At 38.6% G+C, this 144179-nt stretch overlaps 2 protein-coding genes across 2 annotated transcripts; both read left to right on the forward strand.

Annotated features, from left to right (window-relative positions):
- The first annotated feature begins 12508 nt into the window (after positions 1 to 12508).
- Positions 12509 to 19445, forward strand: NDUFA5 (NADH:ubiquinone oxidoreductase subunit A5). Its single transcript, XM_056118180.1, has 5 exons — positions 12509 to 12627; positions 12932 to 12976; positions 16434 to 16550; positions 17741 to 17806; positions 19278 to 19445. Exons 1-5 carry the CDS (start codon positions 12607 to 12609, stop codon positions 19377 to 19379), a joined length of 351 nt encoding a protein of 116 aa, XP_055974155.1. The 5' UTR covers positions 12509 to 12606; the 3' UTR covers positions 19380 to 19445.
- A 6479-nt stretch (positions 19446 to 25924) lies between these two features.
- IQUB (IQ motif and ubiquitin domain containing) lies at positions 25925 to 92631 on the forward strand. The gene is made up of 12 exons (XM_056118494.1): positions 25925 to 26516; positions 31562 to 31696; positions 46772 to 46933; positions 48824 to 48996; positions 49176 to 49331; positions 55488 to 55698; positions 61643 to 61818; positions 66379 to 66549; positions 78149 to 78325; positions 82394 to 82642; positions 87962 to 88147; positions 92270 to 92631. Exons 1-12 carry the CDS (start codon positions 25925 to 25927, stop codon positions 92453 to 92455), a joined length of 2574 nt encoding a protein of 857 aa, XP_055974469.1. The 3' UTR covers positions 92456 to 92631.
- The last annotated feature ends 51548 nt before the right edge of the window (positions 92632 to 144179 follow it).

The raw sequence follows: 144179 nt of genomic DNA on the forward strand, positions 1-144179 counted from the left end.
CTGGTTCTTCGAGAAAATAAACAAGGTAGATAAACCACTAGCAACACTCACAAAGAAACAGAGAAATAAACAAATAAACAAATAAATAAATGAATAAACCGAATCAGAAATGAGAAGGGGGATATCACAACAGGAACCAAAGAAATCCAAAAGATCATCAGAGACTACTTTGAAAGGCTGTATGCCACGAAACAAGAGAACCTAGAAGAAATGGACAAATTCCTGGACTCCTATAATCTCCCAAAGTTGGATCAAGAAGATCTGGAGTTTCTGAATAGAGCTATTAACATCAAGGCAATCAAAACTGTAATCAAAAGTCTTCACAAAAACAAAAGCCCAGGTCCAAATGGATTCACTAGTGAATTTTTCCAAACATTTAAAGAGGACCTACTGCCAGTCCTTCTCAAGCTTTTCCAGGAAATTGAAAAAATGGAAACTCTCCGAAACAGTTTCTATGAAGCCCACATCTCTAATACTAAAAGGAAACAAAGACACCTCGAGAAAAGAAAACTACAGGCCGATATCCCTGACAAACACGGATGTGAAGCTTCTCAACAAAATACTGGCAAATAGAATTCAACTACTCATCAAAAAGATTGTACACCATGACCAAGTAGGATTCATCCCGGGGATGCAAGGCTGGTTTAACACTCGGAAGTCAATCAACATAATCCACCATATCAACAGAAGAAAAGATAAAAATCATATGATCATATCAATAGATGCAAAGAAAGCATTTGACAAGATCCAGCACCCATTTATGATGAAAACACTAGCCAAAATAGGGATAGAGGGGACTTTACTCAATATAGTTAAAGCCATCTACCACAAGCCTACAGCAAGCATCATCCTCAATGGGGAAAAACTGAGCACCTTCCCTCTAAGATAAGGTACGAGACAAGGATGTCCACTCTCTCCACTGCTGTTCAATATTAGTACTGGAAGTACTTGCAATAGCGATTAGGAAAGAAAAAGATATTAGGAGATCCAGGTAGGAAAGGAAGAAATCAAGCTCTCACTATTCGCAGATGATATGATACTATACTTAGAGAACCCTAAAACCTCTACCAAGAAACTTCTAGAAACAATAGGCTTGTATAGTAAAATTGCAGGCTATAAAATCAATACCCCAAAGTCCATGGCTTTCCTATATGTAAATAGTGAAAGGGAAGAAAGTGACATGAAGAAAACAATCCTGTTTACAATAGTGTCCCAGAAAATCAAGTACCTAGGAATCACCTTAACTGAGGAAGTAAAGGACCTGTACAAAGAAAACTACAAAACGCTACTTCATGAAATAAAAGAGGATACGAGGAAATGGAAAAATATCCCCTGTTCATGAATTAACATTGTCAAAATGGCAATACTTCCCAAAGCGATTCCTATCAGGATACCCATGATATTCTTCAAAGAAATGGAGCAAACAATCCTGAAATTTATATGGAACAATAAGCCCCCACGAATAGCTAAAGCAATTCTTGGGAAAAAGAAAATGGGAGGAATCAGTCTCCCTAACTTCAAACTCTACTACAAAGCAGTAATAATTAAAACAGCATGGTACTGGAACAAAGGCAGAGATGTAGAACAATGGAACAGGGTTGAATATACTGACATCTCCCTCCAAGCATACGAGCATCTAATCTTCGATAAGGGGGCAAGAAAAGTGAAGTGGAGCAGGGAAAGCCTCTTTAACAGGCTTTACTTTTAAAGTTTCAGAGTTTGCTAAAATATTTGTTTTCAATATTCTTATTTCTTCTCCTACTATCTGAATAATTTTTTTAAAATAGAGGCCAATAGAGTAAAATATATATATGTATATATATACATATATGTGTATATGTTTTTGTGTGCATGTTTGTGTATGGTGGTCACAACCTGCAATACTCAGGGGCTATGCCAGCTCTATGTTCTGGATTTGATCCTAGCAGTGCTTGGGCAACCATGTAGTTTCAGGAATCAAACCTGGGTTCCTGGATGGAAACATGTATTCCAACTCATGGAGCTATTTCTCAGCCCCAATTTTAAAAAATAATTTATTTTCATAAAGTCATTCACAATAATGGATTACATTCAATATTTCGATACCAGTCCCACCACCACTATTTGAATTTTTCTGCAACCACTCAAATCTACCAAAAAGGCAGATGCTAGATAATTTATTTTGTATTCCTTGTTATATAAAGCAAAAGATATCGTGCAGCTGCTGTTGTGGTCGCATGCTTCTGGAATTCTATAATTTTAGATAGTTAGGGTCTAGAGAAATCTCTGTAGCAAGCTGCTTGGTTCTGAGATTCTTCTGTTTGTCTTTAGATCATGGCTATTAAGGAACTTAAATAGTAGTCAGAGGCAGTTAGTGTCAGCCCCAATTTTTAATACAAAATTTATACCAGCAATAAGTATAAAAGTAAAAATGAACAAATGAAATCACATCAAATTAAAAAACTTCTTCACTGCAAAAGAAACTATAACAAAACAAAAAAGGCTTACTAAATAGTAAAAGATATAACCAAAAAAAAAGCAGTCAAAAAACTCAACAACCAAATATAAATAACCCATCCCAAAATGATGAGAGCTAAATATGGCAAATAAGACATACAAATGGCCAACAAATGGTATATAAAAAAAAGCTTACCATTATGTATAATCAGTGAAAAACAAATCATAATGACAATGATATACTGCCCCATAACAATGAGAATAATCTGGGTAAAAACAAAACAAAACAAAAATAAAATAAAATGTAGGGATGAGGAGCAAAAAAAGAACCCTCATTCACTGTTGGTGAAAATGTAAACTTGTTCAGCCTCTATGGAAAATAGCATAGAGATTTATTCTTTTGAAAAATGAAAAATGTGAACCAGAGAGATAGTAAAGCAGATAGGGCACTTTTCTTGCAGGCACTCAACTCAGGTTGTACCTCCATCCCCTGAACCCCTCCAGGAGTGATCCCTGAGAACAGAGCCAGGAGTAAGGCTTGATTATAGCCAGATGTCCCCTGCAAAAACAAAACATAAAAATACATCTACCATAATCCAGCAAATTTACTGCTATCTATAGATTCAAAGAATATACAAATTAATCTGAATTCATTCAATTTTAATTAATTTAAACCAATTAATTCAATTAATTTGAGATATTGGTATCCTTATATTCATTACACTGTTATTTATAATAACCAATATCTGGAAACAATACACCTGCCCAACAACAAATGGGTGATCAAGAAATTCTGGTATATACACAAATACTAGTTGACTATAGAGAAGATACATCTTGACTTTGGTGCAATTTGGAAGGTATCATGTTAGATAAAACTATGTCAAAGACAGAAAGGCAAATGCCAGATGATCTCAGTCATACGTAGTATATAAAACAAGGCCAGGACAGGGACAGTCTAACAAAAACAACTCCCTGAATGCTGATTAGCATGAGATTACCAAACAGAGGGGGATGGGTTAGGGTGGAATGGGCTAGACTAGTAGGGATTTTGCTGCAGGGTTTGAGGAGTTCTGGCATTTCAGTGGTTGGTGAAGTGGCACCAAATTTGTCTGCTAAAGCAATAAACCTTAACTTTACTGTAAACACGACTATAAAAATTTCTTGAAGCTGTGTTTAAATACATTGTACGGCACTCAATGCTTTGGGAGAAAAATTGACGTGAGCTGAAGGATTACTGTGGGAGACAGGCCCATCACAGAGGTCGGTGAGGACAAACAGGCAGTTTCTACAGGTCAGTTCCAGGGAAACGGATAAACTGCAGCTTCCTGAAACACAGCACCATCTAGTGGGAGGAAACCCGCATTGGCATGGACAGCCTTTGGTTTGCTTTCCAATGCGAAACTTTTAGTTTTATTTTATTTTATGGGGTCTTGTACCACACCCAGCTATGCTCAGGGCTTAGGCCAGGTTCTGTGCTCGGGGAATATTCCTGGAAGTGCCTGGAGTCCTATATTAGGTGCAGGATTGGCCACATGCATGCAGCTTAATATTACTCAGTACTCTCTCTTTGGCAACAATTTGTATCTTAAACTCTTTTCTAAAACCTAAGAGGGCATTGAAAAATTTCATACCTATAAACTTTATTTATTGTAAATTTTCATTCCTGTAAACTGTAACACTATTTTGGCCTGGATTTGTTTAATGTTTACAACAATGAGTAATAGCTATTGAATTCATGTTATAATTTTGTTATGTCCTTTTCTTGAGTTTTCTGAGAACAGCTGTGTAGTGTTTCCTGTACAAGGACTTTGGGTAAGGAGTTGTTGGGAATAACATCCTTCATTACCTTGACCTCCTGGTATGTGTGCCTTGGTGAAGGGCTTTGCCATGTAAATTGAACAAAAGAGCTGTATAAGGCAATCCAGGGCTGTATATGTACTAACTCACACTTAATGCTTACAACAACCCTGCATAGTGAATGTCATATTTACTATGCAAATAGGAAGGAACGTTTAGGGTAAGTCATGTGAATTCCCAGCTAATAAGATGTAGCAAGAGATGTTCTAAAGTATCTCCTACTATGGAATACTTTTCCATCAAGTGGCTCAAAACAGGCAAGCACAGAGCTGCCCCTCTGCCTGTCAAGTGTGATTGTGATGGCTATTCAGCATAATGACTTAAGCAATTCAACAATCAGCCAAACCCAAGACTTAGCAAGGCCGCAATTGAGAACCAGGGGTTGCTATGCACTTCAAGACATTTTGTGCTACCTTAGTTTATTTGTTCTCTGAACAGCTATGAACATTCTTCCCTCTGTTACTCTGTTTACTCAGTCACCACTGAAATGACTCCCCTGGCGCTCCTCATTTCTGTAAAAGTCATTCTATTTTTTTTGTATTTATTTATTTGGGCTGGAGCAAATAGCATAGCGAATAGGCGTTTGCCTTGCATGTGGCCGACCTAGGTTTGATTGCTCCGTCCTCTTGGAGAGCCCAGCAAGCTACTGAGAGTATCCCTCCTGCACAGCAGAGCCTGGCAAGCTCCCCATAGCGTATTTGATATGCCAAAAACAGTAACAAGAAGTCTCACAATGGAGATGTTACTGGTGACCGCTCCAGCAAATCGATGAACAACAAGAGAACAGTGCTACAGTGCTACTATATTAAATTGAATCACTGTGAGACGCAGTTTCCACTTCTTTAAAAACCAGCTTAAACCATTTTTTTCTACAATTCTATGAAGTTTTCTCAATTGCCATAGAACCCATTTCTATGGGGATTTTCCCTTTATTTTCCTATTATACAGTTTTGTTTCTCTTGCATTATAACTATTGTTACCTTGGTAACATCAGATTTTATATGTATAACTCTAGAGACATGAGGCTTTCATAATGAAGGTATTCAATAAGTGAGAACTGAATTGAAGGTCTGGGAACTTCAACTAGAGCAAGAGAAATCTGTAACTTCACCATATGTTTAGTGTTCTCTCTTAAGTGAAATAAATAGGAATTTGATAATACAATATAAGACAAATGGAGAATTCTAAGGAATACAAATAAATCCACAGTGCATTCTTGAACACAGGAGATTGTTTATAATAAAGACCCAGTGAATAATTTAATTAGTGTGATTCATCACAATGAACTCACCAGAAGAGTTGTTGATTTAAAAATTTTACAACTAGCCAAGAAAGAGGGAGGTGTCACAAACTTATTTTGTGTAATTTTAACTTTTATTTTGGCTATAATTATTTTATAGTCCCTCAGGATAAGGTCAGTGAGAGCTAAGTAGAAGGAAAAAAAATAGAAATAATGTTCATTCAAAATATTTTTGAGAATTTTCAGAGAATTTATTTTTCACAGAAGCAAACTGATATGGTAAAGTTAAAATAATACCAATATGTTGGTAAAATGGGGAAAATTCAACAATGGGATTTATGATGGTTATATTATTAAAGCCTTACATTTAACTTCAAAACACCTGTCACATAGAATATAAAAGTAAAGTTTACTTACTTAATAGTAAATTATATGAAAATTAAGTAATTGAATTAAATATCAATTAATGATGTTATAACTCTTTTTAAAACATTCGCTAAGGTACAAATAAAATAAGTTTTCATGTCAATGTATAAAATTAGAAAATAGATTAACTATTTCTTTTTGGTCTGAGGCTACATCAATAGGAGCTCAGAGCTAACTTCTAGCTCTGTGCATAGGGATCACACCTGGAAGTGCCCTCCTGACCAGATGTGGTATCCGGGATCAAACCCAGGTTAGCCACATGCAAGTCAAGCATTTTACCTGCTGCACTCTCTCTCCAGCCCAAAATAGATCATCAATGTACATGTTGAATATAGCTTTATAATTTTATATTTTTCTTTTTCTTGTTGGGAAATTAAGTAAAAGCAAGAAGCATAAACATACACACACACACACATGCACCATGTCAACAATGTTTTCAGCAAAACTAGACTAGTAAATTCTGTAGGCTCCAGACAAAAAATGTAAAGATAACTAAAATCTTCAGGTCTTAAAAATGTCAACCAATAATATTTTTTATAAAGAGAGAGAGAGAGAGAGAGAGAGGAGTTTTATGCAAAACACTATTTCCTTTGATTGTGAAAATCTATAGCACTGTCTATAGCACTATCCTCCCTTTGTTCATTGATTTGCTCGAGCGGGCCCAGTAGCATCTCCATTATGAGACTTGTTACTGTTTTTGGCATATCTAATACGTCACGGGTAGCTTGCCAGGCTTTGCCATGTGGGCAAGATACTCTCGGTAGCTTGCCGGGCTCTCCGAGAGTGGTGGAGGAATCAAACTCAGGTCGGCCATGTTGGCTGCTTGCAAGGCAAACACCCTGTGACAACCTGTATAGGAACTAAAGCAAGCAAGGTAGTGAGACCCACAAAGTCCCTTGACTGGTTTGCCTAAAAGAAACAGAGAAGTAAAATCAAAATAATATAGATGATTTGTAGTTGCTGAAGCAATGTATTCATTATCTTTTATACATCAATTATTCATGAAAAAAGTCTAACACATTTCCAAATAACTAATAACTATAAGATAGATATTAAAATTACAATTAGATATATAGCAAAAGTGTTCAACACATAAATTACACTCATCTGGAAAATGCTGCCATTGAACGAATAAAAACTGTGGTCATATTTCATTATTATTTATAACAAAGAAACAGCTTCATTTATAAAGGAAGACAATGTAGAATTGCAAGAACTCAGTGAAGAGATGAAAATGGAGTTAGAGAAGATGAACTGAAAGTTGGAAGAATTCAGAAAAGATGTCAGAGAGAAGTAAAATCAGAGAAATAAATACTAAATTTAAAGGGTTTATCAAGAAAAAATAGGCCCTTAAAGAGTATACAATAAGAAATATAATGCATAATAATGAGAAGAGCAAATCAAGATGAATGCAAATTTAAAAATCATAACATAATAGAGCACATAACTAGAGTATTTTATTTAAAAAACAGTGAAATGTTTTAACACAGGCATAGTTGGAGAAAAAAGTTAAAATTAACACAAGCAAAAAAAATTGCTTATTCTTTAAAATACACCAAAAAATTTCCTGAAATGAAAGTTCTATATTCTATGAAAAAAAAAACAATGAACTAAAAAGTCAACACAGAGATATCATCTAGTAAATGTCACTGGATTTTACTGTTTATTTATTTATTATTTATTTATTTTGACCTAGGGGCAACACCCAGATGTGAGACCTGACAATGTGCTGGGACCACATGTAGTGCTGGAGATTTGGACTGGGGTCTACTGCATGAAAGGCAAGAGGCAAACTCCAGGTATCATCTCTCCGGTCCATGAACTTTAAAGCCAAAAGAAACGTTGTATTACCAGGATAAATCAAATACAAAGATTTATAATGGAAAAAACAATATGACATGTTTTTTCTCCAAAGAAATAACTACAAAACACTCAAGGAAGAAGCGATAAGCCAGTCATTTTACGGTCAATCTGTCCCTCAGGAATAAATTTGCAAGACTGAAGATATATTGTTTACATGAGACTTATCTAAAAAACCTTCTAGAAGGTTAACTTAGAAGAATTATATATGACTTGAGTGACAAAAACAAGTATCAGGGAATGCTGAAAAAATTTTACCGTGGAGCTATTTTTTAATTTTATTTAAAGTTATTTAATTAAAGTTATTTAATTAAAGTTATTTAATTTTAAAAATTATTTAATTAAAGTTATCTTTTTTAAGATACTTAGGAGTTAGGATTAAAGACTTTATATTACATGCTTAGATAACATAAAAATGATAGCACTGTAGCACTGTCCTCTCGTTGTTCATTGATTTGCTTGAGCAAGCACCAGTAATGTCTCATTGTGAGACTTGTTGTTACTGTGTTTGGCACATCAATATGTCACGGGTAGCTTGCCAGGTGTTGCCGTGCTGGTGAGATACTCTCGGTAGCTTGCTGGGCTCTCCGAGAGGGGCAGAGGAATCGAACCCGGGTCAGCTGTGTGTAAGGCAAATGCCCTACCCGCTGTGCTATCGCTCCAGCATATAACTAACAAATTTGAGGAAGAAAAGGGAAAAAAGATCAGTCTTGCTAATAACTTCATGGATGTAGGTGAGAATAAAATAACAAAAGTAAATAGCATTAAATTTAAAAAAAGCATGGAAATATTTAATATACAAAGGTATATTAAAGTTAAATATAATATAAGGTTAACATATAAGGTATGTCACTGTTAACATTTCAATATTTTTTAAACTAAAATTAGATGGAAAAGGAAATGAAGAGGAGAGGATAAAGAAAGAATATAACAGTTAACACTTTTTAATTTTTCTCTACTTAGAAACTAATGATACCATAATGAATGCTATAATTACTATTCTCTACTAGAGGACTAATATCACCATAATGTTACATAAACCCCCTTGGCAGAAACTCTTAATTTTTAGTATTATGTAATGCCTTTGTTTGGAGTTATGTAATACCCAAACTTTAGGAGTTAATCACCAATAAATAAAATTAAAGCCATCCTAAAAATGTGAAGAACAGCATATAAATAAATATTGTTAAAAACCATAACTGGAGTAAGTACATGTTATATCACTGAATATAAACAAGCCTAATTCATTAAGGAAAAGGATCAACCACACATATTTACAGTAGATTTTTTACCTTTCTCTTCCTGACATGTCCTAAATGGACAAGATGATGTAAATTAACAGAGTAGTAGAATGTAGATCCAAAGAAATCTTCAATTTAAAGGAGAAAACTAAAAATAAAACTAGGAATTAGGACGAAAAAGAACATTGTGGAGAAAAAAAGACTGCAAGAACCTAAACATGCTACAAACTGCCTATTACCTGGGAAAGAAATTGAATATCTTCAAGAAAAAAACGTGATCATATACAAGAGTTTTTGAAAAAAAATTACAGTAGTTTAAGGAATTACCCTCCTAACTGGAAGAACAGATTTCTTGGGTAACTAGCTATTTTTTTTTAAGAGTGGGGTCTTTAACTAAAACAAAATTCTGAATATTAAGAAGTACAGCCTCAGGTCACCGGGCCTTAAAGACAAAAATAGGCATATGAAGAATTGACAACAGCTTCCTCAAAATTCAAATTTGTAATCTGTAAATCAGAAATGCTGGAGGGAAAAAAACAATAAAAGAAAGAAAGAGAAGACATTTTATTTCTAAAACCAAACTTCTGTCATCACTTTTCTTTATAATTGTCTCAATGAATTCACAATCTGTCAGCTGATTTAGGTGTATCTGATAGGTACCCCGCTTTATCATTTAACTGCACAGACGGCTATGTAAAATCATGTTTTTCTGCTCCCTCAAAATTTTAGAAAAGAGGAAGCAAAAACTAAACTAATTTGTCTGGTTCTAACTTGAAATCAGAGAAATGAGAAATGGGTGAGCTAGGGTGGGTTAGGATTGGTAAAGGATAGAGCCCGGGATCTCATCAGACCTACTAAGAGTCTGACATCTACTTGTTCTGCACTGTATGGGAATGGGTCCCCAATACCCAAGATCTTGAGGGATCTGTGGACTCAAGTTGGAGTGAGGAATTGCTCTTTGCAGGAAAAGGGAAGTCAAATCCTGTTTCCTGATTTATAATTACAAATCATTTAAATTCTGGGAACCAGAAATTATGATGAAAGTTGTGGTTAAACATAGCACTTAGGTGATCTAAACTAAAATGATTTTATTTCATGCCACTTGTTCCTAAGCAACTACTCTAAGGGGAGAGAAGAGAATGTAATTTTTAAAAATCTACTATACAGTGTTAGTTCCTAGGGTTACTATAATAAAAATGCTGCCAACTGAGTGACTTTAGTAGCATCGAAAAATTATATATATATATATATATATATATATCACATAGGCTGATATTCTTCAAAGTTGTGTACAAAAACAATTTGACATTGTATATTAGACAGTGATAAGCAAAAAAAGAGGGTAAGGAGTATATTCATGATGATTCACAATTTTTAAAAATTTTTCCTTTTTGGGTCACACCCGGCAATGCACAGGGGTTACTCCTGGCCCTTCACTCAGGAATTACTCCTGGCAGTGCTCAGGGGACCATATGGGATGCTGGGAATCGAACCCAGGTTGGCCACGTGCAAGGCAAACGCCCTACCCGCTGTGCTATTGCTCCAGCCCCAATGATTCACAATTTTAAATTATGTGTTCATGGAAAGGCACACACAAAAAAGATAATATTTATCCAAATACCTGGAAAAAATTGAGAAAGGAATTAATGAACCATCTGTGGAAGCAGCTACACGTACAGTGGGAGGGATACAGTAAGGTAGGATTCAGAGATGAGGAGCAAAAAAAATAGAACAGCCTTGATCAGGACCTGATGAAGCAAGTGTAAGGGTTTGTTTTAACCCCTAAATGAGAAATCACATATGTGTGGTGCTGTGTTTCCTGCACTGAGCTCACGATCACAATCGTGATGATCCCTGTTGTTCGTTGATTGCCTCCAGCAGGCACCAGTAATGTCTCCTTCTTCCTAGCCCTGAGATTTTAAAAGAACCATATTTATTGCTCTTTCTGGGCTAGGAGAATGAGACCTATCATTGTCACTAGTATTTGGCATATTGAGTACAACACGGAAAGTTTGCCAGACTCTGAAGTGCTGGCAGGATACTTTCGGTAGCCTGCCGGGTTCTCCAAAGTAAAAACAAGATAATAAGATGTTGTGCGGCCGCAAATGCGGCCACGTGCTTCCAGGAGCTAAGTTTTACAGTCTCTGGGTCTTGGCCATTGATGGGACCACCTGGCATCAGCAGCAGCTGGTGGGTGTAATGCCTACCAACTGGAAGATGGGGGGTCTGGGTGGAGAAGGCCCAATCCTGATGGAAGCAGACTTGGAGATCTCAGTCCCGGGACCTGCATGCCTGGGTTCCTCTGCTGGTTCCTTCATGCATGAGGCTTATCTGGACGTGTGAAGAGTGGTCTCAGCATGGCTGTGGCTGGTTCTGGAGGTCTTCGGCAGTCAGCGCTCTGCTCGGGCCGCGAGGGAAACTCAACCCCCCTCCCTCCAAGGGGCCCCGGTGAGGACAGCCAGGCGAGGCAGGAGACTCTGCACTGAGCTCAGCACTTTATATATGTTAATTCATTTACTATATTTCAGAATGGAAGCAAGGAGACCTGTTCTGGCCATTACTTTTTTTTTCCTTCTTATTTATAGATGTTTCTTACACATTCTAGTGATCACTTATCTCTTAGTGATTATGTGCTTACAAATACCCATTTATTCTGTGGTTGTGATGCCATTTAAGCTATGCCTTTTGTGTAAAAGTATGTGTTTTATATAGTAAGCTATTTATAGAAAGCATAAAAGGAAAATGTTGTGTATGCATACACACATATATTAGCAATACCTTCTAAAACTCCTTCCATTTGGGGCTAGTTCTTCATTATATTGCACTTAGCACTTGTCACAAACCAAATAGCTTATTAAGAATGCATGGGTCCATGACTGTTCCTCAATCTCTAAGATGTAAGATCTGCTTTATATCCCAGTAATGAAAACTAAGAGAGCCTCATACGGACTGGTACCGATTAAGTGGGGCAAAGTGGTGTGGTATCACCTGGGAAAAAAGAGAAAATGGATCATGTACTTCAGGGTAAAGAATAGAAAGGAAACAGCCTCGCTGTATATTGTTTTAGTTTAAGGGAGGAAAATACACATATCCTAGTGCTACGAGTTAATCTTTGTAGCGAGAGATCACTTGTCAGTTTCAGGACACCCTGTTTTACTAGAACAGGGAGGAATCGAGAAATTAAAAGTTAATCAGAGCGCAGGTTCCTAAAATGTTAATGTCGGAATGTTCTGTAGATTGGCGCAAAGACCTTCGATCTTTGCACCAACTGTCAGCACGTTAACCTCAATCCCGACTAAAGACAACTCACTCTTTGCCTTTCCCAGGGGCCGGGTTTAAGAGGCTCGCGGAGTCAGTGCGCGTGCGTCATCGCCGGTCCTTTTAGGCAGGGGAAGGACACGCCCTCGGAGGGGGTGGAGCTCCAGAGGGGGCGGGGCCACGGCGTTTCCTAGGCGACGGACCGGCGGTGTCGGCGGTGGATTGAGCGGGTCTGAGCGGGGCTGCTCCCAGAGGGCCCCGCGACGGCGGCTCGCAGGCGCTGTCATGGCGGGGTTGCTGAAGAAGGTGAGGCGATTGGAGGTCATAGTTGCAATTTAGAACCTGGGTAGAGGCCGCCCAGCAGACCCTCAGTATGCTCGGGTGGGTGGCTCGGAAGTAACGTTGTTTGGGGCCGGGGTGGGGGGAGGGGGCGCCGGTCTTGTGCCCACGGGGTGATCCTTGAAGCCCCCTCCGCCCGGACTTGCAGAAACTGCGAACCAGCCACCCTGCAGGGAACCGGGCAGCGGCTTTTCCTGGGGGGTGTTGCACGCGCGGCACAGGAGTCCCGGGTCGGTGTGGCTGATCAGGTGCTTTTGTGTTTTATAAACAGACGACTGGTCTGGTGGGCTTGGCGGTCTGCGAGAGTCCGCACGAGGTGGGTATCCGCTCTTCTCTCCCACCGGCGTTCGCGAGGAAGACCACCTGGTGGGGCGAGGCGGTCGCGGGAAGCAGGGAACCGAAGACCAGCGTGTCCGCTCCGTGTGCCACCGTGTGCACGCGAGCGGTCTCTGCTTGTTTGGTGGCTGCCCGCCCCCCCTCCACCCCCCCCCCCCCGGCCCCGCACACCCCCACGAATCGACCGGGACCGCCCCTTTTAGGTCCAAGGTCGCTGCGATCCGTGACTGCTGCAGACCAATCCGATGCTCCAGTTTATAGCGACTCGGCTCCGTGGACCCAGTTGCAGCATTTGACACAGACGCCGTCAAGCAGCCACTGCCCTGCAGAGTGCCTTCAGCTCCCAGAACGTGTTCCCTTGCTCTTGACTTATTTTTTAACTAAGGAGAAAAGGTTCCATGCCAGGTAGCCGTAGGAGCTGGTTTGTGCTGCCCTTTCTGCAGGTGGACGCATGGGATATATGCCTCGCGCCCAGGCATCACCCTCCAGGCTTGGTGTCTGCCTCATCGGCTGTTTTAGGATAGGATCTAGGTAGAGAACTAGGTCAGAGAACACAGCCCTCGTCTTTCTCTAGCAGATGTTCAGCCAGCCCTGATGTCTCTTACTTTTTGACTTTGAATTCTTCCGTTACCCCTCCTCTCCTATAGCTACTACATCTTGGCCTCTTAAGACCTAGTTCCGAAAGTTTCTCATCCCTCCACCCTTCCCTTCCCCCTTATTTCTTTCCTTTGACCTTTTCTCTTCTGGTTGACTCTGAGTCTGGATGTCCTCCTCCAACACCCCATTGAAATATCCTGGGGCCCCTTAGGGGTCGAAGCCTGCCCACGATCACATTGATAGTATCCTACAGAATCCTACAGGTTTATCTTGTCATCTCAACTAGATTGTAGATTTCATTGAGGCGGGATTTTGAATTCCTTTGTTCACTGTCATGTTCTGCGTGTCTGTAAGTGCTCAGTGAATGTTTGTTGGAAGGCTGCCTAATACTCCTTATGAGTTCTTTATGACTTTGTGTCGGTTATTGTCCAAAAATAGAATTCAGATTTTCTCCTCTCTGAATCTGTTTCTTCCACTGTTGAAGCTATTTTTCTTGATGTAATCAGACTCTACTCCCTAGACTGGATATTTGGACTTTAACAGTCAATACTTCTCTTAATCTTTCTCTATCATAATAGTTTTCTATAATAGCTCTTCAATCTGACTTCATTTTTTTTTTGGAGGAGTCATATTCAGGGTGCTCAGGGGCTGCTCCAGATTCAAGGGGACCAGGTGGTGCTAGAGAGCAGCCCAGGATTCTTGCATGCGAAGTATGCACTCTGGCCCTTTAAGCTTTCTCTTATCTCTCCAGCCCCCTGCCCTCCAGAGTAATTCTTGAGTGCACTGCCAGGAGTAACCCCTGGGCATAGTCCACATGGCTCAAAAAACAAATATCAGTCTCACTTTCCCCCAACTGTATTTCCTGTCTTCCTATATTCCAACCATGTGCTTTCCAATAAAAACATAGTGCAGGGTTGCAGAGATAGATAGAACTGGGATTAAGGTGCATGCTTTGCATGTGCCCAATTTCTCAGCAGCCTATGTGGTCCTCCATTCCCTACCAGGAATGAACCCTAAGCCCTGAGCTTAGAATGAGTAATCCCTGATACCACCACATGTGATCGTCAAAACAAAAAACAGTTCGAGACACATTTGTAGGCCCTGTTTGTAATTTAATTTTTTCTTTGTGGTCACCTTTTTAACCAAAAGGCAAACTTTATTTTATCTAACCTTCATAGTATAATTTCAGCATATTAATATCTTAGCATTTAATTTTAGAATTCAAATTTATTACTGCATTTTATTTTAGAGTTTAAATTAATTACTGCAAATTAATTAATTACTTCACTGTTCAGATTATTCCCCTTTGTGGGTGGAGAGATAGAATAGCTGGTAGGGTGCTTGCCTTGCACACAGCTGACTAGATTCAATCCCCTGCATTTCATCGTCTACACAGCTCATATGGTCCCATATGGTCCTCCATTCCCCACCAGGAGTGATCCTTGAGTGCAGAGCCAGAAGTAAGCCCTTGAGCACCATTAGGTGTGGCTTAAAAGCCTGGAGGTGAGAACTGTTCACTTTTCAAGTGCTTAATACAGTGTTTGCCAAGTGGATCTTTTTTTAAAACATAGTTCAAGGAAAATAGAACTACATACTTTTCTGTTTGCTTTATTTTCTGCTATTCAGTTCAGTGTATGTGCAATTGAAAATTTTCCTTTACGTGTCCAGGCCTTCCCATGCCCATATTTCAGATGTCTTTTCTGTGAGATATTTTTTCATAACTGCTCAAGTGACTACTCTTTCCTTAGTAGAATGATAATGCTAACAATTATTGAATGTTACTGTGTGTCTGGTACCATACAACCCTTTGAAGCAGTTATTTCAACATTCCTTTTTCTGAGAGGAATGAGGCATAGAAAGAAGGAACTTATTTAGTGCAGCTAAACCCAGCAGTCAGATTCTAATTACCACGCTCAACTGTTGCTAAGTACTTTCTCCCCTCTGCAAAGCATGCATACTTATTTTCTATTTTACTCTGTTTAAAATTTTCTGCCATTGAAAGGAATAAATGATTAGATTCCATGTTACTGGGCCAGGGTTCTCTATTGTCTGTTGTCTTACTCTTTATTAAAATTCAGAAGAAATAAAGCTGAGCCCCACCCCACCCCTCTATTCAAAGTGTATCTTCTTTGACAATGTTTAAAATAATATAATAAAAAAGACTAAATTATGGAACATTATATTCAGATGAAGTCTAAATATACATACCGTTGATAAGAAAAATATCTAGAAGATCTCAGGTCTTGTTTACTTTTTTATATGCAAGGTCTGCAGTTGGTTCCTTGAGCCATATCCTCATCCCTATATTTTAAGTTTCATCTGCTTCCATATATGTTGTGTGGCAACTCAGGTTTTCTTGTTACTGAGTTTTTCGTGAAACTTCCTTGTATATAGTATAAACTGATTATAGTTACAAGCATAAGTACTGAAGTATTAGAGCTGCATTGTTAAATTTGATCATACTTATATTTACATCTGTGAATATATTTTTACAAAAATTCAAATAGAGGAAATGTAAAAATTGTAATTTTTAGTGCCTAAGGCCTCAAGTTGATAATAACATAGAAACTGATTGCCAAAAAGATCATTAACATTAAGTTAGAACATAGTTTATTTCTACTGGTTATCATTCCTGTGATTTATGTTCAGTTTTTGCTATGTATATAACATGAAGAGTTTAATTATGCTCACATTTTATCTAAATTCTAAAGGGGTAGGTAGAGCACAGGTCTGAAGGAACTGCAACAAGGAAGGGTTAAAAACTTTTTATAAGATGCCTTTTAAAAAAATCTGTGGTACTTTTAAAAGTGCTTTATTAATTTGTATGTTTTTTTTTCCAGAGACTAAGAATTCTATACACAAAGATTATTGATGTTCTTGAGCAAATGCCTACAAATGCAGCCTATAGGAAGTATACCGAACAGATAACAAATGAGAAGCTGGGTATGGTTAAAGCAGTAAGTGACTGAATTGTTTTCCTTGTTTTAAATTTATGGTTTCCAATGCAACTTTTAACAAAAAACAATCCAGTTGGTTATTTTTTACACATTTAATGCACATTCTGCTCACTTTTTTTTTTTTTCCTTTTATTTTGCTAGTGCTCTCTATATGTTAGGCACTATTAAATATTACTGAAGGGTCAGATATGAAGATACTCCATACTATTAAATACTATTAAGTATTACGGATGGAGCGATAGCACAGCGGGTAGGGCATTTGCCTTGTACATGGCCGAACCAGGTGGGATTCCTCTGTCCCTCTCGGAGAGCCAGGCAAGCTACTGAGAGTATCTCACCCACACGGCAGAGCCTGGCAAGCTCCCCATGGGGTATTCGATATGCCAGAAACAGTAACAAGTCTCACAATGGAGACATTACTGGTGCCCCCTTGAGCAAATCAATGAACAACGGGAGGACAGTGCTGTAGTGCTATTAAGTATTACATACTATTAAATACTCCACACTGTTAGGAACTACTGGAGCATCAGGTATGGAGACGCCCAGTAGGCTAGAGCTCAGGGTTTGCATGTTGGAGGTCCAGGTTTAGTCTGAGGCACCACACAGTATCCTTCATACCATGGGGAGCATTCTGTGAGCACAGAGCTGGGAGTAGCCCCCAAATTGAAATCAATGCTAGAATGAAAGCATGAGATCCCTTCCCTTTCCTAAGTTAATATTGTACTTAATAAACTCTGAGAAAAACGTTTTCTGTTGTTTAAGCCAGATTGAGTATGGAGCCAGAAGTAAGCCCTGAGACAGCCAGCTATGTCCTAAGAACCAAAAAGAAAAAAGAAAAATATTCAAGTATTTTCAAATCAGTATATAGTTACACTGAATTAGTCATTTTAATCCTTATTAATCAAATCAGTGAATATTTAATGTATTAAAATATTAAGAAACAAAAGCAATACAAAATAGTAGGTTAATGAAATGGGTTCCCCCCAAAATTTGGGGGGGGAAGTAAGAAGTATAATGAAAAGTTACAGGAAGTCTTTATATATATATGTGTATATATATATATATACATTATATGTATAAGTAAATATACATATCCTATATATATATATATCAGTTCTTTAAATATAAGGTATTGGAACATTGTGCCCTTTATTTAAATTTACTTCTTCTCTCCCCCCCTTAACTTATAGGAACCAGATGTTAAAAAATTAGAAGAAAAGCTTCAAGGTGGCCAAATAGAAGAAGTGATTCTGCAGGTAAAGAAAAAGTTGAAATTTAGATACTTGTCTTTACATGTTTGAGGCAGAATGTGTAATGAAATAAAACTGATTGTACAGGAAGAAAATAATTATATCAACTTTTAATAATAATAACATTTAGAAAATACTTTTAAATAGTAAAGTATCAGTTTGAATATTAATTATTGATTATACTTTTAATTTTTTGGCCTTCTGTTGGAAGTTTGGAGTTTTATACTCTGAATTTAATTAGCATGTTTGTTTGCCTTTAGTTTAAATTGCTAACATAGCATTACTACTGTTATTTTAATGTAGTTACATGTTTAGATCTAAATACTTAAACTTTATTTACTGTTACTAGTATTTGGCATATTGGGTACGCCACAGGGAGTTTGCCAGACTCTGCCGTGTGGGCAGGTTACATTCAGTAGCCTGCCAGTTTGTCCAAAGTAAGAATGAGATAATAAGATGTCGCGCAGCCGATAGGTCTCAGTCTCGTAACTCTGAAAGAGCCTTGAATATGGCACTTTTTAAAAAAATCTCAGGGCTAGGACAAAGGAGATGTTACTGGGGCCTGCTTGAGGTAATCGACGAACAACAGGCCGGTCGTGATCGTGACTTAAAATTTATAGAGTATGTTTTAAGAGAAATGTGTTTTAAGTCATAAAATAAAAATTTAATTTTTGAATATTGGAACTTTTCACCAAGTGAATGCTTATTGAAGTAAGAAATAATTTTCAGGGGCTGAAGCGATACCATAGCGGGTAGGGTGTTTGCCTTGCATGCTACCAACTCGGATTCGATTGCCAGCATCCCGTATGATCCCCTGAGCACCGCCAGGAGTAATTCCTGAATGCAGAGCCAGGAGTAATCTCTGGGCATCGCTAGGTGTGACCCAAAAAAGAGAAAAAAAAAAAAAAACTTTCAGTTTCATAGTATATTTAGAGTTTGGATTTTACATCACTGTCACTGTCACTGTCCTCCCGTTGTTCATTGATTTGCTCGAGCGGGCCCAGTAACGTCTCCATTGGAGACTTTGTTGTTACTGTGTCTAGCATATCGAATTCGTCACGGGGAGCTTGCCAGGCTCTGCCGTGCGGGCGAGATACTCTCGGTAGCTTGCCGGGCTCTCCGAGAGGGGCGGAGGAATTGAACCCGGGTCGGCCATGTTGGCCGCTTGTAAGGCAAACGCCCTACCGCTGTGCTATCGCTCCAGCCCTTGGATTTTACATACTAGATATTAAATGGTAAATTGCAATTATATTTATGAATAGATATTAAAATTGAGAAAATCACCAGTTTGAAATGTTGACTGTTAAATAGAATTGACTTTTTTACACTATTGACATAGATACTATAGAATCTAATATTCAACTTTTGATGGTGAAACCAATTATTAATGTAAAATTAGTTCTAATAGTTAATTTTTAATTATGATCACAACTATTAAATAGTATGTTCAAAGGGTATTAATTTTTTTTACTAACAGGCTGAAAACGAACTAAGTCTGGCAAGAAAAATGATGCAGTGGAAGCCGTGGGAGCCTTTAGTCGAAGAACCTCCTGCCAACCAATGGAAATGGCCAATATAATCATCATTAAATGTTTTGTGTATTGATGGGAAACTTGTGTAATTAAATGCTCTGTTATAATTTAAATGTTTCGCATTATTGATGTTTTATATCAGAAAACTAATACAGAAGTAATTTAGGAAATTTGTTAAAATTGGATCTTAGGAAATAAGGAATACCAGTCAATCTTCAAACTGTCAGGGCTAATTTAGTTTGCAGGTGATATTTCTTTTAACAGAAAGGTTATAGGAATACCAGAAATTTAATTGGACAAATTCCTATAGATTTTTCTATGCTGAAGCCATTTTTAAAAGGTGTATCTAACATCATTTAAAAGTTCTGAGTAAAACAAAGTAAGTAAAGTAAAGTAAAGGCCCTCCCGTTGATCGTCGATTTGCTCGAGCGGGCCCAGTAACATCTCCATTGGAGACTTTGTTGTTACTGTGTCTGGCATATCGAATACTCTCGGTAGCTTGCCGGGCTCTCCGAGAGGGGCGGAGGAATCGAACTCGGGTCGGCCATGTTGGCCGCTTGTAAGGCGAACGCCCTACCCGCTGAGTAAAACAAAAAAATTTGATTATTATTTAAATACATTTTATTGGTCATAGAAGTAAGGTTCAAAGAACCATCAAGGTAGAATTCATTATACATTTAAGAAATTGATTTAGTGTTTGAAATAAGGGTTTCTTATTTTTAGTAAGTAATTAGAAAAACTTCCTTTTGTCTCATTTAAGTTTGCTTTGTTAACCTTTAGCTTTTAATCTTTACCAACGAAATTACATCAAGATAGAGGTAGAATTTCTATAAGAGATATTAAGAGTTCCTAAAGTTTGAGGTCTGAGAGATAGTAAGGACATAAGATGCTTGCCCTTCATGCAACTGGCCCTGAATCAGTCACCCTTACTGTTTGTGGTTCCCTGAGCACTGTCAGGAATGATTTGGGAGTCAGAAGTAAGCCCTCAGCATAGCTGGGTGTGGCCAAAAAAAAAAAAGAAGAAAAGTCTGACATATACATCTTAGTTTTATGATTACAATATCAAAATGAGCTCACTAGATGTCACTAAATTTCCAACTTGAGTACAGCTGAATATCAAAAGAAAAATGGTATTCAAAGAAACAAGGTAAAAAATAAATCATATTTCATGTGTCTTCACCTTTTCTTCTTAGCATGCTATCATTTCTAATTACTAAGTTAAATTTATTTGGATGTTTGTTGCCTTAAAAGATAGTATGTGTGTATGTGTATGTGTTTTCAGTTTTGCTATTGCTAGAGCATTGCTAGATCAGAATGTCCAAAATAGACTTTTCCTCAGTGTTTTATTGTGAGCTATATATTAAATATTAAATAGTGAGTAAACTGTATTGAGTTGCTTTTTAGCAGTCTGCAAGAAACGAGACTCCAGAATCATATTTCAGTATTTGGCACCATCTGAACTCAGTAATTTGAGGAAAGTTGCCAACCTTTCAGAATTGCCTGTTTCCTTCTTTTAAAGTAGAATTTATTAATAACTTCTTTATAATTTTAAAGTTTGCTTTAATATATTGAGTTCAAAGTATATGACTAAAAGCTTGTCTGCATAGATACTTTGAGATAATTTTCTAATCATTTTTTCAGGCCCTTTGGGCATATAAAAAAATGTGACTTTATGTATTTTTGTCATATTTGAATCCTATAATTTTTTTTAACATCTTGGATACTTAAATTGAAATCCTATGGTCATTAATAAACAGTGACCTTACAGATACTTGCAATGGAATTACTAATTGAAATAATCAGAAATAATCATGACTAAAGTTTATTAACGTTTCCTAGGCACTGATCTAAGTTCTTCCAAAGAGAGAGTTCCTGTAAATCATATCTATTTTCTAGATAAACTAAGAATAGTTTTTCCCTGCAATTGTACTATATGAGGTCCCTGGAGAAGCAGTGATGAGATAGGATAGTAAGAACCCCCCAAGGTGACAGCTGTGGAAACAAATTTGGGGCCTTGACAAGTCTTACTCCAAGAACTCTTGGGGCTGGAGCAATGGCACAGTGGGTAGAGCGTTTGCCTTGCACGTGGCCGACCCAGATTTGATTCCCAGCATCCCATATGGTACCCTGAGCACAGCCAGAGGCACTTCCTGAGTGCAGAACCAGGAGTAACCCCTGTGCATCGCCGGGTGTGATCCAAAAAGAAAAAAACTCAACATAGTGTTTCTTGTGAACACATGCCTATTTTGTGTGAGCTGCACAGAAGAACCTATATCCTGCTTTGATTTTCTGTCAATGTACCTATGGAGAATAAGTATGAGTAAAAATAGTAAACTAGATTTCAAAACCATCTGTGTTTTAAAATTTTCCAGTCCTAATATTCTAAATTATTCTAGTGCTTTCCCCCCTAATTCCTTTATATCAAAATGCATGTTAGCCTAAAGTAACATGGAAATATTCTGAGATGCATGATTTCATAAAGTCACTAGGTGGCGTTATTGTAAAAAGAAAGACATTAAAATTGGTAAATGCTGAAATGAGATTTTTAGTTTTGGTGGAGCTCTTTTTGTTAGTGTTCGGGCCATACATGGAAGTGCTATTCCGGGCTCTGTGGTGTCTCTGAAGTTGGTTCTCCCTCATGCTTTGTATGCATTCAGTCAAGTAAACTCTCTGAATCCAAGTAGATGTTTTATGAGAATTATAGTCAATTTAGGAAATAAATGTAAAATGCACACATTTATTGTGAGAAGTAAAATGGGAAATACTACCAAGTGTTCTTTCAGGGTTGTTTTCAGCTTGTAGTTAGAAAATCTTCCTTTTTTCTAAATTGGTTTACTGTACAAGGTAATTTCCAAGATAGTCTAAAAGTAAAATAAGTTCATATAATTGCTTCCACGGCAGAGCCTGGCAAGCTCCCCGTGGCATATTCAATATGCCAAAAACAGTATCTATAACAGGTTTCATTTTCCCGACCCTGAAAGAGTCTCCAGTATGGCAGCATTGGGAAGGAAGAATAAGGAGAGGCTGCTAAAATCTCAGGACCTGGATGAATGGAGATGTTATTGGCTCCTGCTCGAGCAAATACATGAACGATGGGTCGACAGTGATATAGTGATAATTGCTTCCATGTCATATTAAAAACAACCTGTTTTTAATTTCAAGTTCTTGATCACCAGAGTATTTTTGTTGTTTCTACTGTCTCAAATGGGAGGAACATAGAGGTGACATTGTAGAGATGGGACCCAGAAAGGAGAGTGTTTAAAACCAATAGAATTCTCATCAGTAAAATTTTAAGATGCATTAAGATTTGGAAATGGGAGTGGTGGGGGTATTTGAAGGTTCCTGCATACGTCCAATTACACCTGGTTTACCTATGAAAGATCTGCTCTAGTGCTTCTATACTTTCCCTGATCTTCATGAAGATGTGGAGTTACGTAGCCATTTATGTGCATTTGCTTTCGCTTAAAATCCTTATTAAAGTCAGTTTTATTTGATAATATAAAATTTCATGTTCTAGTAAGAAGTTTATTTTAAATTGGTGTGGAGATTGGAAAAGTGACATTAATCTCAGTAATTTTCTGGGAAGATGCCAATGTAATTTCATCACAAAGGAATAAAGATATTGAACATTATGAAAGAAAGTGCTATATAACAGATTAATTTTAAAATGGTTAATTTTAAGTTTTAATTCTTTCAAAATGCCAGGGTGCTAAACATGGCAGCATCGTAAAATGATTGAAAATTGAGACTGGATTTTAATCCCCAGCCTTCACTACCGCCAATTTTCTGAGCTTCAGTTTCCACCTCAATAAAACGGGACTGATAGTTTCCTTCTTGATAAAATCATAAAGATGAAATTAGAAATATCTCTAAAATGCTTAGTAATGATGTTGTTTATAACAATATGATGGTCGGTGGAAATCATCTATGAACAAATGCTTTCTGGCTTGAAAAGGTAATGATTTAACAGTGCCAATTTCGCTTTCATGTTAACAACCAAGTTATAAATGTAATGAAAGTGTGCGGGGACCTAATGTCTGTACAGCTGTTCTCTCAAGATTTTCATTCTCCATACTGATTCTAGTTCTGATATTTTATATTTGTGTAATGTAATTTACACAGCAGAGTCTGGCAAACTCCCTGTGTCCTATTCAATGTGCCAAAAACCAGTAACAACTATGGGTCTCATTCTCCTGACCCTGAAAGAGTCTCGAATGTGACACTTTTTAAAATCTCAGGGCTAGGACAAAGGGGATGTTACTGGGGCCTGCTAGGGGCAATCCATGAACAACAGTTTGACAGTGATACAGTAATTCATATAAATGTAACAAACATATTAAGTATAGGATATTTAAAGTCTAGAAGGTATAAAGTGTCCATGTGTAGTGGGACAACTCTACACTTTCAGAGGTGCCAAAGACCTGAGAACTGAGTGGTCACCTTTCAACTCAGGGTGACCCCGGCCAGGGATTGGGCGTCCCACCCCTTAGCCACGCCCCTCGGCTAGTGACTCCGCCCATCCCCTCTGTTCTCCCGGAAACTGGTGGCTTCTGCTTCGTTGCTAGGATACGGCGACCAAAGAATCCGACACAGACCTACTCCTCTTCCTGAGAAACCGCTTCACTCCCAGTCGCCGCGTTTCTTCTTCCTTAGGTAGGAGGATCTGTGCGCCCTCCCCGTCGAACCTGGACCACCAAAGCAGCCAGGAACTGGGGTCTCTATTGCCCGCCCCAGATTCCGAGCCCGTGTGTGTGTGTGTGTGTGTGTGTGTGTGTGTGTGTGTGTGTGGTGCTTATCCTGTCTTCTTTGGCTCCTTTTCTGGCTTCCCAGCGCTGATTTGAAATTCCCAAGGAGGTGCACCCCGTCTTCCCACCCAAAGACCTCAAAACGGGGAAAGAAGGTATTAGAAGCAAGACTGACACCGAGGTGCCTCTAGGAAACGTGGGGCCAGCCGCCCTCGGTGACTGTTTTCAGTCTTGAGCTTAGAGGGCACCGAGACTTGACTTCACCGTATTTGACAGTCTCTCTCCAGGGTCTTGAAGGTTCTGCTTATAAAACCTTCAAAAGTTCAAGTCTGCTTTCTGAAAGGCATAACTGGATCTCGACCCTGCTATAAACACTAACATTCTTGATACAGCAATGACGTCAGGCACTGTGGGTGAACGGGGGCTCATTTTTGAGTTCAATCACAACATTGCTTTCTTTTCAAACGATTTTTAAAGATGAAAACATTAACGATTGGATGAAACTACATAAAAGTGATTTAGAAGTTAAGACATTAAAAAGATGACTGAAAATCTGCCTTCTAAACCCTGCCCTACTACCCGCCAAAACCCTGCCCTCCAGTGAAATCCTTCAGAGTTTGCAAATTATACTACTGCTCTGTGCTTTTGCTTCAAGGTCTCCTAGGAGTACGCAGCATTGGTTACTGGTGCCTCCTAACCCTTGAACCTTGTCTTTAGGGCAGATGTTTCCCCCATCCCTCTTCATATTCATCTTTTAATAGGCGAGTGTTTTTAAACACTCACAGAAAGCACAAAATTTTTAGATCTAGGGTTTTTTTTTTAAATATACTCTGGATCCTATTATGTTGTTTTTAGACATTTAATTTTACTTCCTTATTGTAGCTAGTCTATGGAAATAAGTTTGTATGTTGTATACTGAACTTAGATGCAGCTACTCAACTCAATCTTTTCAAAAGTGGGTTATAACCAGAGGCACCACTGAAATAATCCAGGGTGCAACGGGAGTTGTTTTCTACTTGTTCCTAAAAGAAGATTGATTTCCAAGGGATATTGAATGATAGTTTTTCTGGAAATGGGTGGCAGACCAGGTTTAAAAAACCTAACATTTATAGCACAGCGGGTAAGGCGTCTGCCTTGCACGCAGCCAACATGGCCGACCTGAGTTCGATTCCTCTGGCCCTCTCAGAGAGCCCGGCAAGCTACCGAGAGTATTTGATATGCCAGACACAGTAACAACAAAGTCTCCAATGGAGACATTACTGGGCCCGCTAGAGCAAATCGATGATCAACGGGAGGGCCTTTACTTTACTTTTTTACTTTTAATACTGTATCTAAGATGTTTTTTAAAACAGACATTATAAATTGTGGCAATTCTATTTCTTCCTTCCAGTTTTAATTTTTTCCCTCCTTGTAAAACTGTTGATGCATTTAAATGGTAACAGTTGTACTGTTATGCACAAGTTCCTCTTAACAGATACAAAAGGGGGGTGTAGGACAGAAGTTTGCATGTGATGGACCCAGAGATCAGAATAGGTCATGGGATTCTAATCCATTAAACAAATGATTCGAAGGCAGGCCATAATCTATAACTAATCCCTTATTCCCAAACTAGTTGTCAATATATTCTCTACAGAAAAGCTCAAATGTATTGTTTTGAGGTTCTCTTTTTTTGATATACTGTTATGGGTACTGTAGTGTTTTTATTTTTTAAAAAATCAGAAATAATTATGCTATATATTTTACAAAGGTAATCAACATACTCATTATTTTGTATGTAATGAACTTTTAAAGTATTGCAGCTTTTATGTCTATAGTAAATATGTGTATTTTTTTCTCAATTTAGAAAAATGTCTGATGAGAATGACAAGGTGTCTAAGGCAAAGGATTTTATGCCTGCAGAGTCTGAGGCTGGGCAGCCTGAGGCTGAGGAATCTGACTCTGGGGAATCCGAGGTCTGGCAGTCTGAGGCTGGGTCATTTGACACAGAGTCCTCTTCCACTGGGGAGTCGGAGGCTAGCGAATCTGAGGCTGGCGAATCTGAGGCTGGCGAATCTGAGGCCGGGGAGCCCGAGTCTGCGAGGTTCGAGGCTGAGGAAAAAGTTCCTGCAGCAGAAGACCATGATGATGTCCGAATTCCAGTCTCCCTCGCAGTGTTTCCGGAGACTCCTCAGGCCGAAGGCAACGCATCTAAACCACCACCACCATCCCCCCAGGACCAGGAGGTGGAGAATGTTAAAACCTCCCCAAGCTCAAAGGAATCAAGCAATGGAAAACTGTCGTCAGATGAGTCCAAATCATCTACCGAATCATCTACCCAAGACTCTGATTCCCTGTACCCAAGAGAATCTGATACCTCAGTACTGTCCCTTATGTTTTTGGAGAAAATACAGGCTACAAAGGAATCTTTGCAAGCATCACTGGAAAATGCGCTAGCAACAGGTATTGTCTGGAAAAGAAAGGATATTTCTTTTCTGCATTTGATGATGTGTTGCTTTTTTTCTCCTTATAAACTTTTGTTTCATTTTTGATATTACATTACATTTCTCTTCTGTACCACACTTCTATGACTCTGTCACTTGAGTCTCTTTAACTCTGTGTGTGGCTTCACTTCTACAGTATCTGTTCTCTCAAAATCAGTGAGTATTATTAAATTTAAGTTGATATTTGTTTTTGCAAATAAAGTAAGTCTTAATTAGGGACCTTAGAAAATAGTAGAAAGGTAGAAAATATAGGTGAATATGACTTTTTAAAAAATATAAAGTGGTAGATAAATATAGTTGAATGTGATTCTTTTGATGTCGGTTTGGGATTAGTTGTACACAGCTAGCAAGAGGTGGGATGGAAACTGACAATTTATTTCCTAGTTTCACTTTCAGTTCTCATTCCATGTTTCATGTATATTTGACGTATTTCCAAATATGTTCATATTGTTAGTCATATTAAACTTAAGAGAAATCATTTTTTGTCTTTAGATTAAACCCATTTTAATGACATAAAGGTGATGGCATGTAGGAATTATCACAACAATGATGGCAATAATTTAGATGTTAACCACAGAGAACCATTCTACTTTTCTGGCTAATTGCTTCTTCTGCTTTTTATCAAAAGTTTTGAGAGTTTCTAGCAGCTTAATTTTCTCTGCAACAGTTTAGGTAAAATGTAGTTTTGAATTTAGTGTAAGTGGTTAGTCCTTGTGTGGTATGTCCATGTAAATAGGATGTAGAAGAGAAAATCCCAATTGTCCTCAGCTGAAGTTGGCATCCCTTAATTACTTTATTCATTGTAAATTTGGACTCTCTTTTTTTAAATCTTATCAGACATTTTATATAACATAATAAACTCATAATGATTTTTTAAAAATTGTGTTGGTTCTGCATTTCAGAAATTTCTTAACACACTTCTTTTACCTAAAGCTAGGGAGTCACTGTTAAGAAAATTTTAAATATATTATCAAAACTATAAAAACAAATTATTAACCTCAACAATACGTAGCTAACTACATCACTAATCATCAGAGAGATGCAGATCAAAACAACAATGAGATATCATTTCACACCACAGAGACTGGCCCACATCCACAAGAACAAAAGCAACAGGTGCTGGCGCGGATGTGGTGAGAAAGGGACCCTCCTTCACTGCTGGTGGGAATGCAGGCTGGTCCAACCCTTTTGGAAAACAGTATGGACGATTCTCAAAAAATTAGAATTCGATCTCCCATTTGACCCAGCTATAGCACTCCTGGGAATATATCCCAGAGAGGCAAAAATGTATAGTCGAAGTGACATCTGCAATTGTTTGTTCATTGCAGCACTCTTTACAATAGCCAAAATCTGGAAAAAACCTGAGTGCCCGAGAACAGATGACTGGTTAAAGAAGCTTTGGTACATTTACACAATGGAGTACTATGTAGCTGTTAGAAAAGATGAAGTTATGAAATTTACATACAAGTGGTACTACATGGAAAGTATCATGTTAAGCGAAATGAGTCAGAAAGAGCGGGATAGACACAGAAAGATTGCATTCATCTGGGGAACATAAAGCAACAAAACGGGAGACTAACACCCAGGAAGGGCTCAGATTAGTACCAGGAATTTTGCTCCATGACTTGAAGGCCAGCCACATGTGCTAGGTGAGAAGGAAGCTCAGATAGAGAAGAGAGCACCAAATAAAGGGTGTTGTGAAGACCCTCCCAGGGTGGGAGAGACATGCTAAAAGTGGTCTATAGACCAAACATGACTGCCACTCAATGCCTCTCTGGCAAAACACAGTACCCAAAAGAAGAGAGAGAGAACAGGGAGGAATGCCCTGCCACAGCGGCAGGGTGGGACGGGGGGGGGGGGGGGGGAGGAAGGGGGGTCGGAGGGATGATAGGACCCGTGGTGGGGGAGGATGGGCACTGGTGGAGGGATGGGTACTTGATCATTGTATAACTGAAACCCAAGCACAAAAATTTGTGAGTCTATAAGTATACTTCATGGTGTTTCACTAATAAAAAAATGATAAATAAAAAAAAATAAAATAACATCAAAAAAAAAACAAATAAAAAAAAATTTACTCGTGTATTTGGTAAGCATCGATGTTCCTCCTTGAATTATATGTCATTTCTCATTTTTTCCTTCATTTTCACATCTTTTCAGTATGTACTTTACTTCTAAAAAACTTACTTTTGTTGATAATGTGAAATCATTGTTTTGATTAGTACAATTCTAAGCAGTAGACAATTTTAGCAATAATAATAAGCATTCACCAAAGCTATTTTGGTATCGCTGCATATTATGCTGTTAAATTAACATGCTTTGCATACTGATATATTCCTTATAACTATATTAAAATGTATCTACACACATAAGTTGTGTATATGTTTCTGTGTGCTCATCTAATTTCACAATAAAAATTAACAATTTAACAAAAAAAAAACCAATACGTAGCTAAGTTCCATTTTTAAATGCCTAAATTTTATTATGATATTTTTGATAAATATCGCATTTACTTTATGACTGGGCTAGAGCGATAGCACAGCGGGTAGGGTATTTGCCTTGCACGCGGCCAACCAAGGTTCGATTCCTCCGCCCTTCTTGGAGAGTCCGGCAAGCTGCCAAGAGTATCTAGCCTGCAAGGCAAAGCCTGGCAAGCTACCCATGATGTATTCGATATGCCAAACACAGTAACAAGTGTCACAATGGAGATGTTACTGGGCTTGCTCGAGCAAATCGATGAACAACAGGAGGACAGTGACAGTGACAGTGACTTTATGACTACTGCCATGTCAGATAGCTATAAATATCAAAATATTTTAACTTATGGTATATATCTATATGCCATCTTATTATATCTTCTGCATTAAGATGTGAATGTAACACTCAGGAAAAAAAGAAAGGGAAGCACAAAAGATTTATAGATATATTAAAAAAAAGAGCTTGTCCTATGCCAATTTTATTTATTTTTCGCAAGGGTGCTTCCAGTCATGCTCAAGGGGCAGTGCTAGCAACCACCAGTGTCATACCTGGCTGTGTTGAAGTGGAAAGACATTTGGTGGTAAGGTTTAAACTCAAGTCCTTGCATGTGCAAGGCATGTATTCCTGACCCCTGAGCTATTTTCTAGTCCCTAATTTTAATTACTTTTTTTTTTCTTTTTGGGTCACACCTGGCGATGCACAGGGTTACTCCTGGCTCATGCACTCAGTAATTACTCCTGGCGGTGCTCGGGGGACTATATGGGATGCGGGGAATAGAACCCAGTGTTGGCTGTGTGCAAGGCAAGCATCCTACCCGCTGTGCTATCACTCCAGCCCCTTAAATACTTTTATTCCTATAATTCATGAACAAATATAACTTCAAAGCAAGTTCATATTTTTAACATGCAAACTTCTAGGTTTTCCAATTTATAGAAGAGAAAGTCAAATAATGTCATTTTTGGTGAAAATTAGTTCTGTGCATACTTATTTTTTTGTATTTTTTTAAATTTTTTTATTAGTGAAACACCATGAGGTACAGTTATATACTTATTTTTATATACATGTAATAACCAATGATTTTTCTGCCTTTGATTTTGGCAGTTATTTATTTAAATCAGTTACGAAAAGAAGACCACATTTAGTATTATTTGACTGGAAGGTCAAAAAAAAATCCTTGGAAACTTATCGTGTGTGTGTGTGTGTGTGTGTGTGTGTGTGTGTGTGTGTGTGTGCGTGTGGTGCGGGAGTGGCCCACACTTAGAAATGCTCAGGGTTTACTCCTGACTGCACTCAGGAATCACTCCTACCTCTTCTATGGGGACCATTTGGGATGCCCAGGATTGAACACAGGTTGTTGGCATCTAAGGCAAGAGCCTTACCCGTTGCACTCTCTCCAGACCCTGTTTTTTATTTTCTTACTTTTAATGGAGCGAGAGACCAAAGCAATAGCACAGCGGGTAGGGCGTTTGCCTTGCACGCAGCCAACATGGCCAACCCGAGTTCAATTCCTCCGCCCCTCTCGGAGAGCCCGGCAAGCTACCGAGAGTATTCGATATGCCAGACACAGTAACAACAAAGTCTCCAATGGAGACGTTACTGGGCCCACTCGAGCAAATCGACGATCAACGGGAGGGCCTTTACCTTTTACCTTACCTTTACTTTTAATGAATATGTGCTGATTTACCTATACATAACGGCAGCATGTAACCAAAGTAGGCACACATCTAAGACACAGGGACACATCTGTTAAGTCTCAGAGTAGATACCAGTAGATATAGGTCCTCCCGTTGTTCATTGATTTGCTCAACGGGGCCCAGTAACGTCTCCATCATGAGACTTGTTGTTACTGTGTTTGGCATATCGAGTACATCATGGGTAGCTTGCCAGGCTCTGCTGTGCGGGCGAGGCACTCTCGGTAGCTTGCCGGGCTCTCCAAGAGGGGCAGAGGAATTGAACTCGAGTCAGTCATGATGGCTGCGTGCAAGGCAAACACCCTACCGCTATGCTATCGCTCCAGCCCAAGTCTCAGAGTATATCTTTCTAATAGAGCAAACAATTTTTTGATTTTTCTGAAATGTTTCTTATGCTTGTATCGGAGTAACATTGACTAGACATTGGATGTTGTTTAATTTTATTTCCTTTAAAGACAGTTTGATGTTATTAAAATTTAATTTTAATTTTATTTCTTTCTTGTGGCAGTCTGATTAAGGAGGTAACGCTCAGTGCATAATGCTCTTCATAGAAGGGAACAGAAGAGAAACCTAAACATTGAGCTAGATTTGGGGTAGTAGGTATTGATTGTTGATGCTAATTCTTGAGATTTTGATTTTTAAAGCAAACGTTTATAGCAGAATGTTGGACACTTGTCGTAGAAAATTTTAAGTAACTCAGAATGAGATTTTGATAAGGGTATGTAACAGATGATTTCTGTTCCATGTAATGAAAAAATTGCCCAGAATTCTGTTTCTGCTCTGGACTGTAATTTGTTGACTTTTGCTCTATGATTCTTTTTCTTTTTATTATTTACAGTAAAAGCTGTACTTATTCCCAGTGGTCAAGAAATTATAAGGCCTTTTAGAGTGGATTCCAATTTATCAGGCCTGAAGAATTATTTTTCAAAACTATTAAATATTCCACCAGAGGTACTACAGATGAGATATGCTGGTAAGCTTACTTTCTAATTAGTTTTAAAATGTAAACACTTAAAGCTTTGATTTATAAGACCAAATACCTTGATATTTACTATTTGAGCATAGTTCTGATTTTATATTCAATGATTTAATATATGCCTGTCTTATTATTTTTTTCTGACTACTAAGAAAGTGCATACAATATTTGCCATATAATTTAGGACCAGAATGATAATACAGCAGGTCAGGTGTTTTTCTTGCACACAGCTGACCCATGTTCAATCCCTGTCACCACATATTCTGCCACCCGCTCAATACCAGCTGTTCAGAAGTGAACCCTGAGTGTGAAGCCAGGAGTAAGCCCTGAGCACAGCCAGATGTGGCCCAAAAACCAAAAAGAAAATTTTTTTGTTGATATATTATGTTTAGTGCTTTAATAAAGACAAAAAAGCCATGAGAATAGGGAGAAAGGTACTAGAAAACTTCACTTAATAAAAGTGATAGTACATGTACTAATCCCTGAGAGGTGAGAAATGTGGAAATTTGGGGAACTGGAAAGAATTTTAAAGTAAACTAGTTTTATATGGGGAGGGAACCAAATAAAAATACAGATGATTACTGAGAATATATAGAATTAGAAGAACACTGAAAATTTTATAGACATCTATACATTAAAGTCAACTTACATTCCCATGATGTCTAGTTGTATTTTTTAGTCAATCTTTGAATTGACTTTATATTAACCTTGTGTCATGAGAGAACATAGTTTTTGAAACTGAGATATAATTAGCAAAATTAACATGGTTCAACACATGTTTCTATTGAATATATAAACATGGGCTGGAGTGATAGTGCAGTGGGTAGAGTGCTTGCCTTGCAAGCGGCCAACATGGCCGACTCGAGTTTGATTCCTGCGCCCCTCTCAGAGAGCTACCGAGAGTATCTCGCCCGCACGGCAAAGCCTGGCAAGCTACCTGTGACATATATTCGATATGCCAAACATAGTAACAATTGTCACAATGGAGACGTTACTGGGCCCACTCGAGCAAATTGATGAACAACGGGAAGACAGTGAGAGTGATATAAACATATCCTAATGCTTTGTTATTAAGTTAAGCACACATCCTTATGCTTTGGTTTTAAGTCAAAAAGACATCACGAGAGTTTCCAGGAAAATAAAAACATTTTTGTGGGAAAATGTGAAGCTAAGAAAAAAAATTAAAACATACCCATCTAGTGCCCTTTCCCTTTATAATTCAAAGAAAATCAATTATCCCAGCTTTAAAATTATTTTTTAGAAAACTATTATAATGAATGTCCTTTAGTGGTAATATGTTTTTGTATTCAGACAACTAATTATTGCATCTTAGTTGAGGAAACAAAAATAAATTGCAAATAAGTTTTAGAAATAATATAATGTTGGGATCGGGAGTTCCCTGGCCCTGGGAGGCGCGGAGAGACCAGATAGACACAATTCCTGCAGGAGTAAAAACGGGGTTTATTCAGACCAGCATGCTGGGGCTCCGCAGCATACCCCAAAAACGGTCAGTGGCTGAGAGCCCCGAACTTCTTCAAAGGGGATCTTATATAGGCCTTCACTGGCCGTTACAGCAAAGCCCGCGCATTTCATAGCCAATAGATTTGTAACAACATATACTTTCTTAACCAATCCATTTAAAAGTACCTCACTCCTTAGCCTATAGATTCAAAGATCAGCATTTACGTACATCGACTGTCAGCACAAGCAAGGTTATAGCTGGAATCATTAAGCCTTAGGTAATCTCCCTTGACCATCCTCATTTTGAGTTACCCAAGTCTGCAGGGTGCTTTAGTGAGACAATACATTCCAGGAAAGGGCAATTTCCCCCAACCACCCGCATCCTGAGTTATCCTTTACCCAAATCTGCAGGGTGCTTTACTGAGACAATACATTTCAGGGACAGTAAATCACTTTCCAAGTCCCCTCTCCCCCAGGTGCAAAGCAGCCAAGCAGTTTTACAGAAAGCAATGTTGCAAGTTAGCTAAAGTACACAAAAATTTGATGCCCTAATATGGATTCTTTCATTCCCCACTTCTTTTCATGAGCATCTCTAATCCTAGAGATCATGGCGGGGTCGGGGCCTAATTCGAGGACCCGTGGTTAAGAGTAGCTTTCCTCAGTGGGTAGAGTCCGGTATTGTTGCCCAGAATTAGGAGGACCTTCAAGACTCAAACCAATTCTCCCAGGCTTCTCCGACATCGTTCAAGGCCTTCCCGTAGCTTGGCTATAGAGTCTCTGACAACCTCAGTGTGGTCTGCGTAGAAACAGCATCCCTCCACCAGATCAGAGCAAAGCCCTCTGTTCTTGAGGAACAACAGGTCGAAGGTCGAGTCCTCTCAGGTTTTGGGAGATTATCTCGAACAGGGATGTGAGAGATTTCTCCATGAGGTCTTAAAAAGAGTTAAAGCAACAGAAACCAAAGCAACATAATGCCATACCCATCTCTATCATTAAAACAATGAAAAGGATTAACTCTACAAACAGGTTTGGTTGATAATATAACTTCCTGTGTTCAGATTTTTCTAATGGTCACAGAAACACCAAGCCATTCTCTGGCTTTCTCAGTACAGACTGGAAAAGCTTCTGCCCATATACTGAAGCTATCAATGAGAACCAACATATATTTATACCTTGAACATATGAACATTTGATCATTTGTATAAGGTCAAGCTGCCGATTCACCTCTAAGTTCCTTGATGCTGAACAGGTGTTAGGAGAGGAGGCTCAGGATTTCCACTAGGTTCATTAATGGCACAGAAAGCACAGTTCTGAATTACTTCTATCTTACTTGCTGTTCAGTTCCTCCCCATGGAAGATGGTTCTCACTAGTGTTAAAACATAACCCTTTAATAATATTCCATTGCATTGGTTCAGGAGTTGTTAATCCCATGATGCAACAGAAATTAAGAGCTGATAATATTCTTGTTCTCTCCAAATGACTGTTCACAGAAAATGAGATGCAATAAAGTATAGAAAGAAAATTCACAGTATTTTAGAACTAGATATTAATCTACTCTAATTTAACCAGTTTAGATGCCTTTCTCGACACTTTGGCCAATTCAGACCGGGGGGAAGCAATTCTGCATTTTGAGATGAGCTTCACCCTAGTAAAGCTCTGGCTTTCAATGCTCGTATCAGACTAGTGACAACATGTATAATATTGAGTTCCCTTTACAGATTAGGCTGTTTTACCTACAGACAGTAAACTAAGTTTTATCTAAATTTCCCCAAAGGGGGTACCTTTTAGATCAAGATTAGAATACATTTATTCAATTACCTCTGTCGAATTAGAATCTGATTCTTACAAAAAGCTACTTACAGAAACATGGTTTTCTCTCCACCTTCATTTTAAAACGTTGCAAGATAGTTTAACAAACCTGGCTTGTTCTTTTGCATAAACACAGTAAGATTAGAGAACTCTCCATTTGGGATACCCAATTATTTACTGAGAAGTCCTGGGGATCAGCTAAAGACAGGAGACACAACAATAGTGGCATTAATCTTCATTAATCTTATCTGGCACGTCAGAGCTACTCAGGCCTGGCCAGAAGATGTCCCGCGATGTCTCGAGCCCTTGGGTTGTGGCTTTGGTCCTCGTTTTCCACAGAGATGTCCTGGCAGAAAGGAATCCATCCCATCCCTTCTTCAGGGCTGGGAGAAATCCTGGTTTCCAGGTTTTTCCTTGACGCTGAGAGTAGGCCCAGACTGAGTTAGTCATTGCAGAGTCCTAGATTCCTCATTCTCCATAGCAGTGATGGTTTCCAGTCTTTTCTCGAGCCAGCCTGCCTCTAGGGTCGCTCTGAGGTTTGTAGGGTTCTTGAAACAGTACCTGTTAAATCCCTGCTCCTGTCATTTAGACAGATCCCCTGACTGTTTCCCTGGAAGAGGGCTTTGGGGTCCCATGGCTGGTTTTTCCTGTCTGCATGAGGGGTAGACCCTATTACAGAGAGGAAAGACTTATCTGGATTTATGCAAACCAACATAGTGCCATGAAACATCAAAAAACATACTGAAGGTACAAAAGAAGAGAAAAGCAAGTATTTCACTTTACTCACAGAGATGTAATACACCTGTTTGCTGTGGGTCCTAGTCAGAGAAGCTAAAATCTGTAGAGATAAAGCATACCGTTTAACATGTTTTTAATCCCATGTCAAAACCCTTGATTTCTGCAACTTTTGAAAAATTCAATGATCTTAAGAGCACTGTAACAGGAGTCCAGATAATCCATCAATCATCTTTACCATAGATCTTACCACAAAGGTGCTAGAAGAATTCTGCATGTGATTTAAAGCGTTTCTTATAACAGTTTGACCAGTTCCTTTTCTTTAGAACAACCTCAAATCTTCTACACATTCCTTTACATACATTCTGTAACTTTCATTCATTTAAAAATCAATTTCACTTTAACAGAATTCCTTTCCTTTCTTCCCACTGACCATATCTCCATCCATTATCTTTCTGACTTATGGCATACATCTATAGTAGTACAATGTACGATGTGATCTCCCAAATTTAGACACAAGTTACCAACCATCTCACTTAACATGACAAAACTGTACTCTGCAGTACTATTTCAAAAGCATTAGATCAGTTCCATAGATATTCAAAATGCCTTAAAAATGCTCACAATTAAAGCTCTTACAAGGTATATCCACTGGGCAAAAGATCACTTTACATTAGAAATTAACCAGGAGACATCTTAAAATTCTGATTTACAGGAAAACACAAAATACAAAAAGATTAAAACACTCATGTATTACCATGAAACAGAAAGCATCTCAGGTCAGGGCTAGGTTGATACCTGGAGACAAAGCTTGGCATAAAATAAAATTATCAAAATAATAGCATGCACTTTCAAGCACTAGACAAGCAATGCTATGGCTTCAAATTATCAGGCTGACATCTGAGACTAATTCAATACAACTTATTACTAAGTAGCCCTAGAAATTTTAGTTACCAAGAGTCTCAGAGATCAGATAGAGCACTGGTAGGACAAACTTTGTAACCAATTTTATAACTCTAGAAACTCATGATTAAACTAAACCATTACTTTTAAACCAGTTTTAATGTGTCATAGTTATTTTAACTCTTTCTAGGTCAAATATTCTAATCCAATGCAGATACAAATATGTACATTAACATAACAGCATAAGACCTATAAACAATCAATTTTTATAAAACATGATAAAACCTTCTTTGGCTTAATTTCAATAATTCTTGTACCTTAATTATTTAAAATCATGAGCTTTCTACACCAGATACTTTTTAACAATTCCACAAAAATACAAACATGCTTTCAGACACAGAAAAAGCCCTTTGGATTTTTTTTAACCAAACTTTGATATCAGCATAAGAAAATATTTGAATTGTTGTGTGAGCACAAAAAGGATGGCAACAATCTATCTTTCCCACCGCCAGCATTCTGTAGTTTCCCCCACTCCAGGGAGGTAAATGGAGATGGGCAGGAAAAGGAAGGAAACCTTATGGCCAGGCTGCTTGATCTTAGTTGCAGTTTATTCCAATCCTCTCTCCACTCTCGTACCAAAGACTAGCCTGCCTAGAGCTGGGAATCTGCAACCCAAAGATCAGGCCTGGCTAGCACCTGAGATCTCCGTATCTAAGACCTGCTAGGTTCTGTGAGAAAAGGGAAACTGCCTCTTACAAATTTTTCATAAAAGTTAGCTGAGGCTTGTAAGACAAGTTCTTGCTTTCTCTGAACTCTTATTTCACTTTAGTTTCAGGCTCTAGTTCCATAGCTCTTCTAGATAGTACAAGATTCTTAAGTTCAAAAAGGATTTCAACTGTTAATAATATAATCATCAATGTTCTTCTAACAAGAAATTTAGATTGAGAATTCTGCTTTCTCTGTAGGCTCAACCTTCTGATAAGGATTAACCCTTGTCTAACAGGTTCCTAAAACAACCGCATTTCTTAAATCACTGGGTTGCATGTCACTATCTTCTCTAAAATTTCTACTTCTGATTTCAGCCTGGTTCCAACACTCGAGTGTTCCACACAGACACACAGACAGACAGACAGTCAGACACAGACAGACGGACACAGACAGACAGACAGTGAACTGACGAAAACACCACACGTACATGTGCACATATCTGTAGTTGATCGATCAATCTGACCCTTCAAAAAATGGCAGGGAGAAACTGATGGACTGAGAAAGGAAGGGACAGTTCCCAGGGCAGCTGATTGGGAACTCTGCTCCTCATTTCCCAGCCTAACTAGTCAGTCTCCCACTTGTTAAAAATGGGTCAAGAAAGCGCTTTTGTTGATATAAGCCGGCAAAATAAACTATGACAAAGATGTTACCATATTTTCGCCAAGGCTAATTCTGAGGCAGGGAACTAGTACCTTCCTATCAGACATGGGGATAGGCTTCTTTGTTTCTGATGTCAAACAGTTAATCATAAGATCTCGCATTTTCCTGCCTCCTCTGCTTTGATACTCTCCTATTTCTTTTGTTACCTGCAAAGATCTGACTGCAAAATGATCTGGTAATGCAAACTGCCATTCACTGGCTATCTTTCCCCAATATACTCAGGCCACATGGTGTTACAGAGGTCAATAAGATCTCCTTATCTAAAACTACCTAGTTGGAAGCTCCTCAGATGATTTCCTAATTGCAAGCAACAATCTATGAAAAGGGATGGTTCCTTGGCAAAACTTTTCTCCAGGTCTATCACTTTCGCCTCTCCTAAGGGGACTCTAACCTCCCTTAAATTGGCCTTTATTCAGAGGCTCATCTCCACCTGGGTGGGCCTGGCTTTGGGCAGACCCACAGCTGTGTGCCTGAGCCGAACTTAGTGCTGTGGTCTTAAAAACTCTGCTCCTTAAAAAAAAACAGTTCTGCCTTCTCTCAGCTTGCTACATCTTCCCTGCTTTTGCTGGCTTGCTGCTTTTCTTAGGCTTCTTACCTGCCTTTTACCCCTTTTTTTTTTCTTTCTGCCTTACATCTGGACTGCCTTCATTAGCATTTGAATTGACCTCTAGCTGAGACTGGGTGGGGAAAAGGATTTTCTGCCTGTAAATTGATCTGCCTTAGTTTCCCAGAATCTTCTCACTAGTGGGCTTTCCTCCCATCCCCCCCATAGTGGATGGTGATGCAAGACAGACAAAGGAGGGGTGCCTCTTTGCAGAGACTATTCAGATGCTTGCCTGGTGGAGAACTTCACAGCAGATCTTCCACAGATTACCTCCTTTATCTGAGCCACAAGGTTTGGAGAGAAGGAACCTCGTGGGGGCCAATCCACACCGAAGGAAGGTCATTCTGATGAACAATCACTTAATCACTTAATCACTTAACTTCCCGTTAGTCGTCGATTTGCTCGAGCGGGCGCCAGTAACGTCTCCATTTGTCCCTGTCGCGTGCTAGTGTAGCCCAATGGCATCTCTTCGCTCCGGGACATGGAGGGCCTCAAACCGATCGTTCATGACCTTGACAAAGAAGTCTGACCATCTGGTAGGTGGGCGGCCACGCGGTCTCTTGACATCCCGTGGAATCCAATCAGTAACAGTTCTAGTCCAACGGTCGTCTTTAAATCTCATTACGTGACCAGCCCATCTGATTTTCGACACCTTGGCAAATGAGACAGCGTCCCTGATCCTTGATCGTCGACGGATGTCAGAACTCCGGATTCGTTCTCTCATTTGAGTGAAACGTGATATTCCAAGCATAGCTCTTTCTATTCTTCTTTGGGAGACCTGAATGGCGTTCTCATCTTGTTTGTGTAGGGCCCAGGTCTCTGAGGCATATGTTAATGCAGGAAGAACAGTGGAATCAAAGAGATGTGCCCGGAGCCGGAGGTTCTTCGTCCTCTTAGCTATTTCTTCGACGTTCTTGAAGGCGTTCCAAGCCGCTCTCTTCCTCCTGTGCAGCTCGGGTGCCAGGTCATTTGTCATGTTGACCTCTCGACCTAGGTACACATAGCTGTTGCATTCGGAGATGGTCGTTCCATTGAGAGCGAATGGGGCGTCAGGAACAAGGCTGTTTCTCATAAACATTGTCTTCGTAAGATTCAGCTGTAGTCCTACCTTTCCACACTCACGGTCAAAGTCGGCCAGCATTTGTGCCGCTTGGCTGATGTTTGGTGTTATTAAAACAATGTCATCAGCAAAGCGGAGGTGGTGTAGTTGCCGACCATCTATCTTCACTCCCATTCCTTCCCATTCCAGTCGTCGCATGATGTTCTCGAGGGTGGCACTGAAGAGTTTTGGTGAAATGGTATCACCCTGCCGCACCCCTCTCTTGACATCAACGATCACTTCTTTGTAGAATGGTGAGATCCTGGTAGTGAATCCGCAATACAGCTCACGGAGGATCCTGATGTATTGGGCTTGAATGCCCTGATTGGCTAGGGCTGCAATGACCGCTTCCGTCTCAACAGAATCAAAGGCCTTCTTTAAATCAACGAACGTTAAGCAGAGCGGCATCTTGAACTCCCGAGAAACCTCAATGAGTTTGGTTATCGTGTGGATATGGTCGATGGTGCTGAATCCTTTGCGGAACCCGGCTTGCTCGCATGGTTGTCCTTCATCTAGTGTTCTGCCAATCCTATTCAGGATGACTCGAGTGAACAACTTGTAGATGACAGACAATAGGCAGATCGGGCGATAGTTGCCAATGTCATGGATGTCTCCCTTCTTGAACAGTAGTACGGTCCTGCTGGTTTTCCATTGAGATGGAACCTTGCATTCAGACAGGTAGCGAGTGAAGAGCCGAGCCAGTGTATTGATGAGTACTGACTGCAGGTTCTTCAGGTGTTCAGGTCTGACCTTGTCTGGGCCGGGTGCTGTTTGCTTCTTTACTGACGAAATGGCGTGTCTGATTTCGGAAGGGAGAACGTTGGGAACGACATACCCATCCTGTGGAATTTGGTATGTCGGCAAGTGGACATGGCTATCGAAGAGATTTGAGTAGAAGTCATGGATAATCTTCTCCATTGCCGTTCTGGAGGATGTGATGGATCCATCAGGACGTCGGAGGGCAGTCATCTTGGTCTTATAGTTGGCGAAGGACAGGCGGGCGTTACGAATACTTTTCCCGGCTTCTGCCGCATCTACCAGTACTTCTGCTCTTCTCTCTTTGAGGTCTTCCTTGATCGCATCTCTGCACTGCTTTGCAAGCTCGGACGTTAGCTTGCGGTTGCCTGAGGCATGCGCCAAACCACGCTGGCGAATTAGCTCAAGAGTTTTCGAAGATAGGCAACTTTTTGTGGCTATCTCTCTCTTGGCGTTCCTCGCACATTCATGGAGGTGCTGAACCAGTCGATCGTATTCCTCGTCAATGTTGTCAACAATGGCATCTTCCCATGTTGCCGCAATAGTACCAAAGAGTTCCCAGTTGGTGGTCGTTCTGGGAGTTCTCTTTTTGAACTTTGCAGCCCTTTCTCCCCGCTCTGTGAAGTAGAATTTTGCACGAAGGAGACGGTGGTCCGATCCCGTTCGAAATTTTGGGACAACAGCGACATCAGTCAGGCAAAACCGTCGATTGAATATGATGTGGTCTATTTCGTTGTGGAATCGTCCACCGGGAGACTCCCATGTCCATCGTTTAGATTCTGCCTTCTGGAACTGTGAGTTACCATGAATGGTCTTGGTCGACATGATGAACTCAGACAGTCTCTCACCCTGTTCGTTCCATTCTAGGCCATGGGTCCCGATGTGAAGTTCTTCAGCTGATCTTCTCGGTCCTATCTTGGCATTAAAATCACCCACAATGATCTTGTAGAAGGTGTGGTCTTCTTTATAGAACTTCTCTAGCTCCATGTCGTACCATATTTGATAGGGTTCAAATATGGTAACACCTACAAGGGTGATTAGAGGTCACCCCAAAAGCCTCTATACCTCTCGGAAAGACTGGCAAGCTACCGAGAGTATTCCGCCCGCACGGAAGAGCCTGGCAAGCTATCCGCTGTGTATTCGATATGCCAAAACCAGTAACTACAACTGGTCTCATTCACCTGACCCTGAAGGCTTCACCGACATGGCAGCACTGAGAAGGATGAGAAAGGAGAGGCCGACAAAATCTCAAGGCCGACCTAGGCTGCCACAACGAAGGAAGACAAAAATGATCGTCTGTACTTTCAATCCACGTACGCTAGCATCAGATGCATCCATCGAGGACCTGATGGTACAAGCGCGAATGATCAAGTACGACATCATTGGTCTGACCGAGACAAGAAGACACGAATCTCACCATGCCGTTTTCGACACTGGAGAAGAATTGTTCCTCGGAACATGCGATAAAAGAGGTGTTGGAGGAGTCGGTGTCCTTGTCAACACAAACTTGGCCAAGAGCATTGATTCATTCGAATGCCTAACAACCCGAATCGGACGTTTACATTTGAATAGATGTGGCTCACTGCCTGCAGTTTCTATCTTCGTTGTCTACGCACCAACATCTCATTATGATGAAAGAGAAATCGAGAAGTTCTACATGGAGCTAGAGAAGTTCTGATGAACAATAAGTGTCAAATTTACCTTTCTTGATCATCAAGCCCAGATCCTGAGCTTTCCTGTGGATCTTAGAGAAGTGATCAATTCTGACCCGTATTAAACAATCTTAATGATCAATTCTGACCCGTATTAAACAATCTTAATAAACAGAATTAGGAGAAAGATAATAAATACACACACTATGGATACACGCACAGATCACACTTAGGCACTTGCTCGGACCGGTCCACTCTTTCACACGGGTTTGCACCACACTCACCAGTCACCCTGGGACTCCCAAATATGCCCAAAGGACATGCACATGATTTTTCACCTCCAGAGGGTTTAGTTCTTCCAAGTGAAGAGATCGGAAGTAGGGAAAGGCCAGTGCTGGCCCGGGAGTGGCAATAGAGAGTTCGGGGTTCAGGGGCAGAGGAGGAGCAGAGTAAGTGGGGGCCCCTTCTCCCCCCGGCCTGGCACTCCTGCCTAAGGCTCCTGGTCCGGGTACCCCCGGGGAGCAGGCTGGTAGATGACTCCCTTGACCTGGAAGATGAGCGGCGAGTGGAACGATCCCTCGGGGGATGGGGGGGGGGCAACCAATCTGGAACATCGGCCATCCTGCAGAGCAAAAGGTCTGCCATTTAGGCTTTTTAACAATCAGAAAAAGATTCTGAGCACGAGAGCAGACCTCTGACCAGTGGGAGAGAGTGAGTGAGAGGAGTGGACGGAGATTGTCCCATGGTTCCAAAGACGGTGTCTCGGTAGAGAAAAAGGACGAGCGTGATCCAACCTACAAAAAAGAATGACGCAAGCGCAAGGCCTTTTGGAGAGGAAAGAAGAATAGAGAAGTAATAGAGCGGCCGATGATTCCTGACACACCAGATGTAGCCTCTCCGAGGCTACCACAAAAGAGGCCTCCAGGCGTCCCTGGCCCTCATCCACCTCCGGGGCGTCCCCCAGGGCTGCGGCCCGTGTCTATTCCCGACACGTCTGTCAGACACAAGGCTCGCACACACAACAGTGTGCTGCACACCACTGTCACTGTGCTGCACACCACTGTGCTTGTGTCACCGATCGGTAACTACAGTAAAACGGTACCGGAGAAACAAAGAGACAGAAAGAGGCGCCTTAACTTACCCCGTGGCTCAATCCTGCGTCCCTGGGGCAGGGTCCTCGGTGATCTCGGTGGAACCTCCAAATGTTGGGATCGGGAGTTCCCTGGCCCTGGGAGGCGCGGAGAGACCAGATAGACACAATTCCTGCAGGAGTAAAAACGGGGTTTATTTAGACCAGCATGCTGGGGCTCCGCAGCATACCCCAAAAACGGGCAGTGGCTGAGAGCCCCGAACTTCTTCAAAGGGGATCTTATATAGGCCTTCACTGGCCGTTACAGCAAAGCCCGCGCATTTCATAGCCAATAGATTTGTAACAACATATACTTTCTTAACCAATCCATTTAAAAGTACCTCACTCCTTAGCCTATAGATTCAAAGATCAGCATTTACGTACATCGATTGTCAGCACAAGCAAGGTTATGGCTGGAATCATTAAGCCTTAGGAAATCTCCCTTGACCATCCTCGTTTTGAGTTACCCAAGTCTGCAGGGTGCTTTAGTGAGACAATACATTCCAGGAAAGGACAATTTCCCCCAACCACCTGCATCCTGAGTTATCCTTTACTCAAATCTGCAGGGTGCTTTACTGAGACAATACATTTCAGGGACAGTAAATCACTTTCCAAGTCCCCTCTCCCCCAGGTGCGAAGCAGCCAAGCAGTTTTACAGAAAGCAATGTTGCAAGTTAGCTAAAGTACACAAAAATTTGATGCCCTAATATGGATTCTTTCATAGTAGTTGTGATGACATATTGACAATGGGTAATTTACTTATTATGTGCTTGTACTATAAAATAATATGCCTGTATTATCATAGTCATACAAAACACTCAACAACCCTTGCAGGTAACTATTATGATTAAATTTGAGGGGAGCAGGGAGAGGGAAACTAAATCTCAAGGAACTTGGACAATTTATATAACATGGGTACTTAACTATAGACATGAATTCAAGAAGTTACAAAACTGCTTCACACTGGGGCCAGAGCAATAGGGCAGCAAGGTAGGGTGTTTGCCTTATATGAAGCCTATCTGGGTTTGATTCTTGGCATCCCATGTAATCTCTGGAGCACCACCAGGAGTAATTCCCAGTTTCAGATCGAGGAGTTAAGCCCTGAGCATCGCCTCATGTGAACCCCCCAAAACAAAACAAACCAAACAAAACCTGCTTGACATTAACTGTAAAGTACATTTCAAAATTGAAGATCTCTTTGAAATTTGACACTGGCACCAAGAGAATCTCTTGTTTTTTTTCACTAATGTTTCTTCTTTATATGTGTTTATTAGGCAATAGAATTTGACTCACCAGCAGTGATAGAAGAGTATGGTTTCATTTGTCCACCCTCTAAGATACTTGCTTTTGTCTAGTATTAGAACTGAAGTTCACATTTGGTGGTGTTAAGCCTACTCTAGAAACAGGTAGAAGAAGGGAACGGCTCTGGGAACCTATGTTAGTTTCCAGTGACTGTTGAAAAAATAGCTACAGACTTAATAGGATAAAACAACATACTGGAGCCAGAGTGATTACAGCAGTTCCAAGTGGTTAGGTGTACAGCGATTAGGGCACTTGACATATAAGGCTGACCTGGGTTTGATTCTCGGCACTCTATGTGGTCCCTCAAGCTACCTGGAGCATGCCTGTGCACAGAGCTAGGAGTAAGCCCCAGGCACTGCTGTGTGTGCACCCCCCCCCCCAAACAAAACAAAACAAACAAAAATACTTCAATATATTATTTCTCTTCCAGTTCTGGAGGATAGGAATATAAAATCAGTTTTGCTCGGGTAAAGTTATAGGCCATTAAGGAGGGCCATTCTTCTTCTGAGGTTCTAGGAAGAATCTATTCATTTTTCCTCTTCTAAAACTGCATTTCTTGCTTTCATGGGCTCTTGGAACCCTTGCTTCATTCTCACTGCTTCTGTCATATCATTTCCTCTGTAGTCAAATATTATTCTTTCTCCAGGTGGACTCCTAAATGTGCTCTTGTGATTACATTTAGGATATAGTTAGATAATTCAGAATACTCTTTCCATCTTAAAAATATCCATCATAAAATCTGTGATCACTTTTGTCGTATAAGGTAATTCACCATATGTTTAAAGACCATCATTCAACCTGTCACAAAACCTTCCTAGTGTTCATGTTGGTTTTAGCTGGGATCTTATAATCGGACCCCAATATGCTGGGTCTGGTGGTGCCAACCTGACTATTTGTTCTCAGATCTGAGTATGCCTCAGGTCTGGTGGTGCTTTGGGGAGGGAGGATTCCATGTCAGCAATCATACTTGGGGTTCTGTGCATTCCATGCAGGTATTCCTGTCCTTTGAACTATCTCTCTTATTCCCATTTATGTTAACTTGAAAATTATAAAATTAAGATGTGGTATTGAAATCCAAAGTTCTTGGAATGTGCTTTTATTGAACTTAGTTAGACTAGAAGTATCATCTTTCTACAAATGAGTAAAACTTTTGTAGAACCTTTATTACATTTAAATTACTAGTTCTAATTTAGGTAAAGAATATATTAGAAAACACTGAAATTTTTTAATGACACAAAGCAGCAGCCTGTAACATTATACAGTTTTCTTGTATATCTTAAAATAGTGAAATATAATTAGAGGTATAATAGTACAGAACAATGGTGGTAGGAGAGTAGGTAGAAGTTAAAGCAATACAACATAAAAACCTGACATACAGGGACAGAAGCTATAGTGGGTAGGTTGTTTGCTTTGCATGAGGCCAAATTAGAATACCTGGCAACCCATATGGTTGCCAGGTAATCCATTTGGTTCCCTGAGCACTACCAGGAGTTACTCATGTGTGCAGAGCCAGGAAAACTTATGAGCATTCAAAAATAAAAAATGAAGCAATGTACTTGACATATACCTTTCCACACAAACTTAAATTTTAGTTTACCTTGGCATAACCTAATTTATGAGTTCCTGATAATGAATACAGATAAGGGAGACATCCTGTATAATTCTGATTACTTAGTTTTCTGCATTGGAGTGGGGCGTAAAATTATCAGGCATCCTCTTGTGTGAATATATCCTGTGGTTACATAAAATACTTCCTCATTTATAATGAACTTAATGCTTTGATATGATTTTACTCATTTATAAAATTTATCTTTTAATTGTTTCAAGAGTCATATTGTTATTACATACTTTATTTGATGATTTGAGGGTTATGGATTATTTAGTAGTATCACCTTAACTGTATCACTTAGTAATTTTTATGCTTACATTCTAGCAAGATATGGACATCTTTAATATTCTTATTTGATAATTGAATGGTATGTGGTTATGTTTTTATATAGGCATATTTGATATTTTCTGTTCCTTTAGAAGGGACATAATTTTTCTTTTACTTTTCCCTCTTTTTAAGAAACAAAATTTTATTAAAAAGTAGAAGAAAAGGATACACCCTTGCTGGAGAGGAACATAATATAGGACTTAAGTTTGGCACTTATTTTTCTTCTAACACTCCCTACAATTTTATCTCAATTTTAGGAAAGATTCTTAGAAGTGATGAAACTTTACTACAACATGGAGTTAAGCCACAGGATGTTATTCACCTGGAAATATTTTCTGCTCGACCAAATATGTTTCCAGTCAGAACAATATATGGATTAGATCAAATTTCTAAATTTATAACGGTCAGAATACAAACTGGTTAGTTGTTTGATGAATTTTGTTTTTAATTTTTAAAAATTTCCTTAATTTAATTTTTAATTGAATCACTATGAGATATAGTTACAAAGTTGTTCCTGATTGGTTTTGAGCCATGCAGTGTTCCAACACCTATCCCTTCACCAAAGTACATTTCCCATCACCAATGTCCTCACTTTTCCTCACCTCCACCTCTAGCAGGCACTTTTTTCTCTCTGTCTCTCTGTCTCTGTCTCTGTCTCTGTCTGTCTCTCTCGCTCTCTCGCTCTCTCTCTCTCTCTCTCTCTCTCTCTCTCTCTCTCTTTCTCTCTCTCTCTGTGTTTGATTGTCTGTGTCTCCTTTTGGGCATCATGGTTTGTAGTACAGATACTGAAAGGTTATCATATTTATCTCTTTACATACTGTCAACATTCAGTTTTTGTCAAGAGTGACCATTTCCAACGATTAGTGTCATGTTGGTCCCTTCTCTATCCTAACTGCCCTCAGCCTCCTATACACTTGTGGCAAGCTTCCAACCTGGCCCCTGTTTTTGATGTCCTTGAATATTAATCTCATGTTTTTTTTGTATTCCACAAATGAGTACAGTCATTCTATATTTGTTGTCTCCATCCTTCTGACACATTTCACTCAGCATGATACTCTCCATGTTCATCCGTTTATAAGTAAATTTCATGGCTTCATTTTTCCTAACACCTGGGTAGTATTCCATTATGTAGATGTACCATTGTTTCTTTATCCAGTCATTTATTCTCGGGATGTATTTGTAGTTTGGTTATGTTTCTTTTGAGGTGCAGAAACTTAGTTTAATGTAGTCCCATTTGTTAATCTTTGTCTTGACATGTTTGGTCAGTGGTATTTCATCTTTGAAGATACCGTTAGCTTCAATGTCATAGAGGGTTCTGCCTACATTTTCCTCTATGTACCTTTTGGGTTCATATCTGATGCTGATCTTTAATCCATTTTCACCTGACTTTTGTGCACCTTTTAGATAGACGTCTTAGTTCAATTTTCTACATGTAGCTATCCAGTTTTCCTAGCTCCACTTGTGGAAGATGCTTTTTTTGCTCCACTTCATATTTCTTGCGCCTTTATCAAAGATTAAATAATCATATATTTGAGGGTCTGTGTTAGGATACCACCTCTGTTCCATTGATCTGCCAGTCTGTCTTTATTCCAATACCATGGTGCCCACTCTCTCCTATTCAGGTTGATACTGAAAGTACTTGCTATAACAGTTAGGCAAGAAAAAGATATCAAGGATATCTGTATAGGAAAGGAAGAAGTCAAGTTATCACTGTTTGCAAATGACACGATACAATTCTTAGAAATTCCTCAAGACTCTACAAAAAAAAGCTCCTAGAAACAATAGATTTGTATAGTCAAGTGGCAGGTTAAAAAATCAGTACCCAAAAGTCCATGGCTTTTATATATACAAATAATTAAAGAGAAGTGATAACAAAATAACAATCCTGTTCAGTTATTGTGTCTTGGAAAATTACATACCTTGGAATAAGCTTAACTAAAGAGGTTAAGGGTCCATACACAGAAAACTACAAAATAGTACTTCAAGAAATAAAAGAGGATATGAGGAAATGGTTTTGGAGTATTAACATTGTAAAAATGTCAATATTTCCCAAAGTTATACAGATTCAATGCAGACCCTAATAGATACCCATGACGTTTTTCAAAGAAATAGATCAACCACTTCTGAAATTCATATGGAACAATAAAAAACCATGAATAGCTAAAGCAATCCTTGGGGAAAAGAATATGGGAGGCATAACCTTCTCCAACTTCAAATTGCACTACAAAGTGGTAGTATTTGATGTCTTTTAGGTAAGTATTTTAGAGATCCTTTGCAGGTGAATTAAGTATTGGTCTTCTCTCTTCAAGGTGTTTTTGAATACCAGGATGTAGCTGTTGAAATAAAAAAATCTAATTTTCACAAACCATTTCTTGGTGGATTCAGACATAAGTTAACAGGCCAAGAATATCATAATGCTGGAACACAAACTGTACCTAAAAAGATTCCTGAAAAACCCAACATATTTTCTAGAGATACCCAGGTAATTGTTTTTCTATATAAAGTTTTAAGATTGAAGAATTAGCAAATGATGTACATATCCTCACTAAAATTTTCTACCAAATTATATATCAATTAAACGAATACATCTAATTTTCATATGTAGGAAAATGTTCATTACTCATATTTTCATAATGTAGACAATTTTCCTCTTTCTTTTAGACAGTTAAACAGAAAAAAAAGCTCATACAAACTACCTGTTCAGCATCTACACAGATGACTAAAATTGGTGTGTATGTATCAAATATGAGTGATAAACTAATAACACCAGGAAAATATTTTTCAGCAGAAGAATATCATGCTAGAAGATTAAATGCGGTAGGATTACCTTTTAAATTTTATTTAACTTTCTTTACTATCATATTAATACATTAATATGATAGTATTAATAAATAGTATTTTAATACTATTATAGATAGATAGTATTAATAAAATTTTTATTATAGTATAGTAATTAACAAAGTTATTCATAATTCAGCTTTATATACAGTGTTCCAACACTAAACCAACCACCAATGTCAGCTTCCCTCTACAAATGTTCCCAGTTTCCCCACTATACCCCCCATCCTGTATCTTAGGCTTTCGGTGTTGTTGGCACTGTGGTTTAAATATATAGATAATATCACACCTCTATACCATGGATGTATCCAACACCCCTGTCCCTACCTTTGTTACTTTCCATCTTCCTCTTATTACTTTCTACCTTAATTTATTTCCTTCCTTGGTCTTCTCTTTCCTATACTCTGGGGTCAAGGGTGATTTGGGCATCTTCCCTTTAATATCTTGCATTTCTTTGTCCTGTTTTTTAAAATATATACCATAGAGAAGTGAGATCATTCTGTTTGTTGTTCTTCTGACTTACTTCACTTAATGTAATATCCTTCAGTTTCATGCAAGTTTCAGCAAATTGTATTATTTCACCCTTCTATGCAGCTGCATACTATTCCAATGTCTATATATACCAACCCTTCATTATCCACTTATCTAAAATGTTAATTCCATGTTAGCAAGTGTGCTAAGCATAGCAGGTAGGGTGTTTGCCTTGCATGCAGCTGACCTGGGTTCGATTCCTCCGCCCCTCTCAGAGAGCCCAGCAGGCTACCAAGAGTATTCCACCCACACAGCAAAGCCTGGCAAACTCCCTGTGGCGTATTCGATATGCCAAAAACTGTAACAAGTTTCACAATGGAGACTTTACTGGTGTCTGCTCGAGCAAATTGATGAACAATGGGAGGACAGTGCTACAATGCTATATTCTTTGGATAGATACCAAGAAGTGGAATTACCAGGTTATATAGCAACTCAATTCTTATGTTTTTGAGAAATCTCCATACTGGGTTCCACAGGGGTTGAACCAGACAACATTCTCACTAGCAATGGGTGAGAGTTCCTTTTTCACCACATACCTGTCAACACCATATTTTTCTCATTGTTTTTCTTTTTTTTTTTTTTGGATATGTGCCATTGTTGTTTTGATTTGGACTTACTAAAAAATAAATGGTGATGAGCTTTTTGTAATTTTTTATTTTATTTTTATAAAGTTTTTCACAATAATTAGTACATTCAACATTCCAACACCAGTCCCACCACCATTACACCTTCCCACTATCATTATTTTGAATTTTCTCAACAACCACCCAAGCCTTCCCCAATAGCAAGCCATAGATAATTTATTTTGTATTGCTTGTTGTGAATAATCTGCTAAAGATTATCAAAAAAAGTTTCCTAAGAAGAAAATGTGTGAAGTTTGTTTCATCATACCCTGGAGCCATTGAGCTTGCTAATAAGAGTTTGCTAACATGTTGTTGCAGGTTGAAGCTTGTTGCTTTTTTTTTTTTTTGATGTTGATTGGTAGCCTTCCACTTTACACCCCATCCAATGTGGTGTGCTACTCCCTGTACATCAGTAGTGTAGAGTATGAGATGTCACTCCAGGAATACTAAAATTTTAAATAGGGTGATAGATAGAGCTGAAGTTAAATTTATAACTGGATGATGATTTTGGGGTCCAGCTTGTTGATATCTTCTGAGATTTATTTGTGAATCTTTGGATCATGGCTATTAATGAACTTATATGGCAACAGAGGCAGTTCATGGGTGTGACTGCCAGGCACCCAGAAGAACAGGGAGATGTTGGGAGGTCACCCATTCCCAACTCAGTGAGACTCTGGAGATTTCGGTCACAAAAACCCATATATTTGAGTTTCTCAACAAATTCACTCATAGATGAGGCTTGTCCCAACCCTGTGGAGATTGGCAGTGGGCATGGTGGCGATTGGGTTCTTGCAAGTCTCCTGATTACTTTCAGCACACCTAATTGGTAGTCTTTTTTACTTCCTTCCATTTTTGGGCAACACATGGTGGTGCTCAGTACTTACTCCTGGTTCTGTGCTCAGAGATCACTCCTGGCAGGTTTCAGAAAGAATCTATAAGAATATTGTTAAAGAAAAAGATACTCAGAACACTTGTTAAATGTGGTAGGGTATACTTGATTCAAAGGGGTTGCTATACTGGAGTTTTGCTGTAGGGAATAGAGATGGGACTCAACTCTGAATACAAGAGAAAGTAAGCATTTATAGACAAGGAGAAGGGTAGGGATAAGGGATAGAAAATTACTGAGAAAATATCAAAGTAAGAAGGAATTCTGGCCAAACCTATACATTTGTATATAATTTTAGATAGGTTTTTGGGCCTTACTATGATTCTTGGGCTTACTCCCTGGTTCTTCACTCAGGGATCACTCGTGGTAGTGCTTGGGGGGCCATATGGGGTGCCAGTGATTGAACCTGGGTTTGCTGCATGCAAAGTAAACACCTTCTCTGCTGTACTCTCTCAGCAGCCCTTGGCAAAACCAATAACAGGATTTTTTCTGGCAGATAAGTGTAAGTAAGCATCATTTGGGAGATGGTAGAAGAGAAGGAACCTGATCGAAGTAGAATGTGATTCTGGTTAAACTAAATTAGCACATTATTTGTTAACACTGACAGTGTCAAGGTAAACATAATTCAAAATATAAGGCTTGCATGGCAAAAGAGATTAGAGAAGCCCATTTAGAATTTGATCAAGGAGAAAATTTTGTGGATGTAGTATTTTGCTGATAGTAAAACCAGTCTTGTTTTCAGTCTCAGATCACCCTCACCCCACTTGCCATCTTCATTAAAGGAAACATAAATCTATATGTTTCAAATCCTTCTCCTCTCCTTAAAAAATCCTAGGAATTTTGAGTATTACCTTTGATTATTGGGCTGGAGCGATAGCACAGCGGGTAGGGTGTTTGCCTTGCATGCAGCTGACCCGGGTTCGATTTCTGCCGCCCGGCAAGCCACCGAGAGTATCCTGCCCGCACGGCAGAGCTTGGCAAGCTCCCTGTGGCATTTTCAATATGCCAAAAACAGTAACAAGTCTCACAATGGAGATGTTACTGGTGCCCGCTTGAGCAAATCGATAAACAATGGGAGGGTAGTGCTACAGTGCTATCTTTGATTATTATTAGTTTTGTCCCTTTTGTTCCTTGCCCTTATCTAGGATCTTTCAGACTAATTGATAGTATATTAAATTCTATTTTTTTCTGTATTATTACAAGTCTTACATTTTTGTTTGAATTCAGTTATTATTTTTCATTTTTTATTTTTTTATTTTATTTTATTTTTTTTTGCTTTTTGGGTCACACCTGGCGATGCACAGGGGTTCCTCCTGGCTCATGCACTCAGGAATCACTCCTGGCGGTGCTCAGGGGACCATATGGGATTCTGGGAATCGAACTTGGGTTGGCCACGTGCAAGGCAAATGCCCTACCTGCTGTGCTATGGCTCCAGCCCCTCCAGTTATTTTTAATCTAATGGAATTGCTTTTTCTACTTCTCTTTCATTTGTTGCGGTTGTGATAACAAGGGGTCACACACTGGGTCCTGGTCCTTACTGGGGATTACACACTTCAGCTGTGGGTTTCTCAGACTTGGTTACAATGTAACAGAGTTTGCCACATTGCATAACTTCTCACCCAGGGATTATAAATTCATTGCCACTGGGATCACATCTAAGTGGCAGTGCCGGAGATCAAACAAAGTCTCAGCCACAGGCCTACAGAGCAGACCCTCTACCATTGAGGTGAATTCTGGGACCCAAATGGAGTCTTTAAATCAAGAAACTGTTTTATTTGGGCAGCGTGCAAGGCAAATGGCCCACCCACTGACCTATCACTCTGGCCTTTTGTTACTGTATTTTAAGTACCAAATTTCCATTGGTTAACTTTTTATTCTCTATTGGCAAATTGTTGCCTTATTTCTTTAACACTTAAGCATTGTTACCTATGGTTCTTTGCCTATGTTTGTAATAGGTGTTTTGAAATGTTTAATAAGTTCAACATTTGGACAACTCATACGTACTTTCTATCTATTGACTTTTTTTCTGTTCTAGATGGTTAACATTATATATGTCACATATTTTTGTTATTGCTGTGTTGAGGACTGGGCATTTTATTGTAGCATATCCTTATGCTGGATCTATTCACTTCAGCGTGGTGTTTAATGAGTTTTATGTTTATTTGTTTAGTGACTAGCCTAAAATAATTAGATCTCTATAGTTCTTACTTGGAAGTGATTTTGATCACTTGATGGTGACCAGAAATCAAGTCTTTTGAGAAGTGCAGCTCAGGCACATGTACTTGAAAAAATAAAGAAACTGTGATAACACATATCAGTGTAGGTCTTTCATTGAAGATGTCTTCCTACAAGAAGAAAGTCAGTTAAAGTAAACAGAGTTTGATTCAGATTCTGGAGCAGGGTTTTGAGGACATTTATAATTGTGGTTAATGAGGTAAGGAAGAGAGTGTAATTTAGTTGACAATCTGTATATCACATTTTGAGTATCACTCTTAAGACTGAAACAACCAAGGCCCCTCCAAGAGAAGGGTGGACCCCCTCAGAAAAGGAGAAGCTACAGGAGACTTTATTTTTTTATTTTTTATTTTTTAAAATTTTATTGATTCACCGTGAGATATAGTTACAATCTTTCATGTCTGAGTTACAGTCACACAATGATCAAACACCCATCCCTCCACCAGTGCACATTCCCCTCGACCAGTATACCCCCACCTTTCCCAGACTCCCACTGCCTTCATGGCAGACAGTAGTCACCATACTCTCTCACATTTGGGCATTAAGGTTTGCAGTGTAGATACTGAGAGGTTATCATGTTTAGTCCTTTTATCTACTTTCGGCACACATCTCCCATCCTGACCTATTCCTCCAACCATCATTTTCTTAGTGATCCCTTCTTTATTCCAACTGTCCTCTCCCTGCCCGCTCGTGAGGCAGGCTTCCAACTATGAAGCAATTTTCCTGACCCTTCTATCTACTGTCCTTGGGTATGGGTCTTGTGTTATGTTATTTCATACTCCACAAATGAGTGCAGTCCTTCTATATCTGTCCCTCTCTTTCTGGCTCATTTCACATAGCATGATACTTTCCATGTCTATTCACTTATAAGCAAATTTCATGACTTCATCTTTCCTAACAGCTGTGTAGTATTCCATTGTGTAGATGTACCAAAGTTTCTTTAACCATTTGTCTGTTCTCGGGCACTTGGGTTGTTTTCAGATTCTGGCTATTATAAACAGTGCTGCAGTGAACATATAGGTACAGATGTCATTTCTACTGTGCTTTTTGCAGCCTTGGGAAATATTCCCAGAAGTGGTATTATGGGGTCATTGAAGCTCAATTTCTGTCCATATTGTTTTCCAAAAGGGCTGGAGCAGTCAGCATTCCCACCAGCAGTCAAAAAGCGTCCCTGTTCCCCCACATCCACTCCAGCACTGGTTGCTTTTGTTCTTCTGAATGTGTGCCAGTCTCTGTGATGTGAGATATCTCATTGTTGTTTTGATTTGCATCTCCCTGATGATTAGGAATGTTGAACATTTTTTTTTAAATGTGCCTTTTGGCCATTTGTATTTCTTTTTTGAGGAAGCTTCTGTTCATTTTTTTCTCCCCATTTTTTTGATGGGGTTGGAGGTTTTTTTCTTATGCAAGTCTACTAGTGTCTTGTATATCCTGGATATTAATCCCTTACGAGATCAGTATTGGGTAAATATTCTTTCCCATTTTGTGGGCTCTCTCTGTATTTTGGTCACTATTTCTTTTGAAGTACAGAAGCTTCTTAGTTTGATGTACTCCCATTTGTTTACGTTTGTTTCCACTTGCTTGGTCAGTGATGTTTCAATGCTTAAAGATGCTTTTGGCTTTAATATCATGGAGAGTTCTGCCTACATTTTCCTCTATGTACCTTATGGATTCATGTCTGATATTGAGGTCTTTAGTCCACTTTGATCTGACTTTGCCACAGGAGACTTTAAAGCTCACATGAGTATATCAAAGGGCCGTTGACAGTGCAAGGTTTTCCCTGTGACAGCACCTACATTAACTTTTATGTAGGTGCATTTTGATGAATGTGATACTATATTTCTTTCTAACTAATTTTAGGTAATAGTAATACAAACTAACTACAGACGATGGCATGCAAAAAGAGTGGTAGAGGAATTAAAAAGACAAAAACGGATAAGACTGGAATGGGAAGCTAAGCAAAAACAAGCCAAGAAAAGAGAAAAAGAAAAAGCGATTAAACTGGACTATGACCGGCGACATAATCCCCAAACAAAGGAGGATTTTGAGCTTCTTTATAATGCACTAGAATGTAAGTTTGAAAGAGACTTTGCACTAAATGACAATTTAAAGATAATTAGCAGGGAAAACAAGTTTACTAAAAATTAAAATAAGACTTATTTTAGGAAGATATCTTGTGAATCTGATATACCGTTGTTTTTTTGAACTTCCTCTTTTTTGAAAAATGTAACAAAGTAGTCAAAGTATTTAATAATTTCTGTTACAGTTACTTCAGAAGAAAAAAATAAAACGTATTTATGAAAATCATAATTGCAAAGACATATATATGAATATATGTTACTGTTCTATAGAAAATTTTTATGCAGATGTTCAGTATTAAAGTAGGATAATATATTTTGCGTTTCTATACATGATTTAGTATGAAAGAAAAAGAATTTTAGAGACATCTGTTTTATTCTTATCTGAAAATTATAAATAAGACACTAATAATAATTTTTTAAGTTTTTTAGGTTATAGTTAAATTTCTGGTTCACAAATTTTAATAATTTATATTGCTCTTGGATTTGATAAAATTTTATTCCTTATTAACTCCAATCTTTGAAACCGCTGCCCTCTTGTGGATAATAATGGTAATTGCACAAGCAACATGAACTTCCTTCAGACAACCAGTCCCTTAGTAATAAAAGCGAAATATCAGTTGGAGGCCAGGGCAATAGTACAGTGGGTAGGCACTTGCTTTGCACACGGCTTACCTGAGTTTGATCCTAGCCTCCCCATGTGTTCCCTTGAGTCAACCAGGAGTGATCTCTACATGCAGAGTCTGGAGTGAGTCCAGAGCATCTCTGAGGTTGTCCCCAAACAAAAAGTAGAATATCAATGTAAGAAAATTTAGCTATCCCAGGTCAGAACCTCTGTGACACCCATCTGTCACCTGGCTTGGTGCCATCTCTCCCGTGGTCTCTGGGACTCAAAATGTAGCTAGGAAACCATACTGGCCATTTTGTTCTCAGGTCAGGACCCCTATGAAGCACGCAGCCACTAATATGCCACTCAATAGTTCACTTTTTGTTTTGTTTTGTTTTTTTGTGCCGCACTCGGCCATGCTTAGGAGTTATTCCTGTTTCTTCACACTCAGGAATTACTCCTGCCAGTGCTCAGGTGAACCACATGGAATGCTGGGGATCAAACCAGAGTTGACAATGTGCAAGGCAAACACCCTATATGCTATGCCATCATTTTCATCCCCAATATTTCACTTCTTCGTATCTCACAGAGACTATACATAGACATCTTGACTCTAGTCACCTATACACAAAACAACACACAAAAAACACCCCCAGACTGCATAAATCACGGTGGGAAAGTAATGCAGAAACCCACCAGAGAAGAGAGAGAGAGTAGTAGGCCAGAAGACACAACCAGTAGTAAGCAGTTCTGTAACTTCTTTGATTAGGACTTTAGAGAGGGAAGTTGAGGATGTTTAACAAACTCAAAGAAGCAATGAAACTGATAGCCAAGAAGACACAGGAGGACATGAAAGCAGAGAAACTTTGAGAAAACATTGAGAAAACTACACTCAGAAATGACAGAGCTAAAGAATTTGGTATTTGAAATGAAAATTTCCTTGGAAGGCTTCAGCAGCAGAACAGCTGAGGACAAAAATCAGTGAACTCCAAGATGAGATGCAGAAAACCTCCAGCAGAAGATGTGGAAAACAGCCTCAAAATAAATGTACATCATATAAGAGAACTCTGGGATGAATTCAAGACAAACAACAAGTAAGAATCATTGGGTTACCAGAAGCCCAGGAAGGCGAATCTGAAGAATTTGTCAAAAAAGTCATCACTGAGACGTTTCTGAGGTTGAAGAATGAATGCACCCAGATTTAAGAGGCCCAAAAGGTACCAACTAAAAGAAATTCAAATATAAATACTTTAAGACAGTCCTAATCAGAATGATGAAAGCCAGTGGCAGAGATAGAATACTGAAAACAGCAAGATCAATGAAGGAAATTATGTTTAAAGGAGCATCCTTAAGTTTTGCAGCAGTATTATCAAATGACACCCTGCAGGCCTGAAGACAATGGTGGCATATACTTGAAAAAAGAAAAATACTGACAACAATGAAATGAACATCTCACCAAGAATACTTACCCAGACAGATTTTCATTCATTCAGACTTGAAGGAATGATTTGGAACTTTACAGTTAAACAGCAGCCTCATAGATTCAAAACCAACTTATCATAAGAACTGAAGGGGCTATTTTAAGACAAGACAAATCTCACAAATATGCCAAACTTCCGCAGAAAAATGGCACAGAACAACTGCTAATAGATTTGAAGGAAGATATTGATACCAATACAATAATCATTGGAAACTTCAACAGTACTATAATCACTTCTTGATAGATCAACTAAACTAAAACTCAGCAAGGAAATACTGGTTTTGAAGAAAGAAATGGAATAGAGGGTGTAAAATCTGTATCTACTTTTATACTCACACATACATATATGCATACATGTGTATGCATATACATATATGTATGCATATATGTGTGCGTTTGTATAAATGTGGACACCTAAAAACTGAATTCACATTCTCTTCCAAAACACATGGGATATTTTACAAGGTAGACCACATGCTGGTCTCAAAACATATATTTTTAAAATCAAGAAGCTATGTAATAAATATATTTAAGAGAAAACTTGTATTAAAAATAATACTTTGTTTTGTATCATTTTTTGCCTGGTTCGATTCCTCCGTCCCTCTCGGAGAGCCCGGCAAGCTACCGAGAATAGCTTTCCTGCATGGCAAAGCCTGGTAAGGTACCCATGACGTATTCAATATGCCAAACACAGTAACAACAAGTCTCAAAATGGAGACGTTACTGGGCCCACTCACGCAAATTGATGAACAACGGGAGAACAGTGTTTGTTTATTTGTTTGTTTTTGCTTGTATCAAGATAGCCAGGGTGATATCTTTTCTTAATCTGTATTGTTACTGTTAGATTTAGGATAGGAGTGATCATATTTAGAATAGGAGTAATCATCTTTAGGAAACATCTTGACTACAGGTATGTGTCTTAGAACATCCTTTCTTCACACCTGATTCTCTGTACAACCTCTTCCTTGATTATTTACTTTTGTATTCATGACACTTGTTAGGACTTTACTCATGTCTAGTAAGCATTGTTGAATTGGATTGTCTAGCTTTCATGTTGATCTTGTGTTGGCTGTGTTAATAATTAGCTTATCTCTAATTAGTACTTACTCATCAGTTGGGAGTATTATTTTTAGCTTGTAGAGATTCTGGATAGAATCTGTTGCACATACCTGGCCTTCTGCTTTCAGTCCGACGTTTACTTTATTCTCTCCATTCAGGCTTCCAGTCCTTGGTGAGAAAGCAGGCTGTGAAAATTAGGTGATTTGTCTAAGAATATAAGATAGATAAATGAATGCTTTAAGTCAAATCAATTCCTTTAAGATAATTTTCTTTTAACATATTACTGGGTTTTGACACCTGTTAGGAGATGAATTGTAGTTATTTCAGATTTACATGTTGAAGTCCTAATACCTCAGAATATGAATGTATGTGGAGAGAGGGTAACTAAGAAAAAGTGAAGTTGTATGGAAGAGAGAGGCTTTCAGAATTTTGTTGCATTCTCGATCTGGAACTTGTGTCTTCCAGAATTCTAAGAAAATAATTTTCTATTGTTTAAGCCTCTCAGTATGTGGTACTTTGTTATCATAGCACTAGCAGTTGTGTCCAACTATTTCTGATTCCTGCGTTTTTCTATTCTTTATTTGTAGTTGTTTTCTGATATTGTGATCTTTATGTCAATCTATATTTCTAACTAAAATTCATCATCCAATGGGGAATTTTATTGGTATTAAGATCCAATATCTTCATCTCTAATAATTTTTATTAGGTTTGTTCCTTTTAATTAATTTTTGGTTTTGGAGTCGTGCCCGGCTGTATTCGGGGCTTACTCCTGCCTCTATTCAGAATCATTCCTGGCAGGACTCACTGGGAGTAAATACCAAGTCTCCTGACCACGATTTAGGTCCCCTCACTCACAAGATCTTAAATTAAATATCATGAAGTGTTAGAATAGAATGGGACCAGAATCACCAATAGGATTTAGATATTTAATACTCAATGGAGAGATTAGTGTTAAAGTAAAATTGAAATGTTTAATAGAAGGGTAAGCTGAACCCTTTCCCAATTTGAAGAGATTCATGCACCAATTCAAGAAACCCAAATAGTGCGGAAGCAAAACCAACCAAACCCCCAAGCTCTGCCACACAGGTGACATACATTATATATGTAGAATATTATGAAATATATCCGCAATATGATGAGAAAATAATTTTGTCTGAAATAGAACAACGGGAGTGTACATTTAACTTGATTGACTCCTATCTAGTTGAAGGGTTAGTAATCTTATGCCAAGATAAGATCTCCCTAATGGAAGTCACAAAACTGAGTGTTATAAAATGTTAGATTTTTGTCCTATCCATGCAATGTAACTTGACTGCTGCTGCTACAGGTACCCCCAAGTCTAGCCCCATGGAATGGCAGGAGTGCTGGTTGAACCCGCCTCACACTGCTGCCACTGCAGGGAACCCAGAAGTGACCCTTTGGGCTACTACACCACTAGCCAGGAACAACGATAAAGCCCACATCCTCTTTGTCCCTGCCCTTTCAGTTTTTCTGGAACCATGTTGGAATATAAAGGAAGATCAGTTGTAGGAAGGGCATGCCTCTGGAGAAACAAGTACTGGATCTACACCCTGACCCTGGTGCAGATATACTGCATGGGTAGCCACCCTTCTCCTGACCTTGGTAGGAAACTAAACTCCTTGGACTTGGAGAAAAATGGTCCTGAAGAAAGACAGCCCCAGATTCTGGAGCAGTGAGTTGCTGGAGCTCTGCCACACAGATGACATAGCATCAGGAACAAAAGAAAATAGAAGGAATTCATCAACAGATGGTGACAAAATCTCAGAAAAATCATCAACCACATCAGATCTCTTTTAACTGACTGAAGAATTTAGAATAATAATCCTCTGGATATTTAATTATCTTAAAAACAGTTGAACAGAAAATCAATAAACTTGAAAAGTCTCATGTAATAAAATGAAATAATTCATTCAAGTTGAAGGAATTAACGAATCCAAGTGAAATGTAGCAAGTAAAGCTGAATCAGTGACTTTTAAGACATAGTACAAAAAGCCATTAATGAAGAAGAGGTAGAAGAAATTTGATTGAGACAAAATAAGAATTTAAGAGATGTAGTTGACAAAACAGGAGAAAAACCTCAGAATAGTAGAAATTGAAGAAGGAGGGTAAAGAGGTAAAGGAGAAGAATGGCTTTGGAGCAACAGCTGAACCCTTTCCCAATTTGAAGAGGTTCATGCACCAATTCAAGAGACCCAAATAGTGCTGAAGCAAAACCAACCAAACCCCCAAGATATATTGTAATCAAAATGGCAAGAGCCAAAGCAGAGACAGATTCCTTAAAGTGATCCCGAAGCATCACGGCATTGGATGTTTGGGGCCATACCTGGCAGTGCTCAGAGCTTACTCTTAGATTTGCACTGTTGGTGGTGCTCAGGGTGCTGATGGTGCTCCCAGATGGGGTGCTGGGTATAAAATCTAGGTTAGCTGTATGCAAGACAAGTGCCTTACCTGCTGTAATATATCTTCAGCATCCAAGTAATTATGTTTTAATATGGGCAGTATTAAATATACCACCTACTTGGAGGTATAATTTGACAGTTTCTGTACTTATTTCTTTTGAGTTGTATTTGACTCTTTAATTACTTCCATTATCTCTCAACTTCCATTTTTTTCTGTATTTTAATATGCTGTTTATGATATGAATGATTTTATTTATGGTAATTTTATTTAAATTGACACACAAGTAAAATACTACTTTTCAGGATGCGATGGTAAAAAATGCTCTGTAAAGATGTGGAATTTTAAAAACTCAGTAATCTCATTTCTTCAGCCTGGCGGGAAGAAGAAATTTCATGCATTAACCAATCTTTAACTGGAGCTGAAAGAAAAACTGCTTTGTGTGAACTTCTGGAAAAAGAGACCCAGATAATTGCTTCCATTGAAAGGCATAGACGCATTGCTGTGATGAAGAGAGAGGAAATAGCACTACAAGATTTTCTAAATAAGGTTAGTAAAGTAAAAATTATTTAAGTACATTGAATTTTTAAAATTTTTATTAAATCACTGTAAGATACAGTTACAGAGCTTTTTTGTTTGAGTTTCAGTGATACAATGATCGAACTTCCATCCCTCCACCAGTGTACATCTTCCACCACCAATGCCCCCAGTGTTCCCCCTTCCCACCCCTCCCACTGCTTCTATGGCAGACAATCTCCCCCATACTCTCTTTTGTATTGCTTGTTATGAATAGCATAAGATGTCGCTCCTGTAATTCTAAAATCTCTGTAGTGAGCTGCTGGGCTCGAAGATTCTTTTGTGTGTCTCTAAATCATGGATGTTAAGAAGCTGAAATAACAGTCTGAGGCAGTTTGTGGGTGTGATATCTAGGGTCCTTTGGGGATGGGGGATGAGAAGGACTGGCCCATCCCCTATCCCTGTCACTGAAATCGCGTACCTGCACTTCTCTCTAGGTTCTGGAAGTTGGCAGCCACCAGGATGTTTAGGGGGCAGATGGAGGGACGACATTTTGAGACTTGTTGTTACTGTGTTTGGCATATCGAATACGTCATGGGTAGCTTGCCAGGCTTTGCTGTGCAGGCGAGATACTCTCGATAGCTTGCCTAGCTTGCCAGGCTCTCTGAGAGGGGTGAAGGAATCGAACCTGGCTCGGGCGGGCTGGCTGCGCACAAGGCAAACGCCCTACCGCTGTGCTATCGCTCCAGTCCCTGCTGTATTACAGTCCTTGGAAAAAAGTCAGGGAAAAGTCAAAAAGTCAAAGTCTCTGACTTTGTAGCTTATCTCTTTATTTTTATTGGTCTCTAGATAATTTCTTATTTCACTTTTGATTTCATCATTCACCTCAAAATTTTAAAAAGCATTTTGTTAATATCCAGATTAATTCACTGTAGTGTTGATAGATGTGCAAAACCAGAAAATTTATAGAATAGGAAAGTTAGCTTCTCTGAAACTTTGTAGAAGTCAAGGGAAAAACTTTTTGTGGGTGATGTATGCTATATAATTGGTGTTCTTAAACCCATGCTGCTAAGTCAGTTAGTCTAATAAAACCCTAGATTAAGATTCAGAGGAAGTAGAGATTTTAACTGATAGGAGTGTGCTTTATCTCAATTTTGAGGGAAGTGTTGGCTGTGTAAGAAGAACACAGTCACAAAGCAGAACTACACTTGAGACCAGTTTAATAAAAACCTAATTAACCTGGTCTTTCAAAATACTGACTAGTAAAAACTTTAAACTTCTTTTGATACAGTATGGTATTAGAGTTATTTAGTTATGGTTAGAAAACAAAATTATTTAATCACTTTTTTGTTTTTAAAGTGAGACTAAATTTCAGAATACAATTTGATAGCTTTCTTTGTGTGGTTTTGTGTGTGTGTGTGTGTGTGTGTGTGTGTGTGTGTGTGTGTGCGTGGCTATACTTAAAGATGCTTCAGAGCTACCTCTGGCAGGTGTTGCTCTCAAAGGTCCTTGATATCATGCAATGCCAGGATCAAACTTGGCCTCCTACCTGCATAGCATATCTTCATCCCATTCTGGCTCAGAACTGATAGTCTTTTTAAAATTACATGTATTGAGCATGGATATTGTATTTCACTATGAAATTGTAATCACCATGGCATAATTTGAAAAAAAATCATTTATGTAATGGTTGAAACCCACTTTCTAAAATCCGGAAATTCCACAAAATTGTTTTGATTTGCATTTCCCTGCTGATAAGTGATCAAGTGATTTGCATTTCCCTGATGATAAGTGATCAAGAAAATATTTTTCAGATACTTATTGGCCATCTATATTATTTTCTAAGAAGTTTTTTTTTTTAGCTTAAGTGTTATGATTTACAATACTGTGAATGTCAGAGTTTCATGCATAAAACGTCCAAGCATCACACCTCCATCAGAGTGTCTGCGTCCTCCACCCTTGTCCTAGTATTCCCCTCCATCCTTTTCCTCATTCATACCCCTCCCCTAATCCCATGGTAAGATTCCCACTCAAAATAAGTTCTCAATTTATGTTGCCTTTGAGCATTTGTTATTCCCAGATGTGAGAGGGATTATTCTATTTATGTCTCTTTTCTTCTGACTAACTTCACTCAGCATGATACTCTCTAGATCCATCCCCAAGGCATCCAATTACATTATTCCATATTTTATTGAAGCTGAATAGTATTCCAATGCATATATATGCCATAGTTTTATTATCCAGTCATGTATTCTTTAACAGTTGTATTGTGTCCAGATTTTGGCTAATGTGTGTGAGAAGTGTTGCAAAGAATAGGAGTGCAAATGACTTTTATGAAGAATTTTTAAAAACTTTTTATGTAGGAATACTGCTATTTATTCAGCCACTAGCTAATTGAATTGAGCATGAACTCCACCTTACTTTTTTTCATTTTTTATAATTTTATTTATTGAATCACTGTGAGAGCAGTTACAAAGCTTTCAGGTTTAAGTCTCGGTCATACAAAGAAACACCCGTACCTTCACCAGTGCCCATTCTCCACCACCCAAAACTCCAGTATACCCCCATCCCACACCCTCCCCCTACCTGCGGGGCAGATGATTTCCACATTACTCTCTCTCTACTTTGATTACATTCAATATTTTGACACCAGACCCACCATTATTATTTGGGATTTTACCCCAACACTCAGATCTGCTGAAAAGGCAACATTAGATAATTTGTTTTCTATTGCTGGTTATGAATAACATATGATGTCGCATGGCTGCAGTAGTGGCTGCGCAATTTTGAAATTCAGAAATTTTAACAATTAAATCTGGAGGGATTTCTGCCAAAACCTGCTGGGTTCCGATATTTGTTCCTGAGTCTCTTGGATCATGGGCGTTAAGCAGCTTGATCAGGAGCCAGAGAGGTTGTTCATGGGTGGCAACTCGGGGTCTCGTTGAGGTGGGAAGAAAAGGGCCGTCTCCACCCCCATCCTCTGAGGCCCCTCGTGTCTTGTCACTGCGGGCCCAAACCTGACTGTCCAGTGGCCTCTGGCGGATGGGGGCCACCGAGCCACCAAGGGGAAGCAGGCGGAGGGACAGAGGGACAGCACCCTTTTCCCCCTGGGGTGGCCCAGTGACAGTAACGTACTGCAGGGTCTGGATGCGTTTCTGCCAAAAGCCGCTGGGTTTCAAGATTTGTTTCTGAGTCTCTGGGATCATGGCCGTTAAGCAGCTTGATCAGGAGTCAGAGAGGCTGTTCATGGGCGGCAACTCGGGGTCTTGTTGGGACAAGGAGGAAAGGGCCGACTCCATCCCCATCCTGTGAGGCCCCACATGTCTCGTCACTGTGGACCCAAACCTGACTGTCCAGTGGCCTCTGGAGGATGGCAGCCACCAGGCCGCCAGGAGGAATAGGTCAGAGCACAAAACCTATTCCCACTTGGGGTGGCCCAGCACCTGTAACTTACTGCAGGGACTGGATGTATTTCTGCCTAAAGTTGTTGGGTTTCAAGATTTGTTTCTGAGTCTCTGGGATCATGGCTGTTAAGCAGTTTAATCAGGAACCAGAGAGGCCATGCCTCCAGTTATATAGCTGGGCAGGAGGTGGTTTGTGGGTGTGTCTCCCACATACCTAACTTTTGGCCGTTTATTTTCTTGGCTAACTTTGCCCCAAGTTTTTGGGGTCTGGCCAAAGGCACAGCAGCAATTTGTGTATCTGGAAGTCTGAAGGCACCATCAGGCTGTTGATGCACTCACCACACAGGTACAGATTGACCTACTGGCGGCACCATACCCCCTGAATTTTTTTTTCTTTTTCAATTTAAATTTTATTTTTTTAAAAGCTATTCACAATCATTTATTACATTCACTATTTCAACACCAATCCCACCAGTACACCTTCCCACCACTAATATTTTGAATTTTCCTCACCATCACCTAAAAAGCCTACCCAATAGCAGACCCTGAATAATTTATTTTGTATTATTTATTATGAATAATCTGCTAAAAATGATCAAAGTTTCCTTAGAAGAAAGTGTGTTAAGATTGTTATATCTCAGCCTAAAGCCATTAAGCCTTTGTGTAAGAGATTAACTAATATGCTGTTACAGGTTGAACCTTGTGTGCTATATATATGTGTGTGTGTGTGTGTGTGTGTGTGTGTGTGTGTGTGTGTGTGTAGGCTGCTGGGAACTAACTAGAAGGAAGGGGATCTACTTCTCAATCTGGATTGGTCCCAGTGATGTCACTTGTCAGTTGGAGGTAGGCTCACCTGGAATGGAGGAGCATCAGCTGGAAAGTCTGAAGCAGATTTTTAAAAATCTAAATAACACGTGTATTTTTTTTCACTAGAGAAAAGAGTTATTCCACATATTCATCATGCCATTTAGTATACTAGTTAGCATAAATCAATAGCGAATCCTGTTGGCACTTTGTACAGAATAAACAACTTTCATTTTTTCCTAATATGTTCTATTTCCTCACATTCCAAAGATAATTCAATATTTTCTCAAGTTTTATTGATAGTTTTATTTTAGAGCATGATTTTAAAGTTAAGTTTTAGTACAAAATTATTTTAGCTGATATTTATAAAATTACTATTTTTAAGTGTGAAGCTCCAAAGACACAAAGAGCAGCTGATGGAAAAATAGTTGAGATAGATACACAATTCACCATCAGAACCAAAGAGCTGCACAGCATCTATAATTCCATTATACTGAAAAATTTGTCTCAAGATGAGAGGCTGGATGTTCTCTTAACACTTAAGCATACTGTGAAGGTACGTCAACATTTTTTTCAGCTTGGAGATATCATTATCAATGACAAGAACTAAATAAATAATATGTTCAATATTTATAAGCTATAGCATAATTTAATTTTATATACATGTAAATTTTATTTAATCAATAAATGGTTTGAGTATAACTGTGAAAGGATATAGTTTATTCATTAACATTCACTTAAAAGTTTCTAGTCTGTATATCATGATATGTGATAAATGTAGCACAATGAATATTCAGTTTGTAAATATATCCATCTCTATATAATGACTACAATATGGGATTAGTATGGGATTAATACTCAGTTCAGTTTAAGACTACAGTCATTGCTAGTATATTTTGAAAATTTTCAACGAAAATTTTATTTTCAACAGATTTACATCAGTATGAATATATTATAATAATATTTTATCCTGTCCTCCCGTTGTTCATCGATTTTGCTCGAGCAGGCCCAGTAACGTCTCCATTTTGAGACTTGTTACTGTGTTTGGCATATCGAATGCATCACGGGTAGCTTGCCAGGCTTTGCCGTGCGGGCGAGATACTCTCGGTAGTTTGCCGGGCTCTCCGAGAGGGGCAGAGGAATCGAACCCAGCTCGACCAGGCTGGCTGTGCTGAAGGCAAATGCCCTACCACTGTGCTATTGCTCCAGTCCAATATTTTATCAATTATTGAATTTATTTTAATTTTTTTAATGAGAATGAGGTGGTGTCTCAGGTCAAATTCCCAGAAACAGACTCTGAGTGGGATTTGCATGTGGGAAATTAATTGGAGAGTGCTGGTGGAGTACTTCCTGTGAGAGAACAGAAAAGCAAGATAGTGGACTCATGAAGGAAATAAGTTTTGGTGGTGTCTTACCAATAATTTCCACTAATATCTCAGAAAAGTAAGACTAGGAGGTTCTTTCTGGGTTTTCCTGAATTGAGGCAAGGGGAAGAGTGATTTGGGTTGAAGCATCCACCTTCACCAATTCTTGGGCATTTTCAGTTGAGAGTGTTAGTCAGCAATCACACGAAAGAGAAGAGTATGTCAGATCTAGATGCAGTGTTTTACTCGGCATGTACCTACTGGCACCATGTTATAAATGTGGGGAACAGTTCTACTGAATTTGTATTGCCATGTTTTTTCCTGGGGAAATTTAAAATGGCAAGATTGAAGAGATAACGACAGCCCTTGACTTTAAGGCCACAGCAGATACTTATTTCCTTTTTTGAGGGATGGCCCATATTTTGAGAGGTCTGAACCATTGATTTTCAATCTTTTTATTTGTATAAAACTGCAAAAAATAGAATAAATAGGGGCTGAAGGGATAGTATGGCAGGTAGAGTACTTGTCTTGCATGCAGTTTACCCTAACATCTCATCATCTCCTGATCTCTGGCAGGAGTGATCCATGAGTTCAGAGTCCAGAGAACTAAGTCCTGAGCCCAGATAGGTGTCGCCCCAAAACCGAACAAAAGTACCCAAATAGGAAAGTTTGAAGACCACTAAGGAAGAAATTAAAAAACATTCCTCCACTTAAAATTTGGCAAGACTATATCAAAGAAATTCCCATTACCCGGTTGCCAGATTTATTCTTCCTATTTCCATTGGATAAGAACAGTACTGCTGCCTTTCAAAGACCAAGGCTACTCACCTAGTTTTATAAACAAGTGATATTTCCCTTGGTCTATTTACCCTCAGGATCCCAGGGATTATACATAGCTTAAAGTTTAATAGGACTCTCAGTATTTCCTCTACTGTATGCATTTTCTTTCAAAGTATTAGGACCTCTAAACTTGAAGAGTCTAGAGTTGTAGGATCAAAAGTTAAATTTCCTCCAACAGTGAGCCTTTCAACACTTTGGTTCCTTAAAATAGGACAGTTTTAGGAACTTCCACTTAATCCTTCAGTATCATATTTTCTCTCATCCCACAACTCAAGAAATGAAGGGTAGAAGGCCTGTCCCAATTTTCAAGTACTCTACCCCAATAATATATGTATTCAAAGTCTAAGAAATTAATGCAGGGTGGTGTGTGAACCCATGAAACAATTGTGAATTGGATGTGGGCAAGGATTCCATTTACTTTTTGTGACCAGTACTCTTACTCCTAGGGGTCGTCTGAATATTTTAATCCAAAAATTGATTAGTCAGATGTTCCAGGGAAGAGGGCATGTATGTGGATGAAGGAAATGACCGCTACTTTTAGCAAAGATGGTTTCATCTAAGTATAATTAAGAGAAAAGCTCTGCTAAGTGTTGCCTGCTGCCAATCCTATCAACATCTTGGAGACTGAATGTTTAGTTTTGAGCTGCAATTAGTATGCATAACATATGACAGCTACCTCCACTACCTCCACTACCCAGCCTCTGCCACGCTCAATGCCACTTTCCTGACATCATAAGACACTTAATATCCATCTTCCAAGATTACCGCACCATATTTGATGGGGTTCAAATGTGGTTTGAACCATGGGAGCACATGCAGGGGCAATTAGGAGCTGCCCTAAAAGCCTCTATCCCTCTCGAAGCCTGGCAAGCTACCAAGAGTATCCCGCTCACAAGGCAGAGCCTGGCAAGCTATCTGTGGCATATTCGATATGCCAAAACCAGTAAATACAATGAATCTCATTTCGCTGACCCTGAAAGAGCCACCAACACGGAATCGTTAAGAAGGGTGAGGAAGGAGAGGCTGATAAAATCTCAAGGCTGAACTAGGCTGCCAAAACAAAGAAGGACAAAAATGACTATTTGTACTTTCAACGCATATATGCTGGCATAGGATGCATCCATCGAGGACCTGATGGTGCAAGCGCAAAAGGTCAACATCATTGGTTTGACAGAGATGAGAAGGCATCAATAACATCATGCCGTTTTCGACACTGGAGCACTGTTCCTCGGAACATGCGACCAAAGAGGTGTCCGTGGTGTCGGTGTCCTTGTCAACATGAATTTGGCCATGAGCATTGATTCATTCGAATGCCTAACAACCCGAATAGGATGATTATGCTTGAATAGATGTGGCTCACTGCCGGCAGTTTCTATCTTTGTTGTCTACAAACCAAAATCCAATTATTATGAAGAAGAAATTGAGAAGTTCTACATGGAGCTGGAGAAGTTCTATAAAGAAGACCACACCTTCTACAAGATCATTGTCAGTGATTTTAATGCCAAGATAGGACCGAGAAGATAAGCCAAAGAACTCCACATTGGGACCCATGGTCTATAATGGAACAAACAGGGTGAGAGACTATCTGAGTTCATCATTGCCCTTCTGGAAGATGTGATAGATCCATTAGGACGTCGGAGGGCAGTCAAGACCAAGACCATCCATGGTAACTCACAGTTCCAGAAGGCCGAATCTAAACATTGGACATGGGAATCTCCGGGTGGACGGTTCCACAACAAAATTGACCACATCATATTCAATCAATAGTTTTGCCTGACTGATGTCACTGTTGTCCCAAAATTCCAAACGGGATCAGACCACTGACTCCTTCCTGCAAAATTCTACTTCACAAAGAAGGGAGAAAGGGCTGCAAAGCTTAAGAAGAGAACTCCCAGAACGACCACCAACTGGGAGCTCTTTGGCACTATTGTGGCAACATGGGAAGATGCTGCCATTGACGACATCAACGAAGAATACAATCAACTGGTTCAGCACCTCCATGATTGTGCGAGGAACACCAAGAGAGAGAGAGCCATAAAAAGACTCCTGTCTTTGAAAACTCTCGAGCTCATTTGCCAATGTGACTTGGCACAAGCCTCAGGCAACCACAAGTGAACATTGGAGCTCACAAAGCAGTGCAGAGATGTGATCAAGGAAGACCTCAAAGAGTGAAGAGCAGCAGTGCTGGCAGATGCGACAGAAACTGGGAAAAGCATTCGCAATGCCCGCCTGTCCTTCGCCAATTACAAGACCAAGATGACTGCCCTCCGACGTCCTAATGGATCTATCACATCTTCCAGAAGGGCAATGGAGAGGATTATCCATGACTTCTACTCAGATCTCTTTGATAGCCATGTCCACCTGCCCACATACCAAAATCCACAGGATGGATATGTTGTTCCCAACATTCTTTCTTCCAAAATCCAACATGCCATTTTATTGGTAATGAAGCGAATAGCACCCTGCCCAGACAAGGTCAGACCTGAACACCTGAAGAACCTGCCATCAGTACTCATCAATACACTGGCTCGGCTCTTCTCACACTACCTGTCTAAATGCAAGGTTCCATCCCAGTGGAAAACCAGCAGGACTGTACTACTCTACAGTTCAGTGCCACCCTCGAGAACATCATGCGGTGACTAGAATGGGAAGGAATGGGAGTGAAGATAGACAGTCGGCTTAGCTGATGACATCATTCTAATAACATCAAACATTATCCAAGCAGCACAAATGCTGGCTGACTTCAACCGTGAGTGTGGAAAAGTCGGACTACAGCTGAATCTCATAAAGACAGTGTTTATGAGAAATAGTCTCATTCCTGATGTTCCATTCGCTCTTAATGGAACGAACATCTGTGAATGCAGTAGTTGTGTGTACCTAGGTCAAGAAGTCAATATGACGAATGACCTGGTATCTGAGTTGTACAGGAGGAAGAGAGTGGCTAGGAATGCCTTTGCTTGGAATGGCTTGTAGCGTTGAAGAAATAGCTATGAGGACGAAGAACCAAGGCTCTGGGCACATCTACAAGATGGTCAGATTTCTTTGTCAAGACCCTGAATGAGCAGTTTGAGGCTTTTCGTGTTTCTGGAGCAAGCAGATGCCATTGGGCGACACTTGTACGAGACAGGGACAAATGGAGACATTACTAGTGCCCGCTCGAGCAAGTCAGTGAGTAATGGGATGTCAAGTGATCAACTGATCAAGCATATGACAGCATTCATTACAATGGATATTGTTTTTAATTTCTAATGATTTAGAAAATCCAAGTATCAAGAGGATCATTGGGATAGTTTTTGTGTTTTACAGCTCAAATTGAAATACATATTGTCACTGCCAAATAAGCTGGCAATTCAATTAGAAATATTTGACTTTTTATATTTATTTACTTTATTTTTTTGCCTTTTGGGTCACACCCGGCAATGTACCAGGGGTTCCTCCTGGCTCTGCGCTCAGAAATTACCCCTGGCGGTGCTCAGGGGACCATATGGGACGCTGGGAATCGAACCCGGGTTGGTTGCATGCAAGGCACCCTACCTGCTGTGCTATTGTCCAGCCACAATATTTGACTTTTTTTTCCTTTATTTTATTTTATTTAATATTTGACTTTTAAAAATGATGTTGAGTACTCATAAGTTTAAAAAGACAGATAATATCTTAATTTTATGGCATAATGATACATTGTTTATGAATTTTCTGCATTAACTTTTAAAATAAGTAATTTTTTACTTATTTTAAAATGTAAAATAACAACAACGTGTAACCCCAACAACGACCAGGATCCAGAGATTATCACACCAAGCTCCCAGGAGAGAACAAGGCAGAGTCTCCTACCCTGTGCCTGTCTTCACCAGGGCCCAACAGCTGAAGACCTCCAGGCCTCAGCCAAGGTCATGCTGGGACCACTCTCCACACACTTGGATGAGCCTCGTGCATAAAAGAACTGACAGAGGAACCCAGGTGTGTGGGACCCGGGGCTGAAATCTCCAAGCCTGCACGGTTTGGGACTGGACTTGCCAGTAGCTAGACAGTTACACCCACCAACTACTGTGTAACCCCAACAATGGCCAGGATCCAGAGATTATCACACCAAGATCCTGGGAGTGTGTGGCTGCAAATGCGGCTGCATGACTTTTTATTTACATTTTTTAAATTTTTCAGGGCACCTTAAATATCCCACCCACACAGCAGAGCCTGGTCTATTCGATATGCCAAATCCAGTAAAAAAAAAATGGATCTCATTCCCCTGACCCTGAATATGGCAGAGTCGAGAAGGATGTGGAAGGAGAGGCTGATAAAATCCCAAGGCAGAAATAAGCTGCCAAAACTAAGAAAAACAAAAATGATTGTCTGTACTTTCAATGCACATATGCTGGCATCTGATGCATCCATCGAGGACCTAATGGTACAAGCGAGAAAGATCAGGTACGACATCATTGGTCTGATTGAAATGAGAAGACATCAATCACATCATGCCGTTTTCGACACTGGAGAAGAACTGTTCTTGGGAACACGTGACAAAAGAGGCGTCGGTGGTGTTGGTATCCTTGTCAACATGAACTTAGCCATGAGCATTAATTCATTCGAATGCCTAACAACCCGAATAGGATGATTACACTTGAATAGATGTGACTCACTGCCGGCAGTTTCTATCTTTGTTGTCTATGCATCAACATCCAATTATGGTGAAAGAGAAATTGAGAAGTTCTACATGGAGCTGGAGAAGTTCTATAAAGAAGATCACACCTTCTACAAGATCATTGTCGGTGATTTTAATGCCAAGATAGGACCAAGAAGATCAGCCGATGAACTCCACATCGGGACCGATGGCCTAGAATGGAAAGAACAGGGTGAAAGACTGTCTGAGTTCATCATGTCAACCAAGACCTTCTATGGTAACTCACAGTTCCAAAAGGCTGAATCTAAACGTTGGACATGGGAGTCTCCCGGAGGATGGTTCCACAATCAAATAGACCACATCATATTCAATCGGTGGTTTTGCCTAACCGATGTTGCTGTTGTCCCAAAATTCCAAGCAGGATCAGACCACCATCTCCTTCATGCAAAATTCTACCTCACAGAACGCGGAGAAAAGAATGCAAAGTTTAAGATGAGAACTCCCAGAATGACCACCAACTGGGAGCTCTTTGACTCTGTTGTGGCAACATGGGAAGATGCTGTCATTGACAACATTGATGAGGAATACGATCGAATGATTCAGCACCTCCATGATTGTGCGAGGAATGCCAAGAGAGAGAGATAACCACAAAATACCACCTTTCTTCGAACACTCTTGAACTTATTTGCAAATGTGGCTTGGCACATACCTCAGGCAACCACAAGTGAACGTCTGAGCTGGCAAAACAATGCAGAGAAGCCATCAAGGATGACCTCAAAGACAGGAGAACAGCGGTGCTGGTAGATGCGGCAGCAGCTAGGAAAAGCATTCGTAATGCCCGCCTGTCCTTCACCAACTACAAGATCAAGATGACTGCCCTCCGACACCCTGATGGATCTATCACATCTTCCAGAAGGGCAATGGAGAGAATTATTCATGACTTCTACTCAGATCTCTTTAATAGTCACATCCACTTGCCCACATACCACATTCTGCATGATGGATATATCATTCCCAATGTTTTCCCTTCCGAAATCCAACACACCATCTCGTCGGTAAAGAATCAAAGAGCACCTGGCCCAGACAAGATCAGACCTGAACACCTGAAGAACTTACCATCAGTACTCATCAATACACTGGCTCGGCTCTTCACATGCTACCTGTCTGAATGCAAGGTTCCATCCCAATTGAAAACCAGCAAGACTGTATCACTATACTACTATACAAGAAGAGAGACATCCACAACATTGTCAACTATCGCCCAATCTGCCTATTGTCTGTCATCTACAAACTGTTCACTCGAGTCATCCTGAATAGGATTAGCAGAACACTAGATGAAGGACAACCATGTGAACAAGCCGGGTTCTGAAAAGGATTCAGTACCATCGACCATATCCACATGATTACTAAGCTCATTGAGGTTTCTCGGGAGTTCAAGATGCCTCTCTGTCTAACGTTCATTGATTTAAAGAAGGCCTTTGATTCTGTTGAGATGGAAGTGGTCACAGAAGCCCTAGCCAATCAGGGTGTACAAACTCAATACATCAGGATCCTCTGTGAGCTCTATTACGGATTCACTACCAGGATCTCACCATTCTACAAAGAAGTAATCATCCATGTCAAGAGAGGGGTTCGGCAGGGTGATACCATTTCACCAAAACTCTTCAGTGCCACCCTCGAGAACATCATGCGACGACTGGGATGGGAAGAAATGGGAGTGAAGATAGATGGTCAGCAACTATACCACCTCCGCTTTGCTGATGACATCGTTCTAATAACACCAAACATCAGCCAAGCGGCACAAATGCTGACTGATTACGACCGTGAGTATGGAAAGGTCGGACTACAGCTGAATCTTAAGAAGACAATGTTTATGAGAAACAGCCTCGTTCCTGATGCTCCATTCGCTCTCAAAGAAACCACCATCTCCGAATGCAACAGTTATATATACCTAGGCGGAGAAATCAACATTATGAATGACCTGGCACCTGAGTTATGCAGGAGGAAGAGAGCGGCTTGGAATGCCTTCAAGAGCATTGGACATTGGACTAAAGCATTGGACTAAAAGGACAAAGAACCTCCAGCTACAAACACATCTCTTCAATTCCAATGTTCTTCCTGAATTAAGATATGCCTCAGAGAAAACAGGACCCTACGAAAACTGGGCCATACGAAAACAGGATGAGAACACTATTCGGGTCTCTCAAAGAGGAATCGAAAGAGCTATGCTTGGAATATCACGCTTGACTCAAATGAGAGATAGAATCCGGAGTTCTGATCTCCGTCAACGCTCAAGAATCAGGGACGCTGTCTCATTTGCCAAGGCATCAAATATCAGATGGGCTGGACATGTAATGAGGTTTACAGACAACTGCTGGACTAGAGCCATTACTGACTGGATTCCACAGGATATCAAAAGATCGCGTGGACGCCCACCTACAAGATGGTCAGACTTCTTTGTCAAGACCCTGAATGATCGGTTTGAGGCTCTGCATGTTCCTAGAATGAACAGATGTATTGGGCTAAGCTAACACGCAACAGGGATGAATGGAGACGTTACTGGCACCCGCTCGAGTAAATCGATGAATAACGGGGGATCAAGTGGTCAAGTGATCAAGTGCACTTTTAAAATTTGCACAAAAATAAAAGATAGAATAACTATATATCGTAAATCTTGGTCATCAATTGACCCAAATAGCCAGATTATAGGTATATATATATATATATTCAAATAAAAATGACCTATTTACTATAAATAACAACGGAAAAAAGTCAGCTACATAGAAATAGATTATTAGTGAGACATATGATCCCCCCGAAGGCTTACACAAGTTTCACTCTTACATATCTCATGTAGGTTCTTCACTTATTAACTGCAGAGAGCTCTGTGGAAGATAAACAAGACCACACATAAAGTTCTTAAGATACAATGAATAGTTTAGTAAGTGGCTTTTGCTGAGAGACCTTTCATGGATGCCTCCGATTTCTGCCTATTTTGAGAGCAGAAGCATTTCTTGATTTTTTTTCTAAAGTATATTTTCAAAGATAATTATGAAGTAACTAGTCTTTGAAGGTAGAAATAGGCACTGGGAAAGAATTATGTCTAGAGGTAGAAAATAGTCTTGGCATCTCTAGAGGGCAGTAAAAGGACAAGGTTGTAGGAAAAATGAGCACAGCTAGAGAACAGTGAAGAGATTTTCTTACCTGACATAATTATGACCATTAGCTGGTTAAGTAAAAGCCAAGGAATCAACTTATAAAAATAAATATGCATATCTTTGATAATACGTTTAATCTAAGTGTACATACATTATAAGGAAGATTAAAGCCTGTAAGTGTGATTCAAATTCTGACAATATACATTTATAATTAGGCAAACTAAGAAAAGTTGTTTAAATTTTGTGAAGTCAATTTTGTCATTTTTAAAATTAGTTGCTTTTAGGACATAAATATATGTGCTTATGTGTTCACGTGTTTGTAAGTACATATATGTAAATACAAAATATCAGTAAAATACCGGTATGTCTCAGTGCTTACAAATAGGGAAACCTCAATAAATAATAGGTATTACTTTATTTTTATAATTATGATATAGATCAATGAGTCTTTGGTCTGAATGTATATTAGAATATTTTGAAAAAATTAAAAAAAACTGACAGACAGAAATATATGAGAGAACATGATTTAAAATAAGAATGGTTAAAAAAAATGAGTAAGAATATTACCTAAGTCCTATCTCAGAATAGTTAAATTATACTTTTCTTGGTGAGAGCACTGTAAAAATAATTTTATATTTTCCCCCATAACTTTCTAATATATTTCTAGGGTTAGAAACCACTGGCATAGAGTCATGTATTAGCCAAAAAAAAGAGTATTCCTTAAAAATATAGAAACATTTTATTTTGCAGATTTTGCTTCTGACTTCATTCAAAAGTTTTTTTCCTGGGTGGTTTTGGGTCACACCCAGTGATATTCAGGGGTTACTCCTGGCTCTGCACTCAGGAATTACTCCTAGCAGTGCTTGAGGAACCATATGGGATGCCAGGGATCAATCAGATTGGCCATATGCAAGGAAAGTGCCCTACCCATTGTACTATTGTTTCATCAATAAGATAATTTTTCTTTTTCTTTTTTTTAAATTTTTTGCTTTTTGGGTCACACCCGGCGATGCACCGGGGTTACTCCTGGCTCATGCGCTCAAGTGGTGCTCAGGGGACCATATGGGATGCTGGGAATCGAACCCGGGTCAGCTGCGTGCAAGGCAGACACCCTACCCACTGTGCTATATCTCCAGCCCCAAGATAATTTCAGTATTACCAGTATGCCTTTTTTCTGTTTGTGATTGCAGTTTATCCCCTGTAAGTAATTGCTGTACTGAATGTCCTGATAGTAACTTAACTTTTCTTCTAGATTTAGAGCTTCTATATACATACTTGAATAATGTTTAATGTTGCTTATATTTTGGATCCATTTAAATGGAATGATGCTATGTATATTATCTTGTGTCTTACTCTCTTTGCTTATCATTAATTTATAATATTTAATCTTTTTATTATATAAAGCTCTATTTCATTCATTTTCATATTCTAAATGTTTTTGTTGTATGAATGCCATCGCTTATTTATGTAAATTACTCATGTTTTGAGAATTTTGTTTTGTTTTAAGGTCACACACAGCAGGGCTTAGGGCTTAGGACTTATTCCTGACTCTGTGCTCAGAAATTACTCCTGGTGGAGTTAGGTGGATCATATGTGGTGTGTGGGATCAAACCTGGGTTTGCTCTATGCAAGTATTTTTTCTGCTGTACTTCTGCTGAGGCTGGAGTGATAACACAGCAGGGAGGGTATTTGCCTTGCATGCGGCTGACCCTGGTTTGATTCCTCCACCCCTCTTGGAGAGCCCAGCAAACTACCTAGAGTATCCCGCCTGCATGGCAGAGCCTGGCAAGCTCCCCGTGGCATATTCGATACGCCAAAAACAGTAACAACAAGTCTCACAACGGAGATGTTACTGGTGCCCACATGAGCAAATCGATGAACAATGGGAGGACAGTGCTACAGTGCTTCAGCTCTTGAGAATATTTTAAATTTGAAGCTCTTGTGAACTATGACTTATACATATTCCTGTAAGGTACTTAAAAGTAGAATTACTGTCTTATATGTTTTGACACTAGGTGTTGTCAAAATTTTTTCCAAATTAGTTGTATCCATTTGTATGTTTTTCAGTGTTTTAAAACTTATTTTGGAATCTAGATTTCAGTGTAGGTGATAATTTTAAAAAATGAACTTTAAACAGTGAGTTTTAAAATTATGTGCCAAATATTTTGTGTTTTACAGGAACACGAATGTAAACTGACTCGAGAAATCTTAGAATTGATTGACAGAGAGGTTGACCTTATGATGCGAGGAGTCAAACACTGTAACCTTGAAGGACTCAGAAAAAGAATTGCAACACTCTTTATTCAATACATTAAAACACCCTTGTTTAATCCTGAAGTTGCAAGACACCTTAAGGTACTCTGCTTTTCTCCATGTTTTCTCAAATCGTCTCAACTCTTAAATTTCTCAATTTAAATGTTAAATATTTAAAATAATTTAATTTCAAATTTAAATATAAAATGTTAAATAGTCTCAAAATTTCTCAAATACTTTTACTTTCTCAAATTTTACAAGTGTAGTTAATTTTTTTTTTTTTTTTTTTTTGCTTTTTGGGTCACACCCTGCGAAACACAGGGGTTACTCCTAGCTCTGCACACAGGAATTACTCCTGGTGGTGCTCGGGGGACCAAATAGGATGCTGGGAATCAAACCCAGGTTGGTCGCGTGCAAGACAAATGTCCTACTCACTGTGTTATCGCTCCAGCCCCATTAATTTTGTTTTAGAATTTTACTTGGGCTCCATGTGGAAGATTGTATTTTTTGGTAAGATCTTTTTTGAATTGCTATTTTTATGTCATTGAATTAATTTGCTTATTTTCTGTGCATGCATATCCTGTTTTGAATTCTTTCCTAATCTCTGAACCAAACTACATTGAATATTTTGCTCTGTTGAATGCTTCATGGTCTCTATCTTCATGCTTTTGCATGTGTAGTTGCTTTCACTGTTCATGAACTACTGTTTACTGTTTCATCTAGACAATTCCTCCTCATTTTCTAAAATTCAGTTTTCATACCCTCTTCTTCCTAAGACTTCAGAGAAAGTTAAACTCTTCATATCTTTGATTCTTCATATACCTGGTTATGTTTCTTTATTATAATAAAAGTAAAGTAAAGGCCCTCCCGTTGTTCGTCGATTTGCTCGAGTGGGTCCAGTAACGTCTCCATTGGAGACTTTGTTGTTACTGTGTTTGGCATATCGAATACGTCACGGGGAGCTTGCCATTTATTATAATACTTATCACAAAGTTATAATGGTTAATGAACAGATTTCTGTAGATAACCTGATGGAATTTAAAATGTAATATGTGTTTGAGCCAAACTACCTCTTTTAAACCTAGCATGTTCTGGGTGAAGGGATCAAAATTTATTTATTTTCATTTAAAAATGTCATGAAAAGAAATTAAGCTGGCTTCTCCAGCTCCAGGATGTCTAGGCCTCTGTGGGAATTTTGTTCCATAAAGCTAGGGTCATGATGACTCAATGACTTCTAACTGTGAAAAACTTTTGAAAATGCTTTCAGAAAAGTTTGAGGTGGTAATTAATGACTTACAGTGTTCAAATGATTACTTTTAGACTTATAGTTTATTTAAGAATCTGATTAAATATCTAGATTAAAATACCACACAGATTGACATACTAAGTATTTTTTATTTGCATATTCCTTTGAATGAAATTTAGGAGCTTGATTATATTACAGAAGAGTAAATATGTTTTCTTACATATCCCTCTTTTGGGGTTGGTTTATCTTTTTCATTATTACTGAATTTTGAGAATTTTTTAAAAAATAAGTTCTAAGATGTATGATTTGTGGACATTTTCTTGTCTTTTCATTCTTTCAGCAGTATTTTTTTAACAGAGGAGACTTATTAATTTTTGTGAAATTGAATGTATTCATTTAGTAACAATCATTCTTTCGATGTTTGGTTTACATTAATTTTTGCAGGTGACATAGGGACAATGGTGGAGGATTGTAGGCATTTTGGTAATGGTGGAGTACAATAGCTTTGTAAATAAATTCCATAAACTTCAACACAAGGGGAGGTCTTTAAACCACGAACAAACAATTCCTTCTTGCTTAGTTCAGAGATACAGATACACATGGTAAGGTAAGGTAAAGGTAAAGGCCCTCCCGTTGATCATCGATTTGCTCGAGTGGGCCCAGTAACGTCTCCATTGGAGACTTTGTTGTTACTGTGTTTGGCATATCGAATACGTCACGGGGAGCTTGCCAGGCTCTGCTGGGCGGGCGAGATACTCTCGGTAGCTTGCCGGGCTCTCCGAGAGGGGCGGAGGAATCGAATTCGGGTCGGCCATGTTGGCTGCGTGCAAGGCTGGAGCGATAGCACAGCGGTAGGGCGTTTGCCTTGCACGCAGCCAACATGGCTGACGCGAGTTCGATTCCTCCGCCCCTCTCGGAGAGCCCGGCAAGCTACCTAGAGTATCTCACCAGCACGGCAGAGCCTGGCAAGCTCCCTGTGAAGTATTCGATATGCCAAACACAGTAACAACAAAATCTCCAATGGAGACGTGGTTACTGGGCCCGCTCGAGCAAATCGATGAACAACGGGAGGGCCTTTCCTTTCCTTTCCTTACAAACTTCAACACAATTATAACCATGTTGTCTAAACAATAATTAAAATTTTAAATGAAAATATTAAAATAAAAAATTTATAAATGTTTTCGGAGTAATTGAAGTTAAAATGTCCATATTACCAAAAGTGATCTACAGCTTCAATAAAATACTTGTCAAAATTCTAATTGTACTTTTAATATAAATTTGAAAATTATCAAAATTTTCTTGACACATCACTGACAAAATAAACCACATAAAAATGTTTAAAAACAAGTAGTCAAGGCAATTTCAAGAAAGAATAAAGTCTGAGGCATCACACTTTCCAATTTCAAACAATTTTATAAAACTATAGTAGTAAAAACAGAGTGGCATTGGTAGAAAAACAGACACATAGGTCAATAACGCAGAATAGACCCATCAGAAATAACCCCATATAACTCTAGTCAACTAATATTTGACAGAGGTACCAAGAACACCCAGTGGGAGGAAAATAGTCTCCTTAATAAGCAACACTGGGAAAACTGGTTTAATAGATTAAAAAAAAAGTGAAATAGACCCTTATCTCACACAACATACAAAATTCAACCCAAAATGGATTAAAATCTTAAGTGTAAGACTGCTGAATTATAAAAAGACTAGAAATTTGAAACACCATCTTTAAATTTTTTCTTAATGATATAATATTGGCTTATAATATTATGTAAATTTTAAGTATATTTGTCAATATATGTGTATACAATATTAAGATTATTACTGACCATTGATTTTTCTGAAACTGAATTTATTCATTTAGTAACATATCACTTCACAAATGCACAATTAACACTTCACAAATGCACAATTAATCCTGTTTACTAATTTTACCTTCCCCACCACCTTCCTTTTTGGTAATATAACCTTAATTTTGTTCTCAGAATCTAAAAGTTTGTTCTAATTTTATTCTATAGTTCACATTTGACTATAATCATGCTGTATTTTGCTTAATTTTGTATAACTTATTTACATAACACAGTCCTTTCATGATTTATTCATGTTGCTGCAAATGGCAACTTTTTATCCTTTTTTATAACTTAGTAGTATTCCATTGCATATATAAGCACCATGTCTTTATTTACAACTCTGTTTATGGGCATTTAGTGTTTCTACAATTTAGTTGCTATAAATAATGCTGCAGTGAACTTAAGTGGTAAATACATAGGTTCAAAGTAGTTTCTCATATTCTTCAGCGAAATTTCCGTATCTGGAATAAATTATTATTAGTTTTTCCATTTCAATTTTGAGAAACTTTTATACTGTTTTCATGGCTAATGCCATGAAAATACAAATTTGTATTTCTTCCAGCAGTATCTGAGTGTTACCTTTCTCCACATTTTTGCTTGTATTCACAGCAGATCACTATTTTGAATGTGTAGTTAAGAACCTCCCATAGCATGGGCCACCCCCTCTGGCATGGAGGGATTTTATTTATATTAGAAACTGGCTGTTGCATATTTTAAAGAGTAGCTAATGTGGCATAGTATCAGGCACTTAAATTCTTAAAAATAATTACCAGAATACTCAGAGGGCCTTTTACAACCTAGTTGCTACCTGCTAATTTTTTCTAGTTGATTTTTCCACATATATCTGAAGGTTGAGGAATATCATTTTTATTTTCTCACAGGGTAATAAATATTCCCTGAAACTTAAATTTTATACAGAGTAGGTTCTAAAGGGGAAAATATATCTTTGAAAGTTAGCCCACTTGTTTTCTTGTTTTCTTATTCTTAAATGTTGATCTTTAGTTGTTGGTTAGTATTTTGATAGGTTTTATATCTTTCTGTTTTTCTTCCTCCTCCTACATCAATACTTAGGTCCCACAGGATCCACTGGACTTTTATAAGAAGATTTATTTTTGCTACAGTTGTCACCTCTATTTGCCTTCCACAGACTTTTATATATCTTCCACCTCACGTCACATAAATCGGTGTCGTAAATGCATTAACCTTGAAAATGAGAGTCTACAACGAGAATCATTTTTAAAGTACAAATGTTTACTTAAACGGCTCTTCTATTCAGAAGTCAGTTATGATGATGATTCTAAAATTGCTTTTCTGATGGAGGTATGATCTGTAAAACTTGTCAGTCATGGAATAAAATTTGTCTCTGTCAAGAGGATGTCTTCATAGGAACTGGACTGATAGAATGAAATGAAGTGCACTTGAAATGCATAGTTTTTTTTGCTTTGGCATGGGAAACGGTGCTCTTGAATTATATATGGAGATATGGTCTTAATATTTATAATAAGCTATAGTAATAATAAGTTTGAGGATGTACTGGTGAATAAAAACCTCATAAGGGGAAAGAACACAATAATTAAGGTTCTTGCAATGGCAAAATAAAGTACAAAAAGAATTGTAATTAAAAATAGCATATGCATTCAGCATATACATAAGGGGAAGAATTGTTGAACACTATTAAGTACTAAACAAATTTCTTACTGCAATCTGAGGGCCAGAACAAAATTCCCAGATGAAGTGACTTAATGTAGAGTGTGGTCAAGACATGAAGTCTGAATGTGGGCAGCTGTTACGTGGTGAACCTTCCATTCATGTCAAAGCTGAAGGTTGTGCCTCTTACATTCTTTAACAGAAAATAAAGATAACAGTGACAAAAAATCACACATATATTACTTATAGAAACTTCACAGTGTACTCTCGTGCCACTGCATTTATTATAATTTGCAATGAATATTTATTATATCTTGGTTTTACTTACTTTATTTTTCTCACAAAGGAAGGAAAAAATGACCATATATCCCATATTTAGAAGATCCTGATTAGCACAATTACTTGAGAATTATTCAGAAGAGTGGACTGCATTACTTCTTTTCAAACATTGCTAGAAATGGGGTAGAATTGAAAGGCCACACATTCTAGTAGCAAGACTCAGGGCTTCTCAGAGCCGAGCAGCTGTTAGAGTATGTAAGTGCAAGCAGGTAACATATCACAGCCGTGATACTGGATTTGGCACATTTTGCAAGGTGTGGACATTATGTTTATCAGTCAAGAAGAGAACATTGTTAATGGAAGAAATATATAAAAGCAAGGTATTTCTGAAATCAAAGATATTTAGTTTTTTTTTTAGCTAGCATGGTTCACAGTATTGATAATGATCAGGATTCATGCATAAAACATTTCAGGACAACACTCTCCATCAGTGTCCACTTCCCTCTGCCATTGTCTCAGTGTTCCTCCCCTCACCTCCTGTACCCTACAGTGATACGCTTCCTAGAAAATACCAGTTCTCAGTTGCCTTCAGATATTTATTTCTTCCTTACTAGGTGACACCAAAGAACTTGAATTTTTCATAAGAATTATCAGTTTTGGGTTTTTTTTTTTTTTTGCTTTTTGGGTCACACCAGGCGATGCACAGGGGTTCCTCCTGGCTCTGCACTCAGAAATTACTCCTGGCTGTGCTCAGGGGACCATATGGGATGCTAGGAATCGAACCTGGGCCGGCTGCGTGCAAGGCAAATCCCCTACCTACTATACTATCACTCCAGCCCCAAGAATTATCAGTTTTAAAAGTGCCGGAGATATAGTATAGTGGATAAGGCACTTGCCTTGCAGATCCCCAGTCCCCCAAGCCCAGCCAGATGTGATACCTGAATGTAGAGCCAAGAGTAAGCGAGTGTTCCCCACCCAACAAACACAGGATTTAAACCAAATTTTTAAAAATCTAAGAAAAAATATAAATCATATGTAGCACTGTAGTTCTGTCCTCCTGTTGATCATCGATTTGCTTGTGCACCAGTAATGTCTCACAATAAATTGTGGGACTTGTTATTCTTTTTGGCATATTGAATACATCACGGGTAGCTTGCCAGTCTTTGGCATGTGGGCGAGCGAGATACTCTCAGTAGCTTGCTGGGCTCTCTGAAAGGGGCAGAGGAATTGAACCCAGGTCAGCCACGCGCAAGGCAAACGCCCTACCCGCTGTGCTATCACTCCAGCCCTCTAAATCATATGTTTATTTTTTCTATTTCTGTTAAAATAGCAAAATAGTTTTTAGTCAACACAGTTTTCTTAAAAAGACTTGAGGGGCAAGAAAGAGAAGAATATGAAGAGAGAACACAGGCTTTCTTTATTCCTGATGAATGTTTGCAGAGCTATAAACTTTTCTCTTAACAACTGCGTTTGCCGTGTCCCACAAGTTCTGGTAGCTTGTGTCTTTATTCTCATTTATTTCAAAAATCTCTTGATTTTCTCTCTAAGCCACTGGTTGTTCAGTAGTGAGTTGTTTAATTTCCAGGTGTTTGATTTGATTCTCCTTTTCTGGGTCTGATTCACTTCTATTTTCAGTGCCTCATAGTTGATACAGTTTCTGCTCTCTTAATTTTATGGAGGTATGTTTTGTGGCCCAATATGTGGCCTATCTTGGAGAATGTCCTGTGTGCACTGGAGAAGAATGTTTATTCAGCTTTTAGGGGGTGAAAAGTTCTATATATATATATATCTATTAACCCCCGTCTTCCATTTCTTCCCTTAAATAAAGTATTTTATTGCTGAGCTTTTTGTCTGGTGATCTATGGAGAGGTGACAAAGCAGGCTTGAAATCTCCAACTATTATTGTGTTGCTATCAATATCCTTCTTCAAGTCTATTAGCAGTTGTTTTAAGTATTTTGCTGGTCCCTCATTAGGTACATATACATTTAGAAGTGTGAGTTCTTCCTGATGTGCTTATCCATTGATCATTAAGAAATGACCTTCAGTGTCTCATAGCCTTCTTCAATCTGAAATCTATGTCATCTGATACTAGTATGGCTACTCCAGCTTTTTTGAAGGGATTGTTTGCTTAGAATTGTTTTCTATTCTTTGACTTTGAGTCTGTTTTTGTTCTACTATTCAGATGTGTTTATTGAAGGCAGTAGTGTTTTGACTTCGTTTTTCTGATACATCCTGCTATTCTGTGTTTCTTAATTGGTGTATTTAGCCCACTGACATTCAGAGAGATTATTGTTATGGGGTTTTGTCCTGTCTTTCTGCAAAAGTTTCATGTATTTGAGGGTCTTTTAAGGCTATTTTGCCTTAAAATAGCCTTTTAGTTTTTCTTATAACCATGGTTTTGAGTCCATGAAACTCCTGCATTGTTGTTTGTCTGTGAAGTTGTGTGTTGTTCCTTCAGATCTGAATGAGAATCCATCTGGGTAAAATGTTCTTGGTGAGGCATTTATTTCATTGAGTTTTTTAAATTTATTTATTGAATCACTGTGGGAAAAGTTACAAACCTTTCAGGATTAAGTTTCGGTCATACAAATATCAAACATATTTCCCTTTACCAATACCACTTTTCACTACGAAGAACCCCAATTACACCCCCCCCCCAACACTTCCAATGCCAGTGAGGCAGATGAATTCTAGTTAACACTCTATCTACTTTGATTAGATTCATTGTTTCAACAAAAGGTGCACCATTATTTTTAGAGTTTACACCCCCAAATCAGACATGCTGAAAAGGCATTGTGAAATAATTTGTTTTCTACATCTGGTCACAAGAATCGAATGATGTTGCGTGGCCACAATAGTGGCCGCGCGATTTTGGATTTCTGGTATTTTACTTATTAAGCCTGCAAGTATTTCTGCTGAGAGTCAGATAATTAAGAGATTGGTTTCTGTGCTCTGGAGCCATGGCCGTGCCAGAGAGCTGCTCGTGGGGGGCAACTCATGACCTTGGTAGGGCGTGAAGGATGAGCCGGGAACACCCCCCTTCCCATGAGGTTTCAGTTGCCCCATCACAACTGGCTCATACCTGGCTTTCCATAAAGCTCCGAAGTGGCTGCCATCTTTCTTTCCAGAGGGAAAAAGGTGGAAGGGAGCAACATCCTTTCCCCTCTGGACAGGCATGGTGGCATGGATTAACGCATAGTCCATTCACTTTTCTGCTGCAAGCTGCCGGGCTCTGCATTAAATCCCTGTGCTTCTGGAGCCATGGCTGTGCCGGAGAGCCGCTCGTGGGGGGCAACTCGTGACCTCGGTAGGGTGTGAAGGACGAGACGGGAACGCCCCACCTTCCCATGAAGTTTCAGTCACCCCATCACGACTGGCTCATACCTTACTTTCCATAAAGCTCTGAAGTGGCTGCCATCTTTCTTTCCAGAGGGAAAAAGGCCTATTTCATTGAGATTTTTCACTGTATGCCAGCTGATCATTTTTCTTATCTGCCCTTCATAAAGATACTTGTAACCTAGTGCTAGACATAATTTTATTATTATAATGCAATAATTTCAAGTATAATTTCAAGTATAATTTGAAACGTGGGAAACTCCACCCTTATATATTGATAATGTTTATTGTATATATTCACATGCATGAAGTTACAATATAACTTCATTATATTTAATACAACTCTGAAATTATTCATATAATTGATGCAACTAAATTAAAAATTTGTTATTCAGGTACATATTCAGAATGTTAGTAAAAATTCTAAACATTACATTTTTTAATTCTATTTATTGATTTTCCAGAGCAACTGTTGTAGCATTGTCTATATTTTTTCAGTACTCAGTGAGAACTTGATAATATCAGTTGAAGTTAATATGCCTAATTGTTCATTTATGGAACACTGAAACAGCTTATTGAGATAAGTTTTTTTGTTTTGTTTTGTTTGATTTTTGGGCCACAACCTGTAGTGCTCAGGACTTACTCCTGGTGGGGCTCTGGAACCATAGAGTGTTACACACAAGGGAAGAGCCCTAACTGCTGTACCATCACTCTGTTCCTTTATTTCATTGTTTAAAGCTTTGGTAAATAGTGTAAGTTTATTTTTTTTTACAAAAATAATTCTTAGTTTACTCCCCAAGTTTTTAAAATAATGATTTACTTCCCTTTACTTAACCTCTGTAAGTATTCCTCCTTGGCAATTCTTAAGTTTATATATGCAGACCTTATGATGAAAAAAATCATTTGAAGTGTTTCAGCTAATATGATTTAAATTTTTAAAAGTTCTTAAGTAGCTCATTTCCACTTATTCCTTCTTTTCTGATTGAAACAACAGCCTTTAAAATAACACTCAATGAACTGCTAAGTATTAAATCTCAATTTCCTCCTTTGTAAAGGGGGAATTTATTCTGAGCTAAGATAATAGTAAACATTTGAATGTACCCAATAGCATTAAATATAAACTGGAAAAGAGAGAATATCTAAAGAAAAATATACAGTGAGGAGGCATTTAGGATTCAGGCTAATGAAATATTTTGGGCAGAAAGAATAGTTTTCTTAACAACAACAACAAAGTACCAGCCACTATAATTGTGAATAATATTTCTCTTTCAAAAAGATACTCAATATAATTTGACTATTTACTCAATAGTGTAATGATAATAGAGATATTGAATACATTGTTTTGTTTTGTTTTTTAATTTTGTTTTGCCATAAAGCTACAGGATATTCAGTACCTGATTGAGAACATCTGGTCATCACAGTCAATTCTCAGTTCCTGTACTGATCTCAATAAGCTAGTCATGGTCAGATGGGACAAGTCCGTAGAGTGGTCTCCCTGGAATTGCATTCTTCTCACCAAAGATGAAAGCATTGCTCATCTCAAGCTAAAAAGTATCGAAGAGGTAAGACTTAAGTTCAGCTGTATTTAGGAAATTAATTTCTTCTTTGGCATTGTTAGAAATAACTTCACTGCCTTTTATTATAGTCGATGCATAATCTAAATACTTCCATTGTGTTAAGAAAGATAATTAACAAAATATGCATATAGTTGACAGGGCAGAGGTTAAAATGAAAAGGAGGCTAAAGCACATGATAAGATGTATGATCTGAACATCTCATAGGTACCTAAACATGATGCTACTAGGTGCCTAAACATAGGTACCTAAACATTCCTGATAATAGCCCTTCAGTTCTATGGTAATTTCCATGAATGTAGGAATTTTGTTTAGTTTAATCATGCCTGTGTCTCTAATACCTACAACAGCACCTATAACAAACCAGAGTTTTAAAATTATTTGCTGGAGACCTTGCATGCAATTAACTGGGATTGTATCTCTGCCACACAAACCCTGACAGGAATGATCATGGAGCACAGAGCCAGAAGTAATTCTTGAACACCACTTGCTGTGGCCACAAAATCAAAATAATAATAATTACTTGTTGAATACATTTATACTACTATCTGAAAAGTATTTTAGAAACTAGAATCTGTTCATCAATAGCTTGTTACCAAAAGGTGTAAAAGACATTAATTTCCAAATGAAGTTTGTAATTAAATGTATGCTCATCATTCACATTGATGGGATATATATATATAGCTTGGAGACTCCATTTCCATCTGCTTCCAACTAGCTAAGGGTGAGAAAGCACCACAAAAACCGAATGCCTGTTAGTTTTAGTTATTTTAATGACACAATCCATAAAACATTTTGATGAGAGGCAGGAAGGAGTCCCTGAAAAGTTCCTAATGATTTATATTGACATTACACAGGCCTAACTTCCCAACAATGGAAACCAATTCTCTGCTTTTCATTGATTCAATTGCTGTGATATTAGATAAAAGAAAAAAAATAAATTACTGCAAATACACTAGTCATTTTGATCAATACTATTCCTTGTCTGGTTTTTTTTTGCTGGTTAAGGGAGAAATGAAGCTAGTTAAGTTTTTTGGCTTTTTTTTCAATAATTTTCCAGAAGAATAAAGCTAAGAAAAACTTCATTCTAGAACTTGAAATAAAGGGCAGCAAGAAATTTAAATTGTATTAAGTATTATATTTAGCAAACTAAGCTGCCTCATAAATATTTGATCACTGGGAGCATATCCAACACTAACATTTTGTTTAGGACTCATTGTGGAATGGAAGTTCATTTCTACAAAGCCGATATTTTGCTCCTTCTTCAATTAATCCATACAACTAACTCCCTTTGTGTATTTAATCAAATTATTTCAGTATCAAATTAAATTTTCCAATCTCAAGATCACTGATCTTTTTGAATCTTTGTAAACAGAGCTATGTTCTCAACAGATAAACAAAGAAAAATTCCTTTAAATGATTTGGACTGGTGCAATCCATTTCTTTTTTCTTTTTTGGTCACACCCAGTGATGTACAGGAGTTACTCCTGGCTTTGCACTCAGGAATTACTCCTGGCGGTGCTTGGGGGACCATATGGGATGCTGGGAATTGAACCCGGGTTGGCTGCATCTAAGGCAAATGCCCTACCCGCTGTGCTATTGCTCCAGGCCCTGGTGCAATCCTGTAGGTATTAGAATTCAACATTCTAGTTAACAAATGGGCTGGAGCGATAGATAGCACAGCGGGTAGGGCGTTTGCCTTGCATGCAGCCAACATGGCCAACCTGAGTTTGATTCCCCCGCCCCTCTCGAGAGCCTGGCAAGCTACCGAGAGTATCTCGTGCCCTCATGGTAGCCTGGCAAGCTACCCGTGGCGTATTCGATATGCCAAACACAGTAACAAATCTCACAATGTTACTGGGCCCGCTGGAGCAAATCGATGAACAACATCAATTAAATTGCAACAGGAGAACAGTGACAGTTAACAAAGTTGTGTTTTTCTGTAAACTGAAGTATATTCAGAATTTTCTTAAGGTACACAGAGTTTTCTTTCCTAGTAAGTGATGAAAATTAGGTTTAAAAGTTCAAATAATTTTGAATCACTACATTTATGACGTGGTATCGGAGACCGAACATGGGAACAGCCACTTGCAAGGCAAGCGCCTACCCACCATTCTATCACTCCGGGGCTGGAGCGATAGCACAGTGGTAGGGTGTTTACCTTGCATGCAGCCAACATGGCCGACCTGAGTTCGATTCCTTCGCCCCTCTCAGAGAGCCCGGCAAGCTACCGAGAGTATCTCGCTTGCACGGCAGAGCCTGGCAAGCTACCCATGATGTATTCGATATGCCAAATACATTAACAACAAAGTTTCCAATGGAGACATTACTGGGCCCGCTCGAGCAAATCGATGAACAATGGGAGGACAGTGACAGTGACAGTGACATTCATGACACCAATTATAGGGAAAACATGGTAAAAGCTTTGAACTTAAATGAGGCATGTCACTTTTTCATAGTGTGCAGACTGGTCAAAGTAGGAACAATAGGGAATTTGAATTATGAACTGACCAGTATTCCCATTTTTCTATCACTTACAATCCGCGACATTAAGACATGTCTTCTTTACTTTTTTAAATTTGATAAAAGTTAGCTAAAATGGGGAATCTGTATAAAGCATCAGAGTAGACTTGACTTTGAACACTTAGGTGCTGGGAGAAGTTAGCCAAGTTTGTTAATATCTCAGTGCCTGTTTTTGTCATCTACAAAAAGAAGATAATTTGAGAAGTGGACAGTATGTATTGGATGTCATTATTATATACTAAGAATATGCTTATGTCATATTTAATAATTACTTTTTTGGCACCATGAAAATCTATATATTTATAAGTATACACTGTATTTATAATATTAAATTATAGGTATATAATAAGGAGATATGTAATATATCATGTATATAATATACATATCATGTGCACATACTTATTACTTGTAATAAAATATGTAATATAACTATTATTCCCTACAACTGATGGATAGGAGAAAAGCTAAATATATAAAAAATAAAAAATCAGACGTCAAAATACAAATGGAAGGGAGAAATGTGAATTTGGAAATTAGTAATATTCCACTCTTATTAGAAAATAGTTTGTCATATAATATGGCAATTCACATGATGAGTCCAAAATAATGTTGTAGCTGTGGAGACACGAAAAGTCTAAAAATTAGTTAAGGAGAAAGAGAGGAAGGAAGGAAGGAGGGAAGGGAGGGAGGGAGGGGGCAAGGAAGGAAGGAAGGAAGGAAGGAAGGAAGGAAGGAAGGAAGGAAGGAAGGAAGGAGAAAGAAAGGAAAAGGAGGGACAAGAGGGGAGGAGAGGGGAAGGGAAGGAGGGGTAGAGGGGGGAGGGGAGGGAAGGGAGGGAGGAGAGAGGTGAGGGAGGAAGGAAAGGAGGGAGGGAGGAGGAAGGAAAGGAGAAGGAAGGAAGGGAGGGAGGGAGGAAGGAAATAAAGACGAAAAGAAAAAAGGAAGGAGAGGCTTTATTAAGGAAGGAAGTTTATATTCTGTTTGCCCCAGGCTAGAAATAGTTCAGGTACTCTTCCCAAAACCTAAGGTAGTCAAATGATGAACAAAAAGAAATTACCTCATCACATCACAATGTGATCTTTACTTCTACTTCAGGAAAGATGAAGGGAAATGCCAGTTATAGAGAAAACCGATTGAAACTGGTAATTGTACCCAGTGCTGAAATAGATTTTAAAGAGAGAACTAAGGTGACGAGAACATTTATTCAAAAATGTCAATTGACATGTAACTTGTGGTGTGAAGACATATAAATGAAAAAGACTCAGTTTAAGCCTTCAAGAAGTTTTCCTTACAATCAAACTCTAAATAAATAGTGAAATCAAAGACAGAATAAACTAAATATTGTGATTAGTATACACAGAGTGCTTAGCAGTATTGAAGAAAGGGGTTAGTTTAGACTCAGAGAGATCACGGGGAGAATTAGGTTAAACAGCCTTGTTAAAAAAAATTGAAGAGCCCTGAAAAATGAAAAACAAAGTGTGAAAAAAATTATTTCTGGGAAGAACAGACAAATGAAGCAGGAAAGTGCTTCTATTGAGCAAAAATATTGCTGCCATCTAATAGCACTTAATTTTCTTTTCTTCTCAGGGATATAAACCTTTGTTTATTCACAAGATCAAACACAAACATATCCTGGCTATAAACTATTTTTCTCAAGTTCCAGCCCTGGCTTCATTTATACTTAAGGATGAAGAAGTAAAAGATATTAGAAAAAAATACAAGAACGATTCAAAACCTACTATTTTAAAAGCCAGAAAACATACTCGTACTTAGACGATCTGCAAGTATTTGCTTCAAGATCACCATTTTTGTCACCACCAGTACAGTAGTCATACCGTGGTCATATACAGTGGAATTAGAATGTTATCTTTTTCTGATTGGTTTTTGTTTTTCACTGTATTATAATACATGAAGAGAGAACATCTGTGTATAAATATTTTATTGTTAAAATAAGCATTTTATTGAAATATAACTTTGATATTTAAATTAACATTTTAAAGAGAGCATTTTATTGTCTATTATTCTTAGAGTAAAAGATTTGGGGAGGGGGTCTCTCAGAGAGTGCATAGGTCCAGGCTTCCATGGGTTTTTGTCCAGTTTCTGAATGTCTTTCAGGGTGAGACACCTGCTCTTTTCTTATTCAGTTTGTTTTAAACAACATTTTATATAGCAAATAGTCATGGAAGCTATTGTAGTTATTGTTCACTATCAAAGATTCAGAGTCTCTAAGCCTAGTATTCCTGTCCCTGTGATGTAATTCACTTTAAGTGTGCCTGGGTCATGTTCAGGGAATTGGGTAAAATATTGATATTCTGGCTGCTGCTCCTTCTATGAAACAGCAAATTATACTCCATTTATGACTTGGGGAGAGGGGTCTCATATCTATCTTCTGTGAAATTATATGGCAGCCTGACTTATTAGCTTGAAATTAGAGGTGCATTTTAGGCACTTCCCAATTCTCAACTCAGGTAACCTTATAAATGGAAAACAAAGATGTGAGTCAGGAGGTCGAAAATGGTGTTTTTCTTTTCTTTCCAAGAACTTGGGTGATTGATTTCAGTTCTCTACTCTCCGCGTTTCCACATAGCAGAAGGGATAGGGAACTCGGTGGAATCTCTTATCTAAGAGCACTATTTCATTCATGAGGATTCAATCTTCAGTATTTTGGTGTCTTCCAAAGACCCACCTTCAAGTGATTGCATCAAGATTAGTTTTAAACACAGGAAATTGAGTGGCGAGCATGGGGGAAATGACATGGCATTCTGTCTGAAGCAGCGTTTCTTTAACTGTCCCAGTGATGTACAATGGAAAAGCACTTCAGCCTAGTATCATTACTAAAGCCACTCTCCCACTCTCATTCTCCAAAGTGGGTGACCTTTTCTCAGTGGCATTTTCCTGTCCTCTATGGAGCAATTACCCTTGTTGATAACTGATGGAGAAGGAGTGCCTTGACTTTCCTTTCGCTGAGCTTCCCATGGCAACTTGCCATCACCTTTTATCACAGCAAGTCACTGAGCAAACTTCTGTCATTTCCCTCTCCCCACCCCTTATCACTCTGAGTCAACACACTGACATTTTAGATTTGCATAGGTAAGCACATGCAAATAATGTATGCGCATGCTCTGTCAATTTTCACTTGTACCATACAGGATATCTAAAGGAACACAATCTGGCAAGAGAACAAAATTACAAAAAATGTAAGAGTAAATATAAGAGGCTAGAGAGAGAGAGAACAGGTTTTACCTCATTTGTACCCCAAAGACTCAGGATTTGATCCCAAGCATATGAACGTACAGGAAACCCATGGTAGTTTCTGTAGTTTCTGTAGTGTAGTGGCTACCATGTTTGTCCCAGATGGACCCCCTAACACAGAGCCAGAAGTAAGATCTTAGCATAGTTCGGTGTCACCCAACACCCCTCCCACCAGAAAAGGATGAGACTTGATAGAAAATGGAATATTTCTAAGTAATCTAATAGCAATTAATGCCCAGGTATTTATTAAGTCACCTGGACCATATTACTCTTGACACCCATTTTGGAGAAACTTTGAGGGCTAATTATGTGGATATAGCCAGGTATAGAAAAAAAATTTTAGGAAAAAAAATCATTGTCTTCTATTAAATCTCACATTAATTTTTCTTAGGTTTGTGTGATTTAATTAAACAGAAGAAGGGGAAGGTAATGAGAGGAATAATTTGAGAGATTATGGTTTTGTAATTCATTTCAGGGACTTTTCTCCAATATGTACTATTCAAGAAGCTCACAGTATAAAAGTTCTTCCTGCTTAACAGAAGCATTGCCTGAAAGAAAGTGATAAACAATGATGACAGCTCCAGAACTCTAGAAATGTATTAATGAGTATGTACTATTATTACAGAGGGCTGGAGCAATAGCACAGCAGGTAGGGCGTTTGCCTTGCACATGGCCAACCCAGACGGCCCGATTCCTCCCCTCTCTGAGAGCCTGGCAAGCTACTGAGAGTATCTTGCCCACATGGCAAAGCCTGACAAGATACCCATGACGTATTCAATTTGCCAAACACAGTAACAACAAAGTCTCACAATGGAGACATTACTGGGCCTGCTCGAGCAAATCAATGAACAATGGGAGGACAGTACAGAGCAGACCCTCTTGAAATAAGGAAGGGTCAGGTAGCATGATTTTCGCAGTGAAAGGAGAATAAAACGATTTTGTGTCACTGTTGTGCTTTGAAGGAAATAATAATTCCAATTCGATAGATAATCTTCTAGGTGAAAGAAAAGTAGTGAATACACCCAATATATGATGCCAGATTTTTATATAAAAAGTCTGACTCATGGGGAGGGGGTAGTACAAGGAGGAAGATGATAGGTCAATTCTGCTACGAACACAGGTATAATAATCCTAATAAAATATTAGCAAACCAAATAAAATATATTGAAAGACATTAATATGTTTTTTTTTTTACCAGACAATTTTCATTTGCCTCTGCAGTTTTATCTTCCATCCTTCCCTTCTTGCCTTTTTGTCCTTGGGAACTGGTCTTTAAGCAATACAATCTTGAATACCTAAAACATACTCCAGTTGGATCTAGGCCATGGTGAGCAGCAGCAGGAAATTTAAAGTCTAAAAGAGAGATAAGAGCTTGAATATTTATTCCTCTGACTTCCCCACCTGCATTTTGATTTGTTCCCAGTGACTGACTTAATCTGATTAAAACCAGATATCTCACTATATAGTCATTGCTCTTGGTATACAATTCTCTAAGTTCTAGAACTGACTCCATCTCTCCTTATTTCTTAGCTTTTGGGTGATAATAGCACTTTGTTTGTTTTGGGGATTTTTTGTAGCTAAGTTTTAGATGCCTTATTTTTTTTTCATTTCCTTCAACAGTTCTACTCCTTTTTTCAACAATCCTTTCATTAAGTAGTTTTAAAATTAATCAGTTCAAGTGTGCCGACAGGTTTCTACAAAACCCTGAGGAAAGCAGTTATAAGTACCAGGATGGTTCCAGTAAAGACTCTTTATAATGGAACTCTCAGCTGGAGCTACTCAAATATTTAAAGAGCATATGAATAAATTACTTGGCAAGGGGAAATCGGACAGTGGTAATATGCAACATGTGACTGGATAATTATCCAAACTATCAAAAATAGTACATATAATGAGGCACAGATGGGGGACAAAAAATAAGGAGATCAAATGGCACAGTCACTTTCATGACAAAGATGGCATAGGATGAGTGTTTCTTACACTAGAGAGAGTTTATAAGGAAAAAGATAAATTGGAAAAGTTGAATATCTAGCACAAAACCCAGAAGGAATTTAACAAAACACAAGGTAACTCTAAGAAAAATTATTTCTTGTATATACAGGCCAGGTGTGACTGAGAATTAAACATGAAATCCAACTATAAGGATTGTAGCATTATATCAATTAAATATGCACTGTTTAGATCTCATATTAAGGTAAAGGTGAAGAAGAACAAGGCATCAAGATTCTGGAGAGTATACATATATTTATTTTGAGGCTATTAGGCTAAAAAGGACTAAATAGAAAATTGTACAAACAAAATTTATGTTTTTACCTCAAATTCAGGATTTGGTGCATTGACTGGAGACTGTGAGAGCTGGAAATGCCTTTGTTTAAAAATTGGACTCAAAAGTGGCATTCTTCAATGAGTGTGAAATGTCAGGATTTTACTTCCCTGGAAAACATTAGTCAAGAAGATAGGTTGTGGTATCAATCTATAAATGGTCTGAATTAGAGAAGAGGCTGTGCCTATTTTGGCCACTATTACAGGTCGACATAGAATTACCATGGAAATCACTGAAAATTCTCTCATAGGAAAACATTTCAGGTGTTGTGTGTGTGTGTGTGTATGTATATGTATATATATGAAATGATTATATATATTATTTCCAATATTTATGGCATTTGTTTGCCCTATGACTTCACTTCTCAATTGAATCTAAAGGTAAAGGTAAAGGCCCTCCCGTTGATCATCGATTTGCTCGAGCGGGCCCAGTAACGTCTCCATTGGAGACTTTGTTGTTACTGTGTTTGGCATATCGAATACTCTCGGTAGCTTGCCGGGCTCTCCGAGATTGGCGGAGGAATCGAACTCGGGTCGGCCATGTTAGCCGCTTGTAAGGCGAACGCCCTACCCGCTGTGCTATCGCTCCAGCCCAATTGAATCTAAGAAGAAGTTATTTTTTCAGTTGCTTGTTAGAGTACACTGGTGATTTTTTAATAATTTAAAATGTTAGAACTGAAAACCAGAAGTACCTGGATGCTCTTGACTTGGAGAGAATTCAAATAATTGTATTACCAATTAAAACTAATGTATTGCAGATAACATTTATAATATGCAACATATTTAATACACATAAAAGTAGAAAAAAAGAACAGAAATTGGGGCTATTGTGGTGTTCCAGTAAAGTGCATACCTTGCATGAGGTATGCACCTTATCATTAATCCTCGGCATTGCAAAATTAATAAAAAAATTAAAATTATCAGTAAATGTCATTTAAAAATTTATACCCAATTTTCAGTTTAAATGGTTCAGGATAAAATAGCTTTATTACAGTCCCCATAAATGTAATTACTTATATAATTAGCAAAGAGCAATATATCATAAACTATAAACTTCTCAACTACAGTTTGTGATCATACCAAGTCGACATCTACTTTTCATAGTGTCTTGTGGACAATTGATTGCCGTAAGATATAAAATATTCATTAATTTTGATTTTTTTCCCCACATTCAATGTGGAATTTACAGTTTCAACTAGTGCCTGCTAAGAGTTATTGTTTTCAGATTATAAATAACTGACCTTTGCGTATCAGGCCAAAACATAATTTAACAGCATATCAAACTGAGTTCAGGAACAGTTAATCATTGCTGATGCTAGTGATCTTGAATGAAGAATGCAGGAAATTTTGCATAAATCAATCTCTCTCTCTCTTTGTTTTTGAGTTGGACTCAGGGCTTGCTCCTGGCTCTGTTGTCAGGGATAACTCCTAATGTGCTCAGAAACCACATGGAGTGTGAGGGATTGAACTCAGGTCAGACACATGCAAGGAAATGCCCTATATGCAGTACTACTTCTCCAGTCAAATAGTATTTTTCTGATTGTTAACAACAAAGTACACATGGAGTTTCTTTCCCATTCACAGTGGATTCACTGTAGTGGAATGGTGTGACACTATGGGGACTTGTTCAACAGCCACTGATTCCTAATTTCACCCAACAGGCATCTTTTACTTTCCTATCTTCTTCCTAAAACTCTGCTTGCACTGTTTCCAGGAGTATAAGTGGAAATTGCCACTATTGATACTTTTCAACTCTGAAGCTTTTACAAGGTTCAAGATGTTATTATGACCTTTCTTTTGCACTTTCTCCAGAAAAAAAATCAAAACTAACCCCCCCCCCCACACACACACACACCCAAATTGGGTTGGAGAGATAGTATAGCTGGTACTGCGGGAAGGGCCTTCAGCCTTCCTCTTACCCCAGCATAGCCAGGAGTAATTCCTGAGTGCAGTACCAGGAGGAACCCCTGAGCATGACCCGCTGTGACCCAAAAAGCCAAAAAAAAAGTTTAAAAGTCCCTAAAAATTTTCTTACTTTGCAAGCATTTGATCTGCAAATGGTTCCTTTGGTCTCTCTCCTCCCACTCAGCACGGTTTCTTCCTAATTCTTGTGTTTGTCAGCTTCAAATGGTCTTCCTAACCTGCATTTATCTTTTCCAAATTAGAGGCAGCTGGGCAATTATAGGAAGATAGAAAATCTCTAATTCCTTCTTTTCTAATTTATAAAGCTTGTAATTCTCAAACTTTAGGAGACTGACTTGGCTCTACGGCAATGAACTGTATATGGTCGTAAATGTTTTAGGCTTATTTTATAAATAATCTCCAACAATGTGCAAGTCTGGTAAATGTCAATTATTAGAATATTGCCATTATATATTTTCATAGCTCTGTTCTATTTACATGTTTTACATTGTTATGAATAAAAATAACAGGCATTAGTCTCCCAGTAAGAAATTACTTAATTTCTATTATGCACAGTAAGTAGATAGGAAAGCACCCTTGCGTTGAAAAAAATATTTTTTAAGTTCCTTTGAATGAAGTATTCTTACTTGCTAAACAGAAGAGGTTTCTGTTTTATATTAATGATATATTTGTAATAATGTCCATTGTGTAGAAAAATTATTGCTATTTTAAGAAAATATTTAGTAGTTGCTGGTTTTATTATTTTTACAGGCCACACGTGGTGATGCTCCGCACTTATTCCTAGCTCTGAACCATCTCGGAACCATTTTTTCTTTCTGTAGCTTCTCTTTGGAGGTGGGTGAAAGGGGGTCGGGCTTTCCCTGGACCTGTGCTAGTACCACTTAGTTTTATCAGACCTCAGTTCCTGAGTGCACAAAGTGGCTCTGGCCACAGTGCTCTAGCTGCTTTAAGGCTAATTTTTAAAATTAAAACTTAATTTTATTTTTTTTTAAGAAATAACATCTTTACCCCCAAAGAGTAGCACTCATTGACATATTGTAAACCTCTAATATCTGTCTTAACAGAAGACAGCTGGGCCTCTTCAAATTCCATTTTGTTCGTATTACTTTCCAAGAACTCATTGCCAGGGGAGAACCCATCTCGTTCCTGTCTTGGTATCTCATTTTAATGTCCTTTTAAAGAAAAGTTTACCTTCCCCTAAGTTAAGAAGGAATCATTTCCTTATACTTGTATTTATATCTAGGTCCTTGATTCTTCTTGAATCAATTTCTGTATTCTGTGAGGTAATATTGACCAAAGTTTGTTTTTAGTTTGAAAATCTATTATTATAATCTAACTTATTTAAAGCCTTTCTTATTCGTTTGTTTTTATAGTAGCCTCCCTAGCAGTATTGAGGACCCAAGGGCCACCCCTGGCTCAGAAATGTAGGCCTAAAGGTTTCTGGGCCATCACAGTCACAACCAATGTGCCAACTTTTCCTCCCCCATGCCCCCAGCCTACCTCTATGGCAGACTTCTCTCTCTCTCTCTCTCTCTCTCTCTCTCTCTCTCTCTCTCTCTCTCTCTCTCTCCCTCTCTCTCTCTCTCCCCTTCCCTCCCCCCACCTGTCTCTTTCTCTCCCTCTCTCTCCTTTCTCTTTCTCTCTTTCTCTCTTTTCTTCTGTGCCTTATGGTTTGCAATATGGATAATGAAAGGTTTTCAGGTATATCCCTTTACCTACTATAAATACTTATTTCCTGTTCAAAATGATCATTTCCATCTATTATTGTCATGCTGGTTCCTTCTCTATCCTAACTGCCCTTTAGCCTTCATCAGCCCCCTCACCACACACACACATACACACATACACACATACACACATACACACACACTATTATTGTGGCAAGATTCCAACCGCTGCCAGTCTCCTGGACCCTGTTTACCCTCTCCTTGGATATTAGTCTCATACTATATTCTACAAATGAATGTAGTCATTCTATACCTGTCCCTCTCCTTCTGCTGACTGTGATCATTCTCTGTCCCTCTCCCTGTGACTCATTTCACTCTGCCTTATACTCTCCATGTCCATTCCTGGTAGGGCTTAGTGGCTCCAGAGATTGAACTCAGATTGGCTACGTGCAACACAAACACCTTACATGCTGTACTATCTTTTCAACCGTCTCTTGTGTATTTAATCTTGTCTTGCTGTGTGCTTCTTGAATGACCTGATGACACAAATTTCTGGATATAAATTAAGTAGCAAAAGTATCTTCTCAGTCCACCCACTCAACCAAATTTGCCATTCTGTCAAAAAGTTTGACTTCCTTAAAACTTAGAGAGACATGTTAATATGAATTTTCAGAATATAATAAAAATACCCAAGATAAATTATGGAATGTTTCTCATAAAAGATTATTAAAGATAGTTAATTTAAGATTAAAATGATATAAGAACTAATGTAATTAATATTAATGTAGCTAATGTAATTAAGTTTTCAGGAAGTTATAAAAACTGATAAATTTAGGTTATTAGTCATTACTTAAAGTTTAATAATGTATTATATGAGAGGCTAAGATTGTAATTTATGAGGCAAAGAGTATGCTAAAAGGCATCAAATTCATAGGCTAAATGAGTTTACATGCTGTATTAGACTCATTTTTAGATTTGGGGAATAATTTAAAATAAATTATAACTGAAAAGTCAGAAACTCCAATATGTTCATTTTAATTTAGATATTATGATTAAATTTTTCTTATGTATTAATGACTGAAGTACACATTGTTAAAATTAATGGTCACCAGTTTCTATTTGATATATATTATTAATAGGATATAATAGGTATTAAACATTTTTCTAAAACAGTGGACGTACTTTAATGAATATTTGATTATATTTACATGAGATAAATTTTATATATATATATACATTTTATTATACAATTTGACAAAAATAAGTCCTAATGGTTTTACTTGTTATTTCCTCCCCTTCCCTCTGTTATGATGTTGCAAGGCCTGCCGTGGGGTAGGGACATACATATATGCTCAGTTGTTGTGCTCACACAGTTGTTATATTCATACTCGTGTTATTGGCAGCACTGGGAGACTGAGGTGATGCCACGGATCAAACCTGGGTGGACCATATGCAAGGCAAGCACCCTACCTACCCTATTATCCAGCCTATGCCTGAATTTTATTAAAAGCTATATAAAAGAAAGAGGACAAGCATTACAATACTTTTTCTGTGAATAGTCCTGAAATACTACAAACACCTAAAACTTAGCCCCAAATTTACCTTCATTAAAAATAGATTTAGCTAAAAGTTATAACTAAAGTTGCAGACATATGAATACTTGCTATGGTAGTCTATGGAAAAGCATAAAATAAAAAGGAAATATAAGTTTTGGGGTAATTATAAAGAACATTTCCTTTAAAAAAAAGTTTAAATCTAAATAAATAATGACATCACACCATGTCTTCAGTTTCATAGTCAAGTATAATTTTTCTTAAAACATTTTCTCAACCTGAATTCTAGTTCATTGGGTGATTTCCACCCATGTATATTTAATTATTAACCACACTAAAATCTGTAGGAGCTTGCCAATAATCCATAAAAATAATTAATAATTTTATTATAAAAATTCATGTATTAAATTATGCATGTGTATGTTTAGATAGTCAATGAAAATATATCTGTTTATTATTTTCTTGTGAATCCAAACTAAGTATAAATCTTTCAGGGTAAGAAAAAGGACTTTAGAAATAAATTTAATTTTGTTTTTTCTCCATAATAGTAAGAAGAGATGAATAAGTAATTGTGCTTTTTAATCTACAATAAATCATTGATTCTTTCATTGTAAAGTGAAAAAAAATGGGAGGAACTGAGGCAAGAGGGAAAGAGTTTAAAAAGCGAAGGAACTAATATATGCATGAATATGATCCAAAAATGCTATTCCTGGTGAAGCACCTTTACATGTTAGCTCTTTTACGGTGTACATCCTTTGCAGACAAATTTACGATATATAACAAATTCTTACAGACCAGTCCTATCTTCTCTGTTCCATTATAAATGAAGATAAAGCACTTTTATTTTAATCAACTTTTGCTCCAGTAACTGTTCATTTAATGCCTAGACAGTTCACAGCTTTTTTAGTCTGGTTTTTGTTCCTCATTTTCACAAATGTAATTGTCATAAAATGTGAAATGTATTTATTTCACAGAAATTTTGTTTCATGCTACTATCTTTGGTTCCACCTTTAGTCCAAGGGAGATATCCTAAGGCAGTTTCCCTTAAGGCCATGCTTGAATTCAGGTTACAAATCTCAGGTTGGTATTATACTGACTCGTGCCTTATTTCTTCTTGAGTTCATGTCTACAGTCAGTGCTTGTGTAAATCTCCCTCTCCACTGTAAATCTTATAAAATGAAATTTTCAGAAACAATATTTAAACTGATGTGAGGCTAACTTTTTCAGCACAAGCAATTTCTCAAAACTCTATTTCAGTGTTCTTCATTCCAGGTATTAAAATTCATAGCAGAAAACTCTGTGAACACTAGATCTATGTGGGATGGAGGTAAATTAAGACCTAATGGAGGATGTCACTCACAAGGCAAGGTAATTTAAGATGGTCCCTTTACATTTGAAATTTAAAGCTCTGTAGAAGGAAGAAAGAAATTTTGCCAGTGTAAATTTATGTATGGATATGGCTTTAGAAAAGTATCTTTAGAATCAACATATGGATTATAGAGATCCTATAATAAGCTTAGATAATAAAAGATTGCTTATTTTTGTTTCAACCTATTTTTGCAGATGAAGTTATACATTTTAATATCCACAAGAACCAAAACTATATTTCTAGAGGAGAAAGACAAGTATTGTAATTCAAAAGCTTGAAGGCAATTATTTGCTACCAACCTTAAAGTTATAGATGATCTTATATGACCCTTGGGAAAAGAATATTAAGTAGATAAATGTAGAATAACACTGTTCTGTCTTTCCTGCATAGCCTCAGGTAGTATAGGTTTATTGGGCTGCTCCCATCACAGTGTTCCCATTCCTCTGTTTATTTGTAACTTCTTTCTTTGTGCTCTGTTGACTTGTAAATATTGTTTTTCTCTTCTCTTCTCTTCTGTAAGTCCTTTGCATAGTTTATTCAGAGCAATGTCCTTTTTGTATGGACACAAGAAGACATGCTTTTGTAATGTGACTCTCAGTGATATTCCCCTCCTGGGCATCTGTTCTCTCACCTAAGCCTCAGCTGCCTTTACTTCCTAGCACCCCTAAAAGCAGGGTCCCAATGAAGGACTGGGTGGAACCAGGGCAAGCGGTAAGCAATGTGCTACCCTGGCATTGAGATGGGCCTGGCCAAAGTGCCATAATGCTTAACCATAAGTTAAGAGCTTGGTCATGGACAAATGCTGTCATGATCCAAATGTAATAACTAGATTTGGACCCTGCTAGGGTTAGGAAGGATTAATCTGGCCTGAGCGCTGTAGTCTGAGTCTGTGGCAAGATGTTCCCAGGAGAGCTGCCCTACAAGTCTCAATGTTATCTCTTACTGTGTCCATACAAAAAATAGCTAGTATTGATATGTTGATAGTTATTGGACTAAGGAAAGGAGAAAAACACCGTAAGGGGTATTTTGCCCTTGTGCAGTCAGGAAGGGCTTTGGTATGCCTTTTAGGTGGTGTTCCCTTTGAACTTGATGGGCCCTCAGGAAGGGCTTTCTTAGGTTGATTTGGCTACCTGACTGAGTGCAGTGTCAGTCTGGAGAAATAAGGGAGTTGGAGAGAGAGGCAGAGGAGACAGACACGAGTGAATGAAGAGAGGATTGGAATAACTGCAACTAAGACCAACTGGCCTGGCTCTCATCTCTTCCTTTGTCTGTCCTTGGCCAACAGCCGTCCCGATCCAGGCCACACACAGCGGCTCTAGAGCACCGAACACAGGTGGTGAGATAGAGCTGTCCAGAGAGCCCGCGAACACACAACCTTCTTCGTGTTTAGTTTTTTACAGATAAAGTATAAATGGTAGCCACAATCTGCAAAACCAATCTCTTCTAGTGGTATACTGTCTCCCAGATAATATGACAGTAATACTACAAAGTTAATTTTGACACATATAACCATAAGAAAACATGCTAATAATTAGCTAAATGTTAAGATTATTCATGTCTGAGTATGTGCCCTAAGATTGTTTTCCTGTTTATGTCTTTAAGATTTCTATCCATTCTCCGTAAACATGAAATCAGGTGAAGCCCAAGAGATGTTATATAAGTTAAACTCATGTTACCTAAAATAGCAACTGATATAATATTAACTATGATTACCACAAAAATTCAAAATAAAATATGGTGGACAAATCTATCACTATCACTGTCCTCCCATTGTTTATCGATTTGCTCGAGCAGGCCCAGTAACATCTCCATTGTGACACTTGTTACTGTGTTTGGCATATTGAATACATTATGAGTAACTTTCCAGGTTTACCGTGCGGGCAAGATACTCTAGTAGCTTGCCAGGCTCTCCGAGAGGAGCAGAGGAATCGAACCTGGGTCAGCCAGGTCAGCCACATACAAGGCAAATGCCCTATCCGCTGTGGATAAATAGGGTAGAAATAAAAATAAAAAATCCAAAGGCATGGTGGGATGGTGGTACAGGGCTAGGAACATATGGAACATATGGAATATTACCTATAATGCTTGTCCTATGAGGTCAAGATGGCATTTGGAGAGCCAACAATCATTTCTCACTTTCAGTTAAGCAATAGAAGTAAAGAGAGGAATTAAAAAGAGGTAAGGGGTAGTAGAGAGATAGTACAGTGGGTAAGCACTTACCTTGTACATGGCTGACCCAGGTTCGATACCTGGCATATCATGTGATCTCTCAAGCACTGCTAGCTGTGAAGAGCCATGAATAACCTCTAGGCATTTCTGGGTGTTCCCCCCTAAAAAAAAAGGTAAGGGATGTCTACCAATTACCTTCCAAGTAAGGTCTATAGGTCTATAGATGCAGCCACTTGACATGCTTCTGCTCTGTAGACCAAAATTTAGCAACAGGAAAAAACCTAGGTTAATGGGGGTCTGAAGATATAAACTTTCCCTTGAAGAATTCAGTGTATCCCATTATAAATTGGGAGTTGTGGAATATGGCAGAAAGGAAAATGATCAAGGAAAACTAATGCAGTGCCATTTGTACTGCTATGATTATTTTATATCTGCCAAATTTTCTAAATTTTATACCTTGGTGTTTTCCAAGTAACTCTAATTTCTGGAATGATGTTACATAGTCAAAAGCTTTTTTACAATGGGGAAAGCACAAGGAATTTGAAAGATTATTGAATTGTGATTTTTTTCTGTTATCTCAGAATTTTTTTATCCTACAAAAGGAAATTTGTTTTTATATGTAGACATAAGAAAATAAGCTATAGTTTGGAACTCTGTTGTCAGTAGTGACCTATGATGGTGTTCAGGGAATCAGATGTGTTATCAGAGATTCAATCCAGGGTGAGTAGAATGCAACACTATCACAATTGTACTATCTCTTACCCCAGTATTTTTTTTTTTCGGCGGGAGCAATAATATCCGGCAATGTTCAGGGATTTCTCCTAGCTCTGCACTCAGGAATTACTCCTGGGGATGCTTGGCCGACCATGTGGGATGCTGGGGATTAAACCAGGATCAGCCGCATGCAAGGCAAACACCCTAACTGCTATACTGTTACTCTGGCCCCCCTTACCCCAGTATTTGAATCAATTTATAAATCCATGTAAGGTGTGCATATTCTGTTTCCCAATATGGATTACTCAATTTCTTCTGTTAAATGTCTTAAGCTTTATTTTATTTCTCTCAGTATATTTATATTGTTTGTTTTGCTTTGTTTCAGGCCACACCCAACTGCTCAGTCCTTAACTCCTGGCTCTAGCCTCACAGAACACTCTTAGTAGCCTTGGGGAGAGTATAGGGTGCTGGGATAGAACCTAGGTCTGCTGTGTGCTTTACCTACTACACTATCGCTCTGGTCCGAAGTATTTTACATTTTAAAATTACCTTAGAAAGTCGATGCTAGAATATTTCTATTAAAAATTCAGGCATGATAGCCAACTCTAGATCAAGTATCTTAAGGGTCTTACTTGATTTTTATGTGGAATTTATATTTTGTTCTTACTAAGTCGTCAAGGAACACAAGCCTGGTTTCCAAGTTCAGGAAAGGAGAACAGAGAGAGTGAATAAGATATTGTGTTGGGTGAGACTGGTGAGCATAAAGCACCTAGAAGTTCTTCAGGAGGGACAAAACAAAGGAAGAATTTTTTACAAGTCCCTCCACATTGGTACAGAAGTGGTTGTTTGAGGTTACTTAACACAGCTTGTGCTTGTCAGACTGACTTGAAGTCTGATTGCCTCTTCCTTTTTGATGCTGTTTTACTTGCTACATCATATTTCTAATTTTTATCATTCCCCCCACCGTTTTTTTGTGGATTGCTTGCTCATAACATGCATTTCCAGATTTCCCTGAAGTTATTGTTGGAGACTGTGGTAGAGAAGGGAAGAAGGAATGGGGATTTTACAATTTAGTTATTCATCCAATTTTGTGATATTTTTATCTTCAGCTTCATTTAGTCTGCCTACCGTATTTGGAAGCAAATCACTTCTCTCTTTAGGCTCAAGTTTACACTGAGAACTATGTGGAGTTTTTCCCTTTGCTAATCTGATAGACTATTGGATTTAAGGATTTTCTATCAGATTTAAGGCCAAAATTATTTCTCAAAAAGTTAATTCCAGGAAAAATCCAGAATCCAGAAAGATAGTTGTGACTCTCTTCACCCTCCCATGTGTTTACCTCTTCTGGTGCTTCTTCCATGTCCTCAAATACCAGAACCTTCTATAGCATTCTGATTTCCCATGAGGCTACTATATACATATCTTCACCTTTGTTCCTACTCATGACCCCTGCCTACTGGAATTTGGAGGATCTGGGTGGAGGATGCTCAGCCCTGATCTAAGCAGACTTGGAGATCTCAGCCCACATGCCTTTGTTCCTCTGCTGGTACCTTCATGTGGAGAGTGGTCTCAGCATGGTGGTTCTAGTTCTGGCCCCCTGGTGCCGTGTAATCCCATCAACAGCTGAGACCACTCTCCACACGGATCAGGGCTGAGCATCAATGGCCAAGACTCAGAGACTATAAAACCCAGCTCCCAGAAGAGAACAGTGAAGAGTCCCGCATTTGCGGCCGCAAGACATCTTATTATCTCATTCCTACTTTGGACAAACTGGCAGGCTACCGAATGTAACCTGCCCACACGGCAGAGTCTGGCAAACTCCCCGTGGCATACCCAATATGCCAAATACCAGTAATAATGATGGGTCTCATTCTCCTAACCCTGAAAGAGCCTTGAATATGAAACTTTTTAAAAAATCTCAGGGCTAGGATAAAGGAGACGTTACTGGGGCCTGCTCGAGGCAATCTACGAACAACAGGATGGTTGTGATCGTGATTGTTCCTACTCATAAATTTGTTTTTTCAGGTACTGATTACATCAATTTATGAATAATTACCACATATTTACTTGATTGTTTAGGCACTGAGGTAGAAGGGTAGGATCACTGTCACTGTCACTGTCCTCCCATTTTTCATCAATTTGCTCGAGTGGGCCCAGTAACATTGTGACACTTGTTACTGTGTTTGGTATATCTAATACATCATGGGTAGCTTACTGTGCGGGCGAGATACTCTTGGTAGCTTGCCGGGCTCTCTGAGAGGGGCAGAGGAATCAAACGCGGGTCAGCTATGTTGGCTGCGTGCAAGGTAAATGCCCTACCCTCTGTACTATTGCTCCACCTCAAGGGTAGGATAGTGGGAGAAAAATATTGTATGAGTTTATACACTGAAAAGATAAAAGTGGGCCAGAGAGATAATAAAGGGATAAAGCACTTGACTTGCATGCAGCTGATCTAGATTCAATCTCCAGAAACGTTTTGGTCCCTGCTAGGAGGGACCAAAACTGCTAGGAGTGATTCCTGAGCACAGAGCAAGGATTAAGCCTAGAACACCACGAGGTGTGATTCATAAACCAAAAATAGAATAAAAAGAATCTCCTCCACAAGGTATTGGGGACGTTTTCTACCAGTCAAAGCTAAAAGTGAGATTTTATGAAATTCAGAAGGCATAATAGAAAGAACTTAATTTTAAAAGGTTAGAAATGTCTGTTGAACCCTAAGCGGTTTTTCTCCTAGTGTGTGAAAATTGTCTGTAACCTCTAATTTAAGGTTTAGCAATTCTAATGTTAACAAATTAGAATTCTAAATAGGAGACAACAGCAGGCTTGCACTAGAGTGGGAATTTTGCTCTCAAGATGAAGGCATTACTAGTAATGACAAGATGAGTTTAAAACATTAAAATGTGAATCTTTTTTATTTTGATGTTAAAAATTCCAATAAAGTAGGAATTGTGTGTTGTATATTTTGTTGGTTTAGAAGAGTAAATATCTGCATATAATTTAGAGCTAATTATTACAGAATCTGCCAAAAAAACTTGGCATTATTCTGATCTCTTAGATCTCATTTTGTTCTCTTTTGGTCCTCATTTAGCTAAGATTATGGAAGGATCCAACTAGAATTTCCTATTTATTTGAAAGCTCCTTTGGAGCACTAAGACCAATCTTTCTTTAACTTTAATTTGAGACTTTTTAAAATTCAAATAAAAATTTTTATTAAAATCAGTGACTTATTTTGAGTGATAGAATTTTTAAAATATCAATGATTGGGATAGACTTTTTCAGGTGAAGGAAAAGAAAATCAATTTGTTCTGAGATAAGGACACCTATTTGTGGTTTTAAAACAATATGGTATATATGTTTTTGCATCCCAATATTTAAAAGAACTCCTTTGAGAATTCAATGGTCAATAATAATTACTATCAATAATTCACAGTATCAGTTTTTATCATTGTGTTACTATTCGAGCAAGGTTATATATAAGTCATGGTTTCTAATATGTTTGAACATATGTGAAGTGTTGCTTTATTGTATAATGGACATGTATATATTTTTAAATTCCTATGACCTGCTTTTGGAAAAGTATCACATCTAAAGAAGACCTAAGAATCTAGAAAAGCATATCTAGAAAATCATACTTTTTATCAATATCTTTATCTATTTTAATTGAATTACTGTAAGATGGAGCGACAGCACAGCGGTAGGGCATTTGCCTTGCACGCAGCCAACATGGCCGACCCGAGTTCGATTTCTCCGCCCCTCTCGGAGAGCCCGGCAAGCTACCGAGAGTATCTCACCCGCACGGCAAAGCCTGGCAAGCTCCCCGTGACGTATTCGATATGCCAAACACAGTAACAACAAAGTCTCCAATAGAGATGTTACTGGGCCCGCTTGAGCAAATCGATGAACAATGGGAGGACCATGACCGTGACCGTGACCGTGACTGTAAGATATATAATTACAAAGTTGATCATGATTGAGTTTCGGTCATACAATGTTCCAACACTGTCCCTTACCAATGTATGTTTCCATCACCAGTGTCCCCAGTTTCCCTCCTGCTGCTTCTCCCCACCTCCAGCCTGCCTCTATGGCAGGCACTTTTCTCTCTCTCTCTCTCTCTCTCTCTCACACACACACACACTCTCTCTCTCTCTCTTTCTCTCTCTGCCTTCCTCTCTCACTCTCTCATTTTCCTTTTAGTTTGCAATACTGTTCCTGAAAGGGTATCATGCATATCAGTTTACCTCATTTCACCAACCTCCCCACCCCTCGTCCTTTATGGCAAAGTTACTACCATGAACCCCTCCTTCAGCCCTTGTTTCTACTGTCTTTGGATACTATTCACACACTGTGTTTTTTTGTTTCTTATATCCTGCAAATGAGTGCAATCATTATATGTTTGTCCCTCTCCCTCTAACTCATTTCACTTAGAATGATACTCTCCATGTCCATCCAAATTTCATGGCTTCATTTTTTCCCACCATGTAGATGTTCTGTAGTTTCTTTATCCACTCATCTGTTCTCAGACACTTGGGTTGTTTCCAGATTTTGACTATTGTGAATAATGCTGCAATGAACATAAAAGTACAGATAGCTTTTCTGAATTCTGGATAGGGTATATTTCAATGTGTGGATTCCTGGGCTGTATGGAAGCTCAATTTCTAGTCTTTTGAGAGACGTTCATTTGTTTTCTAGAAAGTCTGGACCAATCAGCATTTCCACCAGCAGTGAATCAGAGTTCTCATCCACACTAGCACTAGTTCTTTTTGATGTATGTTCATCAATCTCTTGACTTATTTAGTTATTGAGGGTTCATGGTGTAACTTTATTATTTAGTAATATTTATGTTCCCTATTATCTAATCAAACTTTAGCAAAAATATTTTGGTAAATTGTAAGTTTTGATGTCATAGTGATTCATTAGGTTTATTGATTTTACTCACTGAAGAAGCTGTTGGTGAAATCTGTCCACATTTTTATTACTATTTGTATTTAAATAGTTTATAATTTATTCTGTGAAGAATTTATCCTGTTTTCAATTTTAGTGTTTTTCCATTTCACTATTTGGTTCTTCATTAATTTAGAAATTCTCCCCACTCTTGATTATAGATAATGCCTTTATCATATACTGAAATTTTATATTTATTTTAATCTGTAGCCAGATTCTCTAAATAACCATTGGCAATGCTCTAGGGTCACACTGGGCATGTGGAAGAGCCGGTTCTAGGAAGCAAACTTGAAGCTCTATACCATAAGGCACGTGCTCCCCTGAGCTCTCCTTGGTCAGAAGTTTTTCTTTAATAAATTACCACACATCAACTTATAGCTGAAAATATAAATATAATATAATGGTATCTCATTAGGCTTATTTTAAACCTAATACCCTTCTTTGACATCTTTGTTATATTAATATTATATGGTTAGAAGCTAATATGTTTTTCCATTCTTCAAAATGTACTTTTGCAATTCTTTTCAGAAAATTTTATAGTTTATCCTGTAAGTTAAGTGCTTTAGAAGTTGGCACTTAGATATTTTGCTTTTGCAAAAATTACACATTTCTCTTTCATTAATGCATCTAGATTTTTTAAATTTTATATTCTGCAGCAATAATTTATACAATTTTCTTTTAGGCTTAGTCAGTTTAGTTTTAGTTTTAGATTTTTACCATGGACTCCTTCATTTTCCAGATCTCATATAATTTTCAAATATGTGCATTTTTTGCTTCCTTCTTTCTTATTATTTCCTATCTCTAATAATCATAACTAGTAACTTCAGTTCACCATTATGAAATAGTGAGATAATAGGTTATCTTACTTTTGGTTTCATTTCCACAGGTTTTCCATTATATAAAAATGCTGCATAACAGCTAAGGGGAGGAGATGCTGGGGACAGAGAGTGTGTGTCTGCATTTAAGATTGTGTGTATCAATTTTTGTGTATTAATTTTGTGTATCAATTTTCCATATCAGTTGTGTCAATTTTTTTCTTTTTGGGTCACACTTGGTGATGCTCAGGGGTTACTCCTGGTTCATGCACTCAGGAATTACTCCTGGCGGTGCTTGGGGGACCATATGGGATACTGGGAATTAAACCTGGGTCGGCCATGTGCAAGGCAAATGCCCTACCCGCTGTGCTATCGCTCCAGCCCCAGTTGTGTCAATTTTTACCTGAGTTTTTAAATAGAGTTTAATTTTGTCAAATTTTTATTAAAAAATTCATCCTATTATGACTATATTAGTGGACTCAGTACTGAATCACCTTAAATTATATTAGTTATTATAATTAATTAGTTATGTTTTATATGTATAAAAACACATTAGTCAAGATATATTATTTTTGATATGCAAATCTCTTTATTAATCATTAATTTTACACCAATTTTCTAAAAAATAGGTATGGTTTTATAAAATTTTAGTATATTTAGTGTAATTAGGAATATGATATGAACTGTCTAACGTTCATTGATTTAAAGAAGGCCTTTGATTCTGTTGAGACGGAAGCAGTCATTGAAGCCCTAGCCAATCAGGGCATACAAACTCAATACATCAGGATCCTCCATGAGCTCTGTTATGGATTCACTACCAGGATCTCACCATTCTACAAAGAAGTAATCATCTATGTCAAGAGAGGGGTTCGGCAGGGTGATACCATTTCACTAAAACTCTTCAGTGCCACCCTTGAGAACATCATGCGACGACTGGAATGGGAAGGAACGGGAGTGAAGATAGACCGTCGGCAACTACACCACCTCCGCTTTGCTGATGACATCATTCTAATAACACCAAACATCAGCCAAGTGGCACAAATGCTGACCGACATCGACCATGAGTGTGGAAAGGTCAGACTACAGCTGAGTCTTACAGAGACAATGTTTATGAGAAACAGCCTTGTTCCTGACACTCCATTTGCTCTCAACAAAATCACCATCTCTGAATGCAACATTTATATATACCTAGGTTGAGAAATCAACATGATGAATGACCTGGCACCTGAGTTACGCAGGAGGAAGAGAGCAGCTTGGAATGCCTTCAAGAGCTTTGAAGAAATAACTAAGAGGACAAAGAACCTCCAGCTATGAGCACATCTCTTAGATTCCACTGTTCTTCCTGCATTAACATATGCCTCAGAGACCTGGGATCTACGAAAACAGGATGAGAACGCTATTCGGGTCTCTCAAAGAGGAATCAAAAGAGCTATGCTTGGAATATCATGCTTCACTCAAATGAGAGATAGAATCCGGAGTTCTGATATTCATCAACGCTCAAGAATCAGGGACGCTGTCTCATTTGCCAACACATCAAAAATCAGATGGGCTGGACACGTAATGAGGTTTACAGACAACCGCTGGACTAGAGCCATTACTGACTGGATTCCATGGGATATCAGAAGATCGCGTGGATGCCCACCTACAAGATGGTCAAACTTCTTCTTCAAGACCCTGAATGATCGGTTTGAGGCTCTGCATGTTCCTAGAATGAACAGATACCATTGGGCTACGCTAGCACACAACAGGGATGAATGGAGACGTAACTGTCACCCGCTCGAGTAATTCGATGAATAATGGGGGATCAAGTGATCAAGTGATGAATATGATTCATGAACAGAATTTGCAAGTACTTCTGAGGATTAATTTAAGTAACTTTAGAATTACATGATTTTGAAAAATTCAGTAAAGTTCCTATATGAAGCTGGATAGACCTGTTGCTTTTTTAACCTGAGAGTTATTTCACATTAAAAAAATTTTGTATATTGTGTAATCTATTTGAGCTTCTTATCTCAATTGTGGCCAATTTTGCCTAATTTTATTTCACTTAGAAGCTTACTAACAAGGTTACCAATAATAATTTAAAATTTAGTTTTATTCATTCGAACAGGTACTGCCGGCGCCCAGGACCAGGGACTCTTTCTGGGCATGCGCAGCTAGCCTGATCCCCTAGAACAGCCGGTTTTCCCCCTGGATCTGCGCGGGACAGGGAACTGAGGCCCATCTCGCGGAAACAAAGCTGAATGGGTCCAGGCACTCTCCTTGTTCGAACAGGTACTTCCCGGTGCCCAGCGCCAGGGGCCGTTTCTGGAGCTGCGGCTGCTAATGCGGCCACGAGTTATTCTTCCGCTACATACCCCATAGGAACCATAAGTTACCCTCTTAGATGGAATCTTCCCTAGGTTAGCTCAACCACTAGAAACATATTAGCCAGTAACTCGTTAAACCTATCTCAACTCACTCTGTATATCAAGCAGAATATAACAGTGAACGTGAAGGACTAAAGCACACTGGTCACAATGGTAAAGCAATGCAAAAGCCCACCAAACTTTCTTATTGAAGAGGCTAGCCCAGAAGACACCAACAGTACTATAGTGTTAGACTACCTCTCTGACAAGGAATTCAGAAGGGAGCTACTTAGGATGCTTAGGGAACTAAAAGAAACAATGGAAAACAATCCCAATAAAAGACAAGAGGATCTGAAGGCAGAAATGAGGAAAATGCAAACGGAAATGTCAGACCTGAAAAACCTGGTAGGTGAATTGAAAAACTCAGTGGAAGGCCTCAGCAGCAGAGTAACAGCTGCTGAGAACAGAATCAGTGAGCTCGAAGTTGAAGTTCAGAGACTCTCCAGAAAAGAGCAGAAAAATGGAAAAGAGACTCACAATTCAGGAAGAGAGGGCAAGAGAAGATCGTGATGAAGCCAAGAGGGGTAACATAAGAATTATTGGAGTCCCAGAGGGACAGGAAGAAAACCTTGATGAAGAAGAAACTGTCAAAGACATCATTGCTACAACATTTCCAGAGCTGAAGAAAACTTGTGACTACATTCAGGAGGCCCGAAGGGTACCAGCTAGAAGAAATCCGAATAAAAATACCCCAAGACACATTCTGATCAAAATGACCAAAACCTTAGATAGAGACAAAATTCTGAAAGCAGCAAGATCGAAGAAAGAAATCTCTTACAAAGGAGCATCCTTAAAATTCACAGCTGATTTTTCTGATGAAACCCTCATGGCCCGAAAACAGTGGTGGGATATAGTGAAAAAACTCAATTGAAATAAATGCCTCCCCAAAAATACTTTACCTAGCGAGACTCTCATTCATAAAAGAAGGAACAATACACAGTTTCACAGACAAACAACAGCTCAAGAACTTCATAGACTCAAAACCATGGTTACAAGAACAACTAAATGGGCTACTTTAAGGCAAGACAGGCCCCTCAAATACACCAAATTTCAACAGAACAATGGGACAAAACCCCATAACAATAATCTCTCTCAACGTCAATGGGCTAAACGCACCAATTAAAAGACACAGAGTGGCAGTATGGATTCGAAAATTGAACCCAACTTTCTGCTGCCTGCAAGAAACACATCTCAATAGTCAAAGCAAACACAGACTCAGAGTCAAAGGCTGTAAAACAATCCTAAAGGCAAACAGCTCCCATAAAAAAGCTGGGATAGCCATCCTAATATCAGACCACATTGATTTCAGAGTGAAGGTCACACGAGACAGTGAAGGCCATTTCTTACTGACCAAAGGTTCTGTACAACAGGAAGAACTTAAAATACTAAATGTATATGTACCTAATGAGGGACCAGCAAAGTACTTAAAACAACTACTCATAGATTTGGAGAAAGACATCAATAGCAACACAATACTAGTGGGAGACTTCAACACCACTTTATCACCTCTTGATAGATCGACCAGACTCAAGCTAAATAAGTACATACTTCATCTTAGGGAAACAATGGAAGAACGGGACTTAGTAGATATATACAGGACACTTCATCCTCAAAAAGCTGAATACACATTTTTCTCAAGCATACATGGAACATTTTCCAAGATAGACCACATGCTGAGCCACAAAACATATTTCCATAAGGTAAAGGTAAGGTAAAGGCCCTCCCGTTGTTCATCGATTTGCTCGAGCGGGCCCAGTAACGTCTCCATAGGAGATTTTGTTGTTACTGTGTTTGGCATATTGAATACATCACGGGCGGCTTGCCAGGCTCTGCTGTGCGGGTGCGATACTCTTGGTAGCTTGCCAGGCTCTCCGAGAGGGGCGGAGGAATTGAACTCGGGTTGGTCATGTTTGCTGCATGCAAGGCAAATGCCCTACCGCTGTGCTATCGCTCCAGCCCGGGCTGATTGGTAAGATCAGTGAAACCAAGAGCTGGTTCTTCGAGAAAATTAACAAGATCGATAAGCCTCTAGCTAAACTCACAAAGAAAGGGAGAGAGAAAACCTTAATAAACCGAATCAGAAATGAAAAGGGGGTCATTACAATAGAAACTACAGAAATTCAAAGGATCCTCAGGGAGCACTTTGAGAAGCTTTATGCCACGGAACATCAAAACCTCAAGGAAATAGATAAATTTCCAGACTCCTACAGACTCCCAAGGCTGAACCAAGAAGACCTGGAATACCTGAACAGACCTATCACCATCAAGGACATAGTAATGGTAATAAAAGTCTCCCCAAGCACAAAAGTCCTGGCCCAGATGGATTCATTAGTGAATTCTTCCAAATCTTTAAAGAGGACTAACTCCCAATGCTCTTTAAGCTTTTCCACGAAATTGAAATATCAAAAACACTTCCGAACAATTTCTACGAAGCAAATATTACCCTGATACCAAAAGCAGACAGAGATACCACAAAGAAAGAGAATTACAGGCCCATATCCCTGATGAACATATATACAAAGATCCTCAACAAACTACTAGCAAATAGAATCCTACTACTCATCAAAAAGATCATACACCATGACCAAGTAGGATTCATCCAGGGATGCAAGGATGGTTTAACGTTCGCAAATCATTCAACATAATCCATCATATCAACAAAAGAAAAGATAAAAACCATATGACCATATCAATAGATGCAGAGAAAGCATTTGACAAGATCTAGCACCACTTTATGATGAAAACCCTAGCCAAAATGGGTATAGAGGGGAATTTCCTCAACATAATTAAAGCCATCTACCACAGTCCTACAGCAAGCATCATCCTCAATGGGGAAAAACTGAGAGCTTTCCCTCTAAGATCAGGGACGAGACAAGGATGCCCACTCTCTCCACTGCTGTTCAATATAGTACTGCAAGTACTTGCAATAGCGATTAGACAAGAAAAAGATATTTAGGCCATTCAGGTAGGAAAGGAAGAAATCAAGCTCTCACTATTCGCAGATGATATGATACTATATTTAGAGAACCCTATAACCTCCACCAAGAAACTCCTAGAATCAATAGACTTGTATAGTAAAGTTGCAGGCTTTAAAATCAATACCCAAAAGTCCATGGCTTTCCTATACGCAAACAGTGAGAGAGAAGAAAGCAACATGAAAAAAACAATCCCGTTCACAATTGTTCCCCAGAAAATCAAGTACCTAGGAATCAGCTTAACTAAGGAAGTAAAGGACCTATACAAAGAAAACTACAAAACGCTACTTCAGGAAATAAAAGAGGACATGAGGAAATGGAAAGATATCCCCTGCTCATGGGTTGGGAGACTTAACATTGTCAAAATGGCAATACTTCCCAAAGCATTGTACAAATTCAATGCAATCCCTATAAGGATACCCATGACATTCTTCAAAGAAATGGAGCAAACACTCCTGAAATTCATATGGAACAATAAGCCCCCACGAATAGCTAAAATAATTCTTGGGAAAAAGAAAATGGGAGGAATCAACCTCCGTAACTTCAAACTCTACTACAAAGCAGTAATAATTAAAACAGCATGGTACTGGAACAAAGGGAGAGTTGCAGACCAATGGAACAGGATTGAATACACTGACATCTCCCCTCAGCCATATGATCATCTAATCTTTGATAAAGGTGCAAGAAATGTGAAGTGGAGTAAGGAAAGCCTCTTTAACAAATGTTGCTGGCAAAACTGGACGGCTACATGCAAAAAAATGGACTCAGAACTCTACCTAACACCATGTACAAAGGTAAGATCAAAATGGATTAAAGACCTCAACATCAGAGCAGAAACCATAAGGTTCATTGAAGACAAAGTTGGCAAAACCCTCCATGACGTTGAAGCTAATGGTATCTTCAAAGATGTCACACCACTGGCCGAGCAAATGAGAACAGCGATAGATTGATAGGACTACCTTAAACTAAGAAGCTTTTGCACCTGCAAAGAAACAATGACCAAAATACAAAGACAGTCTACAGAATGGGAAAGGATATTCACCGAATACACATCTGACAAGAGGTTGATATCAAGGATATACAAAATACTGGTTGAACTCCACAAGAAGAAAACATCCAACCCCATAAAAAATGGGGCAATGAAATGAACAGAAACTTTCTCAAAGAAGAAATACGAATGGCAAAAAAGCACATGAGAAAATGCTCTACATCATTATCAGGGGATGCAGATCAAAACCACAATGAGATACCATCTCACACCTCAGAGACTGGCCCACTTCCAAAAGAACAAAAGCAACTGATGCTGGCGTGGATGTGGCGAGAAAGGGACACTCCTTCACTGTTGGTGGGAATGCCGACTGGTTCAGCCCTTTTGGAAAACAGTATGGACCATTCTCAAGAAATTAGAAATTGAGCTCCCATTTGAGCCAGTAATACCACTCCTGGGAATATACCCCAGAGAGGCAAAGATGTATGGTCGAAGTGACATCTGCACTTGTTTGTTCATGCAGCACTCTTTACAATAGCCAGAATCTGGAAAAAACCTGAGCGCCTGAGAACAGATGACTGGTTAAAGAAACTTTGGTACATCTACACAATGGAGTAGCTGTTAGAAAAGATGAATTCATGAATTTTCCATACAAGTGGTACCACATGGAAAGTATCATGCTAAGCGAAATGAGTCAGAAAGAGAGGGATAGACATAAAAAGATTGCATTCATCTGGGGGACATAAAGTAACAAAATAGGAGATTAATACCCAAGAATAGCCACGATCAGTACCAGGAGGATTACTCCATGGCTTAGAGGCCAGCCGGCCCCTCTAGGGGAAAGGGCATCTCAGATAGAGAAGGGAGCACCAAATAAAGGATGTTTGGAGGATCCTCCCAGGAGGGGAGATACATGTTGAAAGTAGACTATGGACTGAACATGATTGCCACTCAATTCCTCTTTTGCAGACCACAACACCTAAAAGGAGAGAGAGAACAAAAGAGAATGTCCTGCCACAGAGGCAGGGTGGGATCGGGGGATGGGTGTGGGAGGGATACTGGGATCCGTGCTGGTGGAAAATGGGCACTGGTGGAGGGATGGGTACTTGATCATTGTATAATCGAAACCCAAGCACAAAACTTTGTAAATCTACAACTGTACCTCATGGTGTTCCACTAATAAAAATAAAAATAAATAAAAAATAAAATAAAATTTAATTTCATAGTATCATGTGAAAATACCAAATCAATGTATAATATGAGGTGCTGGGAGTTGAACCTGGGTTGGCTGCACGCAAGGCAAGAGCCTTACTTGCTGCACTATCACTCTGGCCTCTTGTCATTCATTTGATTGTTTCTGTTTGTTTCTGTATCACTCATCATCTCCTTTTGCCACATCCTGCTCCCTACTCCTTCCTTCTGAGGGTATAAATTTATAACAAACCACAAATCAATCTGTTCAGTCTTACTTCTGAAGACTCTAAAATGAAATTTTATTCATTTATTAAAATAGGGAGTTTTTTGACCCTAGAGATTATATAATATATTAAAAAGGTTATATAATACTTAACATTTATTTATAAGAACTGTGATTTACAGTTTTTTATATTGTTAGTTACTACAGATTATATATGAATTTCAGTTTCAGATACAGGAGGTTTTGGTTAGAACGTTCTCAATTGCTGAGTATTATTTTTTATGCACTTCTCTACTGCACACCCTGCTCCAATCCTCCTCCCCCCAACCCCACCCACTGCCCCTCCAATGCATAGACTACACAAAAGATTTTATCTTAAATTAATTTTTGGGTTTTTCCTCAAATAAATTTCATTTTCTATTCTATTCTTTGAAGTAAAAAAATGTGGCTCTTCCTGTAGAGCAATGGAGATCTCAGTTTTATCTTCATTTCTTTCCATTCTATAGAGATCCAAGACTCAAATTCATTGGTTTCCACAAGTCTGCTTTTTAACCCTCTCAATGCTAGGATCCTAGTACTTCAGTTTTCATTGGTTGAATTTTATGTGGGAGTATATTCTCTTCACAGTGGGCAATGAATCAGATGAAACTTTCACTGAATTTCAGCTTGGAAAGTTGGGGTCGTATTGAACTGGGGATGCCAGCCCAAGTCCTCATGAGTATAAATTTGTGGTTCTAAATTCTTAGGGAGCAGTGCTACCTAAGTTTTTTACCAGCCAAGGTTGAGATAGGCAATGTTTCACATTCCCTGTATTCCCATGTGTTCACATGCTTCAGTTTTTTTTGCACTGCCGTATTGACCCTTGGAGGCAACATGTTTATCCCATTCTCTTCTTCTACTTGCCAAATGACAGGAGACATTATTTTTATGCTCTAACATTCTTATGTTACACTGAATTAAAAACTTCCAGGACCAGGGTTGAAGCTCAGTGGCAGAGCACTTACCTTGTATATATGAGGCTCTACTCTTAATCCCCAGCACTACAAAAAAGAAAAAATTAAAGTTGTTAAATTAAAGTAGATTTGTAGGAAGTGTTTTATGTCCTCAAAAAAAAAGACCAGAATTTGTACAAACCTTTTGATTTATGCCTTTTATGGTTTGGGTTTTGGGTCTTTGAATTTTTGAATTTCACAAACATTGTGAAAATCACCAGTCTATACACCAGAAAGTTTGTTTTTATCCATAATAGTTTCAGTTTCAAACAGAGATGGTTATGTTTTATTTTCATTTTCTTTCTGGATATTCGTTCTTACTCTTATGAAAATAGAAGTTATTGTCATAGTTTTGAATTAATTTGAACAACATTATGAGTTTTGAAAAAATAAATTCTAAAAGATGTTTTTTGAGTGCCAAAAATCATGTTTATGTTAAAATAATCTTTTTTTGTTTTTGGTCCATACCTGGTGATGCTGAGGAATTACTCTTGGTAGTACTCGTGGGGTGGGGGCAAACCCAAGTCAGCTCTGTTCAAGGGAAGTGACTTACTTGAGTACTACATCTCTGGTCCCTACTAAAATAATAGCCTTTTTATTGGATCAAACACTGGCTAATCATTTGTGCCAAAGGACATTCATGGATAAAATCATTGGCACTTATCCAAACTAACTGCTATATAAATGAATATTTGAGAAAATCATTGGATTTTTTTTTCAGAAAAAAATAGAATAATATTCAAAACACTTATGTGCCTCGTCTTAGATATTTTTCCTACCACTTTAACATGATATGCTGGCATTAATGAGTGAGGAAAGGCATTTTTTCATTTAAATGCCATATTCAAAGACAGCTGACTCGTAGAGGAAAAAAATCATCTCTTCAGTTAACACATTTATAACTGGATGGATGGCATATGACTACAGTAGATTGTGGTGCTGTCTTGTAACCTCTGCTGTAACAAACAAACCTCTCCATAAGGCAAAGTAAATCAAACCAGATTCTTTTCTCAGTGAATTTTAAAAAAATAGCTAGCAGGCTTAGTGAAATTCCAAAAGAAATTCTTACAATAACTTCTTTTTTGTAAGAAAAAAGTTGTGGGTTTTTTTTTTATACTTGGAGCAGAATTGCTTGTATGAGCATAACCATTAGCACTTTATTCTGTAACTGTTATCCTGATTTATACTGCTTTTAAAAACAGGCATGGCAGAAGTTGTGCAGAGGGCAATATTATAGGGATAACCAACATTTCTTGTATTTTGCAAACATTTTTGTTCTATTCTGGGCAAAATCTAGGTTCATGATGAGAACCAATATTGGCTATGATTTTTCTTTCTCTTTTTTCAGTGTTATCTTCTTGCTCTTCACTTCTCTTCCCATATATCTCAACAAATTCTGCAATAGGGTTGATGGGCGATGAGAGAGAGAGAGAGAGAGAGAGAGAGAGAGAGAGAGAGAGAGAGAGAGAAGATAGAGATCTTATCTAAAATGAAAATCCAAAAAAAAATATCCTGGGAAAAAACCCAGTAGCAGTCGCACCACTTTGGCCATGAGCAAAGCTGCCAGTTATTGCTGAGGGCTGTATTTTTCATGGCTATAGAGCATCTTTCTCTGAGGCCAAAATTATGCTTCTTTCCAACACACCATGTGTTGATGACTCCAAATAATCCTTCAGTGACAGAATAGCAGAAGCACTGATCCTTAAGTCTGTAATTACTCTTGCTGTGATAGCTCTTCTTTTGTTACACTTAGTACCATTGACAGTGTTTTGCTTCTTGAGAGGAAAGAGTGTTCTAGTCATGTAGAGGTTCTGCTCTCTTCTACTTCCAGAAACCTGTGTTTATACATCAACTTCCTAATCTCCCCCTCTCTAAGATCTCTGATTGAACATAGACGGGGCTGTGAGATAAGGGGCCTGACTAGGCACAGCCATAAGTCTGAAATAGGGCCAATGTCTATTCTTACAGCATTTCTTCCAGGAGACTATTGCTGATGAATTCAGAATCATTTTTCCAGTCTCATTCATTGATTATGTTTATATGATAAAAAAACTTACTTTTATTTGTTCCTGCTTATTTTCCATATATTTTATTTATTTTTTTTAATATTAAAGCCAGTGCACAAAACTGTGTACTGGCATTCATTTAAAAAATAAAATAATTCAACCAAGAGCTGGTTCTTTGAGAAAATTAACAAGATCGATAAGCCTCTAGCAAAACTCACAAAGAAAGGGAGAGAGAAAACCCTAATAAACCGAATCAGAAATGAAAAGGGGGTCATTACAACAGAAACTACAGAAATTCAGAGGATCCTCAGGGAGTACTTTGAGAAGCTTTATGCCACGGAACATCAAAACCTCGAGGAAATGGATAAATTCCTAGACTCCTACAGACTCCCAAGGCTGAACCAAGAAGACCTGGAATACCTGAACAGACCTATCACCATCAAGGAAATTGAAATGGTAATAAAAAGTCTCCCCAAGCACAAAAGTCCTGGCCCGGATGGATTCACTAGTGAATTCTTCCAAATCTTTAAAGAGGACTTACTCCCAATGCTCTTTAAGCTTTTCCACGAAATTGAAATATCAAAAACACTTCCAAACAGTTTCTACGAAGCAAATATCACACTGATACCAAAAGCAGACAGAGATACCACAAAGAAAGAGAATTACAGGCCGATATCCCTGATGAACACAGATGCAAAGATCCTCAACAAACTACTAGCAAATAGAATCCTACTACTCATAAAAAAGATCATACACGATGACCAAGTAGGATGCATCCCAGGGATGCAAGGATGGTTTAACATTCGAAAATCAATCAACATAATCCATCATATCAACAAAAGAAAAGATAAAAGCATATGATTATATCTATAGATGCAGAGAAAGCATTTGACAAGATCCAGCACCCCTTTATGATGAAAACCCTAGCCAAAATGGGTATAGAGGGGACCTTCCTCAACATAATTAAAGCCATCTATCACAAGCGTACAGCAAGCATCATCCTCAATGGGGACAAACTGGGAGCCTTCCCTCTAATATCAGGGACTAGACAGGGATGCCCACTATCTCCACTGCTGTTCAATATAGTGCTGGAAGTACTTGCAATAGCAATTAGGCAAGAAAAAGATATTAAGGGCATTCAGGTAGGAAAGGAAGAAATCAAGCTCTCACTATTCGCAGATGATATGATACTCTACTTAGAGAACCCAATAACCTCCACCAAAATACTCCTAGAAACAATAGACTCATATAGTAAAGTTGCAGGTTATAAAATCAATACCCAAAAGTCCATGGCTTTCCTATACGCAAACAGTGAGAGAGAAGAAAGCAACATGAAAAAAACAATCCCGTTCACAATTGTGCCCCAGAAAATCAAGTACCTAGGAATCAGCTTAACTAAGGAATTAAAGGACCTGTACAAAGAAAACTACAAAACACTACTTCAGGAAACAAAAGAGGACATGAGGAAATGGAAAGATATTCCCTGCTCATGGGTCAGGAGACTTAACATTGTCAAAATGGCAATACTTCCCAAAGCATTGTACAAATTCAATGCAATCCCTATAAGGATACCCATGACATTCTTCAAAGAAATGGAGCAAACACTCTTGAAATTTATATGGAACAATAAGCCCCCACGAATAGCTAAAGCAATTCTTGGGAAAAAGAAAATGGGAGGAATCAACCTCCCTAACTTCACACTGTACTACAAAGCAGTAATAATTAAAACAGCATGGTACTGGAACAAAGGCAGAACTGCAGACCAATGGAACAGGGTTGAATACACTGACATCTCCCCTCAATCATATGATCATCTAATCTTTGATAAAGGTGCAAATAATGTGAAGTGGAGTAAGGAAAGCCTCTTTAATAAATTGTGTTGGCATCACTGGATGGCTACATGCAAAAAAATAGGCTCAGAACTCTGCCTAACACCACGTACAAAAGTAAGATCAAAATGGATTAAAGACCTCAACATCAGACCAGAAACCATAAGGTACATTGAAGATAAAGTTGGCAAAACCCTCCATGACATTGAAGCTAATGGTATCTTCAAAGATGCCATGCCACTGGCCGAGCAAGTGAAAACAGAGATAGATAAATGGGACTATCTTAAACTAAGAAGCTTCTGCACCTCCAAAGAAACAGTGACCAAAATACAAAGACAGTCTACAGAATGGGAAAGGATATTCACCGAATACACATCTGACAAGGGGTTGATATCCAGGATATACAAAATACTGGTTAAACTCCACAAGAAGAAAACATCCAACCCCATCCAAAAATGGGGCAATGAAATGAACAGAAACTTCCTCAAAGAAGAAATCCAAATGGCAAAAAAGCACATGAGAAAATGCTCTACATCATTAATCATCAGGGAGATGCAGATCAAAACCACAATGAGATACCATCTCACACCTCAGAGACTGTCCCACATTCAAAAAAGCAAAAGCAACCGATGCTGGCGTGGATGTGGCAAGAAAGGGACACTCCTTCACTGTTGGTGGGAATGTCCACTGGTTCAGCCCTTCTGGAAAACAGTATGGACGATTCTCAAAAAATTTGAAATTGAACTCCCATTTGACCCAGCAATACCACTCCTGGAAATATATCCCAGAGAGGCAAAAATGTATAGTCGAAGTGACATCTGCACTTGTTTGTTCATTGCAGCACTCTTTACAATAGCCAGAAACTGGAAGAAACCTGAATGCCCAAGAACAGATGACTGGTTAAAGAAATTTTGGTACATCTACACAATGGAGTACTATGTAGCTGTTAGAAAAGATGAAGTCATGGAATTTACATACAAGTGGTACAATATGGAAAGTATCATGCTAAGCGAAATGAGTCAGAAAGAGAGGGATAGACATAGAAAGATTGCATTCATCTGGGGGATATAAAGTAACAAAATATGAGATTAATACCCAAGAATAGCTGAAATCAGCACCAGGAGGATTACTCCATAACTTAGAGGCCAGCCGGGTATCCTAGAAGAAAGGGCAGTTCAGATAGAGAAGGGAGCACCAAATAAAGGGTGTTTGGAGGATCCTCCCAGGAGGGGAGATGCATGTCGAAAGTAGACTCTGGACTGAACATGTTTGCCACTCAATGCCTCTTTTGCAGACCACAACACCCAAAAGGAGAGAGAGAACACAGGGGATTGCCCTGCCACAGAGGCGGGGGGGATGGGGGAATGGGGGTGGGGGGGATATTATCCATGGTGGTGGAAAATGGGCACTGGTGGAGGGATGGGTATCTGATCATTGTATAATCGAAACCCAAGCACAAAAAATTGTAAATCTACAACTGTACCTCATGGTGTTTCACTAATAAAAAAAAGATTAAAAAAAATAAAATAAAATAATTCAAGACTACTTTGACTGGACCACACTCAGTAGGTATCCATCTGAAAAGCATTTTGGAAAGATTTCCCTCATAAGACAAGGTTTGCCCTTTAGGATCAATTTTTGCTTTCCCTCTTAAACTCACCACACAAAGGAGAGTCCAGTGGTGCTTCCAAGATGTAGCCCATTGTAAATTTTGGAATTTACTTAATATATCACCCTAGCAAGCCCATTCCCCGTGCATGCCTTTGGTCCCTACTCACACCATGTCAACAGTTATATTGCAGCTATCCCTTTATGTGGGCTAAAGCTTTGCCAAGCATCTAAACAATGCTTCAGGACAGGAATGGATGAACCAGCGATTAGATTCTGTTTCACTGAAAAAGTGTATTTCCATACTAAATTAACTCCACTTTTATCCAGTTTTAGATTTTATTACCTTTGTGTCAGCACAACTATCATCTCTTCTGGACATTTTCCCCCTAATACCCATACATAGGGCTGGAGCGATAGCACAGCGGGTAGGGCATTTGTCTTGCACATGGCTGACCCAGGTTTGATTCCTCCATCCCTCTCGGAGAGCTCGGCAAGCTACTGAGGGTATACTGCCCACACTGCAGAGCCTGGCAAGCTCCCCATGGCATATTTGATGTACCAAAAACAGTAACAACAACATTTGGAGGACAGTGCTACAGTGCTACCCATCCATAGAATAGGGGCCCTATAGCTCCTTCAGGGTAACTCTGAGTGAGGGAAACTGTATAAAGAAGGGGAGGGAACAAGGAAGAACCTAATCCCTGGCAGTGTCAGGAAGAGCTAAATCTATCATGATATAATGAGGGGGTGAAGAGGGAAGAAGGAAGGGGAAGATTCTGTCACAAAAATTCCACTACAAACATTGGCTCTCTTGAAGAGAAGGAAGTGGGCTTTCTAAACTCCCATCAAATCAATTGACTCCTGGAAATGGGGCAATATCTTCAAGACAGATTTCGTTTTCTCCAGGCAGTCCTCTGGAGAACAGTGGAGAGAAAAATTGCTAGCTGAAACATCTCATAGCAACTAGGACTGACTGGGGCATATTAACTAAACCAATAAGAGTACAAGGAGCTGAGAGGGCCACCAATTTTGCTTTATTTCACCATTTATCAAAAATTTTTAGTATTTTAATACTAATAATGCTAAAATAATTTTCAAATCCTCACAAATCACAATATGCCAGACACAGTAACAACAAAGTCTCCAATGGAGACGTTACTGGGCCCGCTCGAGCAAAATCGACGATCAACGGGAGGGCCTTTACCTTTACCTTTACCACAAATACTTCAGAGAGAATGCATTTGTCTCTTTTCTGCACATTTATAACCTGTCAGTTAAAACCCTATTTTTGATTGATTAAAGTGTTTGAGTTACAGTTTGTGGTTTATGAACCTCTATCTCACACCAGTAGTGAGGTTCTTGGCAGAATTCTCCAGTCCACTTCTCAGAATAAATTTATGTGTAGCATTTGATGTGTTTCTTTAAATATGTTTGAGAAAATGTTTAAATTTATATTAATATAAATATTAATATAGTAATATACCATGCATAGTATATTAATTAATATATTAATATCAATTTTTTTGACAGGAGATATTCTCTAGCATTTTCATTTGTAACTACAACTATTCTCAATTTATCTTTTTTATGAATCTCCATGTGTTGTGTTTGCTTACTATCTTTGTATTTCAGCAAAGACCACAGGAAACTTTGAAATAGAATGGCAATATAAGTGTAAACCCTGAGCAAACCTGAGAGGGTTTGCTTTATAAGTGACAGCCACTGATGTCATCTTTGGGAAAAAACTGTGGTCATGTCTTGAACAGGGATAAAGTTTACCTAAGTAAACTCTAGAGATCACTGTTGTTGTCACTGTCCTCCTGTTCATCGATTTGCTCAAGCAGGCCCAGTAACGGCCACTTGCAAGGAAAACGCCCTACCTACTGTACTATTGCTTCAGCCCAATTCTAGAGAAAGCCAGAGGAAAACTAAATGTATCAAGTGGACATTGTAAATAAAAATACAATGCTTTGGAAAAAAAAAACGAAAGAAAAGTAATAAATGTGAAAAAAAGGTTTTTTGTTTTTGTTCAGAATGATAATTGTGCTGTATTTCCTATAATATAATGAAAAAATCTAAAGAAGGGCCTATGTGTCCTATTACTTTTGCCAAGATCAGATCACATATTTAGGTAAAATTGATAGTGATTGAATTTTATTTTACATACACTTCAAAAGTGTCTGCCTCTCTCCACCCTCTTGTTAGGTAGCATTACTACTGTTATAACTATCTACTGTTTGAATTTTTTGTTTGTTTGTTTTGGGGCCACACCCTGTAATGCTGGGAATTTCTTTTAGTTCTGCACTTATAATCACTCCTGGTAGACTTGGGGGACCCTATGCAATGCCGGGGATTGAACCTGGGTTGGCCATGTACAATGCAAGCTGTCCTACCCAATATGCTGTATTATAGATTTAGCCACTGTTTTGACTTTTTAGGAAACCTATACATCAGTTTTATAACTGTATATTGCCCACATAAGTAAAATTATTCAATACTTGTCTTTCCCCCTTTAACTTACTTTTAATAGTTTCTGCTCTCCCAGGTCCTTTCATTTTGATTTTATTTATTTATAGCAGAATAGTCATCTAGTGTATAAATGCCCACATATTTTTATTCAACATTTAGTGTTTGTTTCCACACATTTATCTAGAAAATGCTATATTGAACATTGGAATGAACATAATTTTTTAAGTGTTTTTGTGTTTTTCGGATAGATATCCCAAAGTGGAATTGTTGGGTAATATAATAGCTCTACTGCTAGCTTCTTGAGGAAACTTTATGTATTTTCCAAAAAAGTTATACCACTGTATTCCTACAAACAATACAGGAGAGTTCATTTTATACCAAACCTGCTCATACACTTGAGGTTATAATTTCTTTTGATGTAAGATATTCTCACAAGCACTTAAATGATATTTCTAATAGGCCTTAACTGTCACTTTTCCAGTGATTAGTGATGATGAGCATTTTTTTCAAAAAACCTATTGAATGTCTGTCTCTATTGGTTTCTATTCAAATATTGTTTTCTATTTTATTAAACTGTTTGTTTGATGTTATTAAGTTGTATGAGTACTGGATATACTGGATATTGCAGCATTATATATAGTGGATATTAACCTCTATCCGCAGTATGATTTGTAAGTATCTTCTCATATTAAGAAAATTGCCTTTTCCATTAGTAGAACTTTACGAGAAAAAAAACCCCTCCAATGCCATGAAAAATAAGGTAAAAGGTAAAGGCCCTCCCGTTGTTCGTCGATTTGCTCGAGCGGGTCCAGTAACGTCTCCATTGGAGACTTTGTTGTTACTGTGTTTGGCATATCGAGTACGTCACGGGGAGCTTGCCAGGCTCTGCCGTGCGGGCGAGATACTCTCGGCAGCTTGCTGGGCTCTCCGAGAGGGGCGGAGGAATCGAACTCGGGTCGGCCATGTTGGCTGCGTGCAAGGCAAATGCCCTACCGCTGGAGCGATAGCACAGCCATGAAAAATGGAGAGAAGAAATGTGAACAGAAACTTTCTCAAAACAGTCATTCAAATGGCAAAAAGGCACATGAAAAAAATGTCCTACATCACTAATCATTACGGAGATGCAAATCAAAACAAGATATCATTTCACACATCCAAAAGAACAGCCAGTGCTGGTACAGATATGGGGATAAGGGGACTCTAATTCATTGTTGGTTGGAATGAGGACAGTTCACTTGATCACTGACTTCCCGTTACTCGTCGATTTGCTCGAGCAGGCGCCAGTAATGTCTCTATTTGTCCCTGTCGCGTGCTAGTGTAGCCCAATGGCATCTGTTCGTTCTAGGAACACGAAGAGCCTCAAACCGATCGTTCATGATCTTGATGAAGAAGTCTGACCATCTAGTAGGTGGGCGGCCACATGGTCTTTTGATGTCCCGTGCAATCCAGCTGGTAATGGCTCTAGTCCAGCGGTTGTCTCTAAATCTCATTACATGTCCAGCCCATCTGATTTTTGACACCTTGGCAAACAAGACAGGGTCCCTGATTCTTGATCATTGACGGAGGTCAGAACCCCGGATTCTTTCTCTCATTTGAGTGAAACGTGATACTCCAAGCATAACTCTTTCAATTCCTCTTTGGGAGAACCGAATAGCATTCTCATCCTGTTTGCATAGGGCCCAGGTCTCTGAGGCATATGTTAATGCAGGGAGAACAGTGGAATCAAAGAGATGTGCACAGAGCCAGAGGTTCTTCGTCCTCTTAGCTATTTCTTTGACACTCTTGAAGGCATTCCAAGCCGCTCTCTTCCTCCTGCACAACTCAGGTACCAGGTCATTCATCATGTTGACTTCTCGACCTAGGTACACATAACTGTTGCATTCGGAGATGGTCGTTCCATTGAGAGTGAATGGAGATTCAGGAACGAGGCTGTTTCTTATAAACATTGTCTTCGTAAGATTCAACTGTAGTCCGAACTTTCCACACTCACGGTCAAAATTGGCCAGCATTTGTGCCGCTTGGCTAATGTTTGGTGTTATTAAAACAATGTCATCAGCAAAGCGGAGGTGGTGTAGTTGCCGACCGTCTATCTTCACTTCCATTCCTTCCCATTCCAGTTGTCTTCCATTCCAGCATGATGTTCTCGAGGGTGGCACTGAAGTTTCGGTGAAATGGTAACACCCTGCCGAACCCCTCTCTTGACATCAATGATTACTTCTTTGTAGAATGGTGAGATCCTGGTAGTGAATCCATAATACAGCTCACGGAGGATCCTGATATATTGAGTTTGAATGCCCTGATTGGCTAGGGCTTCAATGACCGCTTCTGTCTCAACAGAATCAAAGGCCTTCTTTAGATCAATGAACATTAGACAGAGCAGCATCTTGAACTCCCAAGAAACCTCAATGAGCTTGGTTATCGTGTGGATATAGTCGATGGTGCTGAATCCTTTGCAAAACCCGGCTTGCTCGCATGGTTGTCCTTCATCTCGTGTTCTGCCAATCCTATTCAGGATGACTTGAGTGAACAGCTTGTAGATGACAGACAATAGACAGATTGGGCGATAGTTGCCAATGTCGTGGATATCTCCCTTCTTATATAGTAATACAGTTCTGCTGGTTTTCCAGTGGGACAGAACCTTGCATTGAGACAGGTAGCATATGAAGAGTCAAGCCAGCATATTGATGAGTATTGATGGCAGGTTCTTCAGGTGTTCAGGTCTGACCTTGTCTGGGCTGGGTGCTGTTTGTTTCTTTACCAATGAAATGGCATGTCGGATTTTGGAGGGGAGAACTTTGGGAATGACATATCTATCCTGTGGAATTTGGTATGTGGGCAGGTGTACATGGCTATCGAAGAGATCTGAGTAGAAGTCATGGATAATCTTCTCCATTGCCGTTCTGGAGGATGTGATGGATCCATCAGGACGTCAGAGGGCAGTCATCTTGGTCTTGCAGTTGGCGAAGGACAGGCGGGCCTTACGAATGCTTTTCCTGGCTTCTGCCGCATCTACCAGCACTTCTGGTCTTCTCTCTTTGAGGTCTTCCTTGATCGCATCTCTGCACTGCTTTGTGAGCTTGGACGTTCGCTTACAGTTGCCTGAGGCGTGTGCCAAACCACGTTCGTGAATAAGCTCGAGTTTTCAAAGACAGACTTTTTTTGTGGCTATCTCTCTCTTGGCATTCCTTGCACAATCATGGAGTGCTTAACCAGTCGATCATATTCCTCGTCAATTTTGTCAATAATGACATCTTCCCATTTTGCAGCAATAGTGCTAAAGAGCTCCCAGTAGGTGGTCGTTCTGGGAAATCTCTTCTTAAACTTTGCAGCCCTTTATCTCTGCTCTGTGAAGTAGAATTTTGCACGAAGGAGACGGTGGTCCGATCCCCTTTGGAATTTTGGCACAACAGCGACATTGGTCAGGCAAGACCGTCAATTGAATATGTGATCTATTTTATTGTGGAACCGTCCACTGGGAGACTCCCATGTCCAATGTTTAGATTCGGCCTTCTGGAACTGTGAGTTACCATGGATGCTCTTAGTCGACATGATGAACTCAGACAGTCTCTCACCCTGTTCTTTCCATTCTAGGCCATGGGTCCTGATGTGGAGTTCTTCAGCTGATCTTCTTTGTCCTATCTTGGCATTAACATCCCCCACAATGATCTTGTAGAAGGTGTGGTCTTCTTTATAGAACTTCTCCAGCTCCATGTAGAACTTTTCAATTTCTCCTTCATCATAATTGGATGTTGGTGTGTAGACAACGAAGATAGAAACTGCCAGCAGTGAGCCACATCTATTCAAATGTAAACATTCAATTCAGGTTGTTAGGCATTCGAATGATTCAATGCTCATGGCCAACTTCGTGTTGATAAGGACACCGATGCCTCCAATGCCTCTTTTATCGCATGTTCAGAGGAACAATTCTTCTCCAGAACAGTTCAGTCATTTTTTTTAAAACAACATGGACATTCCTCAAAAAACTAGAAATTTAAGTTCCTATTAGATCCAGCAATACCATTTCTGGGAATGTGCCCTGGGGGCCCAAAATCATACAGCAGAAATGCCATCTATGTTCTATGTTCATTATAGCACTATTCACAATAGCCAGAATCTTAAAACAACCCGAGTGCCCAAGAATAGACTATGGTACATCTATACAATGGAGTGCTACAGCTGTTAGGAAAAAATGAAGTCCTGAAAATTGCTTACAAATGGATGGACTTGGAGATTATCAGGTTGAGTGAAATGATTCAAAGAGAAGGGACAGATATAGAATGACTGTGCTCATTTGTGGGATATAAAAATAGTATGAGGTTAATATCCAAGGCCAGGAAACAGGGCCAGGAGAACTGGTCAATGGTTGGAAGCTGCCACAAGTGTGTGTGTGTGTGTGTGTGTGTGTGTGTGTGTGTGTGTGTGTGGCAGGAGGTGGGGGTGGGGGATCAGATGGAGGGCAGTTACAATAAAGAAGGGAACAGTATGACAATAATAGAAATAATTATTCTGGAAAGAACTGAGTGTTGAAAGTAGGGAAGGTATATATAATAATAATCTTTCAGTATCTGTATTGCAAACCATAATGCCCAAAAGGGGAGGGAGAGAGGGTGGAAAGGAGGGAGGGATGAAGAGAGAGAAAGAGAGAGACCTGCCACAGAGGCAAGTGTGGATGGGGAAGGAGAACATTATATAACCGAAACCCACTGTATATATGTATCTCAATGATTCAATAAAAATAATTAAATTAAAATGCCTTTTCATTCTATGCATGTGTATACGCACATATAAATATAAAAAACTTTCACTTTAATGAAGTTCCAGTGGTTTGCCTTTGTATTAATTTCTGTTGTTGTTCGGGTTCAGACTCAAACTTTTCTAACACCAACACCATAAATGTTTTATCTATATCATCTTGAGCTTTATAGCTGGTGAAATTGTTTCATGGTTCAGCCTCTTTGGAAAGTGGTTTGGAGATTTCTTAGAAAATTAAGAAAAAATCTTCCACACAACTCTATGATTCCACTCCTGAGCATTTACCTCAATATATAATGACTGTGCCAAGAATAAAAAGTCGTCAATTTGAAAGGGCATATACACAAATTGCAGCACTATTTAAAATAACCACGATTTGGAAATAACCAAAGTACCCAATAACAGATGAGTCAATAAGTGTGTATGTGTTCTGTATACACAAGGAAATTCTATTCAGCTATGAGAAAAGATGAAATCTTGCAGTTTGCTACAAACTGAGGGAGAATTAGAAGTCATGTTAAGTGAAGTGAGCCAGAAAGAAAATATGAATAGCAGATATCCTCACTCATATGTAAGCAAAAGAAAGAAATCAAGGTATTAGCCAATCCCCAGTGGACGGGAAACCTGAAATATGGTCAACAGAAGTGCTATTTGGGGATAGTAATGTGAGAGGCGGATGGGAATGGGAAAGGGCCCTAAGATAATGGTGCAGGGATGGCAGTACTGCAAGCATAATCCAATAATATAGATACTATAGATAAAAGAATAATAAGTATGATTTAAAAAGTCATACATTCATATAAAACTTAGTATTTACTGATCTATTTTCCTTTTAAAATATTGGAATTACATTAAGTCTGTATATTGCTTTTGGCAAGGTACATATTTTGATTCAATTAATTCTCTATACCCATGTGAGTGCAATATTTTCCTATCTCCATCTTTTCTGCGTATTATAATAGTATTTTGCAATTCTGTCAAACAGATCTTGAATCTCCTTTATTAAACTTATTTCTAAGTAATTATCTTGGATACACTTTTGAAGAGTATTGCTTTCTTAATTTCTTTCTCTGTTTATTTTTCACATATTGAAATGAAACCAATTTCTGTAAATTGATTTTGTAGCCACTTTGTTGTTCTCATTAATTATTTCTAATAACATTTTAATCGCATCATTAGTGTTTTCTACATACATTATATCATCTACAAATGGTAATTTTTTATTCTTTTCTGAACTGGATTCAATTTATTTCTACTTGTTTCCTAGTTGCTCTGGCTAAGAGCTCTAATGCTAAATTAACAGAATGGTGGTGCTGGACAATCCTATTCTTTTCCTGTTTTTAAAGAAAATGTTTTAAGTTAAAACAAATAGAATATGTTTTAAGTTTTTCTCCTTTGCATGTGATAATAGCTGTGAATTTATTGCATATTTCTGTATTAGGCTAAGCTATATTCCTTTTATTCCCATTTTGTTGAATTGTTTTAATAAATAGATGCTAAATCTTACAAAATGCTCCTCAGTATTGACATTATAATGTGATTTTTTTAATCTTTCATTTTATTGATATTTTGTATTTGGGTTAGTATCATGTTGATTATGATATGTAGTCCTTTTGATAGACTGTTAATTTTATTTGCTAGTATTTTGTAGAGAATTTTTACATTTATAGTCATCAGAGCTCAATAGACTCAGCATGCTTTTTCGAATGCAGAAGACTTGGGTTTGCTCCATTGTCCTGCATAGTCCCAAAGCACCAAGCTCAGAGTAGGCCCTTACCAGCACTGGGTGTGGCCCAAGCAAACAAAATGTGTTTTCTTCTATGTATTTTATGGAAGCAGGTCTAATCTCAAGGCTTTTAATTTAGTTTTGTGTCCCTTCATAACCTTATGGCATAGATAATGTGGTTATCCTGTTCAATGGATGAGAGAGCTGAGGCCTAAGAGATGAGGTAATAAGAATGATATGACTCGAAAGTGATAAATCTGTGCCCACTCGTTCAGTCTTCTCTGACATCCCACGGATATTCTGCTGCTTACTGCTTGGGTGGGCTGGATCGATAGCACAGAGGTAGGGCGTTTGCCTTGCGCAGGGCCAGCTCGGCCGAGCCGGGTTCAATTTCTCTGCCCCTCTTGAGAGCCTGACAAGCTACTGAGAGTATCTCACCCGCATGGCAAAGCCCGGAAAACTACCAGTGACGTGTTTGGTATGCCAAACACAGTAACAAGTCTCACAATGGAGACATTACTGGGCTTGCTTGAGCAAATCAATGAACGGAAAGACAGTGCTCCAGTGCTACTGTTTGGGCAGACACCAGGGGGCAGTACAAACCGAAGTCCTTCCATTTGACATTCTTTCAAAAGGCCGTGTGGACATTAACTTACGTCTTAGTATGTTCTCTACAGACTGAATTTTAAGTTATTTCTTAGAATTCTGAGGCTCTTGAAGAAAAGAACCCACAAAGGGAAAGGAAATACCATCTCATACACACTGTTGTTGCTCCTGTTCAGAGAAAAGAGTTTGATCACAAGTCTAGGTTTTCTGGGGCAGTGCACGAATAGATTTAGATTCTTTCCTACGTGAAAAAAAGGAAGAAAACAAATTTATTTGTTAAAGGAGAGATTCTTAGACTGCTGGAAACAAATAGGATTTTTAAAAGGTTAATTTTTTTTTCCTCTTTGACATTTTATGCTGTGTTGACATTTTCTGTGGCTTTTGGTTGACGGTGAACCCTTTCCTGCTTCGCTTTGTTCATGTTTGCCTTAAACAAATCAAGATCTTTGTTTTAAGCTATTTTTACTTTTTTTGTTTTCTGATTTATAAAAACAAGTATCCCTAAGAAAATACTAACTCACCTCTATTTAGCTCAAGGTTAAAATACAGTTGTTGGAAAAGATTTATTTTTTTCCCTAATATAAAATATTTACATTAGAAATCTGTATCATTCAGAAAAGAAGCAAGGATTTCCTTGGTTTAAAGCTTTTTAAAAAGTATTTAACTTCTAAAAAAAAGTCTGAATACTAAAATCATGCTAACACCATACAATAATTCTGTTGAACTTGATTTTGATAGACAGAATGAATAATTTAAATCCAAACTTTCCTTTTCAGTAAAGAAATAGCAACGTGTATTTCACCAAGGAACACAGGTAACAGCTACCTAGCTCAAATTGTAAGACTATCATGCCATCTTTCCGTGACTTACTGAATTAGTAAGTTGGTCCTCCTGGGGGAAAATTGAATGGATAAAATTACCTGATTACACATTTTTTTCTCCAGATTTGAGTCAGATAGCCACAGAATTTCAATAAATTAAGACATTATTCATTGGTTTTAGATTTCCATGTAATTCATGCTTACTTTATTAGTGTTTTTGTTCTCATATAAAATGAATGTATATTATAATAGAGAAAAAATACTGTGTTAAATTATCACAGACAATTTTAGTTTTCCTAGGCCTGCTACAATGAAGTGTCACAAAACTATTGCCTTAATAATGAAGGCCTATTCTATCAGTTCAGAAATCCAGAAGTGTATATAATCAATGTATCCACCTGGGTGAATTCATCAAGAATTTCTGAGGGTATTTGTTTCATGTTTGCTTTCCTGCCAACAACACTAGGAATTCCTTGACTTGTAAACATATCACTTCAATTTCTACTTCTCATCTTCACGCGACTTTCCTGTGTTTTTGTCCAAATTTCTCTCTTTCCTTAAGGGGAATGTCACTACTAATGCCTCCTCTGATCCAGTATGATCTTTCTTGCTTGGTTACATCTGCAATAATTATTTCTAAATAAAGTTATATTCACAGACACTGTGGTTAACATATTCACATGATATTTAGGGAGGGGGCCACAATTTCTTGTCCACTGGCACCACATTGAAGTACATACTAGGGACAGAGCTTATGTTTATGAGGACACACTCTGAGCTGCTATTTAGCAAACTTTAGAGAATTGCTGGGAAGTTAATTTTCATAGAACATTGACTTGAAATGACTAAATTACAATTGGTGCATGAAAAAAATCTCATGCTTCATACAGCAATTTTGTATTATTGATACTTGATGTGATAAGATTTAAAAGCTGCTGGTTTTAGTGGTCTGTTTTTAGGCAAAATAAGTCAGGATACAAGGTTAGGGTTAGGATAAGGGTTAGGGCTAGGGTTAGCATTAGGGTTTGTGCAGGGCTGAGGTGTTCAGTTTTGTTGTGTTCAAAGGAAAAAATGCAAGTGAAATATTGTGTGATTGTTGCATGTTGGATACTAGGTAGTTTTCAGCTTAGATTTAGCTCTGGCAAGTATAAGGTTAGGGTTAGCATTAAGTTTGGATGGGGCACCAGGATACTTTATGTTGTGGTGCTCTTGAGGCCACAGGATCCTGGCCAAGTAGCACAGAACCTTGCCCAAGCCAGGCACGTGTCTACATCCTCTGGAACTACATCCCAGACTAACCAATTTTTGCTTTTGCATTGACTTAGCATTGATTTGCAATATTATGGAATTTCAGGGGTTAGCTTCACCTCTCTCTCTATGTGCAATTGTTACCTTTCAGCATCAACTTTCCAGAACTTTCCCGCCACCAAAAAAGATTTAGTTGCAATCATGACTATTTATTTCAGTCTTTATATTTAGTTTAATTTAAAGATTTTATTATTGAATCACTGTGAGATAGATCTTTAGAAAGTTGTTCATGATTAGATTTCAGTCATACAGTGTTCCAACACTCATCCCTCCACCAGTGTAGGCTTCCCAGCACCAGTATCCCTAGTTTCCCTCCCATCACCTCCCCTGACCCCCAGCCTGTCTCTATGCCAGGCATTTTTCTTCTCTCTCTTTCAGTTGTGACTCTTAAAAATGTCTATTTAGGGAGACTGCACAGCCAAAGCCAGGCTGAGACAGAGCCAGGTTCCAGCCTGCTAGTTGTCTGAACCTCGGTTGTTTCCCAATCTCTGCCCACATCCACAAGACAGGGTCCCACCAGATCAGCATGTGAGATTCATTTACTGGGGCAACCCCCTTCTGCTCCATCCCACCTAATGGAGCCATGGGGAGGAATGGTCATAAGTCACAGTTAGCTGTTCTTAATTTTGAGTGTTGTGATAGTGGTTTTCTCAGTGGTTCTCAGGGACTCTGCCTGGCGCAGTTCTCAGGCATTACTCCCGGCAGTGCTCAGGGATCATGGGGATTTGGGGCTTCTACCCAGGCCTCCTGATTTGAAGCATGCACACGTGCTCTTTGTGTGAGTGTCTTGGTCCTCATGCCTTATGATGTACTAATTGACCAAGTACAGTCATTGACTTCTGCCTGTCTGACTCTTCACCTCTCTGGGAACTAGAAACTGCTCAGAGCAATTCAGAAACAGATTTCTCCACAGGCGGCCGCTGAAGAGGTGATCCCTTTAGTGGGAGCCTGGTGGGCCGCAGCCTCAGGAGGCAGCAGAAAGGGGTATAGAGGAAGGTTGGCCCCAGTTGTCCTTTCTTGTCACACTTTCTTCTCCAGAACCCTGTGCCGGGCCCTTTGCTCTTGTGGGGATTTCCCCAGAACTTTGCCTAGAGAAGCCCGGCTTTTGAGTGGGATGCACAGAAAAGTTTTGCAGGTAGGTCGACAAACTTCCAATTAGGGCTCTGCTGCCTTCTGCCCATGGAGTCAGGACATGCGCCTGCCTACCTTAAGCTGTGATTTGCTCTCTAAAATGACAAGCTACGTGCTTGTTCTCTGGAGTCGAGAGCATGCACACCTGAGCCAGTCAGCGTGAGGGAGTACCACACTGTGCCAGGCAGTGGAAACAGGTACCAGCATTTGCCAGCCTGTGACAGTATGTGACTGCTTCTGCTAGTTGGTGCCAACCTGTGTCAATCTGTTTAGTCAGTGCCAGTCTTACCAGGTGGTACCACTGCGAACAGCTGTGCTAATGTGATCTAACCTGTGCCTGTCCATGCCAAGTGAATTTGTGCCATTCTTCAATTTATACCAACCGGTGTGAGACTGTGTTAAGCTGTACCAGGCAATGCCAATCTGTACTAGCCAATGACAGTCTGTATTTGTCAATACCAACCTGTGCTGCTCAATGACAGTTGGTGCCAACCTGGGCCAGTTGGTCTGGCTTATGTCGACCACAGGATACATTTTATTCTCTTTATCCTAGACCCTGTGCACAAATCTAAAAAATACCTGTGATATACTAATACTAAATACCTGTGATATACTAATACTAAATACCTGTAATATACTAAGATGTTAGTAGGTGCAATGTTCAGTAAAATACAATAAAAGCTATTAGGTAAAATAATTAGGAAAATACAATAAAAGCTATTAGATAGAATAATCAGGAAAATACAATAAAAGTTATAAGGTAGAATAATCAGGAAATATAATAAAAGTTGTTAGGTGGAATAATCAGGAAAATACAATATTATTATTTTTTGAAGTTTACAGCTCCTTTTAAATAACTAAAATATATTTACTCTGTACCTTTCATGTTTGGGGCCTAGAGGTCCTATAGTTTATTTATGAGAAAAAAGCATTTCTATGTATTTGTTTAGTTTTTCTAGGTGTAATAGCCTTGCAAATTAAGACAAGAAATGACCCATGCAAATTAAAAACTAGTCACAGATCTACTCCAATAGTTATTGGCTGAAGCTATCTGAAATTAAGGTCTAAATTTTAGACATGACTTAGTAGGAAATTATTCTTTCTAAAAATTAAAATGGCTAGAAATTTTATTTTATTTCTAGGCTTTCAGTTCAAGACACATTTAAAAGCAATGTAAAGAATTTAACAGTTGTATTTTCATATATAAAGCTTAATCTTAATTACTGTATTGAGATCCTTTTCAATTCTTACTAGCAGCAAGCATCTAGCTAAATTATACCAGCTGTTTATCCAAGTCATATTAAATAAACAGAATTGGCATGCAAGATCTCTCCTTCTGAGATAACTATTTTATACATTTCGTTTGCTCTGGGGCTAATTTACAAGAAGGGAAGTCTTACATATTTATATCAATCTTTTCCAAGTCATCTAAACTTCCTTCCTCCCTTCCCAACACCTAGTAGTGTTTAAGGTTTACTCCTGGCTCTGTGCTCAGGGACCCCTTCAGGCTGTGCTTGGGGAACCACATGCAGTGCCAGGTATTGACCAGGGTTGACCACATGCAAAGCAAACAAGTCAACTTTTATGTCAGGATTAATTTGACTATTTCTATATTTTTGTTTTTCCATACGAAGTTTACATTTTTTGTTTTGTTTCTATGTAGAGAATCATTGGAGTTATAATTTTTTAGAAAATCTGCTTATTGCTTTGACAAAGTTGTCATGAGAATGGAACCCTTTTTCACTTTTTCCTTCAATTTCTTCAATTTATACCAACAAGATCTTCAAGTTTTAAGTGTAAAGTTTTGGATTAATTTACTCACAAATTCTTAATTTTGATGTCATTATAAGATGAATTATTTTTCTTTATTTCTCTTTTTAGTAGCTCACACTCAATATACAAATGCAACAGATTTTTTAAGTAGCATTTTCATAATCTAAAACTGCTCTGAATTTATTGCTGTTTTTCATTTTAGCTTTGGTTTTGGGGTCACACGTAGCTATAATCAATGTTCTCTTACTCCTAACTCTGAACTCCTGTATAATTCCTGGTGGTCGTTGGGGGGAACATTTGTGGTGCTGGTGTCAGGGACCAAGCTCAGATTGTCTTTGTGTCCATAAGTGCAGGTGAAATTTTGTTTTTCTTCACTGTGCCTAGCGTGAATCAATATGAATCCTTTTTCGAGTGGCTGGCTGCTTCTCTATGCTCCTTTATTCTGAGGCCTGAGGGTTGATAAAACTGTGTGCACATCATATGAGTTCTGACGTATAGGATGGCCAGCAGAACCACTGGTCTAAACCTCCCTCGTGAGGCCTTCATGTCAGGTCCTGTGACTGGACTAGATGTGTCCTGGGGTCCAGCAAACTAAGGTATTTGTGCAGGGCAACAATATAATTTATTATTTACTTTTTTTTTTGCTTTTTGGGTCACACCCGGCAATGCACAGGGGTTACTCCTGGCTTTACACTCAGGAATTACTCCTGGTGGTGCTCAGGGAACCATATGGGATGCTGGGAATGAAACCTGGGTCAGCCATGTGCAAGGCAAACGCCCTACCCGCTGTGCTATCACTCCAGCCCCTTATTTACTATTTTAATAACGGATCTGAGTCTCTCTTATTTGAAATTCTTTGGTCTTCCTGTAACCCATTGTCTGCTTTCTTCCCAAGTTAGGGAATGTTTTCTATCCTTTCCCCCTCAACTTTTCTGGTTCTTATTCTCTTATCCTTCTTGGAAATATATTCTGCATATAATATCCCTCATGCTATTGTGCTAGAGGCCACGTCATTTAATTTTTCTTTTCTATTTTGCTACTCTATCTGATGTATTCTTTTTTTTAAATGAATCACCGTGATGTACAGTTACAGGCTTACAAACTTGTGTGTTTACATTTCACTCATACAATGATCAAGTACCCATCCCTCCACCAGTGCCCATTCTCCACCACCATTGATTCCAGTATTCCTCCCATCCCCCCATCCCCCCATCCCTTTCTCCCTCCGCACCCCCCCCCCCCGGCCTCTGTGGCAGATGTATTCCCTTTTACACTCTCTCTCTTTTAAGGTATTGTGGTCTGCAATGCAAGTATTGAGTGGCCATCATATTAGGTCTACTTTTGGCACGTGGGCCATCCCCAGCGGGCCCTCCAAACACCCTTTACTTAGTGGTTCCTACTCTATCTGAGCTGCCTTTTACCCCAGCATGTGAGGCCAGCTTCCAAACCGTGGAGCAAACCTCCTGGTACTTATCCCTACTATTCTTGGGTGTTAGTCACCCTTTCTGTTACTTTATATTCCACAAATGAGTGTATTGCTTTGTTTTCTAACTTATCCACTCCTCCTCTTTATCTAGTTAGCACTGATTTCTTTGCTTTGTATTAAAAAAATCTTTTTGTATTTGTTAACTCTGTGACACATTTGATTGTTTTTAACTTTTATAATCTAAGGCATGGAGTAGTGGGTAGGGTGTTTGCCTTGCATACAGCCGACCCAAGTTCCATTCCTCACATTCCATATGCTCCCCCCTCCCCCGCCAGGAGTGATTTCTGAGTAGAGAGCTAGGAGTAAGTCCTGAGAAATAGGATTGATTTTATTTTAGACACCATGATTGACAATACTATTGATTCTACATTAATAGTTCAACATGATATTCTCTATAGAGAGGTCTCCAACCTGCTCCCCATGTAAATTAACTTAAAGTTAAATTTTATGAAGACAGTTTTTAATACTATATTTTCTATAATCAACTTGAAATGACTGTTGGCCACTCAGAAATGCCTTTTTGGAATTTGTTGAATTAAAGGTCTCTATTCTGAAGCTCAGGTCTCTGCTCTTATCACACATGTTCAGACAAGTCTGACAGCCCATATTTAAACTTCATCTCTATGCAGACTTATCCCTTTCTTTTACTAATATATTTCTAGTGAATTGCCTGGAAATGTCAACCTCTCAGCTATTTGCAACTCCAATCTTGCCTTCTTTAACTTCAGTTACCCTAAGGGTCTACTTCCCTGATTCCAAATAGAAAAGCATCTCCAGGCAGAATAAGAGGTTAACCTTGTGCATTTCTCTTCCATAGACAGTTAAAGTCCTCTAATGTTAGTTGTGAATTCTTATAAACAAATCCCTCATATATTTTGTTTAGTTTTTTTTTAAATTTATAGCATGGGCAACTTGTATCAGTTGTCCAGAAGCAAAAGTACTATATATATATATATATACATATATATATATATATATATATATATATAAAATTAGGCTTTCTTTACCAGATTTTTCTTTTCTTGTTATGACTGCTTGAAATCTATATTTTATCTCCATTAGTAGCAGTATTCAGATTTAATAAAAAAATTGGTGAAAACATTAAGAACTAAATCCTATGGAATGGATATGTAAGGCAACACTATTTCTACTGGACAGTCTTCTACTAAAATATATAAGCAATAAAATAGTGAATTGTTCATTTATTCTTGTTTTGTTTTGGGGCCACATCCCGCAATGCTCAGGATTACTGCTGGCTCTGCCAGTAGGAATTAATTACTCCTGGAGGTGCTTGGGAGACCTTATGGGATGCAAGGGATTGAGTCCAGGTTGGCGGATGCAAGGCACACCCCCCCTCCTCCACTGTACTATTGTTTGGGCCCTAGCTTGTTCACTTTTAACCGTTATACTGCTTGGCCAATTTTCCAAGTTAAGTAAGTTGCAAAGAGAATTTCAAAGCCTCTTCAGATAAGCCAGAGAGAAAAATCATTCACAGTTAAACAAAAACCAAAAGCAATGTATTCCCTCAGTTGTATTTCCTCCTTCTCTTCCCTTTGTTGTTATTCCTGACACTGTAGTGAACAGAACTGACTGTACTCTTTAGTTGCCACTTTTACATACAATTGGCTTCTGGACACTGGAGATTGCAAACTGTATTGTGACACTGGGAGGTCACAAAGGGCACACTGCTGTGCCCTGGATCACACTCGGTATGGTCAGGAATTACCACTAATGGATCCAGCAGCAGAACCAGGCTTCTTACCATAGATTCAATCCCAGGTCTTTCTTTTTACTTTTATGCTCCCTGATGCAATCTTGGGCTGGAACAATAGTACAGCGGGTAGGGTGTTTGCTTTGTACGCGGCTGACCTGGGTTCAATTCCTCCACCCTCTCAGAGAGCCTGGTAAGCCACTGAGAGTATTCTGCCCGCATGGCAGAGCCTGGCAAGCTACCCGTGGTATATTTGATATGCCAAAAACAGTAACAACAAGTCTCACAATGGAGACATTACTGGTGCCCGCGTGAGCAAATCGGTGAACAATGGGATGACAGTGCTACAGTGCTGTAGATGCAATTTTCAAAAGGCACCTATAAGAAAGATAACAATGATTTTCTCCATTTTAGGGGGAGATAGAATGGGAAATAGAATTTGAGAGAGAATAAGTAATTTTTGGTCACACATAAATTGATTAAGCAAACTCTTTAGTGTTCAAATCCAGGTAACCTGATTTTGCATCCTATGTTTTATATACTTTGAATAAAACAAATACATTGAGTAGCACATATGGAATAAATAACAGACCATGCCAGAGTCTGAGAGATGAACTTTTGTTTCTTGAAAACTCCTACACATTGAAATTTTATATCATCAGGAGGAATATAGAGATTTTTTTCTAGAGATAAGGTAATCTGAACATTTCATATGCTGCCTGCTGAAGCAATAAGAATTTCCTTCTTCTACAAAAATTATGGA

Source organism: Sorex fumeus, unplaced genomic scaffold (assembly GCF_029834395.1).
Source record: "Sorex fumeus unplaced genomic scaffold, SorFum_2.1 ptg000037l, whole genome shotgun sequence".
Lineage (NCBI taxonomy): Eukaryota > Metazoa > Chordata > Mammalia > Eulipotyphla > Soricidae > Sorex > Sorex fumeus.

What these genes read in the sequence shown, in the direction of transcription:
- NDUFA5 (XM_056118180.1), top strand. Translation starts at nt 12,607, where the DNA reads ATGGCGGGGTTGCTGAAGAAG. An exon ending in TGGCGGGGTTGCTGAAGAAG is followed by an intron (nt 12,628 to 12,931) that starts GTGAGGCGATTG and finishes TTTTATAAACAG; the next exon opens with ACGACTGGTCTGGTGGGCTT. An exon ending in TCTGCGAGAGTCCGCACGAG is followed by an intron (nt 12,977 to 16,433) that starts GTGGGTATCCGC and finishes TTTTTTTTCCAG; the next exon opens with AGACTAAGAATTCTATACAC.
- IQUB (XM_056118494.1), top strand. Translation starts at nt 25,925, where the DNA reads ATGTCTGATGAGAATGACAAGGTGTCTAAGGCAAAGGATTTTATGCCT. An exon ending in ATGCTAGAAGATTAAATGCG is followed by an intron (nt 49,332 to 55,487) that starts GTAGGATTACCT and finishes AACTAATTTTAG; the next exon opens with GTAATAGTAATACAAACTAA. An exon ending in CACTTAAGCATACTGTGAAG is followed by an intron (nt 66,550 to 78,148) that starts GTACGTCAACAT and finishes TGTGTTTTACAG; the next exon opens with GAACACGAATGTAAACTGAC.